The 144179-nt window shown below is 35.5% G+C and overlaps 5 protein-coding genes, 1 non-coding gene and 1 pseudogene across 13 annotated transcripts; 4 read left to right on the top strand and 3 right to left on the bottom strand.

Moving 5' to 3' along the window:
- Positions 1-816: 816 nt before the first annotated feature.
- On the top strand, positions 817-66779 carry LOC138320968 (stAR-related lipid transfer protein 3-like). 6 transcript variants are annotated; one of them, XM_069264314.1, is made up of 15 exons: positions 818-942; positions 3750-3767; positions 9379-9479; positions 15206-15365; positions 15786-15869; positions 16257-16334; positions 16790-16843; positions 17248-17374; positions 19245-19358; positions 43794-43897; positions 47292-47453; positions 57830-57925; positions 59190-59374; positions 60306-60399; positions 62043-66779. In XM_069264314.1, the coding sequence occupies exons 1-15, from the start codon at positions 928-930 to the stop codon at positions 62151-62153; spliced, it is 1503 nt and encodes a 500-aa protein (XP_069120415.1). In that variant the 5' UTR covers positions 818-927; the 3' UTR covers positions 62154-66779. The 6 variants fall into 6 exon arrangements, with proteins under 6 accessions (XP_069120417.1, XP_069120420.1, XP_069120415.1 ...); XM_069264317.1 differs by having other exon boundaries at positions 43794-43858; XM_069264316.1 differs by lacking the exon at positions 3750-3767 and having other exon boundaries at positions 817-942.
- LOC138322004 (uncharacterized) lies at positions 23863-29576 on the bottom strand. The gene is made up of 4 exons (XM_069266063.1): positions 29340-29576; positions 25183-25470; positions 24802-25029; positions 23863-24462 (listed from the first exon to the last, which is right to left on the bottom strand). Exons 1-4 carry the CDS (start codon positions 29574-29576, stop codon positions 23863-23865), a joined length of 1353 nt encoding a protein of 450 aa, XP_069122164.1.
- Positions 66780-66900: 121 nt separating the features above from the next.
- LOC138320969 (gamma-glutamylaminecyclotransferase-like) lies at positions 66901-73766 on the top strand. 2 transcript variants are annotated; one of them, XM_069264321.1, is made up of 3 exons: positions 66901-68897; positions 70213-70478; positions 72365-73766. In XM_069264321.1, exons 1-3 carry the CDS (start codon positions 68697-68699, stop codon positions 72399-72401), a joined length of 504 nt encoding a protein of 167 aa, XP_069120422.1. In that variant the 5' UTR covers positions 66901-68696; the 3' UTR covers positions 72402-73766. The 2 variants fall into 2 exon arrangements, with proteins under 2 accessions (XP_069120422.1, XP_069120423.1); XM_069264322.1 differs by having other exon boundaries at positions 70213-70472.
- A 7129-nt stretch (positions 73767-80895) lies between these two features.
- Positions 80896-88019, bottom strand: LOC138322180 (uncharacterized; annotated as a pseudogene).
- A 4715-nt stretch (positions 88020-92734) lies between these two features.
- LOC138320970 (FYVE and coiled-coil domain-containing protein 1-like) lies at positions 92735-119977 on the top strand. 2 transcript variants are annotated; one of them, XM_069264323.1, is made up of 25 exons: positions 92735-92866; positions 94116-94342; positions 94620-94739; positions 97355-97467; positions 98000-98106; positions 98633-98776; positions 99204-99285; positions 99757-100022; positions 101017-101251; positions 102123-103139; positions 103497-104372; positions 105831-105953; positions 106364-107032; positions 107323-107463; positions 107775-107846; positions 110079-110126; positions 111342-111460; positions 111792-111930; positions 112931-113004; positions 114121-114347; positions 114734-114887; positions 115184-115300; positions 115579-115738; positions 116101-116270; positions 116677-119977. In XM_069264323.1, exons 2-25 carry the CDS (start codon positions 94192-94194, stop codon positions 116717-116719), a joined length of 5367 nt encoding a protein of 1788 aa, XP_069120424.1. In that variant the 5' UTR covers positions 92735-92866; positions 94116-94191; the 3' UTR covers positions 116720-119977. The 2 variants fall into 2 exon arrangements, with proteins under 2 accessions (XP_069120424.1, XP_069120425.1); XM_069264324.1 differs by lacking the exon at positions 110079-110126.
- On the top strand, positions 96535-96673 carry LOC138322566 (U4 spliceosomal RNA). Its single transcript, XR_011208438.1, has one exon. It is a non-coding gene; the product is annotated as a U4 spliceosomal RNA (small nuclear RNA).
- A 1370-nt stretch (positions 119978-121347) lies between the features above and the next one.
- LOC138320972 (alternative oxidase, mitochondrial-like) lies at positions 121348-140678 on the bottom strand. Its single transcript, XM_069264326.1, has 10 exons — positions 140317-140678; positions 139326-139432; positions 134990-135124; positions 134204-134267; positions 133798-133889; positions 133354-133472; positions 132722-132814; positions 130637-130749; positions 130102-130179; positions 121348-128916 (listed from the first exon to the last, which is right to left on the bottom strand). The coding sequence occupies exons 1-10, from the start codon at positions 140467-140469 to the stop codon at positions 128791-128793; spliced, it is 1080 nt and encodes a 359-aa protein (XP_069120427.1). The 5' UTR covers positions 140470-140678; the 3' UTR covers positions 121348-128790.
- Between the last annotated feature and the right edge of the window lie 3501 nt (positions 140679-144179).

The following is a 144179-nucleotide window of genomic DNA, read 5'->3' on the forward strand; positions in this document are numbered from 1 at the left end:
CCGATTCAAAACTTTGGTCAGAATGTTACAGAAAAATACGGAGCGTTGCAACACAACTAATGCATCGGTATGTTCAGAATTGTATATAGACCACGCGATTCCCCACCGTGCTATTATATAATCGAGAATAATATTAAAAATCTTTTATAAGACCGAGAATATGTTGCTGAGACATGTAGAGTATGATTTTTACCGATTTCTTTTATCTAGACCCCTAAACCATCTAAAAAAGGTTTTATGACAGAAACCAAGGATCTCACTTATAAATCCTTGCAGAAACATATATACATATATGTATCTATATATCTGGTTATGAGCACTCTGGTAGGTCCGTCATTATATAAACTCAGTGTAAGTAATTATCAGACCATGGGCTGTGATCTGAACCATTGGTTCATCACTTACACAAGAGGAAAGTGATCTTTCAATTAAGGCTCATCTGGTCTAAATAACTCATTAAGGGAAATGTGTAAAATGATTCAAATCAATAAAAAATATTTTGAAAACTACATAACACCAGAGATTTAGATAGTAATTAAATTGTATATTAAATTGTGTAACACGCACGTGTCGTAAAATAAATTCAGAAGCATGTTATGTAATCTTCATGTATTTATAAAACCTGTCTTTTAAAGTCATTTTTTTCAAATGAAAACAATAGGTTCAGTTTAAAACATATTTTTTTTATGTCTTGTCTAGAAACATATTAGACCAAATTTCATACTTTGGCTCCATTCAGGTATTAACCCACGAGATACAGTCGTTATTTCTTAGTGAACAGAAGGCAGGAGCGTAAACTTTTTGCGATACACGTCACATGATATTCCTTGATCAAAATGGCGTGATCAGCTGAAGATTAATCTTTGTGAAACGGTCAAAGGGTATACCAGAGTATTTGTTTGGGTCCAATGATTTCTACGATAGAATATGTCGGTAAACACGGTAAGATAAAGTGATAAGGTTGCACATATGAGTTACGGATGGTTGTTATCTATTTTATTTGATATGGAAGTTGAAAAGGTGCCCGTGCTATTCAGAAAACACATGTAGACTTATGTTTGTCAACATACCCATATCGCTGTCGTTACTAAAATAACAATAATTCACAAATTAAGCATATTGCATGAGCTGTGATACATGCTTTCTTATACCATTTCCTTTTAGCAAATTATTTTTAAACACTCGTGAATCATTATTAGCTTTCATTATTTACAAAAATGAAAGAATATCTTTTTGGAAATACCCGATTTAGCAATTTGATCATGATACGTCACAAATGTTACATAATATATGAGATTTCGCAGGTACGTTTGTATGTCATATTTCTTATCTCATATAAACTATATAGCTACTGTTAACATGCTATAGATATGATTGATAAAAACACCATCATGATATAAATAAGTTGAAAGTGAAATGGCCAAATTAAATATGAGAATGGACTATATGCAGCTGATTTTTCCTTTTTCGTATAGTTCCTTTGCTAGCTACATGTAGACCTCATAATTTATATTTACATATATCATTCATCATGAAAATTTTAAAATTGTAAGCAGGTATATATATATACACACCGGTATTTTATTATGAAGTGTTATGTAATCACAGGAGTTGGAAATTCTGTCAATAATACATAGCATATATATTATATCCATACATAGTATATATATAAAACACAGAAGCTTGAAGTTCTAGGTGTATTTGTATATATTCATATTATGTTATATATTTTTGACAGAACGTCAAGCTCCTGTGGTAATTATATGTTACTATATATATAACTATACAGTATAGGGTGTAATAAACTGACCAGTGTGTTTATTATTTAAAAATTATTAGGTGTATTTGACTATCACATGGGTTTTTGTTAACTATCAAGCATAACTTACACTATCAATTTAAATGTCAGGAATGGCCATTGTGCTTTGTCTGTTGTCATGCACCCATTACACTGTCCGCTGTTCATAAACTCTTCCTATTTTAAACTCAAAATGGTTGCCGTAACCACCATCTTAAAAAACACATTGTAAGCTTCATCTTCAGTCTGACAAATGGTATTTTTTCACTATCAAAAACAGGAGCAGACGATTTAGTATTTTTCTTCAGTTGCAAAGTTACTTACTTTACACCATTACCATCATTGAAAAGTTTGAGCTTCTAATGTAACTTTAAGTTAAAAATATGAAAACTAATTAATCGCATCCCGAAAAAATTCTGTGACACTATATCCTATATGGAATGAAGTACTAATTGCGCATGAACCAATGGTGAAATAAATTATTTTATATTATTTTTTGTTTTAATTAGACATATATATACACGATTAAACACCAATTATTGCTCAAATGATGAATATCATTTATGCTTTGTCGGCGGTGAAGCATCTTTAAAAGAATTTAAGCCTCAAAATGGCAACCATGGTCCATAAGATGATTGCACAGTTTTTCAAATACAAAATCAAATTTCAATCTTTTGTTCGAGCTAGCTAGTTCTGTGTGTGTGGGACTTGTCTGTATTGATACTGAGAATGGTGGACGGATGGTCTTGACTATAAGTGTTGTCAATTAGGTCATTCCAATATCAAAGATGACCACCATCTTGAAAAACATATATATATATATTCGTAGAAGAACAGGGAAAATACACATACCTGTTGAGTGCCCCGACCAGGAATCAAACCCTTTTACACTACTCCCCAGTTTTTCTTGAGATTTTTCCCTAAATCTAAACCTAAGACTCCTTAACCACCTACCATGGGTTAACGTTATTTAGTTGGGTGCCAATGTAGAATAACAGGGAAAATATACATTCCTGTACATGTCGAGTGCCCCGACCAGGAATCGAACCCGGGTCTCTGGCGTGGAAATCAACGGTTCTACCGACTGAGCCAAAGAAGTCAGCTGAGTGACAGAGACCGTATTTAACACTATTTACAAACCACAGTGACCCGCTCCTTTTACACTACTCCCCCTGTTTTTCTTGAGATTTTTTCCTAATTTTCAACCCGAGACTCTTTAACCACCTACCATGGGTTATTTAGTTGGGCGCCAATGTAGAAGAACAGGGAAAATATACATTCCTGTCGAATGCCCCGACCAGGAATCGAACCCGGGTCTCCGGCGTAGAAATCTACGGCTTTGCCAGTTTCACCATAGATGTTCGGCTCAGAATTGCATACTTTTAATGTATACGTTAATGTATGATTCAGAGGTATTGCTCTTCATAATTTCTCAAAAGTCTTCCATTGAATAGATATAATTTTCAAATTACTTATATTCTGACTGTGTTTAAAATAAATGTATGATTCTGATCAAGACCTACTTTGTACATGTACTGTAGGCCAGTTTATATCACTTTAATCAATATATCAGGTGACAGTGATAGGACTACATATGTATTGTAGAAGTGATATAACCACTACATTGTGTAAATAAGATAACGGTTAGGATAAAATCTGTACAGCACTTCGGACAAAAGCATATTCATATCTCATGACATGTGTAATCATCATATGGCTTCAGTTAATTTGGTCAGCTCTATCAGTCAACATGAAGATTTATATGTTTACAATGGATTCTACTCCTTATTGAGTGATAGCAGGTATTAGTGTCATCCAAGAGATAATTAACTTGCATCAATATTCTCGGGTATAATGTAGGTTATGCATCATTTCATTGTCTAGATTTGAATAAGTTGTTTAATATTTACATGTAAGAGCATCATTGGCTTAATGGCTTGTGATATTTTAGGATATGATCATATCTGTTGTAAGTATAAATGCATTAAATTTAAGCTTGATGATGGTAGAAACTTACTAACATCTGAAATGTACTCAAATATATATACTGGTATAAAAGATATATGGATATTAAAGATGCACCACCGCCGACAGAGCACAAGTGATATTCATCATTTGAACAATGATTGGTGTTTAATTGTGTATATATATGCCTAATTAACGCAAAAAATAAAATAAAATAATTTATTTCGCCTTTGGTGCATGGGGAATCATTACTTCATTCCATATAGGACATAGTGCAACAGAATTTTTTCGGGATGCAATTAATTATTTTTCATATTTTAACTTGAAGTAAAATCAGAAGCTCAAACTTTTCAATGGTGGTAATGGTGTTAAGTAAGTAATTTTTGTAACTAGAGAAAAATACTAAATTGTCTTCTCCTGTTTTTGATGGTGAAAAAAAATACCATTTGTCAGCGGTGGAGCATCTTTAATTAGTGCAGCAGGTTATCAATTAGTGCCCCTTAATTTTCCTGCTATTGAAACTGCTTTTAGCACAATCATCAAGTAGAATATTTTCGCTTATTAAACATAAGGTACCAATTTAAACAGAGCTTGAGACATAACATACCATTAGACACACACAGGTAGAACTAATTAGGTAAATCTGTTTTACTTTGTTCTTGTATATGTTGTGTACATTCTACTTTAATAATAATTATAGTATCAATAACTTTGTAAAAAGGAAATAATATATCAGGTACAGTGTATATATACAATATATATTATTATATAATATAGTATTATTCTGGTGATGTGGATAACAAATTTATATCCTGAGCATTGCTTACTTGTTTTAAAGCTTTACAAACACCACATATAGAATTTACTGATAATAACTAGTGGGTGAGTGCTGTAAAGGTCAATTACTAGGCTTACGTACCAGCAGTTGAATTGGTATTCATAAACCCAGATGAAGATATAAAAATCAGTTTAAATGCATTTACAGACAATGACTGCTTACCAATGTGTATGTGGTTGATATTTATAAACCCAGACAAAAACAGAACGCCTAAACAGCTAACCATGATTGTAAGTGATGAGTTGGTTTCGTTTGACTGGTTTAACATCCCTTTAACAGTCTGGGTCATATAAAGACATGCCAAGTTTGTTGAAAGAGGAAAGCCAGAGTACCCGAAAAAAAACCCACTCACCGTACCAGCGTTTAGTACCATAGCAACTGCCCCACATTATTATTAAATACTCAAAATCACAACCCAGAAGTGGGGGGCTTATGGTAATTATGTATGTTGGGACATATGAACCACTGTCAATGCTGGTCTTAGCTATCAGTAATGATATAATATTGAAATCATATACAATGTACAGTGTAATCATATTATTATGTCATAATTATGACTATTGATTACAAAGTTATGGTCTCAACATAATTACTAACTTCGTAAAAATGGGATCTGAGTTTCTTGCAGAGCAACATTCTGATCTGTTCATAGTTACTCTCCTTTATTTCACTCAGTAATGCCGGAGTGTTAGGAACAAAGGGGAGTAACTCTTGATAGATCAGAATGTTTCTACTAAACCTAACATATATGTACATATATAGGAATTATTGGTTCAATAACTCACTTTACTAAGGTGAGTTGATGTTTCATGTACAAAAAGTAGATCACTGATATAGCTCACATTTTAACTACTGACCTGTATCATCACATTAAATTCCAGTTTGACAGTATTACAGTGAGACTTGTCTTTGTGATTACCTATGTATAAAGATCACCTTTTTATTAAGACCACTTGCATTGTGACCTGTTTAGAGTACCAAATTATGAAATGGCCCGACCAAAGATGGCCTGTCATATTACCACACGCTCTTCATTGCTGGGTTATGAGTTTGAATCCCATCTAGGGTAGTTGATCACTGGTTATTGGATTTTCTTATGGTACTTCTGCTTAACTCTGCTTCCTCCACCTCCTAAACCTACAGGTGAATCTTATTACCTAAAAAATGACCCTGGTTGATAATAGGACATTAAACCCTGAGATCAAACCAAACCCAAACAGTCAATTTCAATGCAATTTGTCCTGCATATATTTTGAATAAAGACATCTTCACTATGAAGATCATGCTCTTTTGTCCTTTGGTGGCCTTTATAGACAGGTTTTACTATAACATATGGATAACTTGGCTTGGGTACCTGTAATAAACTCATTAAAACATTCCTATAAAAATAAAAGGGACTACATGCACCTCATTCAGACAATATACATAGTTATTGTCCCTATAGTTTCTCTGTATGTTCTATATGTGTTCATTGTTTGTGTTTTTGTGAACTTCAGTGAACGATGTCCTTTTATATGTAATTTTATTTGTTCTTTTTGTGTCTTGACAAAGGGGCAGATCACCTAATAAATTTGACAATATTTTGTCCACACTGTTAGAATTACTTCTTTGCCCTATATATAATTTACTTATTATATTCATTACTAGGTAACAGGATTCTTTTGGAGAAATCCAATACTAAGATAACTAGGAGATCTACCTGTATGGCTTTAGATAAACACTAGAATATATATGTGATGTCTGGAATGTTTACTTTAGATTATAACCAGGAAGAGAGAACGTCTATAAAACTTCCTTATTCTGTGGTATATCACAAACAATCAAGCTAAGACACCAAACAAGTTTTATGATGTGGGTCACATTTCAAAAAGAATTTTGAATTAAAACTTAAAACTTAAAAGAATTTAAACTGCAATTCTGAAGAACATTAAGTGACGTCATGCATATGACTTCATGTGATGTAACCGTGGCATGCATTGTCAATGACTTCCATCAATATTGATGTGCAGTCGAAGGAACCATGTTCATTAAATTGTTTCTTTTTCGGCAGTTATCTCATCATTTTCTTTTGTATATGGGAGAAAAAGAATCATTCCTGACCTATGAGGGTGTGACAACGATATCACAACCCTCGGGGCAATTCCTGAATGTCCAACCCTCGGCAAGCATCCAGTTAGACATTCATAAATTACCCGGGGGGGTTGTGATTTCGTTGTCGCACCCTCTAGGTAGGGAAAGATTCTATTAATCATCCTTAGTAAGAGGAAGTCATTAACACTAAAATTCAATATCATTGCCAGAAATATATTCCTTTTGTTCATGGTCACTGATATGCTAGCCAACTAGTCCTCAAACCCCATAATGGAAGGTGAGTGCCAGGTACCGATTTTAGAATCATTGCCAGAAATATATTCCTTTTGTGCATGGTCACTGATATTCTAGCCGACTAGTCCTCAAACCCCATAATGGAAGGTGAGTGCCAGGTACCGATTTTAGAATCATTGCCAGAAATATATTCCTTTTGTGCATGGTCACTGATATTCTAGCCGACTAGTCCTCAAACCCCATAATGGAAGGTGAGTGCCAGGTACCGATTTTAGAATCATTGCCAGAAATATATTCCTTTTGTGCATGGTCACTGATATTCTAGCCGACTAGTCCTCAAACCCCATAATGGAAGGTGAGTGCCAGGTACCGATTTTAGAATCATTGCCAGAAATATATTCCTTTTGTGCATGGTCACTGATATTCTAGCCGAATAGTTCTCAAACCCCATAATGGAAGGCGAGTGCCAGGTACCGATTTTAGAATCATTGCCAGAAATATATTCCTTTTGTGCATGGTCACTGATATTCTAGCCGACTAGTCCTCAAACCCCATAATGGAAGGCGAGTGCCAGGTACCGATTTTAGAGTACCGTACTGATTTTTTTTTTATCCCCCGCCCAACGAAGTTGGCGGGGGATATACAAATGGGTTCCGTCCGTCCGTCCGTACGAATGGTTTCCGGAGCATAACTCTAAAACCAGTCGAAATATTTCCACGAAACTTAATACACACATTGGTCTTATGGTCTAGTAGTGCCTTTTGCTATTTTTAGGTTTTCAATGTCTGCATTTTTTCCGTAACCATGGAAACATTGCTGAAAATATCATATTTTTGTACCAGGTTCGTTTCCGGAGCATAACTCTAAAACCAGAAGAGATATTTCCACGAAACTTCATAGACACATTGGTCTTTTGGTCTAGTAGTGCCTTTTGCTATATTAAGGTTTTCACTTTTTGTACTTTTTTCTGTAACCATGGAAACATTGCTGAAAATGGCAGATTTTTGTGTAAGAATCGTTTCCGGAGCACAACTCTAAAACCAGCAGAGATATTTCCATGAAACTTCATAGACACATTGTTCTTATGGTCTAGTAGTGCCTTTTGCTATTTTTAGGTTTTCATTTTTTGCACTTTTTCCTTAACCATGGAAACATTGCTGAAAATATCATATTTTTGTACCAGGTTCGTTTCCGCAGCATAACTGGAAAACCGGTTGAGATATATGCACGGAACTCCATAGGCACATTAGTCTTATGGTCTAGTAGTGCCTTTTGCTATTTTAAGGTTTTCACTTTTTGTACTTTTTTCTGTAACCATGGAAACATTGCTGAAAATGGCAGATTTTTGCGTAAGAATCGTTTCCGGAGCACAACTCTAAAACCAGCAGAGATATTTCCATGAAACTTCATAGATACATTGTTCTTATGGTCTAGTAGTGCCTTTTGCTATTTTTAGGTTTTCACTTTTCGTGCTTTTTTCTGTAACCATGGAAACATTGCTGAAAATATCATGGTAAATGTTACTTTGCAAAACTCCACCCATCTTTGTGTATATAGTCTAATATAAATGTCAAGGCTGTATACCTGATTCAACAATTGCAGCCCCGCTCTACTTGAATTATACACCATCTTTCTTTAGCTCAACTTCCTTTTTCCTGTTTTTTTCATACAGATATAAGTCTCCATAATCAAACTGACTTCAGCTTTGATATCTCCATTGGCGGGGGATCTGAATGACTCTGTCCTTGTTTTATCTGTGTATACATTTATACGCTAAATTAAATTTTTCCTCTCAAAACCTTCGCTGGTAATCATCCTGGCTGTGACAAGTAAATTTTGTTGGTTTTACTTCTTGATTTTTATCAAAGCAATCATTTTTTGAGAAATTATTTTATAAGATTATCCCTCACATATGTAATATAGCATGTAGATTTGACTGCTTGCAAATTTGTAATGCTAGTGTGCACGGAATATAGGTCTAAGGTCATTATCATGTAAATCTGACCTTGAGATCCAATCCTTTAAACACAGATAACACTGGTCAGTCATGATCACGGGTATATTATATATGTGTTCATATTTCAGTCTTTATCAACGCTGATATTGTAAATTGTAGCAATGTCAAGAGTTAGGATATAAATGTTTCCATATATACCTATTTACCAGCGTACTTGATCAAGTTAATTACTGATATAATATGTAGTTATATACACCATTGGTCCTAATGAGGAACTTACTTTTGTGCTGATGTATTGGATCATAGATCAGGTGTATTTGTTTAAACTTAAATATTGGCGATGAAGTCAAATTATCGGGTAAGATTTCCCTGCCTATTGTAACTTGCATATATATTGTTGAAAAATTTTGTGTGATGAATTTGTGTCTTTGTCAGTTATATGTTATATATTTTGTAACATGACACATACTTTATCAAAACGTTTATTTGTTTCAGAATGAAGCGGACATGGTGAGAGTCAGTACAAATCGTGGAGAGGCCTCCAAAGTAGCAGCTCAAACGATCTACGGCAGTTTGTCATCTTCATCAGATGTCAGGTACGACTGTACAGACTGTGTTGTATGAGGTGGCAGGGTGAGATCACATAAGGTACTGGGTTGTAACAAATCCAGGGTTGCTCAGAATGTAGCTCCATATATATAAGAAACATTATTCTCTCATACCTACAGTTGTACAACTGGCTGGTTTTGTGTGGTTACCCATGCAATACAGCCTCGTGACGTCACAGTGTCAATAAAAGTACTATTTTTTCGGAACAATTTTAATAATTTTCAGAAACTAAGCTGGGTTTACTTTAAAAGATACAAACAATGAGATTTTAGTTGAAAATAGCACACAATTTCCATGTATGGAGAATTGGCTTGCAGTCATGGAATTTATTTTAAATTATATACCTGATAATCATAGTAGTAAAATTGTAATAAAATGTCAAGTTATGACAGAAAAATACTCTTTTATATTTTATATTTATGAAGAATAGGCTATTCTACCCTCAGGATCACAAAATGTTGTAAAAACCGAGGCTTGCTAAGAGTTTTACAAAATTTTGTGATCCTGAGAGCAGAATATCCCTATCCTTCATATCTGCATATGAAAGAGTATTTTTCTCCAATACCTCAATGTTTTATTGTAATTTTGTTTCAACAATTTTCAGTCATTTTGAAATTAATTAACGACTAATTAACGACTGCATGTCAATTTGACAAGCCTCAAATTTTACATTTTGTGACCCTCGGGTAGAATATCCCTATCCTTCATATTCACATATGAAAGAGTCTTATAATATTATTATATCATAGTGATAGGGAAATTTGGAAACCACCAACTTATCATGGTATAATGATATCTGCATGAACTTGATATTGAACTGAGGTTGTGATGATAACAATATCGGGTGTCACAATTACTGTTTATAGTACATGTAGTACTCAATGTAAGTACATAATAATGGATGCCTGAGTTTCATTTAGTTGTCTATCTATTCAATGACATTTGTGTTTATGTTAACTAGAGGGCAGGGGGGGACTATGGATGTTTGCTATATCTGTCGTCCTTCCATCCGTCTGTCCATCCGTCCGACTGTCCTTCAATCTATCTGTCCTTCCATCTGTCTGTTCATCTGTCCTTCCATGCATTATCTTGTACAGGTTCAATTTCATTATCCAATATACATATACTTTACGATACGTGTCTATTGTCACATGTTAAGGTGAGATCACGGTGACCTATGATTTTTTACCACCAAGGTTACTATGACCTACATTTTAACTTTGACCTTAGTTAAAGAGAAACTACTGGTTTCTCTCTCCATTACTATATGATGCACTTAATACTTGGTATATACAACACAGCACATGCCTTGGTATATACAACACAGCACATGCCTTGGTATATAACAACACATGCACATGCCTTGGTATATAATACAACACAGCACATGCCTTGGTATATACAATACAGCACATGCCTTGGTATATATACAATACACAGCACATGCCTTGGTATATACAATACAGCACATGCCTTGGTATATACAACACAGCACATGCCTTGGTATATACAATACAGCACATGCCTTGGTATATACAATACAGCACATGCCTTGGTATATACAACACAGCACATGCCTTGGTATATACAACACAGCACATGCCTTGGTATATACAATACAGCACATGCCTTGGTATATACAATACAGCACATGCCTTGGTATATACAACACAGCACATGCCTTGGTATATACAATACAGCACATGCCTTGGTATATACAATACAGCACATGCCTTGGTATATACAATACAGCACATGCCTTGGTATATACAACACAGCACATGCCTTGGTATATACAACACAGCACATGCCTTGGTATATACAACACAGCACATGCCTTGGTATATACAACACAGCACATGCCTTGGTATATACAACACAGCACATGCCTTGGTATATACAACACAGCACATGCCTTGGTATATACAACACAGCACATGCCTTTGGTATATACAACACAGCACATGCCTTGGTATATACAATACAGCACATGCCTTGGTATATACAACACAGCACATGCCTTGGTATATACAACACAGCACATGCAATTTGGAATTTAAATTTGTCAACTATCTAAGAAAGAACTTTATAACATACATGTATTTTTTGTGAAAACAAGATATGTTGAATTTTGCCGAATGTCAGAAAATCCTATTTTATTGATTTTGATCAACTTAACTCTGATTTTCTCCACTGTAAATATGAATTTTCAAGTTACCTAGATTTTATGATATTCACATTTGTTACTTAATTTTGAAATTCTTCAAAAAATGTATAATTATATAGATAAGAATATATTACTACCTTTACAATTGATCAACTAAAGGCATTTGTATGCAGTAGGCCATCTTTGTAATAATTTTTCTTAACTTTTTTAAGTTGCTGGTTAGTTAAACATTGCAATTAAATAATTCAAAATGGCCCATACACTTAGCAGTTAAAAGACATATTACCTTGTTAGCTCACCTGGTCCAAAGGACCGAAGGTGAGCTTATGGGATACCGCAGCGTCCGGCGTCCGTCGTCCGTCAACAATCGACTTCTTCTCCATAACCGCTGTCGGATTTTAACAAAATTTGACTGGTAGCATCCTTATGGGCTACTAACTGAAAATTGTACAAATGATGGGGCTCGACCCCACCGGGGGCCTGAGGGGGCGGGACAAAAGGGGTCAATTTGGCTAATTTCCCATATAAACAACTTCTTCTCTGAAACCAAGCATGGGATAGCACCCATTATGCAATGGTAGCATCCCTTATAGGGTGGGGATTCAAAAATTGTACAAATGATGGGGCTGACCCCCCGGGGGCCTGAGGGGCAGGGTCCAAATGGGGTCAATTTGGCTATTTCCATATAAACGACTTCTTCTCTGAAACTAAGCATGAGATAGCACTCAAATGCAATTGTAGTATCGTTATAGGGTTTGGGATTCAAAATTGTAACAAATAATGGGGCTGACCCCCCGGGGCCTGAGGGGCGGGGTCTAAAGGGGCCCAATTTGGCTATTTCCAAATAAAACAACTTCTTCTCTGAAACCAAGCATGGGGATAGCACCCATAATGCAATGGTAGCATCCTTATAGGGTGGGGAATTCAAAAAATTGTACAAATAATGCGGCTGACCCCCCCGCGGGCCTGAGGGCGGGGTCTAAAGGGGCCAATTTGGCTATTTCCATATAAACGACTTCTTCTCTGAAACAAAGCATGGTATAGCACCCATGAATGCAATGGTAGCCAGTCCTTATTAGGTGGGAAGATTCAAAATTGCGCAAATGATGGGGTGTGACCCCCGGGGGGCCTGAGGGCGGGGTCAAAAGGGTCAATTTGGCTATTTCCATATAAACGACTTCTTTTTCTGTGAAACTAAGCATGGTATAGCACCCATAATGCAATGGTTACATGTTATAGGAAGTGAGAATTCAAAATTGCGCAAATGATAGGGCTGACCCCCCGGGGGTCTGAGGGGCGGGAGTCAAAAGCGGTCAATTTGGCTATTTCCATATAAAATGACTTCTTCTATTGCAACTAAGCTTGGTATAGCACCCATTATGCAATGGTAGCATCCTTATAGGGTGGGATTCCAAATTGTGCAAATGATGGGGCTGACCCCCCGGGGGCCTGAGAGGGCGGGGTCAAAAGGGGTCAATTTGGCTATTTCCATATAAACGACTTCTTCTCTGCAACTAAGCATGGTATAGCACCCATAATGCAATGGTAGCATCCTTGTTTGGCTGGGGATTCCAAAATGTTGAGCAAATGATAGGGCTGACCCCGCCGGGAGACCTGAGGGGCGGGGTCAAAAGTGGTCAATTTCCATATAAATGACTTTTTCTCTGCAACTTAACATGGGATTGCGCTCCATAATGCAATGGTTACATGGTTATAGGGTTTGGATTCAAAATTTTGCAAATGATGGGGGCTGACCCCCCGGGGCCTGAAGGGTGGGGTTAAAAGGATTTCAATTTAGCTATTTCTATATAAACCGACTTTCTTCTCTGCAAGTTTTTCTAAGAATGGAAGAGCACTTATTGAACAAATGATAGGTGCCTAATCCCCCTGCCATAACCGCAATAATATTCGAGGTCAAAAAGGTCAATTAGGCTAACTATTTTCATATTAAATTACTTTGTCTCTGAACCAAAGTATTGAACTAAGCATATTTGTAATTGTATCAATAAGCATCAATAGTATGGTTAGGTGATTCAAATTTAAACTTTGGGAGTCCAATATTTGCCTTATTATTCTAAATGAGTCAGAAGTCTTGTATGATAATTACTAACAAAAAACGGCCCATGTGGAGCGATACAGGCCCTCAGGGCCTCTTGTTTATATTCATGTTTATACAATTGAATGACATAATAACCTTGCTTTGTTGATAGCTATGCCAATGGATCCGCTGGAAGTATGAGTCCGTACAGAAAGTCGTATGTGCGGCTGTGTTCCCAGATAGTGCAAGATGTCTCCGAAAACGACGTACCTACTGTCTGTTTGTGACCTTTGATCTTATTTTAACCTTTATATTATGGTCCGCTTGATATATACTCAAGTTAAGTATTATGGTTTGAAGGTGTCGGTATTGAAATTCAAATGAGATACAATAAGTGATACAAATGTAACAATTACAATTGAAGAGAGTTAAACTATATTCCTTCTTCAATATATTCAGTATATGAATAATCAATAATTTTCTGTCAAGATGTAATAATGACACTAAAAAACAGAAAGGAAACAATCTGACATTTTGTCTTAAGCGTATGAGTTAAAAGGTTTATGGTTTGTAAAATAGAAATTAATTTTTACAATATTAGACGAAATAATGATGTCCCCTCCTGCATTGAAATAAAGGCGGAGCATAGGCTTCAATACTGTTTGTGGCCGTGATTTAGCCCCATTTTTGATTTATCGGTAGGCAGGTACTTTTAATAGTCTGTACCAAGATACATTCTAATTTAAAAATCCAAACACGAAAATATTGGAAACTTGAACATGTAGCCTTTTGTTTTTTGGTTTACAGTTAATGTGGGTGACTCGTCAGTATGGGAAGCATTTACGTAAACAGTTAGCTGGATTTACTATAAAGACATCACTAATTGATACGTTGGTAAGATTTGCATGCTCAACCTACAGGTTCATCTCGAAGAGGCATGATCTTTTCTCATTTAGTACTGAATCAGATTTTAATGTGATTATGTCTACCATAAGTTGAAGAGAAACTGTAAGAAAACAAAATATAACCAGGTAATATATTTTTATAATCACGTTCATGAATCATGTTGTGGTAAATGATTTTCTTGCTCACAATCCCAAAGAGACTATGTTTGTCATTTTAAATTGTATTATGCATAACCATAATTAGTATAATAGGTACACAGTTATTCTTGAGGTTGGTTTATCAAAATTAAAGCTCTAATTACAAGAAACTATAGAAGGAGCAATTTTTCTGAAAGATTCATTTATATTCAAGTACCAAAATGTGTTTTGAATTCTCTCCCTGATTTTTTGTATTCTTGCAGATGTTGGCTGCAATGCGATTTACTTTCCTGATACTTGTATGGCTATGCCCTGCTTCGACTTGACCACTTGGTGGGTCAGTAGCAGTAAGTACTCTCATCATATGTCCATTCCTCAAGGTCAAATAGCAAGGTGATCAATATTAAAACCTTGGAAAATTCATGTTTATACAATTCATTGACATATAACCTTGCTTTGTTGTAGCTATGCCAATGGATCCGCTGGAAGTATGAGTCGTACAGAAAGTCGTATGTGCGGCTGGTTCCCAGAGAGTGGCAAGATGTCTCCGGTACGACGTACCTTCTGTCTGTTTGTGACCTTTGATCTTATTTTAACCTTTATATTATGGGTGATATATACTCAAGTAAGTATTTGTTTGAAGGTGTCGGTATTGAAATTCAAATGTGATACATTAACAATTACAATTGAAGAGGTTAAACTATAGTCTTCTTCAATATATTCAGTATAGGATAATCAATATTTTCTGTCAAGATGTAATAATGACAATAAAATACAGAATGGAAACATCTACATTTTGTCTGAAGCGTAGGTTTAAAGGGTTATGGTTTGTAAAATAGAAATTAATTTTACAATTTAGACGAATTAATGATGTCCCTGCTTTGAAATAAGGCGGAGCATAGGCTGCATACTGTTGTGGCGTGTTTAGCCCCATTTTGATTTATGGTAGGCAGGTACATTTATGTCTGTCAGATACTTCTAATTTTAAAAATCAAACCGAAAATATTGAAACTTGAACATGTGCCTGTTGTTTTTTGGTTTACAGTTAATTGGTGACTCGTCAGTATGGGAAGCATTTACTAAACAGTTAGCTGGATTTACTATAAAGACATCACTATTTGATACGGTGGTAAGATTTGCATGCTCAACCACAGGTTCATCTCGAAGTGGCATAATCTTTCTCAGTTATACTGAATCAGATTTAATGTGATTTGTCTACCATAAGTTGAGAGAACTGTAAGAAAACAAAATATAACCAGGTAATATATTTTGATAATCACGTTCATGAATGCATGTTGTGGTAAATGATTTTCTTGCTCACATCCAAAGGACTATGTTGTCATTTTAAATTTGTATTATGCATACCATAATTATATAATAGGTACACAGTATTCTTGAGTTGGTTTATCAAAATTAAAGCTCTAATTACAAGAAACTATAGAAGGAGCAATTTTTCTGAAAGATTCATTTTTAAGTACCAAATTGTGTTTTGAATTCTCTCCCTTTGTTCTTGCAGATGTTGGCTGCAATGCGATTTACTTTCCTGATACTTGGCTATGCCCTGCTTCGACTTGACCACTGGTGGGTCATAGCAGTAAGTACTCTCATCATATGTCCTTCCTCAAGGTCAAATATCAAGGTGATCAATATTAAAACCTTGGAAAATCAATATTATTAGTTTAACAGCCAGGGTCATGAAAGGACGTGCCAGGTTTGTTGGTGGAGGAAAGCCGGAGTACCTAGAGAAAAACCACCAACCAATAGTCAGTACCTGGCAACTACCCCACATGGGATTTAAACCCGAATTCAAGAGGTGGAGGGCTTGTGTCGGGACATCTTAACCACTCAGCCTCCGGGGCCCCACCTCGGATTACAGGGTCATGTTATATGCATGTAAGAAATCGAAAAACATCAGCATAATTTTCAAAACATGTTTTTACCTGTCATGATTACAATTAATTCAAGTTCTACTGCTTACTAATTAATTTGTATATTCAATAGAAAATAATTCTTAATTTATTTTTTGATGAAATTTATTTTCTTTTTCAGCTTACAACATTTTTAACTTGTGGCTATCTTTTAGCAAAGTGTTTTTTATTTAATGTAAGTACATTAGGAATATAAAACAGTTTTCTGTAATGATTATTTATGATAGGACAGAACAATTACTGCTAAGTCTTAAAAATGAAACTACATACCTTCATAAACAAACTTTCCATGTATATAGAAATGTATGTTTTTTAAGAATCTGATTGAATTATTTCAAACAGACTGCAGTAGACACAGTGAATGAATTTAAGATTTTTATTTGTGTTGAAATGTGTCTGTATATTTGTACATAAGTAATTTTGAAGATGTTGCAAACCTTTACAAGATTATTACTAGTACTCTTTAAAAAAATTATATTGTTCATCCTCTTGTATTGTCATCTGTCATATTCTCATTGTTTTCTCTCCACCTAAATGTATATTCATATTTTTATTTTTGCGGATGTATCATTCTTTCAGTTTAAAGACAACAACAGCAACCCTCTGAGCTATGTTGTCCTAATTATATCGTTTGTGTTGGCGTGGGCTGAGACTTGGTTCCTCGACTTCAAGGTCATCCCAGTGGAGAAAAAGCACAGAGATAGAGGTAGGGTTTCTGTTAGATCTACACTGAGGTAGGGTTCTGTTAGATCCACACTGGGGTAGGGTTTCTGTTAGATATAAAATTAGGTAGGGTTTCTGTTAGATCTACTGAGGTAGGGTTTCTGTTAGATCTATACTGAGGTAGGTTTCTTTAGATCTACACTGAGTAGGGTTCTGTTAGATCTACACTGAGGTAGGGTTTCTGTTAGATCTATACTGAGGTAGGGTTTCTGTTAGATCTACACTGAGGTAGGGTTTCTGTTAGATCTACACTGAGGTAGGGTTTCTGTTAGATCTACACTGAGGTAGGGTTTCTGTTAGATCTACACTGAGGTAGGGTTTCTGTTAGATCTACACTGAGGTAGGGTTTCTGTTAGATCTACACTGAGGTAGGGTTTCTGTTAGATCTACACTGAGGTAGGGTTTCTGTTAGATCTACACATGAGGTAGGGTTTCTGTTAGATCTACACTGAGGTAGGGTTTCTGTTAGATCTACACTGAGGTAGGGTTTCTGTTAGATCTACACTGAGGTAGGGTTTCTGTTAGATCTACACTGAGGTAGGGTTTCTGTTAGATCTACACTGAGGTAGGGTTTCTGTTAGATCTACACTGAGGTAGGGTTTCTGTTAGATCTACACTGAGGTAGGGTTTCTGTTAGATCTACACTGAGGTAGGGTTTCTGTTAGATCTACACTGAGGTAGGGTTTCTGTTAGATCTACACTGAGGTAGGGTTTCTGTTAGATCTACACTGAGGTAGGGTTTCTGTTAGATCTACACTGAGGTAGGGTTTCTGTTAGATCTACACTGAGGTAGGGTTTCTGTTAGATCTACACTGAGGTAGGGTTGGTTTCTGTTAGATCTACACTGAGGTAGGGTTTCTGTTAGATCTACACTGAGGTAGGGTTTCTGTTAGATCTACACTGAGGTAGGGTTTCTGTTAGATCTACACTGAGGTAGGGTTTCTGTTAGATCTACACTGAGGTAGGGTTTCTGTTAGATCTACACTGAGGTAGGGTTTCTGTTAGATCTACACTGAGGTAGGGTTTCTGTTAGATCTACACTGAGGTAGGGTTTCTGTTAGATCTACACTGAGGTAGGGTTTCTGTTAGATCTACACTGAGGTGAGGTAGGGTTTCTGTTAGATCTACACTGAGGTAGGGTTTCTGTTAGATCTACACTGAGGTAGGGTTTCTGTTAGATCTACACTGAGGTAGGGTTTCTGTTAGATCTACACTGAGGTAGGGTTTCTGTTAGATCTACACTGAGGTAGGGTTTCTGTTAGATCTACACTGAGGTAGGGTTTCTGTTAGATCTACACTGAGGTAGGGTTTCTGTTAGATCTACACTGAGGTAGGGTTTCTGTTAGATCTACACTGAGGTAGGGTTTCTGTTAGATCTACACTGAGGTAGGGTTTCTGTTAGATCTACACTGAGGTAGGGTTTCTGTTAGATCTACACTGTATTATCTCATGAGTCAATTGACCACGATATGGCCAATGGGCCCTCTTGTTGAATTCGAGTTCATCCTTTATGCAATAAGTTTTGTGGTTTTTGAGTTATTGCAGCTGCAGTTGCTATGGTAACCATCCTTAACATGCATATATTATAAAAATGTGGACATTTGTTCAATTTTTGGATTTTTTTTTATCAACGTTTCTTAATCTAGAAACCGTAGAATGCATCCTTGAGCAAACTATATATTTCTTCTAAGGATGTATCTGAAGTGCCTACATATTTTCAGTAAATATTTAGGTTTGTTCACACACACACACACCTGTGTACAGTGTGTACAGAGACCACTTGACTACTATATTAAGACCCTTTGATTAGTCTGTATAGATAGGTTTGACTTTATATGTTGTTTTCCTTGTAGTTAACCAGAACCGTCAATATGTATCTGAGCGGAGCCGACTTCTCGGAGATTCAGAACAAGGGGTCATGTCAGGAGATGAAAACGAACATTATTCCCACTTCGTCACACCAGAAGGTAAGTCTTGTATAACACACAACTCTCAGATTATTAGTGAGGTTGGGGGTGTTAGGAGAATAGTCTTTCTTTCCTTAGTGCTTGGATAAAGGGATCACAAATATTCAAATATATTCCGTATTTTTCCTAATGAGGGTGCCGGGCGAGGGTAAATGGCTGAGGGGGGCGCCATTATTTGTGACCATTTTTAGATGTTTTTTTTCTGAAACAGACAATAGTCATCTTGCATTTAGTTTTGTATTTTTTGGAAACTTACTGTAACCAACTTACGTTTTGAAGTCAAGTAGGTATTGAAATTACATTATAATGAAGAAAGGTATTCATGAAACCTGTATAGACATCGCTAAAATGTTGTTGCCAGTTAGTCTTCATCCATACATGTGTGTGGGGCATTCAAGTGACATGTTTTATTTTAAACATGGCGTTCTCGCTGTTTCTATATGCAAATACATGGCAAAGATGTGCTAAGTTGTCCAATGCAATAAATTTAGTGTTTATACAGGTTGATTGGATATCTGTTAAGCATCAGATTGATGTGAAACTATTTCATTAGCGTCTGCAAAGACAAATCATAAACAATCTGGCACAAAAATTGTATGAAATTAGTTGATTTTTTTTTCAACAAAAAACGTGGGGCGCCCTTTTTAAGGAGGCGCCCTTTCTAGAGGAGGTGCTCTTAATAGGGAAAAGAAGACACACACACAGTTAGTCACATAATGACAAATTAATACTGACTTATTTTCTTATATATATTTATATTAGGATCTGAAAACAAAATCATCTGAAATCTTGTGAGAGTAAGAAATATTCTTTTTAGGTCCAATACGGACCTCGTAAGGGTCGATGAATATCGGATCCTACATAGTCCAGGTCATGTTGTCGATTCATCAGTCGCATCGTCTGTCTAGTACGTCCGCTCCATGGCGATTAACTTTTCACGCAATTTTGTACTCTCTTCTCTCAGTTCTACCAGTGCGATTTGGGCTGAAACTTGCATTGAAATATGGATCGTGACATGGTCCCGACAAAGTGTTGTAAATTTTAGGGTACGATCCGAATATCACAAGATGGCCGCCACAGCAGCCATCTTGAAAACTTGACAAACAACAATTTTGAAGACTTGTCATTCTGAAGTGGTCACCGAGTGCGATTTGACTGAAACTTGCATGAAATGATCGCTGTCATGGTCCCGATCCTCCCCCAAATAGTTTATATATTTTTTCGGTTTTCCGAAATCCATGATGGCCGCCACAGAGCCTGCCATCTTGTAAAACACATTTTGAACTTCGTCTCAAGTTCTCACCAGTGCGATTTGACTGAAACTTGCATGAAATGATCCTGACATGGTCCTGACAAAGTGTTTTTTTTTTTGGGTCGAATCCGAAATCCAAGATGGCAGCCACAGCGCCGCCATCTTGAAAACACATTTTTGAACTTCTTCTCAAGTTCTACCAGTGCGATTTGGCTGAAAACTTGCATGAAATGATCCTGATATTGTCCTGACAAAGTGTTTATATTTTTCTTCGGGTCGATCTGAAATCCAAGATGGCCGCCACAGCCGCCATCTTGAAAACACATTTTGTACTTCTTCTTCAAGTTCTATTTCTCTCCTGACTACGGGTCGTCGCATATAGGGCCTTGAAAACTTGCATGAAATTTTATCCTGACATTGGTCCTGGATTAATAAAGTGTTGTGTTATTTTTATTTTTTGGGTTTGATCCAAAATATTCAAAGATGGCTGCCACAGACTGCCATCTTGAAAACACATTTTGAACTTCTTCTCAATTTCTACTAAACCGATGGCAATTTGGCCTGATCACTTGCATGAAATGATCCTGACTATGATCCCCGACAAAGTGTTGGTTATTTTTCGGGTCCGATCCGAAATTCCAAGATGGGCCGCCACAGCCGCCATCTTTGAAAACACATTATATGAACTTCTTCTCAAGTTTACCAGTGCAATTTGACTGATATGCTGCCCCCCCCCCACTGTTGGAACATTTGCATGAACTTTGATCCATGACCGTTAATTTGACAAGGTTGGTCTGCCGTCCGCCATGCGTTAACTTTTCACATTTTGAACTTCTTCTCAAGTTCTACTGGTGTGATTTGACTGAAACTTGCATGAAATGATCCTGACATGGTTCCGACAAGGTATTGTTATTTTTCGGGTCGATCCGAAATACAAGATGGCCGCCACAGCCGCCATCTTGAAAAAACACATTTTGAACTTCTTCTCAAGTTCTACCAGTGCGATTTGGCTGAAACTTGCATGAAATGATCCTGACATGGTCCCCTACAAAGTGTTGTTATTTTTCGGAGTCGATCTGAAATCTAAGATGGCCGCCACAGCCACCATCTTGAAAACACATTTTGAACTTCTTCTCAAGTTCTACCAGTGCGATTTGGCTGAAACTTGCATGAAATGATCCTGACATGGTCCCGACAAAGTATTGTTACATCTCTGGTTGATCACAAATCGAAGATGGCTACCATGACACTATATCTAATTAATTTCCTATATGTTCAGGCCCTTGGGCCTCTTGTTTGAAATAAAATTTGCTGAAAGAAATTGAAAATGATCCTGACATGGTCCTGACAAAGTGACACCATATATAATTAATTTTACTATTGCCATTGTAGTCAGATGACAGTTAAGGCCCTTTGGGCCTCTTGTTTATCACTATGAATATTTCTAAAAACTTATAGGTTGTACACAGCATCCAAATTTTGAAGTCAACTAATTAAGACTGTATCAAATTGATATGATTAAAACTAAAAAAAAACTACATATTTTAGATTTAATACTAGATTTATTTCTGAGATACTGATCCAAAACAATTAAAAGCTGTATACCCGATATACCCGATTTTGGTCTATACTAAACAAAGCTTCTTGACCACCTAAATCTATAGTCTGTACATTATTAGAATTGCGAAAATTTCATTAATTTAATTCAAAAAAAAAAAAAAAAGTCTTCACATTAAGTTCTATACCTTATATATGATATATTACACTAGATGTCCCCTTGTTCTCTAGCCTGCTTACAGTAATGTCTTCAATAGTCTTCAATAGCAGCCAGGGTAAAACTTAATGTCACAGTTCTTTTAATCATAATATAATACATGTTAATGAGGGTCTTGAATTTGTTCACTGACTCAACATTCACAATTTCTGAAAGGAAGGAGTTCCAGTCGTTGATCACTTTTATTGCAAATGAATATTTCTGAATGTTAAGTGTTGTCTGAGGTTTCAGTAATCTTTTATTGTGTCCCCTTGTTCTGTAATGATCATGTATGGACAGTATGCCTCAACTTCTATCATTGGTTATGTCAATTCCATTAATAATTCTGAATACTTGTAAAACATCAGTTCTTTTACGTCTGTACTCTTGAGATGGTAATCCAAGTTGACGTAATCAGTTTGAATAGGGTAAGTTGAAAAGCCCTTTTATTAGTTTGTTGTCCCGACGTTGCACATTTTCTAGTTGCTGAATATCCTTAAGAAGCAGCGGACTCCAGACTGTAGTAGCATATTCTAACTGTGGCCGAATTAGAGATTTGTATAATGGCAGAAACATGTCTTTGCTGAGTGGACCAAACATTCTCCTAATCATCCCCAGAAATTGATTTGCTTTCTTGATACAAGTTGATATGTGTATGCTAACATATTACAGTATATACAAGACATAATTTAAGTCTCAGTAATTCCTGTTGTCTAGTTTCTGTCACACTAATAGTTGTCCATAGGCAAATATGAATTACACTTAATAAAAGTTGTCCATTCAAATTTGAATTACACTTACTAGTAATCATCAACAGCCAAAAATGAATTACAGTCATTGTTGTCCATAGCCAAATATGAATTACACTTACTAAAAGTTGTCCACACCCAAATATGAAGACACTTTCTGATAGTTGTCCAAAGCCAAATATGAATACACTTACTGATTGTTGTCCAAAACCAAATATGAATACACTTAATGATAGTTGTCCACAGCGAAATATGAATTACACTTACTGATAGTTGTCCAAAGCCAAATATGAATACACTTACTGATTGTTGTCCAAAGCCAAATATGAATTACACTTACTGATAGTTGCATGTCCACAGTCAAATATGAATTACACTTACTAATAGCTGCCCACAGCCAAATATGAATTTTATTTACTGATAAATGTCTGAAGCCAAATATGAATTACACTTTCTAGTAATTATAAACAGCCAAATATGAATTACACTGATTGTTGTCCAAAGCCAAATATGAATTACACTTAATGATAGTTGTCCACAGCAGAATGTGAATTACACTTACTGATAGTTGTCAAAGCCAAATATGAATTACACTTACTGATAGTTGTCAAAGCCAAATATGAATTACACTTACTGATAATTGTCCACAGCCAAATATGAATTACACTAACAGTTGTCCATAGCCAAATATGAATTACACTTACTGATAGTTTTATACAGAATATGCATCAGTCAACATGCTAGCTCTGATCAAAATCTTCCAGTTTCCTCTACTAAATGCACTAAATAACTCCCGTCCTTTCCAAGTCCATATTTCTCCATGACCCTTGAGATAATACTCTCGTCATGGTGATCTTTGAAGTATACACAACCAAACCATACCATATCCATCCCTTTTCCTTTACACTCCTGTGCATGCTGTTGGACATGTTTGTCAAAAAGCTCTTCTTCTAAATCTCCATATATGTCAATACTGCAGAAATACTCTGTAGGGGTAGGGTAGGCATACCCAACAGTCAAAAGAGCGGGACCTTCTGATTGGGCAATTTTACTGTAAAGTCGTGGACGTTCTGATTGGTCAACACTGTTGCAGAATTTTGGACCTTCTGATTGGTCAGCTCTACTGTAGAGAACGTGACAGTGCTCATCATAAAGAATATCAACATTTGATTCACGTAAACGATAAGGTACTAAATCCACCATAAGTCTTTTATCTGGAAATAAACGATTAGTTTCCCAGCTAGTTCTAAAAATCTCCCGAAGTTCCTCTTTCTTCAAGAGATGGACCTGACCCTGGTTTGGGGCTATCTGCTGTATGCTATCTTGTTTACCTTTGAAGTACATGATGTTCTGTAAATAAATCATATTCTGTTTGAATACAAAGACTTTTTGAGGAAAGAAAAATACACCAATAGTAGTCAATAACATTTTGAGTTCTAAATTGAAAGTCTCCCTCAATAGTGGTTTACTTTAAAGGTTTACTTCTGCTATGACAGCTTAAGCATTGACTGTATGACTTGTATGATAAAAGAAAATATTATTTTTACCTGAAATTTGATATGGTTTTAAGATACAATCAAACTTCATTTGATTAATCACATGCTCTGTAGCCTTGCTTTCTTCAAAGTATGTTATATTATTTTCAGTTTTGACTGCAAACAATTTATTTATTAAAACCAATCCAGCTACCCTAATGGAAATTAGCTCTGCTGTTCCAGTTTCCACCTTTCCCGTCATTCCTTTTATCATTGACGTATAGGCCAACCGCTTGATTCGTTTGTCAGACTTGTGTTGATGTTCGACATATCGCTGTAACTGATGTCCGATTCTGTGTCCCTTTTGGTCATCACTGACACGTACAGCTTTTCCAATCATGGTTTCACCATCATCAACAAACATAACACTCACATATCCCACCTTTAAGAAATAAATATTATCATAATTTGTATTATTTGCTTACAAAAGGGAGAATAATTTGGGCTTATCCACTCAACTGTCTGTCTGCTCAATCTAATTAAAATTAGACTTGTATTTCCACTCCACATAATGCTCTACAATATGCTCCAATACAAGATCTAACAACTCTACGATACGCTCCAATACATGATCTAACAACTCTACGATACGCTCCAATACAAGATCTAACAACTCTACGATACGCTTCGATACAAGATCTAACAACTCTACGATACGCTCCAATACAAGATCTAACAACTCTACGATACGCTCCAATACAAGATCTAACAACTCTACGATACGCTCCAACACAAGATCTAACAACTCTACGATACGCTCCAATACAACATCTAACAACTCTACGATATGCTCCAATACAAGATCTAACAACTCTACGATACGCTCCAATACAAGATCTAACACTCTACGATACGCTCCAATACAAGATCTAACAACTCTACGATACGCTCCAATACACAAGATCTAACAACTCTACGATACGCTCCAATACAAGATCTAACAACTCTACGATACGCTCCAATACAAGATCTAACAACTCTACGATACGCTCCAATACAACATCTAACAACTCTACGATACGCTCCAATACAAGAATTCTAACAACTCTACGATACGCTCCAATACAAGATCTAACAACTCTACGATACGCTCCAATACAAGATCTAACAACTCTACGATACGCTCCAATACAAGATCTAACAACTCTACGATACGCTCCAATACAAGATCTCACAACTCTACAGATACGCTCCAATACAAGATCTAACAACTCTACGATACGCTCCAATACAAGATCTAACAACTCTACGATACGCTCCAATACAAGATCTAACAACTCTACGATACGCTCCAATACAAGATCTAACAACTCTACGATACGCTCCAATACCTATACAAGATCTAACAACTCTACGATACGCTCCAATACAAGATCTAACAACTCTACGATACGCTCCAATACAAGATCTAACAACTCTACGATACGCTAACAACTCTACGATACCTCCAATACAAGATCTAACAACTCTACGATACGCTCCAATACAAGATCTAACAACTCTACGATACGCTCCAATACAAGATCTATAACAACTCTACGATACGCTCCAATACAAGATCTAACAACTCTACGATACGCTCCAATACAAGATCTAACAACTCTACGATACGCTCCAATACAAGATCTAACAACTCTACGATACGCTCCAATACAAGATCTAACAACTCTACGATACGCTCCAATACAAGATCTAACAACTCTACGATACGCTCCAATACAAGATCTAACAACTCTACGATACGCTCCAATACAAGATCTAACAACTCTACGATACGCTCCAATACAAGATCTTACAACTCTACGATACGCTCCAATACAAGATCTAACAACTCTACGATACGCTCCAATACAAGATCTAACAACTCTACGATACGCTCCAATACAAGATCTAACAACTCTACGATACGCTCCAATACAAGATCTAACAACTCTACGATACGCTCCAATACAAGATCTAACAACTCTACGATACGCTCCAATACAAGATCTAACAACTCTACGATACGCTCCAATACAAGATCTAACAACTCTACGATACGCTCCAATACAAGATCTAACAACTCTACGATACGCTCCAATACAAGATCTAACAACTCTACGATACGCTCCAATACAACATCTTAACAACTCTACGATACTCCAATAACAAGATCTAAACAACTCTACGATACGCTCCAATACAAGATCTAACAACTCTACGATACGCTCCAATACAAGATCTAACAACTCTACGATACGCTCCAATACAAGATCTAACAACTCTACTATACGCTCCAATACAAGATCTAACAACCTCTACGATACGCTCCAATACAACATCTAACAACTCTACTACGATTACGCTCCAATACAAGATCTAACAACTCTACGATACGCTCCAATACATACATCTAACAACTCTACGATACGCTCCAATACAAGATCTAACAACTCTACGATACGCTCCAATACAAGATCTAACAACTCTACGATACGCTCCAATACAAGATCTAACAATGCTCTACGATAACGCTCCAATACAAGATCTAACAACTCTACGATACGCTCCAATACAAGATCTAACAAACTCTACGATACGCTCCAATACAAGATCTAACAACTCTACGATACGCTCCAATACAAGATCTAACAACTCTACGATACGCTCCCAATACAAGATCTAACAACTCTAGCAATACGCCTCAAACAAGATCTAAACAACTCTACGATACGCTCCAATACAAGATCTAACAACTCTACGATACGCTCCAATACAAGATCCTAACCAACTCTACGATACGCTCCAGTCATACAAGATCTAACAACTCTACGATACGCTCCAATACAAGATCTAACAACTCTAACGATACGCTCCAATACAAGATCTAACAACTCTAACGATACGCCTCCAATACAAGATCTAACAACTCTACGATACGCTCCAATACAAGATCTAACAACTCTACGATACGCTCCAATACAAGATCTAACAACTCTACGATACGCTTCCAATAACAAGATCTAACAACTCTACGATACGCTCCAATACAAGATCTAACAACTCTACGATACGCTCCAATACAAGATCTAACAACTCTACGATACGCTCCAATACAGATCTAACAACTCTACGATACGCTCCAATACAAGATCTAACAACTACGATACGCACCAAATACGATAACAACTCTACGCTACGCTTCGATACAAGATCTAACAACTCTACGATACGCTCCAATACAAGATCTAACAACTCTACGATACGATAATCCTAACCTCCACGATTACAAAGATCCAAAACTAACAACTCTACGATACGCTCTAAAATACAGTGTGTTGTTAGATCTTGTTTTTGGAGTATATTATATTATATTTCGGGCAAAATGGGTAAACAAGTTCGGCCCTTTGATTTACAAAAAAATGTGGAGGGTTGGTTTTTGCAAAAAAAATGTCTGTTTTTGATTTAGATAATTATTAAACCAATTTAATCATCATATCGGCAATGATATTCTATGAATTTTCGTTGTTTTTACCAAATATTAAAATTTGTGCTAAAAATAAGTAGTCAACAGCTGCTTTAAGAGGTTCAAAATGCTTCAAAACTTAAATACCGTTAGTTTCAAAAATCACGCTAGTGACATCAACAAAACTGTTTAAAAGATAAAATAGAAAAATCGCAGGCGATGGCTTTTGTGGTTTACCAAAGGTTTTATGTGTCCTATCAACAGTCATGGTCATTTAAGGATAGCTGTTTATACTTCAAAGATATTTAATCACACCGAAGATTCCATAGGGGTCATGCTGAGGTGACCCCAAACAGTGTGTTTTTAGATCTTGTTTTGGAGTATATTGTGTAGTGCAGGGTAGGGAAGCGTAATTACAAGTCTAATATTTTAATTAGATTGTCTGTCTACCACACTTTCATTTCGGTGCAAAACTGGGTAACAAGGTTAAATGCATTGTGGGTTTGAAAAATTTTGATTAACACTTTTAATGAACAATATTTGATGGAGGTATGGCCCTTTGATTTACAAAAAAATGTCTTTGTTTTTGCTGTTAGATAATATTAAACCAATTTAATCATCATATCGGCAATGATATTCTATGAATTTTCTTGTTTTTACCAAATATAAAATTTGTGCTAAAAATAAGTAGTCAACAGCTTTAAGAGGTTCAAAATGCTTCAAAACTTAAATACCGTTATTCAAAATCAGAGTGACATCAACAAAACTGTTAAAAGATAAATGAAAAATCGCAGGCGATGGCTTTTGTGGTTTACCAAGGTTATGTGTCCTATCAACAGTCATGGTCATTTAAGGATATGTAATACGTAATTAGGAGATGTTCTTGTACAAAAACACACCAACCTTTTGTCAGCACCAGGTGACTCCCTCAAATGAGTTTCAAATCCGCAACCAAGAGGTTGAAACTTAAGGCTTTTAGTGTTAGTGTGTCAATTATTTGTTGTCAGCTCTCAGTCACTGTGGTGTTGAGAGGTTAAGGATAACAAGTCATTTCAATGATGTTGAATCAACAGGAAAATTACAATATAGATAAAGATAAGAAGGAGACACAAAAAGTGAAGAAAGGACAAAAATCGAGGTAATGCCATGAAAAATATGAAAAAAAGTTTAAGAAACATCATAAACAGCAAGAAAAACAACTAAAACTGATGTAAAAATTGTTAAGTTAGGTATAAAAAAGCCCTTACGTGTCTCCCATTTAGAGTGGCAGAATATGCGTAATGGTTTCTGAGCATGGTCCGGTACAGGCCTGGAAGTTTGTCAATGCCACCATATACTTTCTTCTGTATGGAGATAACATCCTCATAATTCTCTATGCCAACGGGCTGAATCTTGATACTGCCTGGATCTCGGAAAACATTAAAATTAAATTTGATAGAAAATGTATGGAGAAGAGTCTTGAAGCTATTATACCTCTTTAGCATCTTGGTCATGTATTGTGTTTCAGACTGAAACAATTATTTCTTTCTGTCACAGTATACAATAGTATTTATATTACTTTTATTATCTGTGCACTAACCACATACAGCATTTCATCAAACAGATTGTGACATATGGATTATTTTGATGACAAATTAGTTGCTCATTTTCATACAAATAAACAGGGAAAATTAAAATTCACATGTGTTACCAATATATTTTGAAAGTATAATGAAAATTAAACATATTTTAAATTTTTAATTTTCAACAATGTTTACCAGAATGCATGGGTACCATACTACCAACTCTTTTCAAAAGTTTTCTTTAGGCACATATCACTATGTCATCCATATTTGGTGTGAAACATTATTGGGGAAGGACAATCATATTTCATATAAGCTGAGCTTGGTCCGACCCCTAGGGGCTGGAGCTTGGTCCGACCCCTAGGGGCTGAGGGGTGGGGCCCCAAAAAGGCAAATTTTCTTAATTTTAGCTTTAAAATCCTACTCCTCCTTCATCCTTGGATGGATTTCATCCATATTTGGTGTGAAACATCATTTGGGACGGACAATCATATTTTATATAAATGAGCCTGGTCCGACCCCTAGGGGCTGAGGGGTGGGGCCCCAAAAAGGCAAATTTTCTTAATTTTAGCTTTAAAATCCTACTCCTCCTTCATCCTTGGATGGATTTCATCCATATTTGGTGTGAAACATCATTGGGGATGGACAATCATATTTTATATAAATGAGCGTGGTCCAACCCCTAGGGGCTGAGGGGTGGGGCCCCCAAAGGGCAAATTTTCTTAATTTTAGCTTTAAAATCCTACTCCTCCTTCATCCTTGGATGGATTTCATCTATATTTAGTGTAATACATTATTGGGGAAGGATAATCATATTTGATGTAAATGAGCGTGGTCCAACCCCTAGGGGCTGAGGGGTGGGGCCCCAAAAAGGCAAATTTTCTTAATTTTAGCTTTAAAATCCTTACTCCTCCTTCATCCTTGGATGGATTTTATCCATATTTGATGTGAAACATCATTGGGGACGGAAAATCCTATTTTATATAAATGAGCCTGGTCCGACCCCTAGGGGCTGAGAGGTGGGGCCCCAAATGGGGAAATTTTCTTAATTTTAGCTTTTAAAATCCTTCTCCTCCTTCATCCTTGGATGGATTTCATCCATATTTGGTGTGAAACATCATTGGGGAAGGACAATCATATTATAAATGAGCCTGGTCCGACCCTTATGGGCTGAGGGGTGGGGCCCCAAATGGGGAAATTTTCTTAATTTTAGCTTTAAAATCCTACTCCTCCTCCATCCTTGGATGAATTTTATCCATATTTGGTGTGAAACATCATTGGGGAAACACAATTATATTTTATATAAATGAGTCTGGTCTGAACCCTAGGAACTGAGGGGTGGGGCCCCAAAAGGGCAAATTTTCTTAATTTTAGCTGGCACACTTCCTGTTTTAAGGTTTCAGTCTCCAATCTCAATGAAAATTGGTCTAAAGGGGTTTTAATTGATGCCGAACAACATGCAAACATTTTCCTAAAGATTTTGGTATTCCAAGATGGCCGCTGGCCCACTTCCTGTTTTAAGGTTTCAGTCTCCGATCTCAATGAAAATTGGTCTATAGTGGTTTTAATTGATTCAGAAGGGGAAACTTTAAGTAAGGACAATCATATTTTATAAAGGACCGAGGTAAGACCCATGGGGATAGTATGACCGAGGTCCAAAATGGGAGCTTTGCTGAAATTTGGCTTTAAAATCTTACTCCTCCTTATTTTAATCCTTGAATGGGTTTCGACCATATTTGGATGAAGGGCTACCAAGTTTGTTCAACAAATGACATTTACCTTTTTCAGAAACTTACATATTCAACTAAGGAGTTCCTTGTATTGTTTATATTAATTGTTAATTGGTCGATCCAATAATAATAATGGCTGCCAAAGCCACCATCATGAAAAATACATTTAAAGGTCTTCTTCAGCTTCAGTGCTGAAAATTTGTTAGAATGTAAAGGAAGGGCTGTCTAAAAAGTATTGTTATTTTCAGACCCCTTAAAACACATTGCACTTTCCAAAATCCAAGATGGATGTCAAAGTCACCATCTTGGACACATATTTTATGACATCTTTTCCCATTAAAATGATGCCAAGGTTGCATTATCAGACTACTGTTAAGGCCCTTGCAATTGGGCCTCTGGTTCCTTAATGCAAGTTTGTAGCGAAAACATTGCCTGTTATTTGTGACAGAGTTTTATTAAACAACCATCTTAACTATTTTCTTAAGTTGATATGAAATCCAAGATAGTCCCATACAATTTGCCCTTGTGACTCATGCTTTTTTCTTAAAAAACGGTATTTAATTGTTATCCTATTTGACTGGTGCCAAGGTCATTAGATGACCATTAAGGTCCTTATTATTGGATTTATGCAAAAATCATAAGGCCATTTGTTTCCTTTCCAAAGTCAATTAGTCGCCTTTTATCAATATGCTTCTTACAGAAGATGACTTCAAACATTTCTTTATTATTCAGGTTTCTTAATATCCATAATTTATTGATGTACTAAGCATTATAATGACTGGTTTAATATATAAAATAGAATGGTAACTAACAGCTGTGGAAAAATGAATAAATCTTAAGCGTGAGTGTACTCGTACTATTATTTTCCTTGTCGTGTATAGAGTCTGTGTACATTCGCTATGCTCAGATTCCAACTGCGCATGCGATACCGGAAGTCAGTGTCTTATAGCGTTTAATAGATTTCGCCATGATTTAGTGACACCACACTTTCAAAATCATATATAAAGAAATACTTGTCAGCGATAATCTACTATAAATTAACAACAATGACATTACACGGTGCTAAACGCATTTGTTTTGTGTAAACTTCAAGTGGCATACCATACAAACTCTTGCATCGGTCACGATATTTTAAACATCTTATCGACTTTGGAAACTTCCGGAACAATACAATGCAATTCAGGTTTATATAGTCAATAAAATAAAGCGACGAAATGGATAACTTTTAGTACTGGACACATATTTAATTTATTTCACATCAATTTCCTAGGTCCTAGGTGTACGTTGCACTATCGCTTACTAAACCCTGTGACCAATAGTCCCAAGGATAATGAGCGAAGTGCTACGTACACCTGTTGCAAAGGATGATTTCATAGCGGAAATTAAGGTTAGGAAGTATTTAGCGAGCAATTAATGTCTAACAGACATATTTCTAGTTCAATTTTGCAAATATGAATTTTTATGATGTCATATTAATTTACTCCATACCAAAAAAAAATTCTTTCCTGGCTTCTTTATATTGTGATTTCCATTTCAAAGTATTTTTCGCGGAGAGTAATATAAGTTTCATGGATTTAAAATTGATTAGAAATACTTTGAATTGAATTGTGTAAGAAATGTAAAAGATATTAATTTGCGTCAAAAATTTTCACAAATTTTTTTCACTGTTAGTGTAAATTAAATCAAAATCATGTGTTTTGCTACTATAAAACAAGACATTCATTATTTTGTTTCAAACAACAGATCATAGTATTCACAAAAAAGCCTGCAATACTTCATAATATCTTTTTGTTGTGAAATAGTGCAATACATTACGACATGGGTGTAAACATCATTTCAAATATTTTCAGTAAGCTACTTTACCATCATTAAGTCAGTTGTATGTTATTATTCTATTTCATATGTAAAACTGTTCGGTTCCATCTGAACTTGTACTTATTGCCTTGGATTGTGATATAGTATACGATTATTGTTGATTTTTGCAAAAGTCATGAGGAGATAATATGCAAAGTTTCATAATTGATGTAAGCTACGTTACCGCTATTTCTGAGGTAAAAGTCAAGAGAATCTCAACGAGGACGTCACACAGAGCATGATAAATAAAAAGAATTGTATGTAATTATCTTGAAATATTAATCATTGATCACAAAAGTCTTCTTGTGAACAAAATATATACATAATAAACAGAATGAAAACCGCATCATCAGATTGAATATTCAATCAGCCTTCAAAATGGTCATAACATATGTATCTAAAATTCAGCATGGTCTTGAACAAGTTCAGTAAAATTTCTCTGTGAATTACATTAAAACATTTTAATGTTGATAAAAAATGTAATACTTACATGTCAGGCCAATGCTGTCTGGTGAGATGGGTCCACAATCGTTGCTGTTTTGAATATTTGTACCCTTCAACTTTAACCATGTTGCCAATATATAATGAGGAAGTACAATTTAGCATTCTAATGGCTAAAATCAAACACGGTAGATATTTTGGGTGGTTTGAATTTCCGGAAAGTGCTTCAATACCGCAGATCGCATTGGAAAACTGCTCTAGAACGTAGATTACTGTAACGTAGTTTCATAACGTAAATTATATTTTTCACTATTACCGCATGTTTTACACCCAGGAAAGGGGACAGGTAGAAATATGATGTGTATATTATATCACCCATAGGTGAACGTTTTATGCACTATTCATTGATTAATCATATTACCCTTCATTCTGCAGTAGCAAAAAAAAATGCAAGCGTAACATAGATTACGGTCTTAAAAAACTATTTTAAAATTTGATTTTGCTTCCAGATTGTATCAATATTTGCAAGTTCAATCCACTAAATGTAATATTTTGTTTGTAGATATGTGTCCTTATGCTGTCTTACCGCTATAATAATCTCCTGAATGTAGTTTTATAACTATCGATAGTAGAGCTATGGTAAGGATAATGTAGCTTACTTAGTTTTTTGGCAACATCATTCAAACCTTCATATCTTGAAGAAAAATGAAGATATTGGTATGAAATTTGGAAAGCTTGTAGCGGAAGTGTAACTCTTCCAAATGGCGATCCCTAAATTATTATAGATTGGTAACAATTATTTTTTCAATGTAATGAATAACTAGTATTCATCAAGCGACAGACCATTTTTACTGGTTAGAGGTACATCTTCACGTCATTGTAAGAAAATCGGTGATTAAATATTGTTGTTTAGATGTGCATGTCGTCTACTCCTATTGGTTCTTGTAAAAGAAATGTTGTTTGGTTAAGTCTTTACACGTAAAGTTAATTTACAGCCTGACGACAGCTAAAAAAGAATGTGTCCACTTTACTGGAGAATAGTAGAGACTTCATACTGGGTCTGTTGTTCCATGGAGATAAGGCGTGTGTTGATAATGACAAGACCCATGTGCAATTATTAGAGCAATTAAGTTATAAGTGTTTTTAATTTAAAGTATCAAAGGTATTTGATACCTTTCATTAAAGATACAGATCGGTGTCTGTCATCAACGACATATGGTGAATGGGAACGGGAAAAAAATGTTGATATGAAATAAAAGTTTGCGTTCTTAAAAAATCTTCATACAATAATACTGCATGGTTTTGAATGTACATCAAAAGTTTTTGTACTTGTTAGTAGATATTCCTTTCTTGTTCTATTATCATCAAATGATGCATCAATATTGATGTGCAGACTCTGATTTCGTACTCAGTTGCAGTGAAAATGCCTTATCTAAAGACGAAATATATATCTACTATATACAGAATATATCTCCTTCTTTTCTTTTGTGTTTTGGAGAAAAATAATCAAACAATGGATATAAAGACTCAACTATAAGGATGTGACAAGGAAATCACAGCCCTCTTGGTAATTCATGAACGTCAAACCTGAAGGGAAGCCTTAATGGATTGGATGTACTGGCCGTCAAACTCTCAAAATATGTAGGGAAATTAAGATCCTATTATCCCTCGCAATTTTCATAAGTTTTTTCATGTCTAAGTTTGTTTGTTGAGGCACATGTGCACTAAAACTGACTGCCCAGTTTTCCTTCACTTTTAACCATCTTACAGCTAAGGCACATTTAGGGTGTATTAAAACTGTTTATGTCTGGCCCTACAGTATACCAACTGTAAGATCCTAGTACTTATCAATAGTAGGCTTGGCTTATCCTACAGTATACCAACTGTAAGATCTTAGTACTTATCAATAGTAGGCTTGGCTTATCCTACAGTATACCAACTGTAAGATCTTAGTACTTATCATTAGTAGGCAGGTCTGGTCTAGACTATTGTGTATCGTTATCTAACTGACTGTAACTGTTATTCCATCTGTATTGCTAGTTAATTCTTTTTCACTTAATGTACTGAATTAACTCTACTAGTACACAGGCTCTTAATTGTTACAGCATATGTATCAATTGTATCATGCATAGATAAACTATCAGACAAACTTAAAATAAAATGTATTATAAATCTAGAGATTAGCTAAATTCCTTCTTTGAAATTATTCTATCTAATGTTTTAATTGGTTCAATTTAAAAAGAAAAAATCTTTAATTTATTGTATTCCATCTGGAAATTGTAACCACGCAGTTTTTGTTAGACAATACATGTAATATAATGAATAAGTTCAACTGTATATGATTAATTGTCATTGTTGTTGTTCATCTACGTATAAACTGTCATGATCAGTTCACAGTTTGTAACAATTACACTGGGGGACTAGGGCTTAAACATTGGGCTATTACACTATAACCTGTCAAAACTGGCGCTTGTTCAATTTGGAATCGTAGTTATTGTATGGCATTTTCCTTCTCAGTTTATAGCACCTAAAACCTGTATAATCTGGATTCCTGTCTTAACCAGCCAAAACATAAGCTGGTCCTGTTGACATCTGGTTTAGACAAGTTATACTGTATCACTTAGGGCTGGCCCTGCAATAGGACAACATATTAATATAACATTTAATTATCTGATGTACTTATATACCGGTGTACCATTGTATAGTCTATACCTTTCTTTGCCTCAGAGGCGATATATAAGTACATGTGACGGATCAAACGTCCAAAGTTCACATTATACAAGAAATTGATCAGTTTATTATGAAACATTAAAAGAAGTGTTATCTAACATTGAATTTGCATTAGATTCAATTGAATAATTATTCCCGAGTTAAAATTGTAAATAAAAGTGTACTAATCTAGGATGAAAAACTGAATTGATATCTTTAATTAAATACCTGGATTTTAAAAACAGTTTTTCTGAAAAACTTTTATCAACCCTTTCACGCCTGAAGACACATTTGAACTTTTTTTATTTAAAGACTGGAACAGTTCATTATGAATTTTCATTTTAAATGAATTAAACAATTTTAACAAAGCATATATTTAATTATTAGAATGAGTCAGGGACGAAAAAATGTTTGCAATGAAACAAACATCCTTTGTACAGGAACAAAATGTACAACAGAAATAATGTCCTGTTACTATCAGTCATTGCCTTACCTCACACTTTGTTGTGTAAGTATAAAAAGTTAAAAGGATCGAGACATAAACCAGCTGTAGCTTTTGTACCATTTTAACCTATAGATATAGGGACACTGTCTGTGTAGGTTTAACCTAGGGACACTGTCTGTGTAGGCAGCGGTGTTGTACAAATCAATGATCAGATCATCTCTAACATCCAATCAGCACTTCAGCATTCACAGGAATCAATGTAGGCTGACCTACAAGTAGATGGAATACTTTCAATAAAACTTTTAAGAAAGAAAAAAGTTTATACATGTGTACTATGATTCATATATGACATATTTGACATAAAAAAAACTTGCTTAGATTAGATCATCAGGGCCCCTTATCATCTCTAATGCTGGAGCCCTGATAATTAATCAGTGTGTTTTTCCGTCAGTCCTTCGTTATCTGTCTTATAATCCATGAAAGGTTTCCAGAGATTCCCCTGAAAATAAATTGGCCATGGCCACTTGTTTTGAAACTGCAGATGGTAATAGAGTATAATACATTATATAGATGTGCAAGAGGGCCCGGTTTCATTTTTTTACAAAGAAATACAAATGGCTGCCATGATCCAAAAGATTATCCACTAACAAAATTTTTAAATTGTCAGATTTCAATGAAAATTGATTTAGGATTTTTGGTGACTCTGAATATGCATATGTTTTAAATTTTGTGTCTAATATAAAATTAGATTTTGTGCATCAAAATATTTATATGTTTAAAAATGAATTAGAATGATTAGTTATTAAATTGATCATTATAATTATATTTATCATTATATCATCAAGTGCACCAATTGTATTCAGAAGACTGTCAAGTGTATTCAGAAATTATATGGACTCTAACATAGAGATGGTCTATATAGTACATCTTATGAATATTCATTAGTTTTTCCACAATGTTATAAACAATAATATGTAAAGGGAGGGGTCATTAGATGTACATGTGTAATACTACACTGACCTCAGTATGTAAATAAGATTGGGGTTAACCTGACTCAATGTACCAGCACCATGTGTCATTCTATAAATAGCATGGTCTGATATCCCCAGTGTTATTCAGTTTACTACCTGAGATTTTTCTGGGGCGTGATTGTGTTTATACACACAGGGTATGTAGTACGGTGGGTTACCTGGTGACTGATTAATTACACCTGCCCTGTACGTGTTAGGTCATATACACTCAATACCCACTAATACTCAGCACATAGTACTCTAGTAGATCAGAAAAAATCTGAGGAGAAAAAACAGCGGCTATACTGGGTCATCAGTCCCACCCTGACAAATTCAAGAGTATATACATGTATATACGTGTCATTTCTGTAGAGGAAAGTGATCTGTGGTATCTGATTTACCTGGAGAAGTCCGATCTACCTCAGGAGAGAGTCGTGTTTGAGTGGTCAGCTAGTGACCGGAGTGTATGGTCAGTTTTAAGTTGAATTCACCAAAGGCCGGACATACTGTAATGGATTTGTGTAGAACACTGAAATCTGTAGGATGCAGGGAGTTTTAGAATATTTCATTTCATGGATATATTAATGTTCCTATATCTAATGGTGTGTAAATCAGATTTATCAATGTGTTAAGTCTTTAATAGTGTTTGTTTATACTCAGGTCATATAGTTTTTATCTTAGATATATACACATATAGTATATTATATATTTATTTATTATTTCTTTTTATTTCATTATATTTATTAAATCTGTTAAGTATTATTTTGTATACATATAGCTGTCAGCAGCATTTCTGAGTGTACCCTACAATATTTATTTAATTCGGACCTCAACTGTTAGATAATAACTAGGTAATTGTGTTGTTTGGATTTTACCACTTGACATTTCAACTTGGTGAATTACGATCTGGATTTGTAACTGAACAGTTGTCAACCATATATTAAGTATGGCACTACAAATTGAAGCGGGGATTGCTAAAGTGTCTGGATTATTTAAGAAAAAGAAAGGGAAAAAATCTCACAAGAACTCAAGCCAGGTTCTAGGTAAGAATATATCAATGTTACAGTATTGGTGGTGTTGTGTATTATTTAGAGGTAAAAATAATGTAGATACAAATTTTTATATTGTTTTAGGTATAAGAAGGTGAGTTCAGTACAGCAATATGTATACAATTTGTGTACCCATTGTAATTACTCTTATGTTCCCCATGGATGGCAAATATGTGAAGTCTGCAAAATTCCTAAATGACTTTACATTGATCTGAAAAAAATACATATCAAGTCTTACTTCTGTTTATGGAATAATGTATTTCTAAACACGAGTAGTTGAGACCACCTCTGATGACATACAAACATTTTTGTGCATCTGATGACATACAAACATATTTGTGCAGTGAACCATCCCCCATTCACTAACCTATCTTCAGCAGCTGATGCAGATCTTGACAAGCCACATAATCTAACAAATAAATCACTACAGACTGCAGGAGAAAGAAACTTTTAAATCAATTTTCATGAACTTGGTGACATGTATATCAGCTACTTGGGAAAATAAAGATTTCATTGAATGACGTCTCGATTTAAAAGTTTATTTATAATGAGAAAATTTTGAAAGGCAGAATTTTTCATTATTTATGAATTATAATATAGACAATAACTTATTTTGTTTGTTAGAGTTTTACAAGAAGTGAATAGTCATATTTTGTGTTGTTTAGCTTATCACTATAAAGTTTTAAAAAATGAAAATGTTCCCATTATATATAAATTACATAGTGAACATTACATAGTGAAATGCCACATGCAATTCTAATATATATATATATACCTAAAATTTCCTCTGAAATACCCACCTAAAATTTCCTCTGAAATACCCAGTGACAGATTACCTAAAGTAAATTTGATACTATGATATGGTTATAAACATGTACCTGGATAAATGTTCTCGTTTATATTTGGTACATGTACATGGTTTAAAGACATATTGATAGACTTTATTATCCAACAAATTAAAGTCAAGTCATTATTAATTGTAAATTCTCCTTCAAGATCGACTTGTTTATAGATAAGACGGTATCAGGTCAAAATCTGTGATTTTAAAATTCCAGGTACACAGGAAATGTTTCTGAAATATGTAGCTTTAAAACCACTCTTTAAATGTTAGCTTTCTGAGGTCAGATAGATTTTAATATCTGGGAAAATGAACCACTGTGTTGGAGAGTGTCAGCATGATTTTATAAATACTTTCACACTGCAGTAGCTAGGTTTGTATAACCTCACAGATTTGTTTGTCAATCTTGAGTATATATACCTCTCGGAGATCCAGAAATCGGTTCTAAATACATATTTATACCATGCAGCTTAACATTATTGGAATTAAAAATAGTGTTTTATTGCACATATCAATAATCTTTCAACAATTTATGCATATTGTGTGAGTTTGTATCATGAATTTCCAAAACATAAAGTCAGTTTAAGATACATCTGTACATACATTTACAGATAGGTAATATCTGATATTTTAAGTAGATAAATCAAGTCGTTAAGTTGACTAAACTTTGATAAGTTGAGCACTTGGGTATACCTCCAGTCCCTTGGTGTATTATCAGTCCCTAGGGCTTGTGTTTTGGTTACTTCATGGACTTGTATTCTGGAACTTTCAGTGATTAACTTTTCAAAAGGAACAGATTAAACTTGGTTATTCTTAGAAAAATGTTGTCCCAGTATTTGACATATTGCATCATACCATATTAATTCTTATGGTTAGCATTCCAGTTTGATGCTCAATATACATACTATATGCATATGGCAAAATCAGCTTTTAATTCTGAACATGACAATTATAAAAACCATTAATTTCTTTAATGAAGACATTTTTTTTAACCCTTGAACGAAGTTGTAGAGGGGTATACTGGAACCATATTGTCCATCAGTCTGTCTGTCAGTAGACACAGTTTTGTACAGCGAACTCCTCCTAATCTACTCAACAGATTTTGATAAATTTTGGTACACAGAACCCTGACAATAATATAAAGGGGAGTTGAGTAAACTAAATAGGGTTCTGCTACGTCCCCTCTTAATAGAGATATTACTATATTCGCCACTGTGGTGACAGTCCTAGTTTATTTTATCTCAATTTGGGAGAGTTAATCAAAATGTACACTAAAACTGTTGACTTGGGACAGAGGAATGGCTAGCTCACTTCTTATTTGAGTTTGTTCTGTTTGATATCAGTACTCACTTAGCAGATTAGAACTCTGTCTAATCCTATTATGTCTCTACTTACTCTTAGACACTGCTATCAGACTATTACATATACCCACCAGGGATTATATCCTTACAAGGCTGTATCCGTTCTCACTTGTTTACCGAGTGGTAATATGAATGATACTAACAAATATTATAGGATAAGATCAGATTTCCAGATGTTTATTTAGTTTTCATGAAATTTCTTGGTGAAATTTGCTATCTTCCTGAAATATTAGAGATAATCAACATACCAGGTATTGACGATTTTCTTTATTCCATTTAGATATTGAACAAGATTATTTCCGTAATCGCCAAAATATGTAAGTTGTGGACTTAAAAATCATGTTTTAAATACTCATGGTACATTGATCTGTTACAGTAAACATACATAGGCCTTTTATCTTTTGAGATTCGTTGATTATGTCTCGATTACATGTAAATGACAAGCAAATTCATGAAACATGGGATACAATGCTGATGTTCGAAGCATCACATGTTGTAAAAATTGTTAAATCCATGAGATGAGGGCATTTATACAACTACAACTCTTCTCCAGAAAAGGGGAGGAGGTGTTTATAGGGGGAGGGGCACTAATTACGGTGAATACGGTAGGTCTGTTTCTTTGATCAGTTGGTACAAAATTGCCATTTCATTCACCATAAGTTAATCCATCTCATACTATGACCTTGAGAAAAATCTAATGAAAACATTTTCAATGTTTCATGGAAACTCTAAAAAGTTCCAAGTAAATGTACATTGGTTAAACTTTTGAAATCATGATAGAATCAACCCATGAACATGTACAGTAAGTGCTTTATAATAATTTCTAGACAATAATACTTAAGTCTATTTTTAAATTCATTCATAATGTCTCTGTTGGCAATTCAGTAAATGACGTGGATAGGGATTGGATCGTGATTCTTTATAAAGGTCTGACGTTGGTCAGAATTGTGTAATGCCAGAGAGTGAATATGGCCTTAACTAGGACCATTTAAGTTCCTACCTAGCGACCGCAATAAACATACAATTGTATATAAAACATGCATTATTAGCAGTCTGTTTGTTGATCACTACCCTGGGTACACGACTATTAATAGATATTCTAAAAAGTTTACCATTTACAAACATGCTAATTGACCGACATTCTGTAAACCTGAAAGAACTACTCAAAGGTTCTGATTTTCTGATCAATAAAGGAATGGTCTTTTTAAATGTCACCATGACTTGACAATGACACTTGCTCTAAATGGTGGACTTTAATTTTATACTGTTATGTCAGCTATGCAATGAAAATATCCCTCAAGCTATACCGTTATTAAGGAAATTAAAGAATTTTTTAATTGCCCTAATTCAAAACTACGTCAAATTTCAAGATTGTGTTTTTATTGTATGGGAAATAAAAGCAGTCTAATTTAAATAGGACAAATTAATCAATTTGCATTGGTCATTTTATCTAGCTGTCTGAGGTTCTGTCTATGGAATGGCCTATAAAAGGTCAGGACTGTCAGTTCTGCCCAATCATGTGGGTTTTCTTTGGGCACTCTGTTATCCTCCCACTCTTAAACCCCTCTTAAACTTACATTCAGGCCATCGTAAGTGATTTAACTTGCTTTGCAATCAATGTATATAAATAAAGTTATATAGAGTCAAATAAGTCAATCCTGTCTATATAGGACACCAACACCACAGGGACATACTAACATGTCCTTACAGACAGGTGTCCTTTATACAGAGGTTATTTTTATAGCAAACCAAGTGGGGCTAATGAACCTGACCTTTATAGACTGGTGTCCTTTATACAGAGGTTATTTTTATAGCAAACTGTACCAAGTTGGGTTAATGAACCTGACCTTCATAGACTGGTGTCTTTTAAAGCAGGTTTACTGTATTAACGTGATAATTCTGTCCTTACTCTCATGGAACCTCAGGTTCTCTTTCCCTGCGCTCTGCACGGAACTCTGAATGGTTATTTCCCCTGTCAGAGACACCCTCCTCTCTCAGAGACAAAAACAAATATTTCCTTTTATACAGTGATATGAACACTGTTTAGCCTTAAATGTTAAAGGGATGTAATAAAACCATTCCATATAATGTCAGTCTGGTTATGTGAATATTATGGCATTCTCATGTTAGTAGCTGGGCTGCTTGACTTTAAACCAGAAATTACAGCAATTTAAAATATCATCTTAATGGTTTTACACACACAGAAGAAATATTGAAATGTCTTCTTTATCTACCAATATAGGGCAGAGCTGCCACTGTAGCAGATATGGATTTATTGTTTAATATCATGTAGGTTAATGCTCCCTAGGGCAGCCTTATACTGGTGGTGTTTTAATGCCTTTATAGATTAAATTATTGTAGAATTTAATTTAACCGATATTTCATAATATATAGAATACAATAAAAAATGAAATGTTTGTTGTGTAAAAACATTCACTATATTTACCATTGATATGGGACCATGAATGTAAAAAAAAAATAAGGAATTTTGATTTACTTATATATCACTGTAAGTATATTGTTCCATTGGCCAATTAAGCATGATTTTTTTGCCATCAAGATGATTTAGAAATTTGTGAAATAATGAAAAATATACCGAGTAACATTTTAAGTTATAAAGACGTAGATTAAAGAATTTCGTTGCTTCCTGTATAAATTGCTATATGGTTTCAAGAAATTTAAAATTTGTTCTTCCATTGCAGGGTCTGATGACGAAGGGGAGCATCGTAACGGATACCAGACGCCGCGTCGGGGTCATAGTAGGCAGGCAAGTCAGTCATCCGTGACTAGTATACTGGGGGCTCGGGTAGGTCATGTTCTGTCTCCAATCTTTCCTTCATTCCTCTACACACTCTTCCTCCGACGCCGCTTTGTCACCATGGAAACCTCATCTGCTATGATGACCCTGTAATCTAACTGGAAAATACTTTGATGAACAGAAATTTTTTGAGATATTGATCATCCGATTTAGAATGTAAAGCAATATAGATGTTTCAAGACAATTCTCTGTGATTCGTGAAAATAATCCATTGATTGATAACAGTTGTATGGTATGATCAGATGACTAAAGAAATTTTACAGTTAAGACTTTTAACGTTTTATTATACTTAGGTAACATCATTCAGACAATGTCCATTGTTTTATGACATCCTTTATCCTGTGCCTTTAGCTTAGCATATTTACTGTTCACTTTACTAAAACAATCCATTCTCACTCATGATCTTCACTTGGTCTATCTTATCACTTCTTCACACACAACCTTTAATCCCAAAGCAGCCACTCCAGACATTATGTACTGATTTTTTTCTGTAATCTGTAAAAGAGTGAAATCCTATGTTTTCTTTATTTGTTTTGAAATGATGTAAAAAAAAGTTGAGTTCACATCTGAATAAGAAAAATTTTAACATCTCTGCAATGTTTTAAGTTATACTGAAACCTACTCAGAAGCTCAAATTGGGACATTTTTGTTTCCAGAGAAAATTCTTTGTATTCTAGGACCGATATGCTATAAACATATATAACTCTATATGTACATTATCTGTACATTAGCAGACGGCAAACACTCACATGTTCTCCTTCTAAAGACCTTTTTAATGCTATCAGTTTTTCAACTTATTGATTCTTTGCAAAGAGAAGTTATTTAATCCTTTCATGTGTTTTGGATTGCTGAATTGATTTATGTGAAACATTAAATTGTCTCCTATAAAACAAAATGCACCTGTGACCTGTGTCTGTGTAAGAATTTCCACACAGCTAAGACAATAACCTGTCATTCAAAGTCTGTAAATAAGATGCATTAGAGATAGATCTTCATTAGAAAGAAAAACATCTTATCGTACAATAATAGTGTAAAGCTGACAACTCATTTACTCAAGTTAATCCATCTCATACTATGACCTTGAGAAAACTTTGATATTGTTGATAACAGGAGGGTCATGGGCCATTTGTTTGTATAGAATGATAGCAAACGTTTTATGATAAAACATGAACATTGAAAATATTAATATTCCTCAAGAGCCAAGCAAGGGTGAAAGTGCCAGAAAGTTTCTCGTCTAGAGTTCATTAATTTTACCCGTACCAGTATAGATAAAAAGTATACCGCTGATTAGTTCTATCATGTATTACCCCACAGCATTAGTTCTATAGACATAACGGTAAATATAAATGAAACCAATGGCTACCAGGACCAGTATTATGTTACATATACAAATCAATATAAAGAGTATTTCAACATCGACCTCCTTGGATAGGTGAAAAGGTTTGAAAAGCCATATAATTTACAGTACAAGTCATTCAATAAATGGCCACTCATTCTACCCAATTTGTTAGACTGTGTGTATTCTGTTTTGATCTCAATATGGTTAGACTAAACGTATACTAAATACATTTTTAAAAGCCAAGTCCTTTGATTGCTATGAAGTTTGACTTTCCCTAATTTTACAGACAGGAAATTGATGTAATTTTATGATTTGTTTATACCAATTGATATAAACATGTTCATTGCTGACTGAATGAATTACCATGAAATACATTTGGGTTGACAGCCTATGGGGTTTTCTTTCACATACATTAATGTTATATATGTTAGATAATTGGATCACTTAATGACACTTCTAAGATAGAACTTACACAGGTATTGTTACTCAATCCCTTTTCAATTTATTGAAATAGTGTTTTGTTGAAATTGAAATCTTAATGGCACAAAAATGCCCAAAGTAAATGTGACGTCATATTCCGAAGAAGTTTGAATGGATATATTGTCATTTGATGGTCTTTTAGAAAATCAAAAGTAAAAGGGCTAGCTAATTATTCTGACCCCCTCCTCTCCTGACAGTTTATGATAGGTTCTGCTTTTGTTGTACTGTTAACTAGGTCATTTTCATTTTAAATGAAAATATCAAATTTTGCCTGTTAAAAATTTCCATATTGTGAATAAAATCTTTAATTTATACAATTTTATCAACTATATAATTGTATCAACTGGAAATGAAAGAAAAATTACGCAACAATTCCTCAAATTGTGAAATTTATGGCCTGTAAGCAGTAGAGTAGATATTAAGAACTATTACGGTTATATTTATTTTGAGAAAAAATGATATACACTTGCATAAAATTATTGGAAACCTAGAAAATTGTGCCGCCCGAGTGGAATCACTTGATCTCTGGATCACTTCAGTAGCACACATTTATAGTTACTTCTAGATACTGTTTCGTGTAGAAGGATTACATTTACACACTCAGCCTATATTCATTCTGCCTGCATGTACAGTATTTCTATATTGTTATTGAATTAATATTACAGATACACTACAACTGAATAGACAGTAACTTCTCTGCTTCAGGATAAAAAATAACTTATTCAAGATTTATAATGGTATCAATATAAAGTACGTACTACATTAAGAACGACTTATATTGGTCACTGAAATGTACATTACATTTACACACTCAGCCAATATAAAAGCCTGGCTGTAGGCTGTATGATGTCTCACACCTCATCAATCTTATACAAGTGGAAATATTGGTTAGCCTTACCTTTAGGTAGTTCATACATAACAGTTCCATGTCATAGTATTCAAAGTAAGTAAAGCTGAGGAAGATTTATGCAATTTATTTCTATAACACTGAGAATATTGTCTTCTTCAGCCAACTGTACTATTCTCAGAGTAATATGGAAGATTTGAATTCTTATATAGATCCAGAGAAAAATATCTGAAGTAACTGTTTATGCAATATGTTATATTTGACTTAGTTATTATTTTATCCATCCAAGTCTGAAGACCCATTATAGACTAAGTATAAAAGTCTTACTTAGGCCCTAGAGTTATATATAACATAGCCAAAAAAAATTCCAATAATATGGCTCAGGAATATTTACAATAAAAAGACTTCAAAAATAGTTTCAAAATTATATTTATAAAAAAAAAATATTTTCAATGGTGTCATTAAGAAGTTTTTCAAACAATATGACCCTGAAATATCTCCAACAATACGACCACAAAATATATCCAGTACCTAAATGGTTTCAGCATTAATTACTTATATAAAATTTCATTGAATATACTATCTAAATATTATCTGTCTTATCTCGAAATTTAGCTACCTAAAAAGACTACGCCTGAATTATCTCCCTTTTATTGCTGTTCTCTGAAAATTATAGACCTAACACATCTCTATGAATTGTGTTTGTGTTTATTCAGGAGCAGGACTTTGTCAGACAGGCCCGGGAGGCGATGGATACCACGTTAGGGATGATGAAGCTAGAAGAAGGGTGGAAGTTCCAGGCAGGAGACAATCTGGAGACTGGCATTGTACATAGTCAGTTCTTCAAACAGTATAACAGAAAGATATTCAGACTACAGGTAGGGAGGACATTTGAGGTTGCCAAAAATAATCAAATATTGTAGCTTTGATGCTATATTTCTTGGGATGAAGTGTACTTTTCTTTAAAAAACAACAACACCCCTTTAATTAAATATTCTAATCATTGACAGTATCACCCCTTCCTTTTTTAAAATTTCAAGGCCTACATAAAGTACTAACTAGGGACAGCAGTGTCAGTGTGGTTAAAGTGTTCTAACACATTACCACTAGGCCTCCACCTTTGGGTTACAAGCTTGAAAATCAAGTGGATGATCTGGTACTTTTGACTTTCATCAAAATTTAAGCCTAACTCAACCTAAATGACCGTGTAAATAGTATGTTCCTGGTATTGACCATGTAAATAGTATGTTCCTGGTATTGACCGTGTAAATAGTATGTTCCTGGTAATGACCGTGTAAATAGTATGTTCCTGGTAATGACCGTGTAAATAGTATGTTCCTGGTAATGACAGAGTAAATAGTATGTTCCTGGTATTGACCATGTAAATAGTATGTTACTGGTAATGACCGTGTAAATAGTATGTTCCTGGTATTGACCATGTAAATAGTATGATCCTGGTATTGACCATGTAAAAAGTATGTACTTGGTATTGACCATGTAAATAGTATGTTCCTGGTATTGACCATGTAAATAGTATGTTCCTGGTAATGACCGTGTAAATAGTATGTTCCTGGTATTGACCGTGTAAATAGTATGTTTCTGGTAATGACCATGTAAATAGTATGTTTCTGGTATTGACCATGTAAATAGTATGTTCCTTGTTATGACCGTGTAAATAGTATGTTCCTGGTATTGACCGTAATAATAGTATGTTCCTGGTATTGACCATGTAAATAGTATGTTCCTGGTATTGACCATGTAAATAGTATGTTCCTGGTATTGACCGTGTAAATAGTATGTTCCTGGTAATGACCGTGTAAATAGTATGTTCCTGGTATTGACCGTGTAAATAGTATGTTCCTGGTATTGACCGTGTAAATAGTATGTTCCTGGTATTGACCATGTAAATAGTATGTTCCTGGTATTGACCATGTAAATAGTATGTTCCTGGTATTGACTGTGTAAATAGTATGTTCCTGGTATTGACCGTGTAAATAGTATGTTCCTGGTATTGACCATGTAAATAGTATGTTCCTGGTATTGACCATGTAAATAGTATGTTCCTGGTATTGACCATGTAAATAGTATGTTCCTGGTATTGACCATGTAAATAGTATGTTCCTGGTTATGACCGTGTAAATAGTATGTTCCTGGTATTGACCATGTAAATAGTATGTTCCTGGTATTGACCATGTAAATAGTATGTTCCTGGTATTGACCATGTAAATAGTATGTTCCTGGTATTGACCATGTAAATAGTATGTTCCTGGTATTGACCATGTAAATAGTATGTTCCTGGTATTGACCATGTAAATAGTATGTTCCTGGTAATGACCATGTAAATAGTATGTTCCTGGTAATGACTGTGTAAATAGTATGTTTCTGGTATTGACCGTGTAAATAGTATGTTTCTGGTATTGACCATGTAAATAGTATGTTCCTGGTATTGACCATGTAAATAGTATGTTCCTGGTAATGACTGTGTAAATAGTATGTTCCTGGTAATGACCGTGTAAATAGTATGTTCCTGGTATTGACCGTGTAAATAGTATGTTCCTGGTATTGACCGTGTAAATAGTATGTTCCTGGTATTGACCATGTAAATAGTATGTTCCTGTATTGACTATGTAAATAGTATGTTCCTGGTATTGACCATGTAAATAGTATGTTCCTGGTATTGACCATGTAAATAGTATGTTCCTGGTAATGACTGTGTAAATAGTATGTTCCTGGTATTGACCGTGTAAATAGTATGTTCCTGGTATTGACCATGTAAATAGTATGTTCCTGGTATTGACCATGTAAATAGTATGTTCCTGGTAATGACCGTGTAAATAGTATGTTCCTGGTATTGACCATGTAAATAGTATGTTCCTGGTAGGTATTGACCATGTAAATAGTATGTTCCTGGTAATGACCGTGTAAATAGTATGTTCCTGGTATTGACCATGTAAATAGTATGTTCTTGGTAATGACCATGTAAATAGTATGTTCCTGGTAATGACCATGTAAATAGTATGTTCCTGGTATTGACCATGTAAATAGTATGTTCCTGGTAATGACCATGTAAATAGTATGTTCCTGGTATTGACCATGTAAATAGTATGTTCCTGGTAATGACTGTGTAAATAGTATGTTCTCCTGGTAATGACCATGTAAATAGTATGTTCCTGGTAATGACTGTTGACTGTGTAAATAGTATGTTCCTGGTAATGACTGTGTAAATAGTATGTTCCTGGTATTGACCGTGTAAATAGTATGTTCCTGGTATTGACCGTGTAAATAGTATGTTCCTGGTATTGACCATGTAAATAGTATGTTCCTGGTAATGACTGTGTAAATAATATGTTCCTGGTATTGACCCTGAAATAGTATGTTACTGGTAATGACCGTGTAAATAGTATGTTCCTGGTATTGACCATGTAAATAGTATGTTCCTGGTATTGACCGTGTAAATAGTATGTTCCTGGTATTGACCATGTAAATAGTATGTTCCTGGTAATGACTGTGTAAATAGTATGTTCCTGGTAATGACTGTGTAAATAGTATGTTCCTGGTATTGACTGTGTAAATAGTATGTTCCTGGTATTGACCATGTAAATAGTATGTTCCTGGTAATGACTGTGTAAATAGTATGTTCCTGGTAATGACCTGTGTAAATAGTATGTTCCTGGTATTGACCATGTAAATAGTATGTTCCTGGTATTGACTGTGTAAATAGTATGTTCCTGGTAATGACTGTGTAAATAGTATGTTCCTGGTAATGACCGTGTAAATAGTATGTTCCTGGTATTGACCATGTAAATAGTATGTTCCTGGTATTGACCGTGTAAATAGTATGTTCCTGGTAATGACAGTGTAAATAGTATGTTCCTGGTAATGACCGTGTAAATAGTATGTTCCTGGTATTGACCGTGTAAATAGTATGTTCCTGGTAATGACCGTGTAAATAGTATGTTCCTGGTAATGACAGTGTAAATAGTATGTTCCTGGTATTGACCATGTAAATAGTATGTTCCTGGTAATGACCGTGTAAATAGTATGTTCCTGGTAATGACCGTGTAAATAGTATGTTCCTGGTATTGACCGTGTAAATAGTATGTTCCTGGTAATGACTGTGTAAATAGTATGTTCCTGGTATTGACCGTGTAAATAGTATGTTCCTGGTAATGACTGTGTAAATAGTATGTTCCTGGTATTGACCATGTAAATAGTATGTTCCTGGTAATGACTGTGTAAATAGTATGTTCCTGGTATTGACCATGTAAATAGTATGTTCCTGGTAATGACTGTGTAAATAGTATGTTCCTGGTAATGACTGTGTAAATAGTATGTTCCTGGTAATGACTGTGTAAATAGTATGTTCCTGGTATTGACCGTGTAAATAGTATGTTCCTGGTATTGACCATGTAAATAGTATGTTCCTGGTATTGACCGTGTAAATAGTATGTTCCTGGTATTGACCATGTAAATAGTATGTTCCTGGTAATGACCGTGTAAATAGTATGTTCCTGGTATTGACCGTGTAAATAGTATGTTCCTGGTATTGACCATGTAAATAGTATGTTCCTGGTAATGACTGTGTAAATAGTATGTTCCTGGTATTGACCATGTAAATAGTATGTTCCTGGTAATGACCGTGTAAATAGTATGTTCCTGGTATTGACCGTGTAAATAGTATGTTCCTGGTATTGACCATGTAAATAGTATGTTCCTGGTATTGACCATGTAAATAGTATGTTACTGGTAATGACTGTGTAAATAGTATGTTCCTGGTATTGACCATGTAAATAGTATGTTCCTGGTATTGACCGTGTAAATAGTATGTTCCTGGTATTGACCATGTAAATAGTATGTTCCTGGTAATTACCTGTGTAAATAGTATGTTCCTGGTAATGACCGTGTAAATAGTATGTTCCTGGTATTGACCATGTAAATAGTATGTTCCTGGTATTGACCATGTAAATAGTATGTTCCTGGTAATGACTGTGTAAATAGTATGTTCCTGGTAATGACCGTGTAAATAGTATGTTCCTGGTATTGACCTGTGTAAATAGTATGTTCCTGGTAATGACTGTGTAAATAGTATGTTCCTGGTATTGACTGTGTAAATAGTATGTTCCTGGTATTGACCCTGTGTAAATAGTATGTTCCTGGTATTGACCGTGTAAATAGTATGTTCCTGGTAATGACTGTGTAAATAGTATGTTCCTGGTATTGACCGTGTAAATAGTATGTTCCTGGTATTGACCATGTAAATAGTATGTTCCTGGTATTGACCGTGTAAATAGTATGTTCCTGGTAATGACCAGAGTAAATAGTATGTTCCTGGTAATGACCGTGTAAATAGTATGTTCCTGGTAATGACCGTGTAAATAGTATGTTCCTGGTAATGACCGTGTAAATAGTATGTTCCTGGTAATGACAGTGTAAATAGTATGTTCCTGGTATTGACCATGTAAATAGTATGTTCCTGGTAATGACTGTGTAAATAGTATGTTCCTGGTAATGACCGTGTAAATAGTATGTTCCTGGTATTGACCATGTAAATAGTATGTTCCTGGTATTGACCATGTAAATAGTATGTTCCTGGTATTGACCTGTGTAAAATAGTATGTTCCTGGTAATGACTGTGTAAATAGTATGTTCCTGGTAATGACTGTGTAAATAGTATGTTCCTGGTAATGACCATGTAAATAGTATGTTCCTGGTATTGACCATGTAAATAGTATGTTCCTGGTAATGACTGTGTAAATAGTATGTTCCTGGTATTGACCATGTAAATAGTATGTTCCTGGTAATGACTGTGTAAATAGTATGTTCCTGGTAATGACAGTGTAAATAGTATGTTCCTGGTATTGACCGTGTAAATAGTATGTTCCTGGTATTGACCATGTAAATAGTATGTTCCTGGTATTGACCTGTGTAAATAGTATGTTCCTGGTATTGACCATGTAAATAGTATGTTCCTGGTATTGACCATGTAAATAGTATGTTCCTGGTATTGACCTGTGTAAATAGTATGTTCCTGGTATTGACTGTGTAAATAGTATGTTCCTGGTAATGACCGTGTAAATAGTATGTTCCTGGTATTGACCGTGTAAATAGTATGTTCCTGGTATTGACCATTGTAAATGTATATTTCCTGGTATGACCATGTAAATAGTATGTTCCTGGTATTGACTGTGTAAATAGTATGTTCCTGGTATTGACCATGTAAATAGTATGTTCCTGGTATTGACCGTGTAAATAGTATGTTCCTGGTATTGACCATGTGTAAATAGTATGTTCCTGGTAATGACCGTGTAAATAGTATGTTCCTGGTAATGACCGTGTAAATAGTATGTTCCTGGTATTGACCATGTAAATAGTATGTTCCTGGTATTGACCATGTAAATAGTATGTTCCTGGTAATGACCGTGTAAATAGTATGTTCCTGGTAATGACCGTGTAAATAGTATGTTCCTGGTATTGACCATGTAAATAGTATGTTCCTGGTAATGACTGTGTAAATAGTATGTTCCTGGTAATGACCGTGTAAATAGTATGTTCCTGGTATTGACCATGTAAATAGTATGTTCCTGGTATTGACCGTGTAAATAGTATGTTCCTGGTAGACTGTGTAAATAGTATGTTCCTGGTAATGACCGTGTAAATAGTATGTTCCTGGTATTGACCATGTAAATAGTATGTTCCTGGTAATGACCATGTAAATAGTATGTTACTGGTATTGACCATGTGTAAATAGTATGTTCCTGGTAATGACTGTGTAAATAGTATGTTCCTGGTAATGACTGTGTAAATAGTATGTTCCTGGTAATGACTGTGTAAATAGTATGTTCCTGGTATTGACCATGTAAATAGTATGTTCCTGGTAATGACTGTGTAAATAGTATGTTCCTGGTAATGACTGTGTAAATAGTATGTTCCTGGTATTGACCGTGTAAATAGTATGTTCCTGGTATTGACCATGTAAATAGTATGTTCCTGGTATTGACTGTGTAAATAGTATGTTCCTGGTATTGACCATGTAAATAGTATGTTCCTGGTAATGACTGTGTAAATAGTATGTTCCTGGTATTGACTGTGTAAATAGTATGTTCCTGGTAATGACCATGTAAATAGTATGTTCCTGGTATTGACCGTGTAAATAGTATGTTCCTGGTATTGACCTGTGTAAATAGTATGTTCCTGGTATTGATTGTAAATAGTATGTTCCTGGTATTGACCATGTAAATAGTATGTTCCTGGTATTGACCGTGTATGTAGTATGTTCCTGGTATTGACTGTGTAAATAGTATGTTCCTGGTATTGACCATGTAAATAGTATGTTCCTGGTATTGACCATGTAAATAGTATGTTCCTGGTATTGACTGTGTAAATAGTATGTTCCTGGTATTGACCATGTAAATAGTATGTTCCTGGTAATGACCGTGTAAATAGTATGTTCCTGGTATTGACCGTGTAAATAGTATGTTCCTGGTAATGACAGTGTAAATAGTATGTTCCTGGTATTGACCATGTAAATAGTATGTTCCTGGTATTGACCATGTAAATAGTATGATCTTGGTATTGACCATGTAAATAGTATGTTCCTGGTATTGACCGTGTAAATAGTATGTTCCTGGTAATGACTGTGTAAATAGTATGTTCCTGGTATTGACTGTGTAAATAGTATGTTCCTGGTATTGACCATGTAAATAGTATGTTCCTGGTAATGACCGTGTAAATAGTATGTTCCTGGTATTGACCGTGTAAATAGTATGTTCCTGGTATTGACCATGTAAATAGTATGTTCCTGGTATTGACCATGTAAATAGTATGTTCCTGGTAATGACCGTGTAAATAGTATGTTCCTGGTATTGACCATGTAAATAGTATGTTCCTGGTATTGACCATGTAAATAGTATGTTCCTGGTATTGACCGTGTAAATAGTATGTTCCTGGTATTGACCATGTAAATAGTATGTTCCTGGTATTGACCATGTAAATAGTATGTTCCTGGTATTGACCGTGTAAATAGTATGTTCCTGGTAATGACCGTGTAAATAGTATGTTCCTGGTATTGACCATGTAAATAGTATGTTCCTGGTATTGACCGTGTAAATAGTATGTTCCTGGTAATGACTGTGTAAATAGTATGTTCCTGGTAATGACTGTGTAAATAGTATGTTCCTGGTATTGACCATGTAAATAGTATGTTCCTGGTATTGACCGTGTAAATAGTATGTTCCTGGTAATGACTGTGTAAATAGTATGTTCCTGGTATTGACCATGTAAATAGTATGTTCCTGGTATTGACCATGTAAATAGTATGTTCCTGGTATTGACCGTGTAAATAGTATGTTCCTGGTAATGACAGTGTAAATAGTATGTTCCTGGTAATGACTGTGTAAATAGTATGTTCCTGGTATTGACCATGTAAATAGTATGTTCCTGGTAATGACCGTGTAAATAGTATGTTCCTGGTATTGACCATGTAAATAGTATGTTCCTGGTAATGACCATGTAAATAGTATGTTCCTGGTAATGACTGTGTAAATAGTATGTTCCTGGTAATGACTGTGTAAATAGTATGTTCCTGGTATTGACCGTGTAAATAGTATGTTACTGGTATTGACCGTAAATAGTATGTTCCTGGTAATGACTGTGTAAATAGTATGTTCCTGGTAATGACTGTGTAAATAGTATGTTCCTGGTAATGACTGTGTAAATAGTATGTTCCTGGTATTGACTGTGTAAATAGTATGTTCCTGGTATTGACCATGTAAATAGTATGTTCCTGGTAATGACTGTGTAAATAGTATGTTCCTGGTAATGACTGTGTAAATAGTATGTTCCTGGTATTGACTGTGTAAATAGTATGTTCCTGGTAATGACTGTGTAAATAGTATGTTCCTGGTATTGACCGTGTAAATAGTATGTTCCTGGTAATGACCATGTAAATAGTATGTTCCTGGTAATGACTGTGTAAATAGTATGTTCCTGGTATTGACCATGTAAATAGTATGTTCCTGGTATTGACCGTGTAAATAGTATGTTCCTGGTATTGACCATGTAAATAGTATGTTCCTGGTATTGACCATGTAAATAGTATGTTCCTGGTAATGACTGTGTAAATAGTATGTTCCTGGTAATGACCGTGTAAATAGTATGTTCCTGGTATTGACCATGTAAATAGTATGTTCCTGGTATTGACCATGTAAATAGTATGTTCCTGGTATTGAACTGTGTAAATAGTATGTTCCTGGTAATTGACCATGTAAATAGTATGTTCCTGGTAATGACTGTGTAAATAGTATGTTCCTGGTATTGACCATGTAAATAGTATGTTCCTGGTATTGACCTGTGTAAATAGTATGTTCCTGGTATTGACCGTGTAAATAGTATGTTCCTGGTAATGACCGTGTAAATAGTATGTTCCTGGTAATGACCGTGTAAATAGTATGTTCCTGGTATTGACCATGTAAATAGTATGTTCCTGGTATTGACCGTGTAAATAGTATGTTCCTGGTAATGACTGTGTAAATAGTATGTTCCTGGTAATGACCGTGTAAATAGTATGTTCCTGGTATTGACCATGTAAATAGTATGTTCCTGGTAATGACTGTGTAAATAGTATGTTCTAATATTGGTAATGACCATGTAAATAGTATGTTCCTGGTATTGACCATGTAAATAGTATGTTCCTGGTATTGACCATGTAAATAGTATGTTCCTGGTAATGACTGTGTAAATAGTATGTTCCTGGTAATGACTGTGTAAATAGTATGTTCCTGGTATTGACCGTGTAAATAGTATGTTCCTGGTATTGACCATGTAAATAGTATGTTCCTGGTATTGACCATGTAAATAGTATGTTCCTGGTAATGACTGTGTAAATAGTATGTTCCTGGTAATGACTGTGTAAATAGTATGTTCCTGGTAATTGACTGTGTAAATAGTATGTTCCTGGTATTGACCATGTAAATAGTATGTTCCTGGTATTGACCATGTAAATAGTATGTTCCTGGTATTGACCATGTAAATAGTATGTTCCTGGTAATGACCGTGTAAATAGTATGTTCCTGGTATTGACGTCTGTAAATAGTATGTTCCTGGTATTGACCGTGTAAATAGTATGTTCCTGGTATGACTGTAAATAGTATGTTCCTGGTATTGACCGTGTAAATAGTATGTTCCTGGTATTGACCGTGTAAAAGTAGTATGTTCCTGGTATTGACCATGTAAATAGTATGTTCCTGTGATGACCGTGTATATAGTATGTTCCTGGTATTGACTGTGTAAATAGTATGTTCCTGGTATTGACCATGTAAATAGTATGTTCCTGGTATTGACCATGAAAATAGTATGTTCCTGGTAATGACTGTGTAAATAGTATGTTCCTTGTATTGACCATGTAAATAGTATGTTCCTGGTATTGACCTAGTAAATAGTATGTTCCTGGTATTGACCGTGTAAATAGTATGTTCCTGGTATTGACAGTGTAAATAGTATGTTCCTGGTAATGACCGTGTAAATACCTTATGTTCCTGGTAATGACTGTGTAAATAGTATGTTCCTGGTGATGACCGTGTAAATAGTATGTTCCTGGTATTGACAGTGTAAATAGTATGTTCCAGGCCCCGAATTCTCGAAACAAACTAAAGTCCCAAACTGACTTAAGTCTAAAGTTTTCATAAAAGTTACATAAAGAGAAAAACTTAAGTTTTGACTTCAGTCTGCACTTTTGTTTCGAGAAATTGGCACCTGGTATTGACCGTGTAAATAGTATGATCCTGGTAATGACAGTGTAAATAGTATGTTCCTGGTATTACATAAATAGAACTAAAGCACTACTAAAAATTTATTAACTTCTCTCTTTGAAAGAAGACTTAAGCATTGAACTGCATTCAGTTGGCAATTATGGAAGTATGAATGCCAACTGGACAGCAAGAAATTTAATGAAGCACATTAGCTTTACATGTTATATTTGTCGCTGTCCAGCTGACATTTATACTCTCATAATTGATATCTCAAGAGACTTTGCATTAGCAATAAATAAAGAATTCATTATCGTCAAAGACAGAACAACCATTTGAACAGCCATTTTCGTGATCAGTGACACAACATTTCTGATGTCACAATGATAATGACCTCATAATTAGCAGATTGCTTTTCATAAGACTGATGAATGCCAACTGCACTCGGTAAGGTTACATAGTAGGGCTGCATTGAAAATGAAATAATTAAATATATACATATTTTATTGCAGGCACAAGTGAATATGGATCCAAAGAGGATATGGGAGGAATTAGCATATGGCACCAACAACTCTCCTCAGTGGAACCCCACACTGGTGGAGTGTAGAGTAGGTAGTTCTCTCACCAATGGGCAATCTCAGTTTTCTTTTGGTTTTCACAAGTACATATTTACTTCAATTGAAATGATTTATTGACTACATTGTGTTCAGCACTTACAAATACAAGCTAATGTCATACTTTCTTTGTTGACTTTATTGATTACCCTTATTACCCTGAAGCCATCATATCTGGTACATGTCGCTAATTTAACCACCGTAATGAAGTTAGAGGTCAATGGTTCCATAATGTGTTTTACATACCTGTCATTAGTTGCATCTGGTAAAAAGATCATTATGTAAGGATCTATTTTCTAGGCTTCTTTATTTGTATGTGCCAGCTAATTTAAACGTTTTCGCCAAGTGATATTGAACTTTAAGATAAAGAAATGAAATATGCAGATATGATATAAACAGGTATGAGTGCTGCAGTTCAGTGGATTACCAGGGTCAATTGTTATATGGTCTAGGATGATTTTACATTGTATATTAATTAAGAAGACCAGTTTTATTGTATACAATAGAAACCTCTTCATATTTGTGAGATGAAATGTTTATGTAATTTTGTGAGAGTACTCAAATGTTTTTTTGATGTTTCATAAATAATCAAGTTTACCTGGTAAAAAAGTTTATGTATAAAATGAATGCATGATTGTCAATAAAGCCCATGATTTAACATTAATTCATCAAGAATCATGAATATGTTGACAATAACAAAGACACAAAATATTTTACATTGTATATATGCAAAAATAAAGTGGTTTTTAGTTTTGTTTATTGACGACTCGTTCTTACTAATAAGGATACCTGCATGTATATGATAACACATCCTCGATACTCCAGGGGTTCTGATCACATATGATCTCTACACCCCAGGACTATCTCATAGCAAAACTGGAGGTAACTGAACAGAACAGGTTATTTAGTCTTTTGATGCACATCAAAAGAGCTGTATAACGGTACACTGTGGTTGACTGTGTGGCTTTGAAGTTGGGTATTGCTCTATCTGCCTTTAGATTTGCTATGAGATAGTCCAGGAGTGTAGAGATTGTAATTGATTGAAACCCCTAGAGTATTGAGGATGATAACATACTATATACTGATATAGATTACTGATTATGGTATATTGTCTATGACAGCTTCTCACACACCGATAAGGATACCTACAAATCCATGGTAGATGTCTATGACATAATGTACTATATACTAATAAAGAATACTGCTTATGGTATATTGTCTATGACAACTCGTTACATACTGATTTTTACTGTTACAGACTCTGGAGACAATAGATGACAATACAGAGATCAGTTACAACATTGCGGCTGAGGCAGCAGGTGGTTTGGTGACCTCTCGAGACTTTGTGAACGTCCGATGTTGGGGCGTGAGAGATGGCGTCTACCTCAGTTGTGCATGTGGAACCACCTACCCAGACATGCCTCCACAGAAAAAATATGTCAGGTAAAAAGTGACGTAATCATTCCTCTTCTTCATTTGTTTCCAGGAGACAGATGTTCACTACTGATAATCTATACATGTACTGTAAACCAATTTTCTTTTACCGCTCTTTTATTTTGCAAATTTTGGATTTCAAAAATGAATGAAAATTCCTATCAATAAATATGATTATGTTATTTCGCGGAGACAATTTTTTGTAAATATACTTGGATCGTGAAATTCGTGAAAGTAAATCGCACACAAAAGAAAGTTGGTTTACAGTATATTGTGCCCAGCGACATGCAGTGGGCCCAGTGACATGCAGTTGGCCCAGCGACATGCAGTGGGCCCCAGTGACATGGGCCCAGTGACATGCAGTGGGCCCAGTGACATGCAGTGGGCCCAGTGACATGCAGTGGGCCCAGTGACATGCAGTGGGCCCAGTGACATGCAGTGGGCCCAGTGACATGCAGTGGGTCAAGTGACATGCAGTGGGTCAAGTGACATGCAGTGGGCCCAGCCACATGCAGTGGGCCCAGTGACATGCAGTGGGCCCAGAGACATGCAGTGGGCCCAGTGACATGCAGTGGGCCCAGTGACATGCAGTGGGCTTTAAGATTTTGAGACACTGGTTTAGTTATTGATAACTGATTATATGATGATTAAATTTTGACTTTGATAATTAGTTGAAGCAGTTTGATAATTAGTTGAAGCAGTTAAATTTTGACTTTGACCATTAATCCAAGAAATTTCTATTATTATGGTCTGCTATTTTGAGAAAATGCTTGGTCTGATTTTAAGAAATTTAAGAATATCAGTGTCATTCTGTTATGCAGTAATAAATTGAAACTTATTCAACTCTCAGAGGAAAAAATGCTTTTCATAGTTTCTTAATTGATTATGCTGGCAAAGAAGGAAATAGGATGTTTAAAAATTTGTAATAATTGTGTTTCAGAGGAGAGAATGGTCCAGGTGGTATAATACTACAAGCCCTACCTGAAGATCCTAACAAAAGTATACTCACCTGGTTTTTAAATTCGAGTCTGAAGGTAACTTGAAACATGGATTTTAAACTTCAATTAGTATTCCATACATAGAACTATGTTTAATACCTGTTTATCAATTCCAGGAAATTAAACATCCACAGCATAAAATTTCATAGATAGATGGATTTCAAATGCATCCTGGTTCTGTGAAACACTTTTCATAACTAACATGATTGTTAATGTTAATGTTTTTTTTTAATTAATTATCGTGAATGGAGCAGCTTAAGTCAAAGTTTGTTAATTAGAAGTAATTGATAGGAGATTGAATAATACTATTAGTTTGTGTAATTACATGATTGAAGGATGTTGTGTTTTGATGCAATATTATCAAAATACCAAATATACTTGCATATGAGATTTTCTGTTATCATTTTACAACCACTAAAATGTAGTGTTCTAGTTATAGTAAACTAGGCTTGGTATCAAGGGTGTTGTATATAAATGCTATATTTTCTTAGCGCATGCACATAACAAGGAATTTTAAGTAAATTTGCAATGGCCGCTCCAGATGACAATTCCATTAGAAGTTGATTGTGTGATGTATATTTTGCTTACTAAATCATGGAAAATTAACTCATTCACCCCTGAAATTTCATAATGCACTGGTCTAGTCTTTGATTTAGAAGAGCCTATATGTGTCACCAAGTGGTTTACTGGGGTTTTGGGTATTTTCCCCAATTCTGTGATTTGGAGGTCCATCAGGATGTGGCTATTTAGTTTGGGGAATTAGCATGGTATCGCATAAGCCACACCCTTCTGAAACCTCCGTGTTGGTCAACCCACTTGGTGAACTGTTCATTTGTTGGTTATTAACAAAACACCATAAAATCCCTCTTCTTAATGTATTGTCCGTTATTATCATTCAAACACATATTACAACATTTAAATTGGGGTGCTGGCCCATACTATAAATTGGTCAAATGTCCATGGGTCCTCTCAGGCCAGCACCTCCATTCACACTTGGTCCACTCTCTCCCTCCAACTAACTAACACACTCTATATCGTTATCCCATATATTTCAATTAATTACCAAGTTAGCCTTTGATTGGCTATACAAGTAATTAGTGGGTGGGGTTACCCTAAAAATCCTACATTACTGTGATAATCAAACATGCCCTAAAAGTAAATACCTTTGGTCAACATTGTACAATAGAACCCAAATTAAATGGACATGTTTATTTTACTTATTACAAATTAAACCTGGCTGAGCAAGCTTAGGGGCTTGTCACCTGTCGACTCCCTTTACATGCCAAGACTGGTCACTGGTCAACCTGGACTAATGAACACTATTCAAATCCAATTATCTAATCTTAGCTCTATTCAAACCCAATTATCTAATCTTAGCTCCAAAATCTTGAATGTAAACCAACTATAATAATCTCCTATATTTGAAATACAATTGATACTGAAACATCTGAACAAATGTTTGAAATATAAAAATAACTATTTTTGTACCGTGACATATGTGTCTTCAGGGATAAATGGTTTAATGTAATCAATAACATGCATACACCCTATTGGATGTTGTGTTACTTCATATTAAGATTTCTAATCAAATTATCTCCCTTGGTTCAATTTACCCAAAGTCTGTAATGTTTTTATCTGTGTAGATCAAGTAAATACATTGGATGTGTTTTGTTTTGTAGGGCTGGATACCACAGTCAGCAGTGGAACAAGGTCTCTCAGGTTTCTTACTTGACTACCTGAAGTACCTGTCACAGAGATTAGATGAAATCCGGGCAGAGGAAGTTTCATGATACATCTCAGCATTAGAGGACATCTATTCTTATACTCTTATCATCCAGTTATCTGCCAAAATAATATCGCCATAAATCATGGACTATATCATCATTTCTATTATCTCTGGACTCAATTTGGTAGTCACTGTCTGGCACAGTATTGACATGATGCATAAAATCATTAAAATGTCATTGTTCAAACTCCAAACTGCCTCTATAGAACTTCTAGTAGTGACTAGTATAAAAAATAGTTTTATTTACAGTATCATCTTTATCACCCCTGTTGATGTGGGGACAACTGAGTCATCTATGGCAGACATCAACTGGATCTTCCAGCTCACAGATAGAAAAGGCTTCCAGAAGCAGAAGAGCCAATTTAGCAAATCACTCTTGTACATATAGGAAAAAATTGAGTCATCCACAGCAAACGCCAACTGGATTCCTTGCTCTTCTCAGAAGATCTTCCAGCTCATAGACAGCAGAACCTTCCAGAAGGCACAAGAGCTTCTGATTTATTGATCGGAAATTAAAATTCAGGAAGTAGGAGACATCAAATGGAGCTGAACTTGATTAAAGTTAAGGGACATAACTCTATTTTTAGAGAGATAATACAGCTAGTGACTCTCTCTCAGTAGAGACCCATGACTTTCAGTAGAGACCATGACTCTCAGTAGAAATCATGACTCTCAGGAGAGACCATGACTCTCAGTAGAGGCAACTGAGAGAGGCCATGACTCTCAGTAGAGGCCATGACTCTCAGTAGAGGCCATGACTCCTGTAGATGTCATGACTCCCTCAGTTTCAATAACACTACAAGATTCATTCGTGCATCTAAATCAAGTGTTAATGAATTCATATTCATTTAATATATTTAATTTGATGATGTGTGAGGGTTTGTTTTTTTTTTAAGATCAAATATGTCCCATCTGTTGTATTGAGCTATGAACTCCTCAGAGCAAATGTTACTGCCTACTTACCAAGTAACAGTACAGGTTGTGTAAACAGAGTGTTGATCAACACAATGTATAGGTTATTTAATATTACTACACCATGTAGTAAACATGTTTCCCACATATTCGTGTTCCTCAGTTACTCTAAAGTTTGTTTATTTATTACATCAGGCTATGTGGTTGTATATATCTATACAAAGATTGTCAATAACATAGTTTATCAAGGCTCATGTAGAGATAATAACATGACTCACCAAGGGAGGTAATTTTTGAGGTGCTGAAATCCACATGACATTTTCATTAATTTTGATGAATGATAGATGAATTTCATTTCTGAATTAGCTCTTCATGTATGATGAAATAAATAGCAATTAACTTGTATAATGCATTGTGATGGGAGAAATTGCCATCTGTGAAACTTGTTTTTACAAAAGTCATAGTAATAGTATAACATGGCAAAGTAATATTATGTATAAGTATAATTTTATGTTGTTCTGCCCTACTCAGGGAAATTTTGTTTGTGATTCTAACTGTGACATGTGTTTTTGTTTATATGTTTGTCACCTATTGAATATTTTCCAGCAATTATGTGACTAAACATAGATTATAATGTGATATTAAATTCCACCATCACTAGCCAGGATCAGTGATTATGTTACAGGTCTGTGGAGTTAAATGTAAATCAGAAGCCTTGGCTTGCAATGGTGATCATATTCATACAAAATTTAATCTTTTGAACCCTTGTTGAAATGCTGGATAAACACGAAACATTGAGTTATAGGTATGGTTAACGAACTGATCCTTAGATAATATTAATATGTTACAATGAAGTGAAACATTTCAGAACTTATAACTTATATCTTATAACAGTTAACTAAAATTGTAAGGTATCCAGGTATTTTTTCATGCCTATATACCGACTCCTACAGTGATTACAACTACTGGAATAGAGTTACTTCCCTTTGTTCACACTCCACGTTGAAATACCAGTACCCTTTAGTTATTTTCTCTAGTTGACTCGGTTAGCTATAACTCTTTGACTCACTCACTTAAATATTCAGTAGTGAAACAAATATCGAGTGAAAAAAATATTGAGGGGGAAAAAAGCAAAGTTGAAGAACAACTCTCTAGTAGCTTGCATGTATCTGTGGGTCCTTCAGGCAAGATATCTTTTGAAAGGATATCTTGATGACATCATAGAAGATTGATATACAGTTCCCTAAAATTGACTTGATTGATGAAATAAAATCAGCACAGTTGGTTTCCTCATCCCTGATCCTACTTCATCAAGCTATCATTGATTTCCATTTGTTATTGTGCCTTTATATATATATACATCTGGCATTTCACCTGTTAACTAGCATCAGCCCATCTCACCAATCATGTAGAATGTTACTATAAGTAGTACATGTTCTTCTGAATCTATACCTCAAAATATTAAATAAAGCCATTTCCTGTTTATTGTAAAATATCTTAAACAATGACATTTCATGAGTTGACATAATTATTGCAGATCGTGTTAGTACAACCACCTGTTGCTTAATTTAGAACATGAGAAAAAAAATTCAAAGACTTTCCAACAATCTTTAAATCACACTGATTAATTTGCATGTTTAAATACATTGTATTTTGGAGTTTAAAAAGTTGTTCCTTCATCAAGAGGGAATAATCAGCACGGTACACCAAGAAAGTTATATACATTGTAAACAGAACATTTAACCAACCACCACAAAACAATTGTAACTGGAGTTACTGTATTACATACTGCTGACAAATGGAAGTTTTAACAATCATTCATTGGCTTTGTCTTTGATATATAGACTACTTTTTGACAATCAACATATATAATTCTATTGTGAAATTATCTATTCCTGAGTTTGTCATTTTACCTGAGTGTATGAAAGTGTTGAATGAGACATCACAATAGTAAATACTAATCAATTTGTTCAAAAGGAAGTTGTTTAATCTGATTTGATGCTCTGATATTCTCTCTTACCGATATGTCAACATTTTTGGTACCAAGCCATACCATGTATGATAAATTAACCAGTTAAATAAAAAAGAAATGCTTGAGAAACTCTTCTAAGGTCAGCAGTTGTCTGATTAATGTCATTACTGTTTTAATGTTACATAATTTGTTCTGATGTGTTATATAGGAGGCATTAAGCCGATCATGTTCATATCTATGTACATATAAGTTTTGTCCAAATGAATATCAGTTGGATAATACAGGTTTATATCGACTTCTGCTCTGTATTTTATTTATAAAGTTATCTTCTTCTTCTTTTAAATTTTATTCCTTTATCTGCAAGAGAAAGATATATGTAATTTGTTTTATAAATATTTTTCTTATTCCATGACCAATAAACTTTTAACAAGTACATAAAATGTACAAAGTGGTAACAATTGTGGTCAGTTCACAAAATCCTCAAACCTTACAATTGAGAAGTGTTTGTGTTTTCATTAATGTTTTCCACATAATTATTTTGTATGATAGCGTTTGATATTTTATTTGAATTTGTTTTAAAACTGAGCAGGTGCTCTATAATATATTACTTGTTTTGTTAAGACAAACAAAACTTAGCTCCTCTTCCTAAAGTACATAAATAAGTGGGGAAAAAAACCCATCCAGTTTTGTGTTGATTGCTTAGAATGATTGGCTCCTTTGTAATATTTGTCGTTTGTTTAGGAATACAAGGTCTGGAAATTATGAAAATCATGAAGTAATGTTACAAGATGTAGCAGTCTTAGGTCAAAAGCCAAAACCCAATATTACAATACATGTACTACCTGACTACAGACTGAACAGTGAGGGTAATGTTAAAGAAACAATTGTTTTCTGTATGAGTGGTACATGTTTATTTGGAATTTGTTTTGTTTTGATCATGTATAGACATCTTGATGTTAATGTATTTCCAGATTTTAGTTCTTATATCAACCAGAGAAGTTGATGTTGTTGTAGTTTCTATTGAAACATTGAATGATTTGTATAAGATTAAGTATAAAACATGCTTTCTGTTCATTACATGATGAACATATCCCACCTAACATTCTATTTCTTCTATGACTAGAGGGCATTCTTCACAGATTTCCTTATTTTTATGTCATTTCCATTATCCTGTTACAAACATTTACCCGGTAAGATGTGATCATATCAATATTTGATGTTCTTTAAAACCCTACCACAGTTTATAACTGTGTAGAGCTAGAAGTGCTCACTTACATGGCACAGAAACTCTCCTTGTCATTGTATAGGTCAGAGAACCTTAGCGAAATGATTAATTGATAATTACACTCATCTATAAAGGGAGACCACTATCACATATTAAATCTAAAAGGTTACATGTCCCCTTAACTGTGTAGCAGTATATATTTTTGTGTATGTTACTGTCTATTAGATACTGTAATTGGTTTATTTTATGTATAAATTGGGGGAAGCAATAATACAATTTCAGGTGACATCCAATCACCCGAAAACGAACAAAGAAGTTCTAAATATTACCAGTATTCTTTGTGTTCCAGAGAGCTACAAGGTATTGTTTTCTACAAATGAATTAACTGGATTTCACCAGTATTTTTTAAACTTCTATAACTGAAGGAACTGTGATATTATATTAATTGAATTGTATATGTATATGTACTTTTCATATCAAATATTCGTCTGAGTGGACAATAAAATATTATTACTTTCAAATGTGTTTTTGAGTCTTCAGACACTGTAATATGAAGAGCACACGACCACTGACCAGCCATACAACATTATCATTCTAGTATCTCTCTATTGATGATAATAAGGACACATTTTCTTTCAATATGTTTTCATGTCCAAAATGGAAATAAGTATTTAATAACCAAAATTATCCACATAGAGAACTGTAAACAAAGGACACAATGAGCTTGGATTTGTTTACCTGGTAACAGGTGCAAACTATAGACCAACACATTGTTTACACTTTTGAATTGTTCCGTAACTACACGAAAATTTTGACATGTTATTTTTCCTTCAGTAATTTAATGAAAACCACATCCTATGGTGAATCAAGGTGTAAAAATCATTCAAAAAGTCAAAACATGTAAAAACAAGAATTACAACACATATTTATGCATGGTAAATTTTTTGTTTTTATGCCTTCTGATGGAAACATACCTGCAGAAATCACTTTACAATTACCAGGGGGTACTAATTATATTGTAAAAATGTGAAACAAAATTGTAGACCATAACTTGACTTCATGGTCTGACCACATGTTCTCATTTCACTTCACTATAGACATAAGTAAGTAGGTCATTTAAAATTTCAGTATAATGACTGACATTTTACCATTGTGACCATGAATGAAACCAGTTCATGACATTGCATAAAAATCAAAAACAGACAGAGCTGAGATCTGATGGTGTAAGTATGGTATTCTGTGTCACACAGCAGATTAGGGTAGAATAAGTGTTGGTATAGAATTATGTAGTCTATAGATATGATTATTTGACTTCAGTAATAGTTTGGTAATGATACACGTTGAAATGGATTATTAACCTAGAGTCTAAATAGATTAATTATTCCGGGTGTAAATTGCTATATAAAGCTGTAAGGGATTACATTTAGGCTCAGTATAACAGTACAAGTGACCCTGAAGGGATATTTATATAAACAAGTTATAGTATATGGCTGGACAAGATTTAAAGTGCACAGGGACAAGTATAGCAGGTTACATTACACATGTTCTACCTACATGTATGGTCATGTCTGTGAAAATTGTTTATGGCATTCAACAAACATTGATGTCGGAATGTTTTCTAATCATTCATATTTTTCAAATATATTGCATAAGTCAATTGTTTATAATAAAAGATGTTTCGAAAGTAAAAATGATTTAAATATATAAAGCAGTAGTCTTGTTTCGTAGAGCACTTTTAAATTGTCATCATTAAAACTACAAAAGATTTACATGGTCCTAATATCATCCAAAATGTAAGGAAATGAGCTGAAGAATAATGATAAGATATACATGTAATTAAACATCTACCGTATATTGTTGGAGATTTATTGTCAGATTTAGTCGCAACAGAATTAAGTCTTGTTCATTGCAAGATATTTTTACACTCTCTATCTTTTATCCATATCATTCATCATTATGCTAAAATCCTGGAAGAAAATAACAAAAAAAAACCCAACTGAAATTTGATCGCTTGTTACATTCAGTAACACATATATAAATAAAATCCCGATCCCTGTGGGCCTTTTACTCCCTAAGGATTAGCCTACATTGGTCCTTAATATCTTTATGAACTGAGCTATACATTAACCACCAGCCGGTGTGAGATTATTCTAGATTATAATTAGTGACCGCAACTAATCCTCGCACCTGCTACTTACTGTGTAAAGTATATGTAAACCGAAAGCTAAATATAAAATGTGTCACCGTCGTTAGGCATGACCATGGATAATTCACTTTGTTAGAGGCTTCTCTACACTACAATGTCATACTACGATGGGCTTATTTCCAGCAGTGTGCCTGCCAATGTATGACATTTAGAAGCGTTCTGTCAGTTCACGATGAGATAAAAACTTCGATAACAAATCTAACGGACATGACGTCTTAAACAAGGACAAATAATGTCATCTAATAAGAAGTTCAAAGTTTTTGTGTATGGGACTCTGAAGAGAGGACAACCAAATAACAAGTTGATGGAGGGAATATTTGATGGTGAAGTGACGTATATGGGCAAGGCCGTTACAGGAAAGGAATTCCCTTTAGTTATAGCACCTGCCGCATGGAATTTACCGTGTCTGCTGGCAGCAGAGGGAACTGGCAAAGTAAGGATTTAATTCATATATAAGTAAAATCTTTATATAACAAGACCTGAAAAGTCGTCTTTTTCACTTGTATAGGTGGCTACAGACGTTTGGCTCTATAGAAATGTTCTCTCTATATACAGGGTATATATTGGACTATCATAGAGAGAGAGAGAGAGGAAATGTCCACATGGAGCCTGTGGGTTGGCTACTTGGCTAGCCAAAGGTATTCAGCATGATATGCTGTATTCTCCTGGTTATATTAGCCAAGTTGATTGGTCGGTAAAGACAGGTTTTGTCCGGGTCAAGTTTAAATTTTGGAACGTCATAATAGATAGGCTTAATCCCTGTGTTGACAGATCGGTTCGTGGAACCAAATGTGTATATTTATATCTATCAACTATTTCATTCCTATATCAAGATGTCAAAATCGTATGGACAGAGCAAAATACTATACACAGTTCATCAAGAAACCACAGGGATCTGATTAATTACAGTATGATTATATAATTATGGACTCACCAAAGTGCCCAAAGACCATTTTAGGGGTTTTATGGGACTAGATAAAAAAAAACCTGGTTATCTAGACCTCTAAAACGTCTAAAAGTGGTTTTTGGGCACTCTGGTGGGTCCATAATTATATAATTTGGAAGTAATTCTCAGATCCCTGTGAAAGAAACTAGATAGGGTTCAACCCCGTTTGATTATGAACATTGGCTTGCTGTCTATTAGGTCGGCATAGTGAGAACAACTTCTGTGAACCGTAGACTAACAAATAAGTATTAAAGACAAAAAAAAAAAAAAAATCAGAATTAGATACGACATAAATTGCGACAATGAAATAATATTTTAGAATACCACGTGTATACAGAGGGCTATTTTAAAGATGCTCCACCGCTGACAAATGGTATTTTTTCACTATCAAAAACAGGAGCAGATGATTTAGTATTTTTCTTCAGTTACAAAAGTTACTTTCTTTACACCATTACCACCATTGAAAAGTTTGAGCATCTTATTTTACTTTAAGTTTAAAAAAAAAATAATTGCATCTCGAAAATATTCCGTTCCACTTTATCCTATATGGATAGAAGTACCGATTGCGTATGCACCAAAGGCAAAACAAATTATTTTACACGATTAAACACCAATTATTGTTCAAATAATGAATATTATTTATGGTCTTTCGGCGGTGGAGCATCTTAAAAGATAAGTTTGTCTTTTCAGTTATTTTTTTTACATTTTTTGTAGTAAAAGACGGTATTTCAACATTGTTTAAATTCGTTTTGCTCTCTTGATTCGATGTATATCAACTGTCTTTACCGTTTCTTCATTTCAGAAAGTCCGTGGCGAGTTATTTGAAGTTGACGAGGAAATGCTGAGTTTCTTAGATCAATTCGAAGGCCACCCAGATTTTTATAGGCGAAAACAAGTCATAATTCAGTTAACAGAGGATCACACAGGACAGAAACTAGATCCTCCCAACATTCATACCTGTTGGTGTTACTTCTTCCTCAAGTATGACCGATCGTATCTAAATCTGGATTTCTTAGAGAACTACGACTGCTGGGGACCTCACGGACTTATGTATGACGAAGGGTACGAGTAAGTTTCCGTATAGCATAGACTATATATTAGGGGAAAAGACAAATAATATAAAAAAGCCTAATAATATAGGCAGGTTTAGCGGACTAAGTTTTGCAGAGATCTGATCATTAATATAACAGACAACACATAAAGACCTTGTATTATATACAGACCATTAAAATCTTACATTTCCAGACAAAATAGAGGATATATCTGAAAGGCATATCGGTAGCCGGTTATTTTCGCGTATGAAAATTTTCGCGATTTGATCTAGAAACGAGAAAAAAAAATTTTAGCGGTTCTAATTTTTTGCGATCTCTCCTTGATGGTATCTGTGATTCGTTCATTTTTTAATATTTCGCTGATCGAATTTTCGCGATCATTTCCGACTATATAGTATACGGTACATATTGACTGTAACTCATGTCCGTGATCATCCTGCATGTAGATCTATAACTGATCATGTAAAGCCTAAGATCTTTGATATTTGTCTTTTGTCCCACAGGGATCTGATAATTAGTTACAGTTTATATAATCATGGTCCCATCAGAGTGTCCTAAGACCATTTTTAGACGTTTATGCATAGCGAGGCTTCGGCTGCAATCTCATTGCCGGCTAAAAAAAGTCTCTCTTCTCGGGACGTTGTACATCTATATATGGAGTTCATCACCGTTATTCAAACATACACATCTGTGGACTTTTTATAGCCGGCCAATGAGATTGCAGCCGAAGCCTCACTCTTGCATATTATATCAGCCACGAAACCAGCGTGCATTTTTAATTAGATGGCTTCAAGATGTTTGTCATAATGGGGCTTATATCGTCTTAATGACGGCTCTTTGTATAGATGTATATATATAATGATTTTGAAAGGAAATTTATCGCTCTTTCCAACGATAGTAACCGTTTTTATGACGATGTGCTAGAAATGTGTTTTTATAACCGCTAAAGGTAGGCGGGTTAGGAAGTATGATTTTTATCGTTTTTTTTAATCTAGACCTCTTAAACGGCAGGTTTAGCGGACTAAGGGCACTCTGGCGGGTCCATGATTATGTAAACTATAACTAAATCTCAGATCCCCGCGTTTTGTACTGCATCATTTATCGAGAACAATTTATATTTTCAACTTCTTCACTCAGATAACTATCCGAGCCCCAGAGGCTTAGTAATATCAACCTATTAGGCATGTACGTCGCATGCTGGGATTGAGGGATACACAACTGATCATGTGGACAACCGTTAAATGTGACAGGGATCAAATATACTAAAATCTAAAAGCATCTTCTCCATAACCAAATCCATGAGATATCGGATATTGGGTCTGTAAGTGATGGAGTGAATGACTACCGAGTTTGTTTCGTGAATGACCATGACCTTAATCTATTCTCACCCAAATACCAAAGATACTTGACATTGGATCTGTATAGCATGCATAGGGGATATCAATAAAGTTTGTTTAATTGGATGACTTTTACCTTCATTCATTGTCAAATAGGTTAAATGTGTGACGTATCCTCAGAAACCAAGAACAAGAGCATTGCTAGAACAGTGTTCAAATGAACGACCCTTACCTTCATCCAAAGTTACATGTGTCAAATAGGCTAAAACCTTTTAATATTAAATAAGATGCCCTGATGTTTGACCTGTGGCATCTAAGATGGGTTTTCTTTTTATGTGAATGATCTTGATCCTAATTCGGATAACGTAGCCAAACATGTTAAAATCTTTACAGATATTCGTATACAGTGTATAAGGTAGAGGCCCAATCTGACCTTGAAACTTATTCTCTATAGGTCAAGGCTAGTTCAGATTTTTATTTTATTGATATCATAAGAAACAATCTTTAGCATAATAACTTTTTTGGTTAGTATGTATCTATTCCATTTCTTTTTGTATTTTAACAGGGAAAGAGACAGCAATAAAACAAAGAAAATTCAGTAGAGCTGACAGGGGAAGGAAACAAGATTATGATCATCACAATTAGATTATATCCCAGTAAATTATGAACTTATAACACCAAAATAACTAGAAAATAATGATAAAACGTGCAATAATTAGAAAGTTTACTTAAGAAGAGCAAACATATAGAACTATACACGCGAAATATCTATGGTAAAATAATAGGACCGAAATACAGGTCTAAGTTATATATAATCATTTACAGTTTAAGTTTAAGCTCTGGGATTTACATAGGGGTCCTTAGAAGTGGACCTATGGCTGTAAATGGATTTGTTAACGCTTCAGAAATTGTAAATAGAGCTGGAATTAGTGTATAGGTCTGCAGTATATTCTGTAGTGCTGAAACGTGTATATATTGATATTGGAACCTCAATTAATTGTTATTGAAAACAGTACCTATATTATGTTGCTTTAAAGATTGGATCCTAAAATGTTGTTCATCCTTCAGTCATTACCTCCATGCAGAAACATAAAGTTGTCATGTACAGATTATCAGGCTTCTGTGGAATTCAGCCTATAGATATCTCACAAATAAGCTATAGTGTGCAAAAATACATCATTTCTTGTCATTGTATAACAAGATGGATTGTCAGGATGTCTGGCAATAATATCACCACCGTCATTTTGAGTCACAATCTCAGCATTAGCCAATAATGATTGGACTAGTTCCAAACTTCTTTTTTGAGAAATCTTGGCCAAGTCTGAGAATATTCTCCAAATATTGGAGGCAATTTTTTCTACTATTAATACATAACTTTACTGTCTAATTTTGGTGTACAGCAATAACGATCTTGAATGGTGCGATTTGTGAAATACATTGTATTATAATACCTATAGATTTGTGTGATATTTGGACTTTTTTGTATACAGATAGTCATCCATTTGATCATTATAATACATATTTGTTTGATCCATATATAGTAAAATTATTTGTCTTATAATAGTAGACAATCACTTTATTGGTCAGTGTAATTAAAGCGATTACATAGTCCACTGTCAGGACACAGCTTCCTTAATTTCTGTAATGCATTCCTATAGAGACTACAGATGAAGTTGTATGATGAAACTGGCCCAGAAGTACCTGGTATATATTTGTGACAATCTCGCATTCATCTTCACACTCTTTGTTTTGTTAATGACTGAATGTGTATGTATTATTACTGTGTAACCTAAAATAAACACATCAATGTTATGAAACTGTAACTGGTTGTCTATGATGCATGTAGAGTTTCTCCAGTTCTAAGGGACCGTTTTTTCTTGTAACTCAGTTAAACTGTGTAAGAGCACCAAATGTTATTAGGCTTTTAACATTCTAACAAATTTGCTAATAAAACAATTATAATTTCTTGCAGATGCTCATGAAATTGATGTTCAAAAGCAGTCTTTCCCCTTGGTGTAACATTGAAAATGGCTATTTAAATTCAAACAAATTCGCCCAAAGCATTTTTTTTCTTCCGGCCTACATGAGAAAAAATATTTGCAAGTATTGCAGTAAAATCCACTACATTAGAGATAAAGATAATCATCTTTTGAGCAACTTTGTCTTGATGTGATAAGATCCAATGATTCCAATATACCCCAAAATCTCAATAATAAGCCTGATTAGAAAATAGGTCTTGACAGTTGATATAAGCCTCATTCTCACAGTCAAATGTATCTTGAAAATATGCCGGTTTTGAAAAGAGGCCAAACTTAAAGATGCTCCACCGCTGACATATGGTATTTTTTCACTATCAAGAACAGGAGCAGACAATTCAGTATTTTTCTTCAGTTACAAAAGTTACTTACTTTACACCCTTACCACCATTGAAAGTTTGAGCTTCTAATTTTACTTTATTTTAATTGCATCCCGAAAAAATTCCGTGGCACTATATCCTATATGGAATGAAGTACTGATTGTGCATGCACCGAAGGCAAAATAAATTATTCTATTATATTTTTTGTGTTAATTAGAAATATATAAACGATTAAACACCTATTACTGTTCAATTGATGAATGCCATTTATGCCCTGTCGGTGGTGGAGCATCTTTAAAAGTAAGCTTTTGAATCCTTCCAAGGAATTTATCTAAAACATCTAAAACCTTTTTTTTATTATATGCATAAATAGATGCATATTTGTATTAATTATCATCAATAATTCATGGTTTTATTCATATCCTGGTATATGTTTTTTTTTTATATATGTTTCGTTTTAGTTTGTATATTAAATTTTAACATCGATGAACTGTTTCGAAAGCAAGCCAGTTTCGTAAGCCTGCCATACATTACAGGATAAATTACTCCAAAAATATGATGGGTTTGAAAAAAGACCAGTCCTGAAGATAAGCCTGGGATTTCCTACCAAAAACGAATATAAGCCGAGGTTTATTATAAAGTTCTGGGTAGGTTAAAGGGACATTTTAGTCTAAGAGAACATTAAAATTTGTACATATATCGGAAAAACCAAGTTCTAATGGAGATTAGATCAATCGGTTTTACTGGGATATGCCAGAAAAGCCCATGGTGGTAAAATGCGTGGAAATGTTCAAACTCGCTCGCTGTCCGCCATTACATATTGTGGTCGAACATCTTGTATGCCGAACCCCGTCCCTTGCTCGTAGAGTACTGCACATTTTGTCTAGAACTGCTCAAATCGCTCTGACAGTAATGTGTTTACCTTATGAGGTGAATTGTCTTGCCAAAAAATCATTTTATAACCTCCTCAGTGGTTATGTAGTTCATTTGTTGAACGTGCATGACTTTGGCTACAGCGTACATATTGTTCCTGCTTAATCGTATTGATCAACGATTTGTAATTACAAAGGTATCAATTAAAATACTAAACAATGACGTGGAATTTGTCAATATTTTATGTTATATGTTTCATAAGAAATGTAGAACAATACATTCATGCCATATTTTGCTTCTTATGTAAAAGAATTTTAAATTTCCCGCGTTTCGTAGAATAGCGGGAAATATTTGTCCTGCAGTTACATAACGTACAAGTGGCATTGTAGAGCATGTGCGGTTTTTATTCGTCCAATGAGATTAGGTGGGCTAGTAGGGTATCGGGTAGCGAGGTTTGGTCATTCTAGCGTTGGGTTAGCTACAGGAATGACCTATCCAATTTAACCTTTTTAGGTAAGATTGATATATATATTTATACACATATAACATATACATGGCTTTTTGTGTTTTTGTCAAGGCCGGTTTGCGTTTTGTTTTGCGTATTTAGCATCTTTAGGCAATATCAATGATCAATGGGTGGTTGATGATCGGGTTATTATTCAATGTAATAGAAATCCCAGCGAAGTATAAACCTTTTAAAAGCATTTAGCTGGTACACCTCCTGTCACCCACAAGCGGTTTTCAGGTTGGGTGTCGGGCTTGGTCTATATTATATAAACTCGATCTGAGAGGGAAAGTGTGTTGGGTGAGCATAATATGTATTCCTGTACGTAATATTCATCAACCCAACAAAATGGGAGAGACGGTATTCCGGTCGATGTTTGTAATTGTCAGATGGAATAGTGAAGCCAATTTTAGGTTCCCGCGTTATTCACAAGCAATGGACTTAATAACAGTGAACACACACAAAACCTAACCTCAGAGGCTTGAGGTTCCAAAGAGGAAGTTCTACAACCTTAAGTATCCACTCACGTTGCCGATCGTCTCCACAGTCAAATTGCTTCATATGCCAGTGGATACTGAATCACAAGGTCACAAGTTCAGTTACCGATTGAACAGACGGATTCATCGACTGAAAATGTTTCACAAAAGTTGAAAGCTGACAGGACAATTTTCGAAGGACTCTATTGGAAAGTTGAGAGGAAAACCTCTGCATCTTGAAGGTAGATCCTCATGTTACACCTTCGAAAATACCTGGTGCAGGCCCGGGCCCCCTGTGGCGATAAAGGATGATTTTCGAACTGAAACTCAATAGGCTGACCAATATTGGTGTGATTGCACCTGTAAACACTCCAACAGATTGGATCTCATCAATCGTAGTCGTTGAAAAAGCCGAACGAAAGCTGAGACTCTTGTATTGACCCCAAACCACTATAAACCAGGCACTTAAAAGGAATCATTATGCTATGCCAACCATAGAAGACATCCTTCCCGAATTGAACAAAGAACGCATATTCTCGGTAGTTGATGCGAAAGGACGGGTTTTGGCATGTTGAGTTAGATCGATAGAGGAGCAGTTATTTGACGACATTTGGAACCCCTTGGGCCGGTATCGATGGCTCAGAATGCCTTTTGGCATTTCACCTGCCCCAGACTGGAATTTACAGCGGAGATTGGACGAGGCACTTGAAGGATTAGAAGGAGTTAAGGCGATACACGATGACATTGTTGTTCTTTTTTTTTTTTTGTTTCGGATGTGGTGACACAGATGAAGAAGCAAAGACATGATCACGATCAGAAACACTCCAGGCATTTATTTGTCAGATGTCGTGATGAGAACATGAAAAATCAACAGAGACAAGTTAAATGTTGCGCCTATGCACTGTGACGTATTTGGGACCATGTGATTTCGGCGAAAGGTCCTGGAAATGGACTCGGGCTAAAGTGAAAGCCAATCACCGAAACAGCCCGTTCACGAAAGACAAACAGCTGGAGTACAACGCTTGTATGTTTGGATATGATAAAATTTGTGCAAAAGTCTTGCACCGCGATTGTCAGAGATGACCACTCCGATTCGTGACCTTTTGGAAAACAGGAGATTCATGAATTTAATGTTGGGACGCAACTGGTTCAAGGCAAGGCTGTTTGACTGAAATCAAGCCAAGCACTGTCCTGATGCGCCGGTATTTGAATTTTGCGACCCATCAAAAACAAATCGGTACCTGACAAATGTGATGCTTCAGAAAAATGGATAGCGGGCATGTCTCCTTCAGGAAGGACACCCTGTGGGGTACGCGTCGTGCGAGCGCTCACCGGCAAACACGATGTACTTAATGCCCAGAATTGAGCAAGAGACTTCTGGCGGTGGTTTGGGGAATGACAAAATTTGTAACAATACACGTATGGAAACACATGTTGTTGTCAGTCGTCAAGAACACTAGCCCATTCGTGATTATTGACAAGAAAAACTGTTAAGTGTCACTAAAACGCTTACAAACAGTGATGTTGCTAAATCTTCAGCGTTTTGACTACACAATTCGTCTACAAGAATGGGCACGGAAATGTACATGGCGGATACGTTATGCAGGGCATTTTTGTCAAGTAACTGATGAAAGTAAGAGGCACCGTGTTGCGAGTTGCCCTTTCTGAATTTGAAACACGGTAAACCATGTGAAACATCTGCCAGTGTCGTCTGTTGAAACGCTTTCATAAGCTACAACAGGCCACTGAAAGTGACGCAAGTCTTATAGAATTAATGCGAGTTGTTCAACGTGGGTGGCCAGAGAGCAAAGAACAACTCTCTCAAGAGGTCCAGAAGTACTTCCCTTTTCGAGAAGAGTTGACTGTCCACAACGGATTGTTATTCAAGAACGACCGTGTAGTAGTGCCAATTTCCGAACGCCGTAACATGATGGAAAGAGCACATTCAAGCCATATCGGTCTCCAGGGATGTTTACGAAGAGCAAGGGAGTCAATATATTGGCCGAATCTGAATCGTGACTTTGAAGAGTTTATTCGGGCATGTGACACGTGCAATGCATATTCGCAGGAGAATAGCAGAGAACCTCTGATATCGCATGAGACACCAAGTAGACCATGGGAAAAAGTCGGCGTTGACCTGTTCTACTTGGATGGGAAAGACTACCTTCTAACCGTTGATTATTATTCAGATTTTTTGAAGTCGACCGTCTCCATGACAAGAAAGGCACTGAGGTAATCAGAAAGTTGAAAGCTCATTTTTCGCGCTATGGTCTACCGTGTGTCGTTATGTCGGATAATGGGCCACCTTTCAACGGGAAACAATTTTCTGACTTTGCAAAGGCCTATGAGTTCCAACATGTCACTAGTTCGCCAAGATACCCGCAATCTAATGGGAAAGTGGAAAACGCTATCAAAACCGCCAAACGTATTCTTGAAAAATCCAAGAAGGACAAGACAGATCCCTACTTGGCCATGTTGGATTGGAGGAACACACCAGGGGAAATTGTCAAGTCGTCCCCTGTCCAACGGCTATATGGAAGACGCACCCGTACGCTGTTACCGCTAACAACAAAGCTGTTGGAGCCTAATGTGGTTCCAAACTCACAAACTCGAAAGGAAATTGAGCGAAGGAAAGACAAACAACAACAATATTATGATAAAGGTACCAAGGCATTGGCTGAACTAATGCCTGGTGAGAGACAACACCCAAATCTTGCGCCTTGATGAGTATAGTGAGTTATGAACAGTGCTAAAGAAAAGGGGATTGTAACGATAATATAGAAACTACAATAATGGTTTCTCCCCATAATAGATACTCCCTTGAAAATGGTACTTCCGGTTTATGATGTCATCAGTTTTTGTGTATACCATGTGCTTGTTATGATGGAGAATGAATACAGTCAAGCTGATAAGTGTGTGGGTTTATGTCGATCACAAACATCATAAATGACGCTACAGGGGGGTCACCCTCGACCCCTAATAAAACACCCAAATCTTGCGCCTCGACGCTCACACGCTAATTTGGCCAATTTGCGTATTCGTTAATTTCCTTTTAGCGACCCCACTGTCTATAAATGTGCACAAGGATTAAATTTAGTGATATATGAAAAATGTACATAAAGCATATATTATATGGTTTGGGAGTTGAATTAATCTCCTTCTGTAGGTGTGGCGGGGGGGGGGGGGGGGTTTACCAAAATATTGAGGACCCCCCCCCCCCCCCCCCCCCCCCATGACGTTTCATCTTCCACGCCACTGTAGATGGTGACCACGTCCATCTCTGCTCGCTTTGCGGTAAACAATTCAAATCCAAATCTGGATATTGTGCCCACATGCGTGCGCATGATCCTCATAAAGACGCTCCCGACAATTGTTGTGGTAAAGGATTCAACAGTCTCGCCAATTTGAGACGACACAGGTATAACCCATAATTCATTAAACATTTTACAGAGCTGACATATATATATTTCTTTTCCTTCAAAACCCCTGACTTCATCTGTCCGTTGAAATTGTACTGCATTAACTACATCATGTTAAGTAAATGATATAACAATCTGATTAAAAAATGGTTTTGGTTTTGGTTGCCAATATCAATGTATTGCCATCCAAATTTCATACACTATATTTTCGAAATCTACCAATTGTTCTATTTTTTTAGTTGCAGCAAACATGGTGAAAAGGGGAAGTCGTGCGAGGTATGTCACAAAGAGTTTGCCAGTAATGTCGACCTTGATCGGCACTCTTCAGTATGGCACGCTGACCCGGCCTATGAGTGTGATGTCTGTGGCTCTAAGTTCAGAACAAAAGTCCGACTAGATGGACACAAAGACACACACACACCGGTGCTAAACGGTACCGCTGTGAATGTGGAAAAGTGTACCGGCACGAAAGTAACTTGTATAGACATAAGGAAAACATGCCATAAATAATTAAAGTCCAATTATCTAGGTTATTGCTTTTTTTTTTTTTTTTTTTTTTTACAGATCGCCTTTCGTTCGTGGTCCATTCGTCAGTCCGTTATCTTTTATCCGCTTTTTCTCAGAAAATGATGCAGGGGTCTCAATTTTCATATGTAGGTTCACCCTTGGTAATATTTGTGTATATTGAATTTTAGGACAGATTGGTCAACAAAATGACCAACAAGCCGCCATCTTGGATTTTAATACTTGAATATTGTTACCGTTATTTCTTAATAAAGCAATCTGTCTCAATTTCCATCTGTGGGTTTCCCTTAGTCCTAGTTACGCATATTGCAGTTTGAGACCAATTGGCAACAATAGGGGTCAACAGGTAGCCACCTTGAATTCTGATATTTTAAATTGTAAAAAACAGAGAAAAGACCCATCTTTCCGTTGTCAGACAAAGACCATTCTTTAGTGGGCACCAGGACCTTTTGTTCATGTTACCATTGATTTCGAAACCGATCCGATTTCTGAGTAATCTATACCTCACATTTCTAAAGTGATTTCATTTTTATTTACATTTCATAAAGTACATTGTTTAATATATAATTCGTGTATGGGTTAATCAATAATGATTTGATTTATTGTATCATGAACGTGAATTTATTTTATATATACTTTGTGTTATCCGAGCCATTTTTATTCATTCCAGATTATTTAAAACGTCATTGCATTTTTGTCTTTAAATTTGCATAATTCTAGAGCGGCAGGCATTCCATTATAATCATCACATCATACTGATTTATATCCCAATATATGCAAAATGATGTTTTTTAAGACCTAACGATTTCTACTGTGATTGAACTTTACATTATTGTTTATTTATATTTTACTGTTTAGACAAGAAGTCTATTTTTATTAAAATGCTCAATAAATACAGATTGAAGCATGAATTTCGTTCATTGGTTTTATTTGTAGATAATGCTATAGTCCCATTTTTTTATCTGGTAGCATCTTCGATTCGTTGCACCGAGCCTTTTCCAATCGCACACCTAGAGAACCCTTTTGAATTGCATTTCGGCTCCTTTCGTCTTCCAGGCAGTCGCTTTCTTCCACTTTTGTCAAAGTCATGATCTCTGGAAAATGTCAATGCGTTTATGTATATGTGGTTATTGTAGTCCAAACGTATTTGTTATTTGTCGAATTCATATACAAGTATATATAGATAATTGACATAATCACTTTTTTGTGGTTTTCCCTTTTGGGTGAGACTGTATGAAATTATGGGAAATATTACGTCAAGCTAAATTGGTTAGAGGAAGACCTTCATGTTGATCATTCTGAGACTACGTTTCAACAACTTAGCAGATCCATGGGGAAGTTTAAGCCACATTCTAAAACTGAACAGCAAACAAATCACGAATACCAAACATGAGATGTTTGCTATATCCCTTATATATATATTGGCCGGCAAGGACATGGTTTGGCAAAGACACACTCTACACGTGTTCCTATGATATTCCCCAGCCTTTTTCTCTGTTTCCTCGACCAGATTATATACGCTCATTGCTTTGGTGCAGTAGGTAAATGTCCTGAAAAAATTAAAGAGTTGTCAATGAGATATTGAAATAAAAAATTTCGCTTCTTTTCGAAAATTTTCCATTAATGTTTGACTGCATAAAAAGAAAATAACCAAATATCAACCAGGAAAGAATAAAAAAAATTATTGAAAGCAAATGCAATACTTTGTACTTACCTTTCAGGATCCATCCTAACTTGAATCTGTTCTATGGTATTTCCAATGTACATGCCAAATTCCTTGCTGGTAACCGTCCCTTGTCCTCGCTTATCATTCATTGTCAATTCTGAGAAAAAAATGTTTCTCCGATCATGCTTGAAAATGCCCTGACATTATATGCGCAGCCATGGCAAAGACAGTATAACCATGCCTTTGCTTCCATGCTTGCCAGTAGGCCTTCCCACAGTTGTAATGGCCATCTATTTATGTACATAGTAGGGGGTGGAAACACACCAACGTCAATATGACTTAGAAGCCGATTCCGAGGACCTTCTCTCAATTCTAATCTTTCCGCAGCTGGTATTCCAGGTTTGTCTTCCGAATGCCACCAAGATCGAATGTCCTTACAGAGCTCTGCGCTTTCTACATCTCCATTTGCCCTCATGCAATCTTCTACTGACTGAGAGAAGTGAGTAGCAGCCATTGACACAGACATTGGATCAGTGACCTCTTCTATCATAATTGGGGTCTGGAGGGTCTTCTTCTCCTTTGGTACTTTCATCCAACCTTCTCCTTTGGTACTTTCATCCAACCTTGATAAGACAATCCATCAAGTCCACCTTTGAAAGATTTTCGTCGAGCTCTTGTCAACAAATGAGTTGAATCGATACACCTGACTTCATACTGATCTCAGAGTTCACTGTAGTCTGGTTTGTAAATCATTGCATATCAAGACCGTGAAGGGTAACGTACGAAACTTCCTTGCTCCATTCTTGTAATTTTTCAGGCCACATAAACTCTGCAGATGCCACATTTAGATCATACTTGTGAACATGTTTGTTCAGGACATCCGCTGCTTATTCTAATAATAGCCTAGGTGAAGATTTTCTCAATGATTTCTTTGCTGAACCTACATTCTCTTTCGATGAATTACTTTGCTCTCGGTGTTTTATCTTCAGTGCGTCGCATATGTTTCGTATATTGTTTTTTTATATGACTCCTTCACAGAAATATTTTTAGTTTTTTTTTCAGATTCCTTGCCACAACCCGTAACTCTACGTCTAATAACTGATTCAGCTTTTCGTCGGACGCGAAGAAATCGAGCAAAGAATTCTGTTGTGCGTTATCCCATTTCTCTTTTTTAATGCACATGGCATCACTGAGTGCAATGCCATTTTGTCCTGATGGAGTTGGTTCAGCTGTCTCACGTGGTGACATTTTTGGATCACGTTGATCAGCTTTCTCTGTGGAACAGTTCACGTTTGTATCTGTCTCTGACGACAACAATTCTTCTGACCAACAAGTGCTGTCGATATTGGCGGAAAATGCTTCAACTTCCAGGTCTTCGGGATATGACATAGCTAACACATCATTAGCAAGGCCTGTGGATTCCTTGATATGGTCAGAAAGAACATCTGCAAAAGTGGTTTAACTCCCGTTTTTCATTTTCGTCACCTTGGACATCGATTATGACAACAGACTTGTTGAGATTTTTTATTTGTGCCATAATCTCTTGTTTCTTCATCTTCTCTACGGTTTTCCAAACATCTTTCTGAAGTTGAAGTTTAGTTAATGGCGTTCTATTCACAGTTCTTGTTACAAGAACATGCCACTGGCCGGCAAACGACTCGCAAGGGATATGGATTCCCTGTTTATGACATTCTGTGTGCATGTGTTCAACGATACGACGCAGTTGATCTGATGAAAGACTATATCCTTTTGGAAACCATGCAACCGGAGCTGAGCGAATTGAATCTTTTTCCCAACTTCTATTCAAATCGGCAGCCAGAAATACCATTGCCTCCATCGCCCGTTCACGGTTCAACTCGTAGAACTGTTTGGTTACCGCACTTATATTGTCCAATGATTCAACCATTTGCAATTTGCTAATAGGTGGGACGAAATGAGCAATACCTTCTTCCTCCGAAGTTACAGAAGAAAACCTTCCAAGAAGTTTGATGCTCCCTGATTTTTCACTAACTTGATACATGATATCCATGATACATAGAGCAGAGAATCTACATCCAGGGCCTCTATTTCAGACAGACATTGCAAAAGGTATCTCGCAGGAAATTTGAAGTGTACATTTCTGCAAAGTACATTTGATTTCCACTGCAAACCTGGTTGATGAAAAGTCAACATCTGTGCGAAGACTCCCATCTGGAGATACTACCATGACTGGTTTCCCGTTCTGCTCAATGACAACGCATCCTTCTTCACAGAATATCAGGCTAGGAAAAAGAGCTGGTATGACTTTTGCAACGATTGTTGCAACAGCATTTATTTCATTTTAAGTGCCATGTTGAATAGAGACATCAAGAAAGGCGACGGATCCTTTTCTTTCACACCACAAATCACTTTCTCAAAGTGATCCTTCATTTTGGCAAGTCCATCACATCCAACTGCTCCAAATAGTGTGCTTCCAGTAACCTTTGCATTCCGTCTATGTTCAAACCACTCCTCCGATCGTTGCTGCATTAACCTATTGTTCTCAGTTGATGTTTGCGACAATTCGTTTGCTATCACGCCTAAGCTTTTGTACTTATCGCTTTTTTCTAAGTTAATGCAGTTTCCAGGAATTTATACAGAGTTGTTGATAAAAGCTAAAGTCTTGCATATTTCCTCGTTTAATTATGTTGCCTTCTTAATGAAGTCGTTGATATCGTTGATAAATGCAATAATTGCGCTAATTGCGTAAACGTATTTCCCTTTCCTCCAATTCACCGCACCTCCTCTTTCCACCAATTTTGCTTTACAATACTCCTTCTTTCTAAGCAGTTCATTTACTTCAAAAAGATTCTGTGAAATGTTTTGAAGTCTTTTTGAGAGAATGTCTTTTAAAAGGGGAAGGGAACGAGGCGATTCAGTCTGAAAGTTCACTCTCCCATTCCTAAATCATTAATCTTTCTTTTGCATCAGATATTTCCTGTAATGTGTTGTCGAGATGAGATCTTTTTCCATGTACAGTTTCACCCAACTCAAAGCCCAAAAGGTCCATATCGCCTGAGGTTTCATCAAGCCCTTGCTTCAATTTTTTTCCATCTTAAGTCAAGCATGCAGATTTTGCTGGCATGTTGTCATTGAGACGAGACATAAATCCACAAAAATGTCAGGTCTTCGCTCCCCCGCAACAACATACGGGTCAAAATTTCTAACAGTCTTTTCATCCGGTACAACAATGTTTATCTCTGAAGCATCTGGAGAATAATGTCCTAGATTGCTTACTTTCTCAAGAGTGTTTCCGTGGCTTTTGTATCCTCCCATAACATGTAAAAATCTCCCACCAAACATCCTCCATCTAAGCTTCCAAAAGAGTTTAGTTTCCTTCGAGTACCGCATCATAGTTGATGACTTACTGTCGAACCACTTTACTACTTCACACCACAACACAAACGCCATGTTATCCAGCGGAAATGCCTTTTGTTTCACTTGCTGAAAGAATTTAAACATTGTTTCAGGTAGCCCGTCGACTTTACAAAGCTCTTTCATCACTTCAGGTAATACTTTTACCATTTCTTCGGAAATTTCAGCTATTTCTTTGTCATTTTCTTCATGGTCATTAGTAACATATTGCTCTGAAACTTTCTGGATCTCGACATGATCACTCTCTGAATCTTGTCCAATTTCTGAAAAGTATTCATCTAATTGGCTTGGTTTCGGAGAAAATAACCCTCTGGAAACTGACGCTTTGATTCTCTTAGGGGTCAAACATTGTCTTGGAATCGGAGACATTACTTTGGATGGAAACGACGCTTGTTTGAAGATGACAGGAGATCGTCCAACCTTTTTGTTACTTCTTTTGAAACTTTTTACAACTGAGAGTGGAGATAAAGTTGACCATTTCCGTTTGCGCCGTGGTGTACTTGCTGTTTTAGGTAGTTCAGGTCCAAAACGGAACAAATCAGATGATATCTGGTTTATTCTCAAATCATTTGTCACTTTTGAAATCCTTTTCCTTCTTCTCTTCGATTGCAGGGACAGTTGACTTTTTACCTTCATGTTTGCGTTGCACCTATAATTGTAAAACATTATAAATATATTGCTTGTTAAAGGCTTGGCATAAACATATTTATTATTATACATTGATCCCCATACTCGAAATATGAACTGGTTCGTGTCAACTCATCAATAACAAACAGTGCGTGTTTACTCATCATTTTACAAAACTAAAGAATTAACAATGAAAATGATGTTTACCGTCAGAAAAGTTAGATGTAGAATTGAATCTAGACTATCACATTTCGGATGGTATCACATTTATAGCGAGCGACGCAGGCTAAACCCAGAAAACGTACGAAAATGGTAAAGTTCGTGTAAACTACCAATCCTACTTCGAGCAAAGTCGCTCCGATTCAAAACTTTGGTCAGAATGTTACAGAAAAATACGGAGCGTTGCAACACAACTAATGCATCGGTGTGTTTAGAATTGTATATAGTATATGCTCGTCCCTATCAAAAGTTGATATAAAGAGTATTTTCGGTGACTTACCTCCTTTTCTGTCCGAACTGCTGACGGCCGGCATTTTGTAATCGTGTAACACACCAACTACAGACCACGTGATTCCCCACCGTGAATAGATTAATTGTTCTCGATCATATAATAACATAACAATAATATATTCTCGGCCATGCACCATGCTGTTGACCATCGATTATAATCCAGCATTCAAGCTCGAATACACTCATCATAGTGAAACATTCCTGAGAGGGGAAGACATACATTCACTGTGGGTACCCGTACACGGGATATTGTTATCGACGAGGCGGTGACCTGTCACAGCAAGGGGAAGTTTTGCAATATTTTTAAAGTTTTAATGTAATTAATGTATCTGTAACTATTGGTCAGTTCAAGCTAAGTATATATCGCGTCCGTGTGCGATCTGTCAACCCCCAGCGTCATATAGTTATTGAGGAATAGACAGGAATCCAGGGTCACATGCAGGGGGGTACCGCAGTGAAAAAGGCGGTTCAAAATAAATCACTGATATGAATATTTAATGCTTTTCTGAAAACGGAATTCATTTTCTATGGCTAATTCACATCATAGGAAAGCAACTCACGCCCCGATGACAAATTTTGAGGTCATGAAGATTGCGAAATAAATCAGTGAAAATCACGTTGTGTACGGGGACTTGCTTGTTGTTAAAAATCAAGTGTACGGGGGCTTGGATGTTGATTGTACGGCAGCATGGTTGAAGATTGTCCGGCAGCATAGTTGAAGATTGTACGGCGAATTGGTTGATGAGTTGAGAAACGCAGCTTTTTAAGCCAAATATTCCTTTCTAGATATCAATATATAGCGTTCTATATGATTATCAAATTACTGATTGAAACGATACGCTATGTAGAATGATTAATCATTTTGATTTTGATCAATTCAGGCAAAAACTGTTCTTTTCAATTAATTTTTAAGTCTGGGCAACTAAAAGTATTAACGTATTAAAACATTATCTTCAGATAAAGATAAATAACAGTAAATGATAAACAATAAATCTGACAAATAAGGGTAGGATGCAAAATTAAAACGGAAAATGTAAGAAACCGAACCATATCAGTAAAGGGTGACATCTGGACAAGTGTGCATTAAACTGAAGCTCCGTGTTGTATTCTCGAATTATAGAGTTCTTTGGCATGATACATCGTCAATATTTCAAACTGTAATTACGAGTTTTGCAGCTGCTGAGAGTCACAGACTTTCCGTCAAACATTGCACCGTAAATATCATTACATATTACAATTAACTATGCTAAAATATACTACTCACCTTCGTTGTGTTGGAGCATTGTGGAAAATACCTGATTGGAGTTTTTCTTGTACAAACGCGATGTCAAAACAACGCTTTGACAAATATATATTCGTAGCCATGGTTTACAATTCAAAAGTAAAATTACTTGAATCCCACCAGATGAAGTTATATTTCTTATCGAAATCGGCGCTATATGGTTGTGTAATACAAGTACAGGAATTCCTTCCTCAAAATGATCCCCTCCGTTAAAGAATTTAACAAAATTGCCAGCAAACAAACAAACTGATCTTGTATACAGAATCTACAGACCAACCAACATTCATCATCTTCGTCTGGAAGGCCTACTATTCCATTGACATCTTTACATCAGATCTTCGAAGACATAAACGTCGGAAGAAAACTTTACATCTGTCTTTTGGATGACTAGACGCTATTTGTTTTAAATATATTGTGAAGTCATTTTAATTATGCCAAGCCCCCGTACACCATTTTTATCACATAAACCAAGTCCCCGTACACCAGTTTAGCAAGCCCCCGTACAAAAGCTAAATTTTCAATCTTCTTGTTGAAACATCCATGGCCACGACAATATGAAATTGGCCTAAACATAAATTTCCATATCATAACCCGTCTAAACAACCCTAAAATGATAACCTGGAACAATCTAGTAATTCAATATCACGAACAATAGTTCACAGTCGTTTTCATTGCTGTACCCCCTACAGGTGACCCTGGATTCCTGTCTATTCCTCAATAACTATATGACGCTGGTGATTGACAGATCGCATACGGACGCGATATATACTTAGCTTGAACTGACCAATAGTTTCAGATACATAAATTACATTACAACTGTGAAAATATTGCAAAACTTCCCCTTGCTGTGACAGGCCACCGCCTCGTCGATACCAATATCCCGTGTACGGGTACCCACAGTGACATTGGGCCTATTCTATTTGAGAAACTGATAGATTCTCACTTGACTGAGTTACTGTGTACGTACATCTTTAATTTGATATCCATAGAAGCTATACTGTTCTGCTCTCTTGATCAAGTTAGACTGTAAAAATATATTAATTTTGAAATAATATCATAAATTAAATTGAAATTGTAATATAATCGGCAGAGATTTAAATAGTAAAAACAAAGACAAGACAAAGGTAAGACTTAGGTCACAACCTCTACTCTGGACTTGTTAGTAACCAGGGGTTATTCCCTCCTCCTTTCTCAACACGGACTTGGGACCGGTGTAACGTTGAAAATGGACCCCCGTTGAAAACTGACCTCGGGTCATTTTTCAACGTTAAAAAAGGACCCCGAAAACCGTTGAAAACTGAACTTCAAGTGCACTTTTTACACCGACCCGTTGAAAATTGACCCCGTTGAAAAGTGACCCCATAAGAACTCGTTTTTACACAACACAACACGACACCAAAACACCACGAAACCACACAGCATGACACAGCACAGCAACACACCAACACTACACAGCACAACACCACACAACAACACATCACACCATACAACAGAACACAGCAAAAAAACACAACAGAACACAACACAACATCACACAAAATAACATCACGCAACACAACAACGCATCACACTAAACACAACATCACACAACCACACAACACAGGACAACATTACAAAACAACACGACACAACATCACAACAAAACATCACACAACACAACAACAGACAACACCACAACACACAACCACGCAACAACAATAAAACAGCATCCAACAGCAACACAACAACACTCAACAACACTACACAACACAACATCACACAACACAACAGCACATCGCACAACATAACACAAATACACAACACACAAACACGCAACAACAACACAACAACATCCAACAACAACACACAACACCACAAAAACACAAAACACCTCACAACACAACACAACATAACAACAAAACATCACACAACAACACATAACACAACACACAACAAAACCACAACACACAACCACGCAACAACAATACAACAACACCCAAAAACTACACAATAACACACAACAACACAACACACGACAAAATCACACAGCATAACACAACACAAAATCACACAACAAAACATCACACAACAACACAACACGACAACACACAACAAAACCACACCACAACACACAACAACAATACAACACCACCTAACAACACAACACCCGACAACATCACACAACATAACGCAACAACACATCACAAAAACATCACGTAACAACACATTACACAAACACGGAACAACAACACAACACACAACAACACAACACAAAACACAGCCACACAGTACACAACAACATACAACACAACAACACACCAATGACACACAACATAATAACATGACACAACCACACATAAATACACAAAATAACACAACACACAACAACACAACACCACACAACATAACAACACAACAACAAAACAACACACAACAACACCACACAACAAACAACACACAACACAAAAACACACAACCACAAAACAACACAACAACACAACACAACCATACGCATAACACAACATAACTGATACATACGCAGATATATAATACATGCATTCTTATATTGCAGGGAATAAATAAATATTAACAATTACTGAATATCTGACAAACGTTAAATCGTCGAAAATATTATTATAAAAAATCATTAAGAAACAAATTAATAATATCCCATAATTATAGTTTTGTAACACTATCCACTGGTACTCGGAAGTGAACACCACACAACAACAATGCATTTTTATTTACTACGTTACCTCATTGTTATAAAGCAAATCCTCAGTTTGAGAATAATTAAATTAACATTATCTACACGGACGAACAAAATAACTGTAGAAAAAATGAAAGTTTTGTAGTGCCGTATTCTCCATAATAAACATACAAGCACCTAAAATATTTAAATGAGGTATTTGTTACGATGATTTCAATTCAAATCGAGGAGATTACGTAATTTTAATACAATGGCGATAACAGAATTCGAGAATTATGTTTGTGCAACAGTTATATATGTGAATGTACTAGGGTCATATTTCAACAGACCATCCGTTGATAGTTTGCCAAGGTCATTTTTCAACGGTCATTTTTCAACAGACCTGTCGTTGAGAATTGACCCTAGACACTGTCAATTTTCAACGGCATGTTCAATTTTCAACGGCATTCGGGGTCCGTTTTCAACGTTAAAAACTGATCCGAGGTCGATTTTCAACGGAGGTCCATTTTCAACGTTACACCGACTACGGCGGGATTGACAAAGGTAACATATCAACATTCATATGACACATCCCAAACACACCTGACCCACCCCCTGTGGTGTACAAAGTAACACCCCGCAGAGGGGATGGGAGATGCACGTGTAATACTCCGCGGGGATATGTGTGGAGTATACAGGCAAACTGCAAGTCAATTGCAACAGCGACATCAAAAGATCAGATAATGATACAATTCTGGAATTTGCGAATGTGATTTAGTATGTTCTTTATTTGTATTCTCAATTTGTTTTTAGCAATATTAGCTCTACATGCAGAGCTAATTAATGTTGTTCGCTACTCAATATGCGACGTTAAAGGCCCACTACCTTTCCGGAGGAAAACACAAAGGTTTCTTAAAAACATCAATAACATCAGAAATTATATACCAATGGCCTAAGATGAGGTTACAACACCAAACAATCTTTGGATTGTTCATCGAACAAAGTGTAAAACATTTGAAAAACACGTCGCTTATCTAAAAGAATGAATGCTGTCTCAATTCACGCAATGTTACCCAGTAAAAATATGAATTCGTATTTTTTTGGCAGTTGTTTTAAAATTATCTTTGAGAAAAGCTATCTGCGATCATGTCATAATATCCATTTCATAAAGAGTGCAATGTCATTTAGTAATATTCAGGGGTATTTTTAATCAACTTGTTCAGAAGGTGATGATACGTGTAGTATTAAAGTGAACAGTCGGGCAAGGATGGCTAAAGTCGGTAAAAATGGTGTGAATGTATCCAGTATAATTTCTTATGAAATGGAAAAATAAGATCTCTCGTCAAAATCTGTCTGCGTACGAAGAAATTAATTTAAAGTATGGAAATTCTAAAACGTCCTCCCGGCTCACTATGTCCGTGGTTACATTTCCACGCAGCCTCGCTTTCAATGCTTTCAAATTTTCTTTACTTAATGGTCAGAACTGGGAAACTAAGCAGAACTTGGCCGTCGTATTAATATGTGAGAACTTTTGGAAGGCCAATGAACGCATTTAGACTGGTTTTCTTTGCCCGACTATTCACTTTAACGGTAAGTTTATAAATTTTGCGACTCTACAAAATTATCGATCTCGTTTTACATTCCAATTTTACAAATTAAAAGTTTCGGAAAGGTAGTGGGCCTTTAATGTATCGGTACTTTTTTTTCTTAAATGTGAACACATGGCATCTAGTAAGGAAATGAAATTCGTCCTCAATCATTGAAAAATGAACATATCTTCTGATTTCTGAAGATTGTGTAGATTACTAGTTTCCCCTTGTGCTTTCTTATTTACCTGATATATCCAGTCCGTCATTGATGAATTTCAGAAACGGCTGGTCAATAAAATAAACACACATGAGCAAAATGTCCATCTTTGGGCTTTTGGTGTTAATTTTAGTAATAACCATATGTATATTACATACATAGCACCATCTGATAGGTGGCATAATATAAGTACAAGTAGCTATAACAATAATATTCTGTAATCTTTTAATAGTGGAAATTGTGTCAGAGATCCGGATCAACCCGATCGATCGAATAAAAAAATAGGAATCTGATAAACTGATAGTATATATTGCTATGCTTATAGTCTACATGATTGCGTAGAATGCTTTTTTTGCACTCGATAATATTTGGAATTTTCCGGTTACCCGTCAATAGCTTTTTCAAGGATTTATAAGTGAGATTACGTCCTTGGCTTTTTTAAATGTAGAATTTTGGTAGGTGATGATTTTTATATTAAAAAAATATATCGAACAAGTAAATCCGCATTAACTTTGTTTTGTATATAAAAATGGTTTTAGATTATCTACTTGTTTCAGATATCTCCCCAAAACACAGTAGAAATTATCGAGTCCCCATAGCATTCCTTGTCGGAAGGCCCACTATCTTTCGGAAACGGCTCATTGTGGGGAAATGAAATGTAAAATTAGATTGAAAATTTTGTAGAGTCGCAAAAGTTATTAGCTTACCGTTAATGATACATTAAAAATCACCTTCTGAGGAATTAAATTAAAATATATTAAATGTTTATTTTCAATAACTCCGGCCGTCTTGTGTTTCCCACCGTCTTCCTTCATAGTTGCGACGATTACCTCCCTTGACTTGACTCTTTGCTGTAGTGAGGAAGTAAAAGTACTCGACCAAAACAACAAGAATTCTTGACAAGGCGACTTCACATGTTAATAATACCTTGTTAATTGAAAATTTGGAATATCGCATCCAGGTAATATACGTACTGATGAAAACACAAGTCGAAGATGCGATTTACAGATGATTGCTACTTACGTAGTAATGCGATCACCACCAGAAAGCAGGGAATATGAAAGTGGGCGTACAGCTGTCACTTGATCAATTCGCCCCTTCCAAGCGGCGTACCCAAGCTAATATATTTTTGTATATACTTTTTATCCTGTTTTTACCTCGGACTCTTCCTCTACTACTACAATTTTTTTCCCCATTTTGTCCAAATTTTACCTGACTACTAGGACTAGCACTGAATTTGTGTATTCAGGTACCTGGCCAACACTTAATTTACGTCAACCTACTACAAAGTCTAAGGTTAACACTTTCTTAACCTAAATCATACAAATGCTTAACAGATACAAATAAAATGTTTGTAGAATCAAAGAAATTAATTGTAAAACAAGACTATTTTAAATATAATGGTCCAGTTGACTGTGTGATAGCTACAGTGAGAAAAAGACTTGAGTATTAACCTTAACATCAGACTTATATTGGCAACATCTGTAACAATTAAGGCAAACACCACTCTTAGCTTTTTAACGACGAAACCTTAAAATAAACTCCAAATGCATAAAAGAACAGGCATTTAAATCATTAGTGAGACCATCTGTTGAATATGCATGTACCATTTGGGACCCTTATCTCAAAACTGACATCTCCAAAATTGAAATGGTCCAACTATAAATCGACATCAATACAGGAAAATGTCATACTTTCCATGTACGATTATAGACTGGAACAACCTCACATCCAATACTGTACATACCAAAATTTTAGACAGCTTCAAAAACTCTCTCTCATCTTCTAAACTGTCAACGTCAACGTCAAACGTCAACTATGTTTTTAACCTTATCTATTTCTATGTGGCTATTTCTTTTTTTTTGCAAGTAGTATATTCTATTTGTAGATAATTATTTATTTAACACATTGTTTTTCTTCAATTATTCTCATTAGTTTTTAAACTTTCACTAACGGTAAAGTATGAGATAATGTCATTATGATTGTCAATATGAATATAATATTTGCAAGAGTCGAAACAGGGTTTCTTCTAAATCTGTACCTTGTGATATGTTTTTTTGTTTTTTTTTTATTTGATAACAATACACTGTATTTTCATTACAAGGGCAATTATCATGACTATAAATTAAACAAAAAAATTAAAATGAAAAAAAAAAATCATCAGTAACATATACATGTATATCAAATAATGAAATGATTTTCATTTGCAGATCTGTTTCTGTTAAGCTGGAATAAAGATGGGATACAGATTTGACATAGACTGGTGTAGCTGACTCACCTAATACCATGACCAGTGCAGTGCCCTTTATGCAGAAGAGAAGTGGGAATGCCCAGTCCCCAAGGGGAGGGGCAGTCGTCTCCTCCTCCCCCGGGAACTCACCACATGTCGTCAACTCATTTCAGCCAAACAGTCGTAAAACTGTTGAGGACATCTTAGGTAATTTGGTTATTTTCACCATTTCAACATTCGGTACATTTGTGCTACAATCTTCTTGTGATTTATCTGACAAACTCTAGTAGCTAGCAACATAGGCTTAACCATATTATATAATCAAATGATTTACTATTAGTAAAAGCAAATCTTTATTGCTTGTGTTTACTGGAATGTTCAAGAGGCTGACTCATACCAGAGTACAATATCAACATGGATCACTGTATTATATCAATGGAAGATGACTTGAACAAACAAGACGTTAATTTCACTTTTTTTACAGATTGTCTGAAGGACTTGAAGTCAGATTTTGAAGCCAACAGTCAACCTATAACTGATGACAACCAGACCCTTCATCGCTTCTGTGCCAAACTGGAATATCTTCTACAGGCCAATATGAAGGGTAGGACAGACATGACCAACAGGCATCTTATCATTGCATTGTTATTCTGATTCTCTTTAATTTTCCATATTATTGTAAACTACTTGTACTGCTAAGCAAGATTGATTGTACAATATACATTTGTAACAGGAGGGGAAAGTGTAGATAACTTTCTACAAGTATGCCAAATTTGATTAAAATCCACGCCTAGATGAGATCAGGAAAAATCTAATAAAAAATGTAAAATTACATAGAATATATAGGGAAAAATAAAAATTACGAAGACTTTTGGCACATGGCTGTAGATCTGTTCTTTTCTCTTTTTTTTTTCATTTGAAGTAATATTGTAATGACATATGGTTATTCTACAGAATACGAGCGTTAGGTGCATATCTTCTTAAGACCTCGATCAGACCAGTTAATTTTAGTTAGCAAAAACATATTCTAGATCTATTACATAAAATTTTGTAGATTACCTTGGATCTCTTTTCCTTAGGTTTGAGCACCTAATTAGTTTATTTATTCACTCTGACACACAACAGTGTGTTACAAGATGTCAAATGATTACTTATTGTAATACATAGTCATACACGACACATGGCGTACACTCTAATTTAAATATCAGAGTTCTTTAATCAATGCATGATTTGAAAAATTAACAAGAACATTAAACAGTCAATGAATAAGAGCAGTAACATATATATATGACTTGATCTATAAAGATCAAGGACCTATATGAGTATATGAGAAGGATAAGTCACACTGGGTTTTGGGGAAGTCCAAGACAGGCGCTTTTGTGTTTGTGCACTGACCGTGACGTTGGGCGACGCCTGATCCTTTGATTTAGCTTGCAGGTGCGAGGGTTACCGTCTTACTTTCTGAAGCGGGTCGTCATTGCAAGAGCTGTGGTATTTTTTAAAGAAAATTTAAGACATATCCTCTAAATCTTCCGTTATTAAAGCAAGTGATAAGCGTTATGAAATTTAATAAACTTTACAGAGGTGTTTCATTTGATTCGATAAGATAAGTATTTATTGAGAAAAATGGTTTTTATTCCCGGTTCATAAGCGTCTCGCGTGGTGTTTAATAATGTAAAGAGACAGTCACGTATCCTTCTCACTTATAAATCCTTGATAAAGATTAATATCGAATAATACATGTAATTTTTCTAAATCTGCAAATTTTTTAATAGGTTTTATCATTAAATATCTTGAACATTCGTTGCATTTTTTCTTGACTTGGGTGTGTATAGGCCTAGTAGTATTTTTGAATAAATGTATTTCTTAAAGTGATTCACCGATTCCCATTCAGACACTTACTAACCACTTCCGGTAATAAGTATGGTTAGCATAGTGTATCGTAGACAAACCTTTTTCTTTTATTGTAAAAGGTCGTCATCGGTCCTTATCCAAATTATTATTGTTTGGTCTCTGTTGGGATTGCCTGCTTTAAGATACGAGTTTATCTATCGTTTATATGATATGTATGAGGTGCGGTGCTGAGGAAAACTCGGCTATGCTTTCGTTGGGCTACTACACAAATGACAATTTCAACAAAATGTTAGTACGAGTTACTTCCCTTGGATAGAATTAATTTGGAATGTCAATAATATCCAAAATCATACGTAAGTCAACAATTTATATAAATATAAAAAATATGAGAAATATTTAAACATGGATATGTTGACCATAAGATGTTTTTGTTAGTAAATTATAACATCAGTTACTGTATATTTATAATTGTTTGAGAACCTTAGTCACCTCACATTAGTCATACCAGATTTTATTTAAATTCTTTCGGGCAGGTATAGAATACTAGCTTTGCGCAGTGGCGGTACCATAGTCGATGAGGATTTTCCGAGACGTGGTTATTGCTAGTTGAAAACTATACCCAATACCCCGCACTGTGGCCTGAAATATGGCCGCAAGTGCAATTTTTGAACGCTCCTACGGGAGCAACTAAAATCCAATGTAAAAATAGAAACCTGGAGATTGAAGGAAGCACAGCAGGAATATAAAGTGAATAGTCGGGCAAAGAAAATCAGTCTAAATGCGTTCATTGGCCTTCCAAAAGTTCTCAAATATTAATACGACGGCCAAGTTCTGCTTATGTTTCCCAGTTCTGACCATTAAAGTAAAGGAAAGTTGAAAGCATTAAAATCGAGGCTGCGTGGAAATGTAACCACGGACATAGTCAGCCGGGAGGACGTTTTAGGATTCCTATACTTTAATCTGATTTCTTCACACGCAGACAGATTTTGGTGAGAGATTTTATTTTTCTATTTCATAAGAAATTATAATAGAATATCTCTCGTCAAAATCTGTCTGCATACAAAGAAATTAATTTTAAGTATATGAATCCTTAAACGTCCTCCCGGCTGACTATGTCCGTGGTTACATTTCCAAGCAGCCTCGCTTTCAATGCTTCAACTTTTACTTATTTCAATGGTCAGAACTGGGAAATGTAAGCAGAACTTGACCGTCGTATTAATATGTGAGAACTTTTGGAAGGTCAATGAACGCATTTAGACTGGTTTTCTTTGCCCGACTATTCACTTTAAGATATAGTAAGACCAGAATTCTGATAATATATGGAACATTTTAAAGGTAAAACTTCAATTTTAACTTAATTTACAGATAAGTTGACACTGCTGGGGAGAAAAAAAGACTACTGGGATTATTTCTGTGACAGCATTGGATCAACGAAGGGAGTCAATGACGGAATAAAATATGTCAAGACAATTGGAGACGTAAGTTTACAAAAAAACAAAAAAATAATGATAATAATAAAATTCTGTATAAATGATTTCAATAAATGATAAGTTAATGGTGAAGAAAGACATTGAAATCCAATCTGTAGGTGTGAGGAAATGAGAATGGTTTGCAGGTTAGAACTCTAATGATCTGTGTATACACTTTACATAACATACTATAGGAACAGTGTGTTTCCTTATCCATTAAGGCCGTGATAGCACAGATGATCAGAATATTTATTTATCCTGTGGTATTTATTTTGTCAATTGACCTACTAAAATGCTTTAAATGATGGCTTTGTTGAAGGGACACCCTCCGTATATGCTTAGTTAATTTAACACTAGCTAGCTGCCTATAACAGGAATCTTTGTTAAAAATAAAGCTGTCTTTATAACTTTTTGTGGGATGGGCATCCTATCCAACAGGCAATGAAACCATCATCAGTAATTAACAAATTTCTATATTGGTGTTGCAGCAAACTTACAGTAGGCCTTATAGTAGTGATATGATTTTGTTGGTATGTTTCAGTACAAGACGTCTATTGGTAAGGGAAGAGCTTTCTTGAGATTTTGCCTCATGCATAGCAGAATGGCAGATAGTATACAGCAGTGTACAATGAATGGCAAGGTTACCAGGTAATATAATCATAATGGGATTGAGTTTTTACCTTTTAATTCACACAAAGTTCTATAATAATGGTAGTAGAGTTACTTTTAAGCTTAGCTTTTCACTATTAATTTAGGTACCCATTCTCATCTACCTGAGTTATTTCCCTTTATGTCACACATATAATGTACACATACATATTTTATGGTATAGTCTAAATTATTTCAGTGTTTTTTTGTGCCAGAAATGCTGTGCTATAATATGATTGTGTTTAGTATAGTATAGTTTCTATGTAATGTCTATACAGCTAATACGGATATAGCATGATCAATTTATCATTGTACTTACAACCTGATCAAGATCTCTTGTGTAGTAAAATTGTATGTGTACTGTATATAGATTTATAGGGATATCTTGCTGTATAATTGAAACAAAATATTAATATATGGGGACTGAAAATATTTCATAAGAACAAAATGCATTTCCCATGTTTGTGGCTTGTTGAAAAGGTATATAATATATCTCCTCATCACATGACATTTGATATGATTTCAGTGATTGGTTCCATCCCAAATCAGTCTGGTTACAACATGAAGAACGTAACAACATTATAAGTGCACTGTATGACCTCAACGACATCCAGTTCGACCTTGCTGCTAGAGGTTATGACCTTGACAATGCCTGGCCTTCATTTGCGAGGTTTGTATCTGAGCAACTCGGGAAAGGGCAATCAATATCTTAATGTTCTCAATATCATATGATAAACTTAATCAAAAGATTTTATGAAGATCGTGAAGGAAATACTTTGAGATTTCCCCCAAATTCTGTCATTTGAAGTTTATTATTTCACAATGAAAATACATGTATACTGATGGGAAATGGTTCAATGAATGTCATTATAATCATAACCTTTGATAGGTATTTCTTAGTATCTTAATTTATATAACAGAAAATTGAAATACTTGAAATTATTAAAAGTGAAGACCATGAAAAAAAACATGCATATAAACTAACCTGTGTTCAAAATGTACACAAATTAAACTTATAATTTGAAATATGAAATATAGTTTAATCTAGCACGACAAATTTGGATACAATAGAACACTTTCCTCTGATATCCCTACAGGAAGAACCTAAGCAGTGGAAACAATTGGAACTTGACCAGTAGAACATCGAGTATGTCCAGTCTGATGAGTATACCTAGTCAGGTCAGTGGTCACTCTTGTTTTGTTTTATTGACATGGTCAATTTTCGTAGATGTTCAGATATGACCAGTCTGACACCAAGACTATGACACAGTCTAGAGTATTAACTGTATGTGGTAAGTTTAGACTTTGCCAATCACAGATGGCAATATGAAACTCTCCATAGCAAAACATTATGAAAGTTGAGGTGTATCAAAGTTCTCTGAATTAAGCAACTTAACGTTGATAATTCTTTCCTATGGAAAAGTTAAGGATTTTCTTAAAATTAAGCAATGCTGATGAGACTGGGCCAAGAATATGACTGTAAAATACAGTTTATAAAAAAGCTCCATGCATGTAATCAAAGGTTGTAATGGTAGAAGCTTAATTTGATAAGGAAAAAATGTCTGATCTGACAAATCTTACACCTTGCTGAACTTCATCAAGGTTAATTTATACAGGGTTTTTCTGTTTAATGTTGCTGTTTATTTTCAGGACCTGAACTCATCGAGACATGGCTTATCCAGCACCCCTAATGATTCTGACATAGACCATCTGACCTCGGACAGCATGCACGCTGACCTTCTGGATAAGATGGAGGCCTTGGAGCAACAGAAGATGAGTTTTCAGCAGTCAGTTATAACATCTCAGGGAGAACTAGGCTTACTACAGGATCAGTATAAACATCTAAAGGCTGACCACGAGTCTCTGACCGCTGACCACCAGTCTCTGAATGCTGACCACAAGGAAATCCACCAGAGGTAAGAAACTGAAGATTATAAGAAGAGCTGTATTGTTTTCTGATTTCTTTGATTAAATTGTCTTGTTTCACTAAGTAATGTCACTTTAGATTAAATTTAAATTTCAAATTAAATTATAGAAATGAAAAAAAACCCAGTAACAATGAAACTTCATTGTAGGGACTATAAGGGGGGTATATTACCACCACCCCTTCACCTCTGAGTGTCAAGTTTGATTATTATTATAAGTGGTAATCTGTCTGATGCTGACAATAGTTTGACAGCTTTTCGCGGACTGAGTTGTAAATTTATTGCTGTAGTTTGTTATCCCCCGCTTTCTCCGAAACGGGGGGGGGGGGGGGGGGGGGGGGGGGGGGGGGGATATTAATTTGAGTTTGTCCGTCTGTCTGTCTGTCTGTCTGTCTGTCTGTAACACTTCGTTTCAGTGCAATAACTGTAACAAATGTGAACCGATTTTCTTAAAACTTTATGACAAGGTTAAATGCCTTAAGGGCTTGGCCAAGCTTGATCGCGACTGTCGATGGATCTTATTTAGCGGAGTTATGGCCCTTTGAATGACTAAAAACATCATTTTCTGCCATTTCCGTGCAATAAGTGTAACAAATGTAAACCGATTTTCTTCAAACTTAGTAACAAGGTTAAATGGTTTAAGGACTCGGCCAAGTTTGATCGTGACTTTCAACGGACCTTATTAGTGGAGTTATATATAATGGCCCTATGCTTAAATAAAAAAAGTCATTTTCTGCCACTTCCGTATAATAACTGTAATAAATATTAACCAATTTTCTTCAACAAAGTTAAATGTCTTACTTCTGAATAAGACTTCAGTTTATTTTTTCATGTTTCAACCAAGGTTAAACCTAACCTGAATAATGTTTACCTACAATATGTCCGGAAAGCGGGGGATGGAAATTCCATGAATTTGCTTGTTAGCTACTGGTTTACTGCCTTCATGTCTCCACCTATTACTAGGACTGTCCTCCTTCTGCTGTAGATTTGATCGGCTGAATCTGGAGTGTGAGGCACGAGAAAAGGAATGGCAGATGAAGGAGGACTTGTACCAGAAACAACTTGACAGTGCTAAACAGGAAACAGAGGCACTCAGGTCAAAGGTCAACAGTATGGAGGGCAAAGTTCAACAACTAGATATGTCCAGGAAAGATTCTGATGACACAAACATGGCTAGAATTGCTGAACTAGAAGACATCAAGATGGACCTCACATTACAGGTGGGGGATGATAATTCTTTACATTGTCTCTTTCTAATGTAACTTGGGTTCCCACATCCTTGATACTCCAGGGGTTACTATTACTTACGTTATATCCACCCCTAGACTATCACATAGTAAAACTGGAGGCAAGAGAACAGAAAAGGTAATTTAGCCCTTTGATATACATTAAAAGAATCGTACACTGTGGCTGAGTGTGTGGCTTTGAAGTTGGGTGTTACTCTCTCTGTAGTCTTCAAAGGAAATCTTTTCAGGCCTGTGATAGGTAAGATGTTTTCTCTTGGATTGCCTTCAGTTTTACTATGAGATAGTCCAGGGGTGGATATAACGTCAGTAATAGTAACCCCTGGAGTATTGAGGATGGGGTTCCTATTTGTGGAAAGTTGTGATATATGTTGTGAATGGTGTTATCTAATAATATGAGGGATTCCAGATACAAAATGATGTGGATAAAGTATGATTTACTGTCAAGTAGTCCCTCTTTCAAGTGATTGTGACGTCATTTTGACATGATCATTTTGATGATGTCATAATTACTGGAAGGAAGGAGTTATCAATGGTAAATCAAACTTAACATTCATCATTTTTGGATCTCGAAACTCTGGTTTTTAGTTACCTGGCATATGTGGTAATTTAAGATTTGAAATGCTAATTCATAACAAGTTAGTGTAATGATGTATTTTAGGCATAAAAAAGTATGAACCAATACTTCAGTTTGTTTTGTTAGTACATTCATATGTAGAAAGAAAAATGCAAAATCCATAAGAGATCACTGCAAAAATAATTATCTGTGAGTATATTTTATGGTAAACTTTTATATATATGATATGTGTTGTTATGGGTGAATTGATATACGTTTGATCTGTAACAGGTTAGAACCTTGAACCAAGATCTTGAAAATAGAATGAAAGCGGAGGAGAAACATTCAGGCATTATTAAGGAACTGGAAAAGAAATTACAAGATTCTGAATCACAGTCAAGTAAACTCTTAGAGGAATTAAAATCTGTTGTGAAAAATAAAAACGAGGAAGCCTCGTCACAAATTGATTCTGTCAGTAAACTACAAAGTACACTACTAAATCTGAAAGAGGCTGAGGAAGAAAATATTAGATTGAAAGGGGAAATTCTGGATCTGTCAAAACAGTGCAGTCATAAAGAGCAGGAGCTAGCTGCATTAGAGAGTAAAGTTATAGATCTAACTGGTCACAGGGAAAGTGAGAATCGTGCTGCTAAAGAAAAGATTGAAGCTTTGCAACAAAAACTTGAAACTGAAAGTGAAAAATCAACACAAGAGATAAATTCGTTGAAGGACCTTAATTCAACATTAGAGAAGGAGACATCGGAAGAAATAGCAAAGTTAACAACTGAAAATAAAAGTCTGTGTATGGAAAATGAAAATAGTAAAAGTGACATAGAAAAGGTTAAAAAGTTAGCTAGTGACTTAGAAACAAAATTGTCCAAATCTGAGGAAAGTCGAAATTTTGAAAGTTCAAGGTTACAAGAAAGTTTGAAACATTTAACTGCTGAAAATTCAAGACTTGAAACAGATATTGAATGTGTAAATAAAATCATAGCAGAAAAGGAAAATGCAATACTGGAACAAACCCAAAAATTTGATGAATCTCAGAGAGTGTATGGTGAAGAGAAGGTTCGCTGTGAGGGACTTCATGCACAAGTAAAAACACTACAAGGTGAAATCAAGGACAAAGAAACAGAAATTCGAAATTTTATAGAACAACAGTCTTTAGAAAAAGGATCAGTTACAGAGGTGAAGACAGCCCTGCAGGAAAAGATGGCCGTGAACAGGGAGCTCGAAGCTAAAGGGAGGCAAACGGTTCAGTCCTTACAATGGCTACAGAACTGTGTAAACACACGAACTTACAATAAGGTAAGAGACCATGAAACATTTCCATTAAGTTAACATTCAGCTATTTTACAAAAAAATGTTATGTAAAACTACTTATTTTCAAATAAATTAATTTTCTCAAGTTTCACAGGTGAAAAGACTTGGCCTTCAGCCATTAAAAAGGTTTTATGTCATGAATATTCCAGATGACCCGGTAAATTTGCAATTTCACTGAATGTTTTCCTCTATAAGTTGCACAGGATCTTACTTAAAGTAATGGATGATCATTTTTTTTAATGTGATGGTATTGTCATTTTTGATAAAGAATTCCAAAATTTTCTATGAAGAAAGACTAATGAGAACCTGAAATATCAATAATGTTTTGTTTTTGTTTTCTAGATTCCAACAAAAATGGATGATGATGAATTTTCCAATGTTTTCAGTGAACTTGTTGAAAAAATATCTGAAAAGGAAGATTGTATGAAGAGGTTGGAGTCTGACAAACAGACTTTAACAGATCAATGTGATTCTTTAACTGCTGATAACAAAGACCAACAGACCCAACTTATGGAAAACAAAAAGGACATGGAAGGTTTAAAACAGTCTCTGTCAGAATTACAAGAACAACAAAAAAGTCTTCAGAATGAAAACTTAGAAATGACAGAAACTGTTCAGAAGTTATCTGAAACTAGAGATGAGTTGACAGTAAGTTTGAAAGAGAAAGACATGATTGTTTCTGAAAGGACGACAGAGATGGAGAAACTTAAAGCAGAAGTTGTTAGTCTAGGGAAAGATTTGAATCAAAAGTCTGCAATGTTGCTTGAGCTACAGAACTCCGTATCTGTGTCTGAAGAAAAGTTAAGACAGAGTTCTGAGAAGCAGAAACAAGCTAACAAGCATCAAAGCAGTTTGACAGAACAAATTAATTCTCTTAAAGGTCAGTTAGAAAAACAGACTGACAGTGCTAAAGACTTGAACCTTGAATTAGCCAAATCTAGAAAAAAACTTTCCGAAACTGAATCAAAACTATCTGATCTCGCTGAGGAAAAGTTGAAAGCAGATAAGAAATATGAGGATTTGTGTAAACGTGTGGATGATTTGAAAAATGGTAATGAACAATTAAAGAAGAACATTGCATCAATTAAAAAAGAAAAGAAACAATTAGAACAGAAGTTAACGGAGGCAAAGAAAAGTCTGTTTGACTCGGAGCAGAAGTTATCTGAAGTGAAACAGGAGAAGGAGGAAAGAGAAAAGGGACATCAGGAAGTGCTGGAGGTAAGTTACATCAGATCTGATTGGCTGAAAACCTACAGACCAGAAAGAAGGTAACATCTGATTGGTTTAGAATCAACACTTTTATAATCTTTAAGTAGATTTTGTTTGTTTTAGTTTAAAAGCGTATCGACAGCCAAGGGTCATATAATAGGTGAAGGAAAACTTTGTTAAGGATGTATTCTTCTTAGGTTTCAGTCCTGTTGTAGTCTCGTTTCAACAAAGATCAAAAAGTTATGAGATTTTCAAATAAAATCTATCAATATATGTAGCAAATAGCCAGATGCAAATTTTGTCAAAAAATTACATTTCTATTTTTAGTAGATATTTTTATACGGGGATTTTTAGAAATGGCCCATTTTGGCAGCCATTTTGAAATTGTATCTTTTTTCGCTTTGAGTAGAGCCACAGTTTTACCATTTTTTACTGAAATTGTTTTTACTTAAATCATCACTGCGCCAACATTTTTAGCTGTATCGAGCTAGTTTTTTGCTGTAAATCTTTACTAGGTACGTGATAATTAAAGTATTGAGCATCAATGTGTGAAATGATACACTTTTGTCATTTTATTTTTACATTTAATGGTATTTTGAGCACTTTTATTTTTTACTTTAAAATATAGAAAAATAACAAATATTCAAATGGGGCAAAAAAGTAAGCACACAGACCCCCATTTTTCTGCCTGATTTAGAAAGAACAACCCTTTCCTTATTGGTATGCAAAATATTAACAAAAGTTTAATACCAGAACTTTTTCTATAAACCGTTCAATTTGGCAAAAATGGTTGAAAATGGTGCATTTTGTAGCTCAAAATTAAGGAATAGGGGTAGCATATGTTGTTATTCTGAGAAAAAAATATGAGTCTTATTAATCAGAACTGGTATATTTTTAAAGAAGACCACTATGAAATAAATTCTACAAACATCCATACACATCAAACACCTCATTAGGGAATTCTGGCTTTAATCTCTTGTGTATGTGGTCAAAACAGCAAAATTCCCATAAAATCCAATATTTTGTCAACTAGGTCTCTTTGAGTGGCAATATAATAGCACAAAAACGAACACAAGGACATATGATTTTTCTTCCAATTTCTTTTATGGTATGAACTCCTTTTTCCAAATATCTATGAGAAAAAAAGTTTAATACAAGAAAAGTTTGACTTCTCAGAGGCGTACATCGACCCTTAAAGGGACTAATTCATTACCAAGTGATAACTGATAACGTTTGTGTTGGACTTTTCTTTCTATTGGTGATGGAATGATGTTAAAACATGATATCCTGCGCTAACGTCATTTAAGCGGAATTAACATTGCAAACCATTACATTCCATCACCACTGGAGATATTAGTTCCACACAAACATGATTGGGTATCACATGGTACATGAATTAGGCCCATTAAAGTTTGTTTATTTGACCATCTTACAAGATTTGTTTATAATGTTGCTTTACCTATGCAGAGACTAAAGAACGAGAGACAAGATCTCACAGAAAACCTGGAGGAAGCCATGACTGATTTGGGTAGTATAAAATTACAGTTAGAGGAGACGTCTCGCGAACTAGAAAACACATACCACCTCAAGGTCAGTGTTGTGTCTTGTGGTTTTGTCATCTGTTTCATAATACTGTATTACTATAAACTTTTGCAGAAACATTAAATAACTAGCCACAAGGTAGTGAAATAGATAGTGATTATGTTAAATTTTTGGTCTGAGGAGCCATACTTAAATCATCTATAATTGGAATTACCATACATATATTCAGAATATTCTAAAGATGATTTTCCCTGTATTACATAGAGATATTTTATCTATTGTATTTATGGCTCTCCTTTTACCTACAGATAATTGGATTTAGACAAGTGCTCTAAAATTCAAAGTTTGTTTAATATCCTTTGCTATGTAAACCATCTTTTATAAAAAAAAAAATGAGGTGACAAGTCCATTCATCAGTTGGTTTTAAAATTATAAAAAACATTTTTGTCATGTAACAGGATCAACTGGAAGCAGAAAGAAATGATGTCATGTCAGACAAACTTACTATGGAAGCAAAGATATCACAACTCAAGTCGCAATGTCAAGGTCTTGATGAGGAGGTCAAAGGTCAGAAGCTCAAAGTCACTGAGATGACCACCATGTTTGATGGATTAAAAGTAGAGAAAACTAGCTTAATGTCAGAGAAAGAGCAAGTAGAGGAACAAATCAAAACTCTTCAGGAAGAGATAAAATGTTTATCATCGGAGAAAGAAGAATCCTTAGGAAAGATTGAAGCAATTGAAGCTGAATTGCAGACAAGTTCTCAAAAATGGAAGGAAAGCAATGAGAGTTTGGAGGAAAGGCTTCAAGAGTCTGAGAAAGAAATTGAAACTTTGAGAGATGAAAAATGTGAGTTAGAATGTACTATTGAGAGTTTACAAACCAAACTCAAAGACAATGCAAGTCATATTGAAGAACTAGAAAATCGTTTGCAAAAGAACACTGAGTCTATAGAAGGTTTTGAGAAAACTTTATCTGAAAAGGACAGATGTGTTGGTGAACTTGAAGAGAAATTGAGATGTATGGAGGATAGTTTTGACCAAGAACGTGACACACTGAAACAAGAATTAACAGCCTTACAGTTCCAACACAGTGCTGAGCAGATACAGCACCAACAGGCATTGAAGGTAAGATCATTATATTAGGAAAACAAATGTTAAGGCCAAAACAAGATTTTTTGATTCCCTTCAATACTTTATAAGGTCAAGTCAATTCACAAACTTGGATTATCAATCTGAGAATTGAATGGAACTCAGGGTTCATATCGTTGATCTACACTCTATCTCTCTATGTCCTTATTGAAACTTTATTTCAATCTAAATTACGAGGGAACCTGAAGTCACATGAAAATATTGTTGTATTAATTGCACTCAGCAAGTATTATCATTATGTACATATACAAGGATTCTGTCTTCAGTCATACAACTCTCAGGAGACAAATATTGGTGAGCTGAAGGACAAACTCATGGAGCAGGAAGGACTGATAGAGCAACTGGAACAGGAAATGGCAGAAATCAAGTCTGCTCGGGAAAGAGAGAAGGAGAGACAAAGTCATGAGGTGGGTACAAATAATGGTGGAGATCAAGTCAGTATGGAATGAGAGAAGGAAAAACAAAGTTATAAGGTAAATACAGCAAATAGTGGAAAAAGAGTCAGCACAGGAATGAGAGAAGGAGAGACAAACTCATGAGGTAGGTATACAGTAAATGATAAAAAGGCCAATTAAAGAGGAAGAAGAAGTGTATAATTCAGTTCTTGAAGTAATTATATTCAATTATAAGTAATTATTTCAATATAATTGCATTGGGCTAAGAAATTATACTCAAACAGTTCACTTAAAACTCTGATGTTTGTTTTTACTGCCAACAGATTGAAGATTTAAGATCCATGCTACAGACGCGAGGCCTTGATAAAGAGGACCTTCAGGAGAAACTTGTAATGGTATTGTATATCAGACGCACTCCGAGTGCTTATTGTTGCTTTTAATTTACCTTATGTTACATGATTTTGGCTCCATGTGCTGGATACACTGGTCTCCTCTACAGGTAGCTAAAAAGTGTCTGCAGATACATGTAGTTATAAGGTTTTGTTTGCTATATCAATCTCAAGGAACAAAGGATGCTATATGATTACAGTACGTTTATTTTCAATAGGTCTTTATAAAAAAGTCACCAGTTCTATTTTGTATTATGAAAAAAAAAATCAATTGAAAAATATAAAATTTTTAAATCTTTGTTGTTTTGTATACTGAGGAAGAGATTAGATACTTTATTTTTCAATGACTACTAAATTTATAATGCATGAAGCTTCAATAGACATTAGTGTTTAGTGATATAGGTTGGTTATGTTACTTGATGGTGAGTTTGTTAGTTTTTACATTTTCATGTGTTAGCCCCATTTATCTGTTATCATTTAAGTTTTACATACACATATTAAAACAATTTAAATGAAGGTAATTCCTAAAAGTATACGGCTGTATACCATTATTGCTGGTGTTAGGTTACACTTATTTAACATGGCTTTCTCCTACCTGGATTAAGGCCAAATATATTAACACACATGTAAGGAAGTTTAGAATAATTTGATTTTATGATGATAGGATAACCTAAATTCACATTTTGCACAATATAAATACATGTACATGTACTTCACTGTGTACCATAAGATAGCATATACCTACTAATTTTATGATGCTATAAAACTAATAATGCTAGCACGCTTTAATGGATACATATATTAGTACCCCTGGTAATGATAAGAATGGAATCAGAAGCTGTAACTGCTATCATTTTCATTAGCCTGTGCTTCCTCTTCTCCACAGCTTCAGCTTGTTGGGAGCTTTTCTTTAAATCATGTAAACAATCATCAATGGATGAAGAAAAACTCGCATGAATAACTGGCTACTGAAACCTACAATGTATAACCACATTCATGTACAATACTGTTATATACTCTACACACTTCTATAAACCAACAAAATCACTTAGAAAAACCAAGAAATAGATAATCATTTTATGTGTGGAAGCTACAAAACTCACTGGTGAAAATAGCTACTTTATTCAAACAGGAGTTGATCCTTGTTAGTCTGGCAGAATGGTGCATAAATCAGAAGAATTGTGGGTTTTGTAGTAAAAGCATGAAATTTTGCAAGAACATAGAGCGTCATCACCCGAACAATTTTTGATATGGGGCCAAGCAAAATTTTTTCAAGATGGCCGCCAAAATCCAATATGGCCGCCATATCCAATATGGCTACCAGAAACATAATACTGAATACGGTCAATTTAAAACATCGGTAAATGTACAAGTTTTATAGCTTTTTCTTACACACTAGAAAATGAATTGAAAAAAAACTATTCTTAAGAGAAAAATGATAACATGTTTGCTATAAAAATCCAAGATGGCTGCCAAATCTAAGATGGCTGCCATGATTTTTAGTTTACGTCGGAGCACAATTAAGAATTTCACCAATACTTTGACAGCATTTTCACCAATATTTTATAGAATTTCACTATGTTTTAGCAAAATGTTAAGAGTAATGAATATTCTTATCTTATTAAAAGAATAATAAAATTATTAGGTCAAATATAATTAAATCAAATTTACCACACATTTACAGTGATCAAAAGTTTCATATATGAACAAATAACTCATAATATTTATAATGTTATTGTATTTCTTACCAAACAATTTTGGGTACAAAAGGTGTGGGTTTTTGGCAGCTGACTGCAACTACACAGGCTTTTGTAATCTTTAATGGGTTACATTGTTCTAAAATGATATTATGCTTACTGATAACGTGTGGTGCAGGACTAATTGCTCATGAAATTGACAATTGTTTGAACATTTCACATTTACCAATAAGATTTGTAGCTTCTCTTTAAGTGTGTTATGTCTGATTACCAATCCTTTTTTTCATTTGAAAGAATACAGATAATCCCACCTCATCTAATAACAAATACTGGGTATCCGTACTGTTCCTTTATGAATTACATTGCAGCATCTATCAAAGGTTGTTTGCTGTTATCCATCAAATATTAGCATAGCTAGTTTTAGGGATGTAATTATGCCAGGTTCATAAGTTTGTTTTATTTATTTATTTTTTTTTTTCAGTTTTACATCATTTTGGAGTTCTATTAGCCCTTTGTATCATGCATGTCTGTTTTGTTTCAGACCAGAAAAGAATTGGAGTCCGAAAAATCACTTGTTTTATCTCTTAAGGTAGGGTCAGGCTAGAAATTAATGTCTTTGTAAGATTACCGTATAACAACCATCGTATGTATCATATACAGGATAACTAAGGGCTGATTGAGAAACTTGTACCACCGTCTGATATATACCGTATCTAAGCTGATGCATGACGTATATAGATGATGACTGCTGGGTAAATTATGACCTTGACTTTGTATCAGAAAAGGTTTTAAACTAAAAACTTCATCTTAAATGACAATATAGTAGTATTTCCAAATTAAATGACAGTAGGAAGTTTTACACTTAACTTACACACTAGAATAAATCAAACAAACTCCACCTATATAGTATATATACTTTACCTTTTAGTCAGCACGTACAAATGTTGTATTACTACCTTTTAGTCAGCATGTACAAATGTTGTATTACAAACTTAAATCGCCATTTTTCATTACAATAATTCCAACATTCAAACTCAAGTTTTGAACAAACAAAAAATGGCTGTAAAAAAATGATAGAAAAAATAAATCTGCAAGCTATAAGAGTTATTTGTGTTTTTGATCATTGCATGAACAAGTTTCTTTTTCCAAGTTGAATTGTATGCATGATTCCTTCCTTTAAGGGGTGTTTTAGTTCTTGTTTTTCAGAGTCATGGTAGTGTATCATATTTTAAGTTCTATAAGAAATTCTTTAATCAGTATTCTATTACTAGTCTGCTCTGCACCACTATTGGATTGGGCAACTTTTCTGACACTAGATTCATGCCTACACTGTAATGTATTTCGGAGATTGAAAATGCAAAAGAAATTTTTATAGTATTAATTTGCACTAAATTGAGCTTTGGATCAGTGCATAAAACTAACAGTAATACACATGTACTATAAACAAACTGTCTTTATTGTCTATGTATAAAAGTTTCCTTATAACACTGATGTTTAATCTGTTGAAATGACAGTTGTCTGTCATAGAGTTTACGTGTCTCATAGTAAAAGTGTTAAGCTTTCTTAAGTCAGCTTTATAAGATCCAACAGCTTAAAATATCAGTATGGTTTTATGGGCTTTATACACTGGCATAATTCCTCTGAACTATCAGTGCTCTAAAGACTGTTGTAGTGCTAATTCATCATTGCACAATTCCAGTAAATTCTATAAGTTACATCCAACAAAAGGTATTACAGCATATAGAGATATGGAATAATTCAGTTTGACTTTAATAATTTGGAATTTTTCTATTTTCTGTTAAAGAGCCAGCTTGAGGAAGCTGAACGGCGACTAAATGATGCTGGAATGGAGAGTCAAAGTGAGATCTCTGAACTCAAAAAAGATACAGAGCAACTCAAAAAGAAACTTATCAAACTTATAAGGTAAAACAAACTTATCTTTTCACATAATAGTGTATCATATTATTTTTATTTCTCTAATCCTGATCAGAAAGAGGTCTTTTACAATTTTTTCAATGAATTGTTGCAATTTTGGAAATAGAAAAAGTTTTCAATGTTTCACAGAAATTCTATGATAACAAAACATCATGAAAGGTGGGGGGAGTTTTAAAAGTTACATGTTAAATATGTAATTCCAATATTGATACTTACTGTCCCATTCTAATACTTTTATCTCTTACAAATATTTTTGATTTAGAAAAAATAAGTAAATATAACTAGTTGACATTGTTTGGTTGTCATGTCATGGTAACAGGGAGAAGGATACACTATGGCAGAAGTCGGATAAGCTAGCTCACCATCAGAAAGAGAAAGCTAAGGAGAAATGGATGGATGACAAAGCAGTGCTCAACTGTCTTGGCTGTAAAACAGAATTCTCATTCACAGTAAGAAAGGTCAGTGATTAGGTGCTGAATGTCTGTAAGTTTAAAGGTCAAGGAATTGGAAGGGACAATTCAGTCTAAGAGAACATTAAAATTTGTACATATATCAGAAAAAAACAGTTCTAATGGAAATTAGATCAGTCTGTTTTACTGTGATATGCCAGAAAAGTCCATGGTGGTGAAATGCTCAAACTCGCTCACTGTCCGCCATTACACTTTGTGGTCGAACATCTTGTATGCCAAACCCTGTCTCTTGCTTGTAGAGTAATGCTACTTTTGTCTAGAACTGCTCAAATCGCTCTGACAGTAGTGTGTTTACCTTATTAGGTGAATTGTCTTGCCTAAAAAATATTCTAGCATCTCCAAAGAGGTTATGTTATTCATTTGTTTAACATGCGTGACTTTGGCTCGGATATGGGTACAGCTTACATATTGACATGCTTAATGGTATTGATCAACGATTTGTAATTACTACAGTATCAATTAAAATACTAAACAATGAGGTGGAATTTGTCAATATTTAATGTTATATGTTTCATAAGAAATGTAGAACAATACATTTATGCCATATTTTGCTTCTTGGTTATGTAAAAGAATTTGCCTGAGTGAATTGTCCCTTTAACCAATGTCATGGTCATTCAGAATATTTATACCTTGTATAAATATTAATATATACCTTGTATAAATATTAATATATACCTTGTATAAATTAATATATACCTTGTATAAATATTAATAAGTATTATGTAATTTAAATCATTTACATTGTATTCTGTTTCTTTTTGATTATTATACTCAACTTTATGTCAAAGTTGTTGGGCTTTTAAAAGCTATGAATGATTTTATTGATAAATATTGCAATGGACTTCAATACAAATTTGTTTTCTTTTGTCTTGATAATAAAGGGACATAATAAAAGGTAAGTGTCTTTAAAATTACAGATGAATTAAACCTGTATCAGAGACTAATTTGCCATGAATTGCTTTCCTAATGATTTGTGATTTGTTGACAGCATCACTGTCGCATGTGTGGGAAGATCTTCTGTTTCAACTGTAGTAACAACTGGATCATGACAGCCCACAGCAGGTATGTTATGTACTGACAGCCCACAGCAGGTATGTTATGTACTGACAGCCCACAGCAGGTATGTTATGTACTGACAGCCCACAGCAGGTATGTTATGTACTGACAGCCCACAGCAGGTATGTTATGTACTGACAGTCCACAGCAGTTATGTTATGTACTGACAGCCCACAGCAGGTATGTTATGTACTGACAGCCCACAGCATGTATGTTATGTACTGACAGCCCACAGCAGGTATATTATGTACTGACAGCCCACAGCAGGTATGTTATGTACTGACAGCCCACAGCAGGTATGTTATGTACTGACAGCCCACAGCAGGTATGTTATGTACTGACAGCCCACAGCAGGTATGTTATGTACTGACTGCCCACAGCAGGTTTGTTATGTACTGACAGCCCACAGCAGGTATGTTATGTACTGACAGCCCACAGCAGGTATGTTATGTACTGACAGCCCACAGCAGGTATGTTATGTACTGACAGCCCACAGCAGGTATGTTATGTACTGACAGCCCACAGCAGGTATGTTATGTACTGACCATGCTGATTAGTTAACAAGTGGTGATGGAAAAATTATTCAAGACAGAAATGAAACGCTGATTGGTTGATAGTGTAGAAATTAAATATTCATTTTCTATAAAGCTCAAGAACAAGACATTCTATACATTTTTAATTTATGAAAATTTGTTTGAATTAAGTAATTTTCAATTTATAGGCTTCAAATATTAGATTATTTCTGATTTGAGTAGCCTATTTTGTTACTATACTGTATATTGTTAAATTGTGCGAGTGTAAAATTTTGCGATTTACTGTTTTGGTTTTTGCCAATTATCTACATGTATATAGCATCTGAAAGCTTCATTTATATGACAGGCTTAAATATGTCAAACCATGAATTTGATAAATTTTGCAAGGTAATAGCCTTCGCGAATTTCAATGGATCCATGAAATCAGCGAAATTAAAACCCATGCAAATATAAGCAACTATACAGTAAGACATGACGGGTAATGTGTACCAAATCTTGGTGTATGTAGTGTGCTTTTACAAACACCATGATATATGAATGAAGAAGCCATACTTTTATACAATTTGAGAGTAACCTCCCCTTGTTACAGTAAGAAGTCCCGAGCCTGTAACCTGTGTTACCTATGGTATAGCCAGGTAGAATCAGACCAGGCTGATACTCAAGATGTCGACGACAATGACTTTGAGGAAACACTAGAACTTCCTCATTGTAAGTTCCGAACAACTCGCGGACAGTCGCTGGAACAAGCCCCCGGCGATCAGTCAGCTAGTCGAGATCCAAGAATGGATGAGAGTACTTCCACTATAGAGTCCTCAGGTGATTGTTATCTTGTGACTAATTGAATTTCTTGTTATTATGAAAAAAGATCTTTTAGTCCTGAAATATTGTTTTGAACTAATATCTTTTATAACTTATCTACCGTATTTGACCCATTAAGTGCTCATGTCCCTATAAGCACCTCTCCCCAATTTGAGGACCCAATTTCAATAGCCCATGTATAAATTACGACCAAAACTGTTTTGTTTGCACTCTGCTTTGAAATAATTTCGTTTTATTAAGCACCATTTCATTATTCATTCTTTTAAATGCCCTGGGTACTTATTGGGTCGAATATGGTACCTATATCAAATTTATAGTATATCTTTCTTCGATTTCACATATGTCTAGTTACCTTCATTGATTTGTGTCGTATGTAATTCTAGAACCAACAGATCAGTCCTCTATGGACGGATCAAGAACAGACAAAGACGAGGAAGGAACATACACTGTTCCTGGTCAGGTCGCCACGGACATCTCTATAGCATTGGTCGGCGAAAACGAGACGGACGAAAACAAGGTCAAGAAAACAGCTACTGGGTCAGTTTGTTGTTTCTTGTGAAGAGAAATATTGATGATCAGCATTAAGTTAAGGAACTTCACTAACTTTTATAAGGCTTTCTTTTGAAGAATGATAAGTTTAGGAATTCATTCTGTATCAGATTATTTCATGTTGAGGAAACAGAAGTCTGATGTGCTCTAAGCTGGGTAGGATAGTATTATTGAATGAAATTGTTTCATGGTTGTTTTAAAAACAATAAAAATTCTATGTTTGATATTTGTAGTTTTTGTTTTCTAATATTTTAATAACCAATACCATAACAATGTGTTGACAGGGAGGATGAGGAAGGAGCAGCAGCCCCATCTAAAGATGATATCTTCCACATGATCAGTGATGAAGAGATCTCCAAATCTCTGACTGAAGAGGCACCACCAGTCAGCATAGATCCCACGTAATGTCTTCTATCTGTCGCTTCACCATCTTTAGACATGTTATAATTTGTAACTATTTCAGACAAAAATGTTTTTAATACAGCATCATCTTATTCCAATCTTTGACTCAAAAAGATGTGGCCATAGAGAGAAAAGGATTTATAGATGAACGGTGATGTGTTCTTGGTTTGCTGATTATAAGACATTAAATACATTTTTTGTAAATTTAGTTTTCTAATACAAACTTGATAGGCCATTATACTAACCTTTTATTAATTTCTGACACTTATTTCCTCAGCCTAACAAAAAGTTTGACAGTGTCTACAGAAGAGCTGGAGAAAGGGATAGTCAATAGTACAAATGAGGTGAACATCCGGGCGGGTCGTAAGTTTGCTGTTCCTGTCATGGTGGACAAGGTCAATACCATATTGTGTTGGGAGTTCACGTCACAACCAAAGGTATGTACGGAGGTAGTGTGGTGATAACTATACATATTTCTGTGAGCCAAATTCCCATTCAGGTTTGATTGTACATTTAAGTAGTGATGTATAAAAGTAAATTTTTTATTGATATCTTCAGTGTACTGTAAACAACGTGAAATACAATTAAATTTTCCATGTAATTTCACGAATTCAAATTGATAATGAATATGTTGTAATGACGTGAAAAGTTTTCACAAAAATAAAGTAGTTTCAAGAAAATAGACTTCAGTAATAACTTCAATAGATGATCATGAATTTGACGTTCATGTAGCTTTCAATAATAAGATAAATATATTGTTTCTTCCAAAACCAGACTTAGGTTTAATTGTTATTTATAGGACATTGTGTTCAGTGTGACCTACCAGACTCGGAGTGATCTCCCCTCATCGGCTGCCCAGACTTTGGTGCCGTCGTGTAAGTGTGACTCCCATAAACAGGCTGTAAAGGGTGAGCTGACCGCTAAACAACTGGGGGTCTATACGCTCACCTTCGACAACACCTACTCTAGGTAAGAACCCAAAATATTACTGTAAACCCACATTTTATAGAAGTAATTACATTTTAGTGCTTTCCACACTAGAACTTTCCACTAAAATATGACTGCATAAATTGTATTTCTACAGAACATTAGTATAGCAATTATTACGTACGAATTCAAAAATTCATCAATTCGCTAACCTTTTCAAAATCATTTTCACATTAAAATTCGATTGTGCCAAAATATTTGGTATAGAATGTACCTGCAAACCATTTTAAAGGTAATTTAGAAGTAACATGATGTTAAGCAAAGCTCTTGTATGATTCAAAGTCAAATACTTTTTATTGATTTAAATTACAGTGTATGAATTACTCAAGATAATGTATTGTAATATATGTCAATCTGTTCCATTGTCATTTCTATTTTACATTTTCAGGTTGACATCCAAGAAGGTCTCATACTATCTATGGACACGTTAATTTGAACAGCTTGGACAGAAACTACATCTGTGTACATTTATAGATGTCAATAATTGAAATGTTGTGTTCCTTTGAAAAATGGCAATTGTAAATACATTGTAATTATATCATTATATATATCAGGGCTCGAATTTTACATTTTTTGCCACTTGCTAAAAATAGCAAATGCCATAAATTTTTACTTGCTAAAATATATTTTTTACTTATAATTAATATCCGTATTCAAATTACAGTTTTGTTATATATAAAATCCTTTATTTTTGCATGATGATGTGAGGTGTATAAGTACATAATAAATATCAACAACATTACTGTAAGAACTGGGCCCCCATATTTTCCATTACAACAATTTTTCACAATCATTATGCCATTTTTACAGTTGTCCCTGATAAAAACCACTTGCTAAAATAAGCAAGTACATATTTTTTCCACTTGCTATTCTGGTATATCTACTTGCAAAAAGCAAGTAAAACAGCCTGAAATTCGAGCCCTGTATATGATATTTTGTATGCAGTATGATATTATTTTATTATTCATGAAGGTTTATAATAGATAGATTTAATTTATACAATTATTATAAATCTGAAATTTTATAAATTCATGATGCAATTTAAAATTGCTGTTTAAAATAGATTTCTAAATTCAAAGGCCCACAGTTGCTTATATATTTATGGTACCTTGGTATATGTTAAAGTATGAAAAGTCTTTGTGCAAAGGTCAATTTAATTGTCTTGCATGAATTTCTTTGAAGACATATCTAAAAAAAAAATGTTTTAAAATACTATTGAAGTTGGTGTATAATATTGCTAGTATTTAAATTTGTCATGAATTCCCTTTAATTTGTATTTTGATGCAAGTTAGTAGCATGTTACTACTTCCAATAATATTGTTTTGTGATTATACCACAATTCCTATCAGTACTATTGAAATGGTGAATTATTCATTTTGCAAAATTAATGTAAATAATATGACTATACGTCCAATATTTATTTAATATTAACATTATTTGAACAGATAGACTGTGTAAATATAGGTCTGGTAAAAGGTGATACTTTCCTCTTCATGTGCTCAGTTTCGTTTTGCTTTAAATTTTATGAATTATTTTACTCAGCATTCTACAAATTTTAGTTTGAATTCATATTTTAGCATATTCACCATATAAAATGGTTTATATATATATCATTCACTGTATGCAAATTATTTTAATATTTTTGCGTATCTATCGTATTGATTATTGTGCTTATTGGTCTATTGCTCATTATACTGAAAAAGCTCTGCTGAATATCTGTATCTGTTATTTACAATGCAGTAATTTATTTGACTGAAAACATTAATGTTACATTACCTGTCATCAAGGTCTTTAAGTGCTGTATCAAATGATATAAGCTTACTCATATTGTTAACAGTTCAGTAATGCTGATATCTTTTTTATCTTTTGTTAGACCATATCCCCTCTATCTATATCGCCTCTATTTTAAGACAACATTATTTTAAATATATAAATGGATTATGTTGTTTGATATGGTTCTTGTCTGGGTTTACACATATGGATTATGTTGTTTGATATGGTTCTTGCCTGGGTTTACATAAATCACAAGTGTCAGTCTTAATTTATGATAGAATCAGCCTTTATGTATATTGTGGTTGTGAAATTTAAAAAAAAAAAATGAAAATCATGTACATTTGTATCTAACAACAGCTTTATTGTAAATTAATACTCATTGCCCTGATTATTAATATTTTTTTGCTTGATAATCAGTAAAAATCAAGCTAGTGAATACAAAGGAATTTGATGATAAGACGATGTGTTGTTTTCATTTTGATTACGATGTGCTGTTTTCATTTTGATTATGGAATTAGAAGTCTGCCATTTTTATGTTACCTTGAAATAATTACAGGGATTTGATATAGATTCCTGACAAACTAAGTACACTTGTAAATCTATTGGGATATTATCTGTAGTGGATGTGGACAATTGCACAGCCAGACCAGGGTTTGAAATTGTGACCTTCAGAACACTATAGCTGGATGCTCTACCTATTGAGCTACCGTCAAAAGTGACTGACCTCCAGGCTTTGATTTCTCAAAACAAAAGCACAGACTTAGAATACATATCAAATCTGTGTGATAATAAGTGTAAAATCGTTTGTGCCATTTTAATAACTGGAAGGATTGTATCGTTGTTCTGACTATTCTAAGATATTATTTTGCCTTTTCCATGACTTTTAATGTAAATTGGCTTTTAAGAAATTGTGTGTGATTTTTTTATTGATACACATACTTCATTTTGCATTATCAACTGTCCGTTTCCTGCTTAAAACTTCAATTCAACAACCATGTTTTGATAAAATTCTGTATTTTTACCTTTTATACATGGGTGTCATGAAATGCATTTGTAAATTAATTATTTCATTGATCATTAAAAGCATTTTAACCTACTCCAGTAAATACAAAAAAAAAAAAAAAAAAAAAAATCCAAATTACCGGGAAAACTAAAAATGATTAAATTCAATTTATTTGGTAATTTATGAAATAAGTAGCTTCCATTGTAAAAACTCTGGATTGGTCTCCAATGTCTCTGACTCAGAATTTTTGTGTTTTTAATCATGTATGTATAACATTAAAGTCTATGCAAGTAGTATGTATTAGATATGACTACAAATTAAAACCATCTGCTGTAAATATAAATTAAAGCTGATGACTTGGTAATATGAATCGATGAAAATATACATCAGTCTACTGTTTTTTTTCTAATTCTTCATTGTTGGTTTTAACAGTATAATGAATGGTGAAAAATTGACTCTATTAAATGTTTTTGAAGAATATTGAATATCAAAATATAGATCAGTTTTGAAGAAAGACAAGGTCACTGTATCTAAAAATAGAATTTTCATTATCATTTGAAAGCTGATCAAGTTCACTTGGTTAGACCTTGCTCAAACTCCATGAAGTGTCTTGTAGTTACAGGTAACAAACCTTATCTAGAATTCTTGCATTGAATTATTCTTCATTTGATTTATTAGTTTACTAATAAACAAACTATTACAATAATTATCTAACATTCTGGCTCTCTCAAGGAATAATATCTTATCGCCTATAATTGGTGTCAAGATTTTCCCGAGAATGTATGTTTCTCTTTGTGCTGCAACACCCTGTGTAAATCAGTGTAATTAGCCGAAACAAGTCATTTCTACTACCTTGTCTGATAACCATTACACGTTTGTACTGAGATTAAATAAAATCCAGTTATAAAAGCCATTATTGTCAAATAGTTTGTTTTGGGCAAGTGATGTCATCTGTCTGTCTGTTTATTTCCACAGCATCATTTTTCATGTTAGATGACATCTCAAAAAGCAGGAGGTCCACAGGTACTGTAACATGCTTGAATCATCATCAGAATGGCCGTCAAGGTTGTTTCAATAAGTGACCTTGACTAACATTCAAGGTCACTGGGCTGAAATAGATAGACTCCTCAAAATTGTGCTGAATACGCTATGTATATGAATACAAACATGTATGAACAAGAGGCCCATGGGCCTTAATGGTCACCTGAGTTCGTTTAGAATGAAACAAAGACATATAAACACTAATACACTGGCCCTTGAAGTCGGTCAGTGATTTTATAAATCTTTGAAGAGTATTTGCCTCCATCAAACCTGTGGACTCTTTTTTATTTTTAAATTTTAAGCCATTTTGACCGTGTTTGGTCCTGTCCCTCTGGTCTCCCAGGGGTTCAGCGAGGACTGATATGGATGTTAAAATACTATATCTCAGGCTAATAATTCTAATCAACGTTGACTCATTTCCTATGAAAATTGAGCAAATAATGTTCACAAATGTGTTTTTCATATATAAACTATATGACCCCAGGGTCAAATAATTTGAACTTTTCATAAAACACCTTAAGACCTTTCCATCTATAAAGAGTATTTGATTCTACCGCTTGCAGAATTTAAGAGGAAGATTTTTGAAGTTTCAGTCTATTTGCCCTCGCCCCTAGGGGGTCGGCCAGGACCAATATGGATATATTAAAATGCTCTCAGACTAATAATTCTAAACAAATTTGACTCATTTCTCATTTCCCATGAAAATTGGGCAAAAAATGCTCATAAATGTGTTAACTACAGTAAACTTGACCCCCTTGCCAGGGGGAACGCGAGACCCCAGGGTCATACATTCACAATTTTTGTTAAGGACCTTAAGACCTTTCTATCTATGAAGAGTATTTGATTCCACCACATCTGTGAGTCTGAGTGGAGTGAAGATTTTTGAAATTTTAGTCAATTTTACCCTTTTTGGGCCCTTCCACAGGAGAAGAAGTCAAAAATGTAAATTGTTTACAGACATACAACGGACGATGCATGACGCAGGACGCATGACGACGACGGACAAAGAGCGATTAGACCTTCATTCAAGGCTACAGTGCATAAATTTAAGATAATTCATTTGAAGAACTTTAGATCTGGTTGTAGTCTGTTGCATATTCTAGGACCACCAAAGAGGCTACGGATTTGGGTCCACAGGATCCTTGTCCTAATGTTACATCTCAATGAACCCATGGCCAGATCTGCTCTTCAGTCGGTAGTATGCTGGGAACAGGGAAAAAAAGACAGAATTTTGTGTCTAGAAACTTTCAATAACCTTTATTTAATGCAACAATTCAACTACTTCACTATAAATAACAAATATACATAAACAACCACTTCACACACGAATAAGTGGACATCAAATAGAATTTCAATACCAGTAAATACAAGAGGCCCAGAGGGCCTGTATCGCTCACCTGGTTTTTTGTTAGTAATTATCACAAGACTCTGACAATTAGAAAAATAAGCAAAATTGACTCCCAAAGTTTAATTTTGAATCACAACCATACAATGATGCTATTGATACCATACAAATATGCTATCCAATACATAGGTTCAGAGACAAAGTAATTTATATGAAAATAGTAGCCTAATTGACCTTTTGACCTCGCATCTATTGCCGTCTAAGGCCCCGGGGGGTCAGCCCTATCATTTGTACAATTTCAAATCCCAACCCTATAAGGATGCTACCATTGCACTATAAGTGCTCTTCCATTCTTAGTTGCAGAGAAGAAGTCGTTTATATGGAAATAGCTAAATTGACCCCTTTTGACCCCACCCTTCAGGCCCCCGGGGGGTCAGCCCCATCATTTGCAAAATTTTGAATCCAAACCCTATAAGGATGTAACCATTGCATTATGAGCGTAATCCCATGTTAAGTTGCAGAGAAAAAGTCATATATATATGGAAATTGACCACTTTTGACCCCGCCCCTCAGGCCCCCGGGGGGTCAGCCCTATCATTTGCACAATTTTGAATCCCCACACTATAAGGATACTACCATTGTATTATGGGTGCTATACCGTGCTTAGTTTCAGAGAAGAAGTCGTTTAAATGGAAATAGCCAAATTGGCCACTTTCGACCCCGCCCCTCAGGCCCCCTGGGGGTCAGCCCCATCATTTGCACAATTTTGAATCCCCACCCTATAAAGATGCCACCATTGCATTATGGGTGCTATACCATGCTTAGTTTCAGAGAAGAAGTCGTTTATATGGAAATAGCCAAATTGGCCCCTTTTGACCCCGCCCCTCAGGCCCCCCGGGGGTCAGCCCCATCATTTGTACAATTTTGAATCCCCAACCTATAAAGATACTACCATTGCATTATGAGTGCTATCTCATGCTTAGTTTCAGAGAAGAAGTCGTTTATATGGAAATAGCCAAATTGACCCCATTTGACCCCGCCCCTCAGGCCCCCGGGGGGTCAGCCCCATCATTTGTACAATTTTGAATCCCCACCCTATAAGGATGCTACCATTGCATTATGGGTGCTATCCCATGCTTGGTTTCAGAGAAGAAGTTGTTTATATGGAAATAGCCAAATTGACCCCTTTTGACCCCGCCCCTCAGCCCCCCCGGGGGTCAGCCCCATCATTTGTACAATTTTGAATCCCCACCCTATAAGGATGCTACCATTGCATTATGGATGCTATCCCATGCTTGGTTTCAGAGAAGAAGTCGTTTATATGGAAATAGCCAAATTGACCCCATTTGACCCCGCCCCTCAGGCCCCCGGGGGGTCAGCCCCATCATTTGTACAATTTTGAATCCCCACCCTATAAGGATGCTACCATTGCATTATGGATGCTATCCCATGCTTGGTTTCAGAGAAGAAGTCGTTTATATGGAAATAGCCAAATTGACCCCTTTTGGCCCCGCCCCTCAGGCCCCTGGGGGGTCAGCCCCATCATTTGTACAATTTTGAATCCCCACCCTATAAGGATGCTACCATTGCATTATGGGTGCTATCCCATGCTTGGTTTCAGAGAAGAAGTCGTTTATATGGAAATAGCCAAATTGACCCCTTTTGGCCCCGCCCCTCAGGCCCCTGTGGGGTCAGCCCCATCATTTGTACAATTTTCAGTTAGTAGCCCATAAGGATGCTACCAGTCAAATTTTGTTGAAATCCGACCAGCGGTTATGGAGAAGAAGTCGATTGTTGACGGACGGACGGACGGACGGACGACGGACGACGGACGACGGACGACGGACGACGGACGACGGACGCCGGACGCCACGGTATGTCATAAGCTCACCTTGGTCCTTCGGACCAGGTGAGCTAATATTTGCAAACTGCCAACTGTTATGGTCAACAGAAATATGGAAAGCATGACAATTCTATGAAGTTTACACTATAAAATACTGTATATTATTTCAATACTGTAACCAAATTGTCTATCCTATGGAATAAATGCAGAATACAATCAAGGAAGAATATGGCTAAGATTTCGGCTGATTCAGGCACATGTTCTATATAAACACACATTGAAGACATCATTTGAAGAATCTTTCAAATGAAGTTTGTTTCATATATTGTCACGAAAGTACAAAGAGCATTACATCACCCTTCCAATTCTTTGTGGTGTGAAAAACACTTCAGAGATATAAATTTCAGAAAGACAATAATAAAATGGACATACAAATATATAGAAACCTTTGAGGTAGATACATTGCCTAACAGTTCTTGTATTCTGTCTGGACATTTTAACTACCTGGTACAGGAAAAGCTAAAATAAATATCAGTCATGCTTTCAATTTATTGATTTAATATTCATATCCATTTGCATAATAATGCAACAAAATTTTTCTCAAAGGTAGACAATAGACAAGTTTTTTAGTTAGAGTATAAGTATAAAGGAAGCATACAAAAATGTCTGGACAACACAGCACACAAGGAGAAATTTACCACTTATTGATTACCAAATGTTTAAAAGTTTTTACACTAGTATATATATGACAGCGTAAATCACAAATACTTGCACATGATAAAATCACTATTTTTCAAACGATAATGCATTTCATTCATTATTCCACAATTAAAATGAAAAGTAAACGAGTTATCAGAGAAATATTGAGAAATATTGATAACTTTAGTACATTGTATAATATTCTTGGCTAGGAAGAATACAAAAAGTTTTGTTGGTTTTTTTTCAAAATAATATCAAATAAAAATAAAAAAGGGAAATAAATAGTTTAGAGTATCATCATAAAATTGCATACAAAAAATAAAACAAATCTGACAAATGTTAAAACTGATAAATAGCAATAACAATATTTAATAAAATCATGCTTGTTTTGCAATACACATTTATATTAAAAAAAACAAATAGTGAAACAAATCTGGTTTCCCCAGCATTTTCATCGCTACACCAGCTCTTCAGGGGAATTGGAAATTTAATTATAATTTAAAGAGAATTTTCAATTTCCATGAAGAGCAGCTGAAGGTGCGAAAGCACTTGGGAAAGCAGATTTGTTTCAGAAATTGTTTTTTAACAACAAGGACATACGACATTTTTGACTTATACATATATATACATTTTTATACAAGAAGTCCTGGGGCTTTGACAGTCAGAATAAAAACAACTTATAGGATATTATAATAGCAACGTTTGACTTATATTCCCATTTTAGACCCCTGTCCTTTTGTCCCCAATGATCCAGCCTCATTGATATGAGGATGCATTGTCATCTCCAAAGCATGTTTCACATTGGTTGTATTCTGTACAAGCGTTAAGGAGGAGTAAGAACTTAATTAAAGAAAACAAAAGAAAATTAAACTCTACTCTTCTGTCTCCAGGTGTTGGTCCAACTTCCTTTATATAATACATGATTAATAGAATCTTTCACCCCCTTTGGGGTGAGACAGGGAAATCTCAACCAAAGGGGTAAGATTCTTGTTGTCAAACACAAGGTTTTAATTAAGAATCAAGAATCTAATCCCGAGGGTTGAGATCTCCTGTCTCACCCCAAAGAGGGTGAATGATTCTTTTTCTCTTACCCCATGCACCACTTTGTGTCTCTAATAAACATGTCACTTAGGCAAGCAAGGATGACGTGACCTCAATGAGTCGACGTCTTCGCCATCTTTGTGACGTCATTTCATTGTTGTCGTGACGTTATAATACTATTACTGCGACGTCATGATACTGTTGTCATGACGTCATACAACTGTTGAGCATGTGCGAAGATCTAGTGTAGCTTGTCTTTACCCTAGGGTGAGATAGAAAAATCTCACACCGGTAAAACTGTGGATATCCCTGTCTAGGGTAAGAGAATGTCCTCTCTCAAAGATATCCCACACAAAATTGGAAAGTAATCCACTTCAGGGTTAAGGAGGAGTAAGGTATTGCCTGGATTCAAGCATGACCCAAGGCGCACAAGGACTAACAAAGAACGATCAATAACTAGGTAAGTTATCCTGACCCTTCAGGTCAGATGATCGTATAATAATTATAAATAAATATTCTGTATTTATTATGAACTTGTATTTGAGTAAAGTTAATTATGATTTCAACAGGCTAAATGTAAATATACATGGAATTTATTATCAAGATTAAAGCAGGTACTTTCGACTGTTCTACAAATACAAAAATTCCCAGTATGGTTTGGTTTTGTTCATTTTGCTTTATATCAAGGTCATACCTCACTGGTATAAAAAATTTGGAGGTGGACGAATTCTGGAGACTTAGAAAAAGTCAACCAACAGGCAGTACCTTCCCTCTGGATCACAAAATGTTGTAAAACCGTCGGCAAGCCTGGGGTTTTACAACATTTTGTAACCCTCAGGTAGAATATCACTATCCTTCATTCCACATATGAAGGAGTCTTATACTATTACATAATTAGTTGTAATTCAGCTGCAGCAGCACTATCTAACAATATGGTACATGTGAAGGAGTTGTAAAGTAGAATATAACAAGAGGCCCATGGGCCTTAGCGGTCACCTGAGTTCAGACACAGAATGAAACAAAGACATGCATATAAACACTATAAATATATATTGGCCCATCAGGCCCTTGAAGTCAGTCAGTGATTTTATAAATTTTTAATCTATGAAGATTATTTGGTTCCATCAAATCTGTGAATTCAGGAGAAAGATTTTTGAAATGTTATCCATTTTGACCCCTTTTGACCCCACCCCTCTCGCCCCTGGGAGTCGGCCAGGACCAATATGGATATGATGTTAAATGCTATCTCAGGCTAATAATTCTAACCCAGATTGACTAATTTCCTATGAAAACTAAGCAAATAATGTTCCTAAATGTGTTTTTCCTATATAAACTATAGTAAATTTGACCCCCTCCCTAGGGGAAAATCTGAGATCCCAGGGCCATGAAATTCACAAATTTTTGTAAAGGGCCTTAAGACCTTCCAATCTATCAAGAGTATCTGGTTCCATCAAATCTGCGAATTCAAAAAGAAGATTTTTGAAATTACCATTTTGACCCCTTTTGGCTCCGCCCCTCTGGCCCCTGGGGGTCAGCCATGACCAGTATGGATATGATGTTAAAATGCTATTTCAGGCTAATAATTCTAACCCAGTTTGACTAATTTCCTATGAAAAATAGGCAAATAATGTTCATAAATGTGTTTTTCCTATATAAACTAAAGTAAACTTGACCCCCTCCCCAGGGGGAAACATGAGACCCCAGGGTCATATTATTCACAATTTTTGTAAAGGACTTTAAGACCTTTCCATCTATGCAGAGTATTTGATTCTACCAGTTCCAGAATTTCAGAAGAAGATTTTTGAAGTTTTAGCCTATTTGACCGGTTTTGGGACCGCCCCTAAGGCCCCTGGGGATCAGTCATGGAAAATTTGGTAATAAAATTCAATGGCCATCACATAGGGATAATTCTGACTACAATTGACTAATTTCCTATTATAATGACTAAATAATGCTCAAAAATGTGTTTTCCATATATAAACTTATATATAGTAAACTTAACCCCCTCCCTAGGGGGAAACCTGAGACCCAAGGGTCATATAATTCACAATTTTCATAAAACACCTTAAGACCTGTCCATCTATGAAGAGTATTTGATTCTACCATTTCCAGTATTTAAGAAGAAGATTTTTAAAGTTTTAGCCTATTTGCCCCTTTTGGCCCCGCCCCTCTGCCCCGAGGGGGTTGACCAGGACCAATATAGATATGATATTAAAATGTTATCTCATGCTTATAATTCTAAACAAGTTTGACTCATTTCGTATTAAAATTGAGCAAAAAATGCTCATAAATGTGTTTTCACTATATAAACTATAGTAAACTTGACCCCCTCCCCAGGGGGAAACGTGAGACCCCAGGGTCATATAATTCACAATTTTGGTAAAGGACCTCAAGACCTTTCCATCTATGAAGAGTATGTGATTCTACCATTTCCAGAATTTCAGAAGAAGATTTTTGAAGATATAGCCTATTTGACCCCTTTTGACCCCGCCCCTAAGGCCCCTGGGGGTCAGTCATGGAAAATTGGTTAATAGGATTCAATGGCAATCTCATACTGATAATTCTGACAATATTTGACTCATTTCCTATTACAAATGATCAAATAATACTCAAAAATGTGTTTTCCCTATATAAACTATAGTAAACTTAACCCCCTCCCCAGGGGGAAACCTGAGACCCCAGGGTCATATAATTCACAATTTTTGTAAAGGACCTTATGACCTTTCTATCTATGAAAAGTATTTAATTCCATCACATCTGTGAGTGGAGAAGAAGATTTTTGAAATTTTAGTCAATTTTACCCCTTTTGGCCCCTCCCATAGCTCCCTGGGGGGTGGGGACCATATAATTCACAATTTTGATTGGCCTTATGCCTTAGAAGGTTTGTGCAAAATTTCATTGAAATTGCTTCGGCAGTTTTGGAGAAGAAGTCGAAAATGTAAATTGTTTACGGACATACGACGCACGACGGACGACGGACGACGGACGACGACGGACAAAAGGCGATTAGAATAGGTCACTTGAGACTTCGTCTCAGGTGACCTAAAAATACATTCACAGTATTCAATAAATTGAAAATACAACATTCCCTTCATCCTAAGCTTACATTATTGTAATTATGTTCTGTTTACCATGACATCACTCTTTCAAGTGACTTTATTTCTCGTTCAGTTCTCATTTGGTTTCTGAAATACATTCATAAAATAATAAGGTATGCCTGTTAAGAGTCTTTATCTAGGTCCGCCATTTTAATATTAAGACTACAATGGCTAGCACTACTATGCTACCAGAAAGGTACTCCTTATAGATGGCATACTTAGATTACTATAGGTATGAAAATGAAAGTTCCTACCCAAACCATCAAAATATTAAATGAAATTGAAAGTCTATTACACATTACGTCATTACAAGTCTGGAATATTTAGGTCCAGATAAATACAAATGACTCAGGTTGAGGTTCAAAGTTTACTGAGATGTTCTTCCTCACTTTCTAGGTTTATAAGGGTTATTACTTTGGCCCAGATAGATGCAGATGACACTGGCTGAGGTACAAAGTGTGGTATAATATATCATAAATGTGGTATAATATATTAATGATAAGAATTTTAGAGCTTGAAATTTGGTATAATATATTATACCACAAAAGTTAATCGTAATGCCCTCTCTCACTTTCTAGGTTGATAAGGGTTATTACTTTGGCCCAGATATATGCAATTGACCTAAGGCTGAGATACAAAGTTAATTCAGATGTCCTCTCTCACTTTCCAGGTTTATATGGGTTGTAGTCATCCTCCTTTAGAGAAGCTAAGGTATGGTTGACAACTCGATGGTGTGCCTCGTCGGCTCTTATGGCCAAAATCACATCCAGCATCGTTGCATCTTTCTGTTGGTACGAAAAACAGGTAATTATTATAGTGAATTACAACACCAGTATAATTGTGTTGACAAATAATCAACAAAACAATCTCTGTATCACTTGTGTGAGTGTTGTCTATAGATAATCTTAATGCTGAGTGACACGATAATCATTCTGATTTATTAGAGTTATTTCCCTTTGTTTTACAGATGGAGTAAATTGATGGGGAGTAAGACAATCTTAATGCTGAGTGACATGATAAACATTCTGATATCAGAGTTACTTCCCTTTGTTTTAAAGATGGAGTAAATTGATGGGGAGTAAGATAATCTTAATGCTGAGTGACATGATAAACATTCTGATATCAGAGTTACTTCCCTTTGTTTTACAGATGGAGTAAAATGATGGGGAGCAAGATAATCTTAATGCTGAGTGACATGATAATCATTCTGATTTATCAGAGTTATTCCCCTTTGTTTTACAGATGGAGTAAAATGATGGGGAGCAAGATAATCTTAATGCTGAGTGACATGATAAACATTCTGATATAAGAGTTACTTCCCTTTGTTTTACAGATGGAGTAAAATGATGGGGAGCAAGATAATCTTAATGCTGAGTGACATGATACACATTCTGATATCAGAGTTACTTCCCTTTGTTTTACAGATGGAGTAAAATGATGGGGAGCAAGATAATCTTAATGCTGAGTGACATGATAAACATTCTGATATCAGAGTTACTTCCCTTTGTTTTACAGATGGAGTAAAATGATGGGGAGCAACTCTGATACATCATAATAAATGACAATCTTAACAAATAAATTGTGGTGTCTTTTTTTTTCATTTTTCTTATTTTATAAATCTCTAAGTGTCTCTGCGATTCAAAATAGTATCGTGTGAAAAGATTTATGTCTTTTTGAATTAATTAACATATTGATGCGACAGACAAATATCTGTGATAATGCCTTTATTATCAGTTATTTTTGTGGGTCAAACTATTCAAGATTTTTGCATAATTCAAGAAAATTCAATTTCTACAAATTTAAATTGTGTGATAATTTTAATAAGAGTACATGATTTACCCACTATTATATTTTGATTATTTTCGCAGACTAAATTTTTTGACTCAATATTCTCATGAAAATATCATCCCTGTGAAAACTAACGAATAAACGGACATAGAAGATTGCTTCATTAAGATGTTATGACTTACATCTAGTTTCCAGTAACGTATAGCCAGTTCTGGGGCCTCCTGAGTCTGCCAGTGTTTCATTGAGCCATCTTTTATATCCTGAAGTTCAGAAAAATCATCATAATGAAACAGTTACTCTTTGTACGCAGTAGATCATATGTACTGTACATACAGGTCAAACATCGAACTGTAAACCATGTGTAGTGTATGTACTAGAAATGTCAACAACATTCATAAAGTGAGAAAAAAACCAGTAGATTATCAATTCAGTAAGTTTATATCACAGACCATAATATATAGTTCAAAGTAATAAAGAACTGAACGAGACATTTGAAATCTGTAGATTTACTTGATTGATATATAAAACATTGTACACTCTATCTGTGATATCTGTAGATTTACTTGATTAATATATAAAACATTGTACACTCTATCTGTGAAATCTGTAGATTTACTTGATTAATATATAAAACATTGTACACTCTATCTGCAGTGACTTTGATTAGACAGACTCAAATCAAGATGGCACTGTTATTGACCTCTGACTTCAACTGACCTTGATACATTTAGTATATGTAATGACTGCTTCCTCTTCTAAGTATCCTACAAATCTGTGACAAAATCGGGGACTTATCAAGTATGCCAAGCTGAACATTGTCACAAACATACCTGAAATGAAAAAGAAAAGGTTCATGAAGGGCCATAATCGCAGGAACATTGTTATGTGTCAAAATTGATGACGTCATCTACAATGTGCGCCGCAGTTACACCGCATGTATTGATGACGTCATGTTATTGTCTAGCTCATGTGAACTGTTTTACACCCCACTGTGTAAGATAGAGTTATCTTTTCCCTAGCAACCACTGGATATCCCTGTGAAGTATGGGAGAAAAGGAGTTTCCACATACCCTTCCCTTTTACTTGTTATATCTATATTGATATTTACAGCGCCGTTACAACAAGTGTTACTATTTACATTCATTCACTCGATAGACATGTTGGCTGGTAGCTGATCTAGTAGACTGGTAACTGATGTAGTAGGTTAAATTTTAGCTGGCATGTAACGAAGGCACTGATTGGCTGAAGCATCGGCAGCCAGACTGATTGCCCCCCCAACTGACAAGATCGCTGACAACATTGAGAAGTAGGCGGAGCCAGCGGATCTTTGATGTTCATACCCAACTCTGTTGTACAATGTGTTTGATCACGTTGTGTACTATTTAATTGTTTACAATGTATGCATTCAACCACAGTATTAAAAATTCTTTATTGTTTTGTTTCACTTATTAAGCGAATGTTTTGAGAATGTTTTGTTCATAAATTATTGTCATTTCTCTGGACTTCCGGGAGTATTCATAATTCATACTGTAACCTAACGTTATATGTATCTACCAACGTTCCAATGGATCAAAATCTTCATGGTGTTTGTTAATGTGTTGGGTTTAGATCTATTGTATCCATTGTAATGCTACATGAAATGTCACAGCCGAATCTAGCTACTGTTGTACCTTCTGACTGACTTCCGCTGCAAGGTCCGTTTGATGTGGAAAACAAATCAGGTACGGCTGACAATAGATTATGTCTTATCAGAATATATTCCGATCAAACACGGTTTTGATACATACCTGGATGTTAGTAGGGGATGTTATTCTAGTTGTAGACGTCGAGTTTGGATGCATTGCCTAAATACTTAAAAGTTAATTTGATTCATATTTGCGCGACCATCACAGGTAGGCCTAATGTTCTTGGAGGCTGGCGCATGCGAGGCGGTAGTTTACAAAATGTTGGTTGATTTTAAATTTGTCAACACTAGATTCAAATGCATCTCTCTGATTAAATACTGGTGACAAAGTTTTAAAAAATCTACGCCTACAGCTGGAATAGCATCCCCTACTGACATCCAGGTATGTGTCAAAGACGTCTTTTATCGGAATATATTTTGACAAGACACGATGGTCGGTCGTACATGTACATTGTACCTGATTTGGTTTTCCGCACCTTGCGGTCAAGTTATTTGTCAGAAGCAGGTGATTTCTTTTCCGTACAATTTCTGACTGACTTTTCCGCTACAACAGTAGCTCTTTCCATACGTACTGATTAGCGCTGATTCAGAGTCTATACATGATGTAATTAAAATGTATTTGTGTAATCTTTTTACATTATGAAGCTTACAATGCCGATGATTTTATGTATATATACTGCCTACTGGTACAGTGCACGTTTCTGATCTTTGTAATCGACGACAGATATTTCCGACTGTTTAGCTCCGCCCCTACATTGAAGCGACAGCCAATGAGAGCCGTGCTTACACAGCTTATTGAATGTTGTTGGCAAACTGACTAGCTACCATGCAACCTGACTAGCTACCAATCAACGGAACCACCTACTAGACTGGCCGTCACACGTACGCTTATTGTAACGGCGCTGTAAAACCAATTCAAAATAACTTTAAGATATATCTCGTTAAATTATACAATTTATGTTCTCCATGGAAGACCTTCCCCTATTCGTATTCTTTTCCTGGTTATGAAGGCCTGTCTCTATATTAGAATGACCTTGTACTGTTACATCACTTTGACCTTGACCTAGCTCTCCTCATATATTACAGATTATATTCATACATTCATATGACCTACTGACCTTGAGCTCCTATAACACATCCTCTAAATAACCAAGTAGGTTGTCGTAGCTGCAGCGCAGTCATTAAGTGCATTCTTTCATTCTCTGCTTCCTCTGTAATTCAGCGTTTAAGTTGGTTACATTTAACATAAAACAAGGCATTCACAAAAACTTAGTAGTAAATTAAAACAAAGCAAAAGCATTCTTAATAATATCTTCAAGATTTGGCAGGATTTTTGCAGAACATCTCTATCTTAACATTTGTATTACCTCCCTTGTCTAAAGACTGAGCGTAAACAAATTGAAGAACAGTGCATGAAATGGAATAAAGTCATTTGAATTATGTAGTTGAACCCAGCCCTTGTTTGCAGCATATTTGTGTTGGCAGATCTGGGAAGAATAGTTATTAAAATCATTGAACAATTTTTTTATACTTTATTACCTTATTCTTTGATAGAAAGAAAGTAATTAATTTGTGTCTTCTATAAAAATTCTAAACAAGTTTACCACATAACAAATTAAGGCCGGATTTGCCTATGTGGTTGTGTTACATTATGTCACTCATACATCATATCTTGTCACTCATACATCATATCTTGGTTTTTTTTTGTATGACAATAGCCGTATGGAAACCTGAAATGATTATTACATACCCAGAAGTGTATGTATCCAGCCGTGATCCCTTTCTAGCCGCCGTAGGGAGTGTAGATGTCTTGTCATGGCAGCCACCATTCCTGGTACCCCAGCAACAGTTTCCAAGAAACAGATTCGCCTTCAAAATAGCAATATTAACATAGACATAAATCCTATTGTGATAAGTCTACCGGTATTTCATTGAGTAATAACAAAGTTCTAATTGTTGTTTACAGAAGGATTAAAACTGCTGTTGGATGAAAAGTTCCATGTTAATAAATACTGATTGCTATAAGAAACATGCATTTACGCATGACATATAATATTTTCAAAGAAATGTATATATATCTGAAATTATGGTCATGAAAGGAAGAACAAATTTCATGGATAGACAATAATATCCAGAGGATATAGAATTTTAAGTAAAATGCTAAGCAGAGTATCTATGTTTAAGCTATACTTACAAAACCCATTTTCTTTCTGTTCTCTCACCAAAATTAAACCTGGTCAAAATGTCAAATGATTTCCTCATCAGCTTAACACTGTAGAAAGCCATCTGCAATTAACATGATTAAGTAATTGTTACTGATACACAAACCACAATCAAGACACATGAACATGGCCTTTATGATAGCACTGTTCTATCAGATGAAAAGGCACAATAGGCCTGTATTTAATCTACCTGCAAAGCCAATGAAGCAGGCAAATTTGACATGTTTGAATACCGGTAAATAATAAATACAAAGAGACAAAATAAAAGAGGCTGATAGGGCCTGCGTAAATCATGGATACAGGAAGAATACAGAAATATACCGGTATAATGCAATACAGTCTTGATCTGGTTTTTCGTAATGTATCGTAGTGACGTACCTTGTCAACAATGCCCTCAGGAGGTTTGTGTGTGACTTCAACATTCTCAAGTTCATCTTTTGACCTAAATTAAAACAAAACTGTTACATAAGATTTTTTTGGAAAAAAAATATATTATCAATCATTTTGAAATATGAATATATTTTATTCTGGGTTTATTAAACTTGTCTTGGTAGAGACAGGACCCAGCCAGCGCAGCAAAATTGTGAAATTTAAGGCCAATACCCTAATAGGGGTCAGTGCAGGTACCTTAAAGGAAGCTTAGATATCCATCTGAAGTTTGAAGGATCAAACTATGAGTGTGGATCTGGTTGTTACAATTATCTTGTGTGTGGCTAGAAGAGGTAAATCAACACGAAATGAAGCACTCACCAGGTACAAACTAAGAATAAACATTGTGAAACAGAACAAATGACAGTATTATTTTGAATTTACCAAAAAGATTCTTTTTAAAATTTCAAGTAAAAAACATTTGTAATTCATAATATTTCTGTCGTAGTAAAAATTTGTAGGTAATTCCATACATGGTAAAGCTGTCATATTTATAATCAGTTTAAGTTTGAAATGTTTCATATTGTTGAATTTAATGACAAAATTACTTGTCACACATAAATTGTAACATTTTTACAGCTGGATGTTTTGCAACACTACGGTCAATGGGACGAAATTGTAGCTCTGACGGTGACCATCTGTCAGAAATCTTTCATCCGTCGTTCAGAGCTACATCATTGTAGCTAGTAACTTGATCACCACATTTGACGTGTGTGGGTAAGGGAGATAACTCACCAGATAGGGTGTGGGAGAGCGTGTGTACCAACAGGAGGGTGATATTTTTCTGTTACTTCTGATGTACTTCCTGATACCTTGGTAACTGTTGTAGCTGCCGTTGTTGCTGACACAGACTTTAATGCTTCTGATGTCCTAAAGTATAATAAATAGTTATAAGGATCCAACAGAGAAATGGTCGTTCAGGAAATCTCAACAGTTACAACAGTATGAGTGGATCAGTATTCATGTATATTAAACTATTAAAAAAACTAAATATAACAGATCTACATCCGATACTTCTGATATCAGAACAAGTAAAAAAACTAAATATAACAGATCTACATCCAATACTTCTGATATCAGAACAAGTAAAAAAAACTAAATATAACAGATCTACATCCGATACTTCTGATATCAGAACAAGTAAAAAAAAACTAAATATAACAGATCTACATCCAATACTTCTGATATCAGAACAAGTAAAAAAAACTAAATATAACAGATCTACATCCGATACTTCTGATATCAGAACAAGTAAAAAAACTAAATATAACAGATCTACATCCAATACTTCTGATATCAGAACAAGTAAAAAACTAAATATAACAGATCTACATCCGATACTTCTGATACAGAACAAGTAAAACAGAGGCCCAGAGGGCCTGTATCGCTCACCTGGTTTTTTGTTAGTAATTATCACAAGACTCTGACAATTAGAAAAATAAGCAAAATTGACTCCCAAAGTTTAATTTTGAATCACAACCATACAATGATGCTATTGATACCATACAAATATGCTATCCAATACATAGGTTCAGAGATAAAGTAATTTATATGAAAATAGTAGCCTAATTGACCTTTTGACCTCGCATCTATTGCCGTCTAAGGCCCCGGGGGTCAGCCCTATCATTTGTACAATTTCAAATCCCAACCCTATAAGGATGCTACCATTGCACTATAAGTGCTCTTCCATTCTTAGTTGCAGAGAAGAAGTCGTTTATATGGAAATAGCTAAATTGACCCCTTTTGACCCCACCCTTCAGGCCCCCGGGGGGTCAGCCCCATCATTTGCAAAATTTTGAATCCAAACCCTATAAGGATGTAACCATTGCATTATGAGCGTAATCCCATGTTAAGTTGCAGAGAAAGAGTCATATATATATGGAAATTGACCACTTTTGACCCCGCCCCTCAGGCCCCCGGGGGGTCAGCCCTATCATTTGCACAATTTTGAATCCCCACACTATAAGGATACTACCATTGTATTATGGGTGCTATACCGTGCTTAGTTTCAGAGAAGAAGTCGTTTAAATGGAAATAGCCAAATTGGCCACTTTCGACCCGCCCCTCAGGCCCCCTGGGGGTCAGCCCCATCATTTGCACAATTTTGAATCCCCACCCTATAAGATGCTACCATTGCATTATGGGTGCTATCCCATGCTTGGTTTCAGAGAAGAAGTCGTTTATATGGAAATAGCCAAATTGACCCCATTTGACCCCGCCCCTCAGGCCCCCGGGGGGTCAGCCCCATCATTTGTACAATTTTGAATCCCCAACCCTATAAGGATGCTACCATTGCATTATGGGTGCTATCCCATGCTTGGTTTCAGAGAAGAAGTCGTTTATATGGAAATAGCCAAATTGACCCCTTTTGACCCCGCCCCTCAGGCCCCCGGGGGGTCAGCCACATCATTTGTACAATTTTTGAATCCCCACCCTATAACGATACTACCATTGCATTATGAGTGCTATCTCATGCTTAGTTTCAGAGAAGAAGTCGTTTATATGGAAATAGCCAAATTGACCCCATTTGACCCCGCCCCTCAGGCCCCCGGGGGGTCAGCCACATCATTTGTACAATTTTGAATCCCCACCCTATAAGGATGCTACCATTGCATTATGGATGCTATCCCATGCTTGGTTTCAGAGAAGAAGTCGTTTATATGGAAATAGCCAAATTGACCCCTTTGCCCCGCCCCTCAGGCCCCTGGGGGGTCAGCCCCATCATTTGTACAATTTTGAATCCCCACCCTATAAGGATGCTACCATTGCATTATGGGTGCTATCCCATGCTTGGTTTCAGAGAAGAAGTCGTTTATATGGAAATAGCCAAATTGACCCCTAATAAGCAAAATTGACTCCCAAGTTTAATTTTGAATCACAACCATACAATGATGCTATTGATACCATACAAATATGCTATCCAATACATAGGTTCAGAGACAAAGTAATTTATATGAAAATAGTAGCCTAATTGACCTTTTGACCTCGCATCTATTGCCGTCTAAGGCCCCGGGGGTCAGCCCTATCATTTGTACTCTCAATTTCAAATCCCAACCCTATAAGGATGCTACCATTGCATTATAAGTGCTCTTCCATTCTTAGTTGCAGAGAAGAAGTCGTTTATATGGAAATAGCTAAATTGACCCCTTTTGACCCCACCCTTCAGGCCCCCAGGGGGTCAGCCCCATCATTTGCAAAATTTTGAATCCAAACCCTATAAGGATGTAACCATTGCATTATGAGCGAGAAAAAATCATTTATATGGAAATTGACCACTTTTGACCCCGCCCCTCAGGCCCCCTGGGGGTTAGCCCCATCATTTGCACAATTTTGAATCCCCACCCTATAAAGATGCTACCATTGCATTATGGGTGCTATACCATGCTTAGTTTCAGAGAAGAAGTCGTTTATATGGAAATAGCCAAATTGGCCCCTTTTGACCCCGCCCCTCAGGCCCCTGGGGGGTCAGCCCCATCATTTGTACAATTTTGAATCCCCATCCTGTAAGGATGCTACCATTGCATTATGGGTGCTATCCCATGCTTGGTTTCAGAGAAGAAGTCGTTTATATGGAAATAGCCAAATTGACCCCTTTTGACCCCGCCCCTCAGGCCCCCCGGGGGTCAGCCACATCATTTGTACAATTTTGAATCCCCAACCTATAAAGATACTACCATTGCATTATGAGTGCTATCTCATGCTTAGTTTCAGAGAAGAAGTCATTTATATGGAAATAGCCAAATTGACCCCTTTTGACCCCGCCCCTCAGGCCCCCGGGGGGTCAGCCCCATCATTTGTACAATTTTGAATCCCCACCCTATAAGGATGCTACCATTGCATTATGGGTGCTATACCATGCTTGGTTTCAGAGAAGAAGTCGTTTATATGAAAATAGCCAAATTGACCCCTTTTGACCCCGCCCCTCAGGCCCCCGGGGGGTCAGCCACATCATTTGTACAATTTTGAATCCCCACCCTATAACGATACTACCATTGCATTATAAGTGCTATCTCATGCTTAGTTTCAGAGAAGAAGTCGTTTATATGGAAATAGCCAAATTGACCCCATTTGACCCCGCCCCTCAGGCCCCCGGGGGGTCAGCCCCATCATTTGTACAATTTTGAATCCCCACCCAATAAGGATGCTACCATTGCATTATGGGTGCTATCCCATGCTTGGTTTCAGAGAAGAAGTCGTTTATATGGAAATAGCCAAATTGACCCCTTTTGGCCCAGCCCCTCAGGCCCCTGAGGGGTCAGCCCCATCATTTGTACAATTTTCAGTTAGTAGCCCATAAGGATGCTACCAGTCAAATTTTGTTGAAATCCGACCAGCGGTTATGGAGAAGAAGTCGATTGTTGACGGACGGACGGACGGACGGACGACGGACGACGGACGACGGACGACGGACGACGGACGACGGACGACGGACGCCGGACGCCACGGTATGGCATAAGCTCACACCTTTGGTCCTGCGGGCCAGGTGAGCTAAAAACTAAATATAACAGATCTACATCCGATACATGTACTTCTGATATCAGAGCTTACTTATGAGATAAGAACATACCTGTGAGATCAGAACTTACTCGGACATCAGAACTTACCTGTAAGATCAGAACTTACTTGTGAGATCAGAACTTACCTGTGAGATAAGAAATTACCTGTGAGATTAGAAATTACCTGTGAGATTAGATTATACCTGTTAGATCAGCACTAGAACTTACAGGTGAGATCAGAACTAGAACTTACCTGTGAGATCAGAATTTACTCAAGAGATCAGAACTTACTTGTAAGAACAGAATTTGCCTGTGAGATCAGAACTTACAAATGAGATCAGAACTAGAACTTACATGTGAGATCATAAATTACCTGTGAGATCAAAACTTACCTGTGAGATCAAAACTTACCTGTGAGATCAGAACTTACCTGTGAGATCAGAACTAGAACTTACATGTGAGATCAGACCTTGAACTTACCTGTGAGATCAGTATTTACTTGCAAAATGATAACTTACTTGTGAGATTATAACTAACTTGTGAGATTAAAATGTACTTGTGAGAAAAGAACTTACTTGAAATGCTCTAGATGGGCAGGATCTGGGATTGTATCAAAATTTCCTTCTTTATATTTTTTAACATGGTCATTCACTTCCTCTTTAGTTGCAACATAATTTCTCACCTGAAATGAAGAGAATTTATCAAAGTTGCGTTTATCAAAATATCATTATATGCGAAAAAAGTGTTTTCTAGGAAAAATAGATCATTGCTCAAAAAAAAATTTAAAAAAAAATTAAGAGTATCTTTTTGCATTATGGAGTAAATAAGATATAAAGGAGGATGAACAAAGAAAATTATCGGGGTCATTAGAGCAGGCTGCTGACCCTATACTGAACTCTGTAAAATCTTTCCGGACAATGATGGATATGTCAGTGTCATTGTATGTTGGTTTACAATACTAATGCATAGCGGTGCAGCCGGTCATGCTAGATCAGCATGTCTTGGGGCTAATTAATACACAGTAGTGTACTTGGTGACTGTATGGTATAGCTGTGTGGTTTAACACAGCGGGGAGCGTAGCTACAGTACTGGGTGTATAGTGCGAGTATGTAGTGGTCCGTTGTGGTGTCATTAAGCAACACCGGTATTTAGAACAGCACTGCAGCTCATTTTAATATTTAGGTGAGATACTTGGTAGATGGTATAGGGAGGCCGAGCAACGACATACTTATCCATACTTGTAAATATATATACTTTCTATTGTCTTAGGTTAGGTTGAAGTACAAAATGTATGTACTGTATTTTGGTTATGTCTGTTAGTTAAGGTATATAACTGTCAATAATATAAAGTATATATATATATATATAATACCCCTATATAGGACTGAGATCGGACCCCCAATACGTTACAGATATATATATATATATACATGTATATATATATATACGTCCTTGTAACTTTTACCATTTGTGTAAATACTACCATATATCTTTATAAGCCAATATGGCTCTCCAAAGATGTTGGACTAATGAGATACTGATAAAATGATACTAGAAAGTACTTACAGAACAGATATCCGGCCGAGCAGGTGCCCGATTAAACCAAAGGTGATTAAGAACACATCCTTGTTTCACTTTCACGGAGCCTGGAGCGATTGTTGTTATGGTCTTCAGGGCGTTTTCCGTGCCACAACGAACAAACATGCGTGATGTCAACATGGTTATTTCAAAATTATTAATAGCGTTAAGTCCTTGATGCTATGTTACATGCCAGGCAAACAGTGGCAGTCCACCTTATAAATACATTTACATCAATTCACCAACCTCACCGGGGTCAATCTGATAGCGCATGCTCAGTTAGTATAAGTTCGTCACGTTCTTCTGCAATATATATTCTAAAAATAGATCGCATTTTGACTTTAGGGAACCCCTTTCTTTTTTCGACATCGACATTGGTGTGTTTTTAACCTGGATTTGAATTTGTATATATCGAATGTATCTATTTATTTAATAAGGAATAATTTTGAGCATTTAAAAGGGCTTGGTGAGTTGATTTCTCCGAAGCATGACTTGGTGACGTCACAGCTAGGGAAATCCTGGAAGGAAACCCCCCTGTCCTTGACGCAAGAAAAATCGACGTTTCATCAGATGTGGTTTAAACAAAGGATGTAAGGCGCTCCGTACATTGACGTAGCGTATGACTTGTCAATTTATTAATGAATATTTGTAATAACATTAGATTTAAGGACATTGTGTAGTATTTTAACCAAATACAACATGCAAATCAACGGAAGCCTGTTCTAAAAGGGTCACATAAAATTTTGTATGTCGTTATAACGACTTAGTATGTCGTAATAACGACGTAGTATGTCGTAATAACGACTTAGTATGTCGTAATAACGACTTAACTATGTCGTAATAACGATTTAGCTCTATCGTAATAACGACTTAGTATCTCGTAATAACGATTTACTTATGTCGTTATAACGACTAACTATGTCTTAATAAAGACTAAGTTACTCGTTATAACGACTTAGCTATGTCGTAATAACGACTTAGTATGTCGTAACAACGACTTAGTATGTCGTAACAACGACTTAGTATCTCGTTATAACGACTAAGCTATGTCGTTTAAACGACTAAGCTATGTCGTAATGACGACTTAGCAATTAGTTTTCGTAATAACGACTTAGCTATGTCGTTATTACGAGATACTATGTCGTTATTACTACTGTAGCGGGATTGGACTGGGTCGATCATCGGTGACCAGGTAGCTCAGTCGGTAGAGCACTCGGCTAGTATTTCTGAGGGTCCCGGGTTCGAATCCCGGTCTGGCCGCTACATTTTCTCCTCTCCTGTTACAAAATTGGCGCCCAACTAAATAACCCACGGTGGTGGTGCTTGGAAGGGTCTCGTGTGTCTTCGTGGGCGAAGACTTCGAGAAAGGAGGGAGGAGTGTAGCGGGATTGGACTGGGTCGATCATCGGTGACCAGGTAGCTCAGTCGGTAGAGCACTCGGCTAGTATTTCTGAGGGTCCCGGGTTCGAATCCCGGTCTGGCCGCTACATTTTCTCCTCTCCTGTTACACTACATACTAAGTCGTTATTTCAACATAACTAAGTCGTTATTACGATATACTTTATTAGGAAGTCGTTATTACGACATACTAAGTCGTTATAATGACATAGGTAAGTCGTTATTACGACACAACTAAGTCGTAATTACGACATAACTAAGTCGTTAATACGACATACTTAGTTGCTATAACGACAAAATATTTTTTTTCAATGTGTCCCTAACAGGCTTCGGTACTTTTGTGTAGTTGTATGATCTATATAATAACTGTACCGTTATACTGTTATGATCATGTAATACACAATAGACTATGGTCTTAAGTCAACCAATCCATGCAATACGTTTGTTGTTCAAAGGACTAGCGTTTTTTGCTAAAATTAGGATTAATTTTTAGCGGTAAAACTGGTTTTACCAGCTGTTGTGATCGCAATTCCGGAAGTTCGCTTGAACTAGCATTTTACCCTTTTACTCCCCCCCCCCCCCCCCCCCCCCCCGGGCTGGTGTTGTGCATAATAAACCGAATAACCACATATATGTGGCACATGTAATAGTAATTTGCACCAAGGACGTACAATAATGTAGTTTAGAATCATTCTGTAAACTTATTCAGCAACATTAATATCAATGTAAGTTGATTGCAAAGCAAATAAGAAAATACTGCGAACTGCAATTCATTATTAAGTAAATGATGATCTTTAACATATGATATGGTTACAAGTGGTGTCGTGTTAAGTACGGAGTTCTCTAATCTGACTTCCCGGTTTCAACCCTCACCGTATATTAAAGGAAAATCAGTCGTCGCCCAACGTCACGGTCAGTGCACAAACACAAAAGCTCCTGCCTTGTACTCCCCAAAAACCCAGTGTGACTTATCCTTCTCATATACGTCCTTGCCGTCGGCATATGATTTTTTTTTTAATTTTATTTTAATTTCATATTTTTTGTTGTTGTTATGTCACCATGCTTGAACATATTTGTCTTTATTTTATTTGCCAAAAGTTTATTCCAAACATACACATGTATATATATACACTAAAACCTCACCTTACTGCCACCTCAAAAATTACGAACATCACGCTATTATATTATATGGCGGCGGTATGAATACTCGGTTAGGAGTTCGCTCCGGTATTTAGAAGATTTTCTGGCGTCCACAGGACATATAATGTAACAGAAATGGACATACTGATTGGTAACGAGATTATCTAGTACTACACAGCATTATTTTCGATTTGGCGAAATTCGTTTTGGAATGCTCATGTGTTACTTAGTGCTGCTATATTGTGTATATGTATATATCATACCCGTATTCTATAAATAGCAACGAACACACGATCACAGTGCAGACCCTCGCTAGTGAAAATTCGTCACGCTCTGTTGATATTGGAACTTCACCTGTACGGTACGCGTGCGTGTTTATACACAATGAACGGTAAAATGGCTAGTTCTCAAATATCAGAAGTTCTCCAAGAGTCTAGAGAGACGTTGTTCATGGTGGATCCATCTAACAGACTCAATAAAATATTTGATCTTGTTCAAAGCATTGATACCCGACTCCAACGGCTAGAACCCATTGAGCAAATGATTACTGGGGTCCAGAGTTCACTTAACTCGCTAACATTGAAAGTTAATTCGTTAGAGGGGGAGATTTCTAACCTGAAGGAAAAGAACATTGAAATGGAGGTTAGCTGTCGAGCAATCAGTGACATGTTTGATCAAATTAAAGTAACAACTGATAAACATTCCAAAGAATTACAAGGTCTGAGGCACACAGCATCCCCACCCTGTAAAGCAGATAATAAGGTTCAGGTTCTGCAGAAGTCCCTTGATACGTTACAAGCCAAGAATGACGTTTTAGTCAATAGCGTAACAGAATTAAAGTGGTGTTCGATTAAGAACAATTTGGTGTTTAGTGGCTTGAGGGAGGAAGATGGAGAGGATACTGAGGCTGTGCTTAGGGAGTTTCTTAGCGTGGAACTTGGCATATCACGGGTGGAGCTGGGAAATGTCCATAGGTTTGGCAAATTCATCAGAGGGAAACATCGACACATAGTGGCCAGGTTTTTGTGTAATAGAGATAGGTCCAATGTACTGGGAAACTCGCGGAAACTTAGTGGTACCACCTTCTATATTAACGAGCAATTCCCAACAGAAATTGAGGAAAAGCGGAGGGTGTTGTATCCCAAACTCAAAGAACTACGGCGCGAAGGCCACAGAGTGAAACTAGTTCGAGATAAACTTATTGTAGACGGTCATCTATACACGGAGGATGTTGTAACGGAAGATAAACCTAGAGAAGCACCGAATGGACGTAAAACTGTCAACGATGTTAACGCTTCTGGTGCTAGACCAAA

The sequence above is a fragment of the Argopecten irradians genome, chromosome 4, assembly GCF_041381155.1.
Source record: "Argopecten irradians isolate NY chromosome 4, Ai_NY, whole genome shotgun sequence".
Taxonomy (NCBI): Eukaryota; Metazoa; Mollusca; class Bivalvia; order Pectinida; family Pectinidae; genus Argopecten; species Argopecten irradians.

What these genes read in the sequence shown, in the direction of transcription:
- LOC138320968 (XM_069264314.1), top strand. An exon ending in CTAGTATACTGGGGGCTCGG is followed by an intron (nt 43,898 to 47,291) that starts GTAGGTCATGTT and finishes GTGTTTATTCAG; the next exon opens with GAGCAGGACTTTGTCAGACA. An exon ending in CCACACTGGTGGAGTGTAGA is followed by an intron (nt 57,926 to 59,189) that starts GTAGGTAGTTCT and finishes TTACTGTTACAG; the next exon opens with ACTCTGGAGACAATAGATGA.
- LOC138322004 (XM_069266063.1), bottom strand. Translation starts at nt 29,576, where the DNA reads ATGCTAAAGAGGTATAATAGCTTCAAGACTCTTCTCCATACATTTTCT. An exon ending in CCACTCTAAATGGGAGACAC is followed by an intron (nt 25,471 to 29,339) that starts GTAAGGGCTTTT and finishes CTTGTATTGGAG; the next exon opens with CGTATCGTAGAGTTGTTAGA. An exon ending in CAGAGCTAATTTCCATTAGG is followed by an intron (nt 24,463 to 24,801) that starts GTAGCTGGATTG and finishes ATTTATTTACAG; the next exon opens with AACATCATGTACTTCAAAGG.
- LOC138320969 (XM_069264321.1), top strand. Translation starts at nt 68,697, where the DNA reads ATGTCATCTAATAAGAAGTTCAAAGTTTTTGTGTATGGGACTCTGAAG. An exon ending in CAGCAGAGGGAACTGGCAAA is followed by an intron (nt 68,898 to 70,212) that starts GTAAGGATTTAA and finishes TCTTCATTTCAG; the next exon opens with AAAGTCCGTGGCGAGTTATT. An exon ending in ATGTATGACGAAGGGTACGA is followed by an intron (nt 70,479 to 72,364) that starts GTAAGTTTCCGT and finishes GTATTTTAACAG; the next exon opens with GGAAAGAGACAGCAATAAAA.
- LOC138320970 (XM_069264323.1), top strand. Translation starts at nt 94,192, where the DNA reads ATGACCAGTGCAGTGCCCTTTATGCAGAAGAGAAGTGGGAATGCCCAG. An exon ending in ATGTCAAGACAATTGGAGAC is followed by an intron (nt 97,468 to 97,999) that starts GTAAGTTTACAA and finishes GGTATGTTTCAG; the next exon opens with TACAAGACGTCTATTGGTAA. An exon ending in GTCAAGAAAACAGCTACTGG is followed by an intron (nt 114,888 to 115,183) that starts GTCAGTTTGTTG and finishes ATGTGTTGACAG; the next exon opens with GGAGGATGAGGAAGGAGCAG.
- LOC138320972 (XM_069264326.1), bottom strand. Translation starts at nt 140,469, where the DNA reads ATGTTGACATCACGCATGTTTGTTCGTTGTGGCACGGAAAACGCCCTG. An exon ending in CTGGATACATACACTTCTGG is followed by an intron (nt 132,815 to 133,353) that starts GTATGTAATAAT and finishes GCTGAATTACAG; the next exon opens with AGGAAGCAGAGAATGAAAGA. An exon ending in TACGTTACTGGAAACTAGAT is followed by an intron (nt 128,917 to 130,101) that starts GTAAGTCATAAC and finishes TCGTACCAACAG; the next exon opens with AAAGATGCAACGATGCTGGA.